The sequence below is a fragment of the Brachyistius frenatus genome, unplaced genomic scaffold, assembly GCF_029030835.1.
Source record: "Brachyistius frenatus isolate BFR_SWC_R1_liver_20210118 unplaced genomic scaffold, ASM2903083v1 Contig_6, whole genome shotgun sequence".
Classification (NCBI taxonomy): Eukaryota; Metazoa; Chordata; class Actinopteri; family Embiotocidae; genus Brachyistius; species Brachyistius frenatus.
The window spans coordinates 3,041,456-3,173,425 of NW_027210605.1; the positions used below are offsets into that span (position 1 = coordinate 3,041,456).

Genomic DNA, 131,970 nt, shown 5'->3' on the forward strand with positions numbered 1-131,970 from the left:
AGTCTTGGTGCCAGATACCACGCAGCGCCTTCAAAGTCCAACCAACTGAGTCCATTCCTCAGTTGGTTGGAGCTGTTTACGAACACATATTGGATGAACAGTATATTTGGTCATATAGCTTTGGTTCATGATTTGTATACTATTTGATATCCACGTCACTGCATATCAGGTGACCCCTTCATGGATTCCTGACCCTTAAGATGAGAATATCTGGCTTGCAAATTCCTGGCTGTTGATACAAGAAAATACAAACATGGTGTGAAATGTGTCACTTCTGGTGTGCTTTTTCTATTTTAAACAGACTTAACTGGCACTGCCAGCTGGAACGTGTACAACCAGCCATAATAAACAGATCAACATTTTAGAGTGCTTTATCCTATTAGATATTTGTGTAGAGTGCATCCCCATCCACTGTAAATGTCTGGATGGATGTATCAACAATTCCCTGCTTAAGAAACATAACCGATATCACATGTCAGCAGTAAGAGATGGTAAGTGTTGGGGGTCGGTTATGGGGGGCATTGTATGTGTATAATATATCTAATCTCCAGCCTCCACTGTAATTCCCTCACTGTGTTATTCTGTGAGCATACAGCATGACATGTAAGGTAGTGATTAGGTAGCATTTTTATCCATGATAGGACGTGCACAGGCATCCTTAAGGTCAGTGGCTCCTATCTGTGGATATAAGGTACAACGCTTACGTGGATGCACATAAATAAAGCAGTACAATTTCAGCATACTGTATGAGCTCAGACCTGTAATCACACACACACACACACACACACACACACACACACACACACACACACACACACACACACACACACACACACACACACACACACACACACACACACACACACACACACACATTTACAATACATATTAAAGTTTCATTACCCTTGAGATAATGTTTCACAATGCTGGGGATTGCATGTCGACCCTCAGCTCCAGAGAATAAGCAGTAAGTGTGTGTAAATACGTAGCATTACTGGAATGTAAATAAATTAAGAGATATATGCATCACTGGCTTTATTTTTCCAACACAGTGTCCCAGCTGAGTATTTTAAATGTCCTCTGACAAGCATCTGTAGAGATAAAGTAACCTTGGAATTTGCATCACCAACAAATTGGCCTTAACCAACATGATGACAACGTGCTCTAGCTTGCATCACAGCACAGCTATGTGAGTCAGTAGGAGGCGGAGGTAGTGAAGAGAGGAATATCAGGAGTGACAGAATGAGGAGTAAAGAAAAAAAAAACAATGAGAATGAGAGAGAGGAACAGGGTGTGAGAGAGATTTGTTCTCCCTCTGAAGGCCACAGTGTCACATACCCTCATGGTCATATTCACAGCTGCCATCACTGAGATGAAGCTGTTCTGTTTCAGAACAATAAATCAGGGCTCTACCTCTGCAGTTAGTGTATTCTTCTTCTGTCATGTGGCATACACGGAAGTGCACATTAATAATATATCATATGATAGATAGATAGATAGATAGATAGTTACTTTTTTAAAAAATTTTTAATTTAATTTAATAATGCCATCATGCTGCTTCTGAGAAACGGGCATTTATGGCCCCGCATCTTTTCCAAGTATTATAAGTGTTATATTTTACGCTGTCATGTTACAAGGACACATGAAACACTACCTGCTGGGGAACAATTCATTTTACATTTTGCTTTTGTTTTACAGGATGGTTTATAAAAAAGAAGAAGAAAAAAAAAAAGGATATTACACCCACTGCTGTTTTGAATGAATGGTTTGTGAGATGAAGCAGTCTACGGTTCAGAGGGGAGAAGACTTGAGATAGTCTTGGGAATTTGTCTCGTCAAGGTTGACACTCTTAAAATGATCAAATGCCATTCAGACGGGTTCCCATTCATGCCACTGCAAAGCTGTAAACAAATAGACCATCTGGGAAATAAGCCATCCGTTGCATCATCAACGTTTTCCAGCATTGCTAATGATCTCAGCTCACGTGTATTTGTAAGGCTTGGTAGCTAGCATTGATGGAGAGAGGTGAATCTGTTGTTTTGTCCATCCCATTTCTGAAGCTAAATAATAGAAACACCTCGCTGTATAATGTAAAACAGTTCAACAGATCCACACACTGAGGGGTTAATCATTTTAAAACAAAACGCTTAAGGCCGGAGATATACTTGCTTTAAACTAGGCGTTCGTGTGTGATGGCTGCCTCGGAATCCTGCGTCCGTTTTGGAGCGTTTGTTGTCCACATCCTCAGAAAATAACGCAACATGCCTGCAAGTTGCAATACACAAATGACCGATAACGGCAGGTTAGGGGCAGTATGGACATGTGACAGGGTCCGAAACCTGCAGAAGCAAACAGAAGCAAGTCTGAGACTGTTACATCTGTGCACGGACGAAAATGCTGCAAAAAACAGTGGGGATGGTACCGAGGTCAAGTTTTGTCCCCATTTGATCTCAGAATCAGAATTAGTGATCCCTTTGACTGCAGAGTTCATTTATAACTGACCCCATAGCTAGCCTCATTCTGACCCCATGTAGGTTAAATGAACCAGAGCTGCTACCAGAAATTTGTGAACTGTCATCTTTGGCAACACTTGGTGAACAACAAAAGCTTTAAATTATAAATAGCCCTGAATCTAGATATACTTCATTGACTGGTTGAGGAATGTATGTAGAATAAAAGTGAAGAAGTTTCAAGAAAGAGAGCATTACTTACGTAGACATTTTACGCTTACATCTTATGTAAGTTCATAAAAGCATTTTGTGTGATTTTGAACAAAAGTTTAGGTCTGCCTCTTAACATCAGCACAAAAATAAAGAAAACAACAGACACTGGGGACCTGGCTAAGGCAACAAAATAAGACAACTGCCAATAACCCACTGCTGACAACACCTCTCCTTGTACTTTGGTGCACAGATGTGGCTACAAACTTATGCTGGCATTCATGCTGATGTTTCTGCCCCATGCTCGCCTGACTGCTGTCCAGGGTGCTGATCTGACTTTGAGTCCAAGTCTATGTTCAGAGCACCTTTTCAATCCCTGGTTATCCCACAGCAGGACATTGAGCATATGTGATGATTTATCCACTTAGTGAATTACAGACTGCGCCTGTTTCCACTGGACACCCTGTGTGTTTTGGTCTGGGGGTTGCTCAGTATTGACCAGAGCCTTTCTTTAGAGACAGCCCCGTCTTCTTTGCTCCAGTCAGCATCGTTTAACCTTGACTATTTCTAGTTATTGAATGCTTTTCACATCTGACGGCTGTTTGTGTTTCCTTTTGCATTTTGTTTCTGTCAGTCGCAGTGGCGTCCACGGAGAAAAAAACATAGAAGAGGGAAAGCACACATTTGAATGGAAATGCACTTCAAATCTAGACATGCAACATAAACAAATACGCCTGCAAAAATAAATATGCTACAAATGTTTAGAGTGCACTAGAGTTTGTAGGTTTCCTTATGAAAGGACATCCCCCACTTATCTGGTCTCTGACTTAAGGTCTGAGCTATGTGATAAAAATTATAAATAGGCACAGGTGAGGAAAAAAAACAACATTCCCTTGTGCCCCAGGTCCTGAATCTTTTTTTTCCACCACGGAGGAGATAGTTCCTTTTTTAAGCATTTATGGAGGTTCTGTCCTTACTTCTACCACAGCCCTTCATGGTTAAATGACAGCTGAAAGGAAAATGTACTGATGCAAACACAGCAAAAGTTGAAAGCTATACATGTGGCTTATTCTTTTCAGCTCAGCTCATTTCAGATTCCTCCTTATTGTCACAAGAAGACTTTATTATAAACTGTAACATCAATGTCCTACCAGCGAAGAATAAAGATGATTTTATGTGATATAGTCATCGCAAAATATGCAGATTGCAGCAACAGTAAACATGCAGACGTGACAGTAGTGCCCTTGGGGGAGTAATGTGGGTCAATGAAAGGCTCTTCACCCCAGCGACTTTAATTATAGAAATTCACTCTGGCTTTGTTTGATGTCTCCAGAGCCTGAAACTGATACATGCTCTACCTCTTTGTCTTTCTTCGGGGAGCCTTTATTGAACAACTTTAGCTGTTGTCAGATGCTTGATGAGCTGTACAGTAGTTTCAGAAATATGGCACCATCCATAATCACGGTCGGGGTGTTCTTTACGAGCCAGTCCTGAAACATCTAAGTAACCGCACTGCCTCATTCTTAACTGCCCCAAATCTGTAGATGTGGGATGAAAAAGAGCTCTAGATAAACTCAATTCAAGGCGAATCAGAAGAACTCTGATTTATGTTCTTCCTTACAGTCATTAAGCAGGAAACCATACAGTGTGTTGCTCTGAAAGAACACATGGCAGGTAATGGCATAGGATTAAATCTATTCTGTCTAACAAGGCCACCCTTTTGCCCAAGGTGATTTTGATTTCAATGATATACACTTTAGCATTTTAAGTGCTATGATCTCATGCCATGGCAAGAATTATGAGTGAGAGGCAAGGCTTTTATCTCAAAGGAGGCAAAAAAACTCGAGCTGTATCTGTCACGGCAACACAACAGCTTTTCTTTTTAAACCGCGCTGCACAAATACAAGCTGAGTTTTAACAGCAACGATGCATGAAATAAGCTCAAAAGGCATCCCTGCATATCAAACAGTACTTAAAATACCAACTTATTTTTCATATCACAGCGGATTTGTGAGCGTATCAACAATACTTATCACAGCCTATGTGTAGCACTCGTGAAGGGCTTTAATCTTTTGTCGTGGTCTCCTAAATTGACAATAATACCTGTCCATCATTGTTTGTTTCATGTTGGAATCTCTTGCCAACACTTGATGTGTTTGACACAACAAGAGTGGATACAACAGTTTAACGCTGAAATGTTTTCCATAACGATAATAAAGGATCACTTTTAAGGGAGTGTGAAGTCAGATTATGCCCCAAAGCATTTATGATATTTGACAGTTGTCGGTTTGCACAGAGAAATCAGTAAGGCTGTTTACTGTGGATTAATGATGAGGGAAGAGGGGAGGAGGATTGAAGTCGGGTGGAGGGGGGTTGGTGGCATCATCTACTCTGCAGGGACTTGCCCTTGAACATAAGCACCACCTGCATTCCCATCAAACAACACCACATAAAGCAGCAGAGGAATCATAATTGACCATGAGTGCAGGGTGCTGCCTGGCTAAAGTACTATGAGGAGTGATGTGACTTACAAAGAACTACGAGTCAGGTGAGCAGAAAGTCAGGAGGGGGTTGCATTACACCTCTACACCGTGAGGTCCTGCATTATGCACAGGCTTGCAAAGACATCTTGCGATCGGCACATTTGACCATCATGAATTGAAACACACTCCTTGGGGAAAATCAGTGTGAAATGAGTTGTTGCTCACACATTACAAGGTATGCAACCAGGATAATGAAAATGTATGCAATGGGCATATAGTGTGCATCAACATGTGACCCTATATGTAGTAGTACCAGCCCCATATTAATAATTTGGCTTTAGGGATTCATGGCTGCAATGTTTGTCAGACTAATTTGAGTCTGTCTACTTAAGCCTCAGCAGAGATGGTTTGGGACGCACCTGATGGTTTTCTGGAGATTATATATTCTTTGTGCATGTGATGGATTAGGCATGCAGTGTGTTCACAGGGGTTGTGGATGGTTCCCTTCCTCTTATATGCACATATGGCACATATCATAGGGTGTACGGATGAGAGAAATCAATTGTCTGTTGAAAATGCTTCACCTGAGTTCACCATGGTCGAACCCCTCAGCGATCTGGTTAGATGGATGGGCAGGACGTAGAAGAGAACCATACAGACAGATGCGCACAGCCCGACAGTTTTCATTAATGTGCCGAGCTGTGAATTAAAAAGCCTTACAAAAGAGAACAGACAAAGGAGGATTGAGACTTGAAGAGAAACCACAAGATACTGTAGAGCGCCAGTGAATTCTGAGAAACCCAATCCCAGAAAATGTGACTGCAGCAGCAGCCTGCAAAGTGACATTTCGTCAGGCTAAGGCTGTGTCTAAATTGAGAACTTTTAAGTCACATAGACAGTAAAGGCTTCATTGTACATGCTGAAGACAATTGATTAGATCACGATATTTATTGGACGTGTGTCTGAGAAATTCTCAGACGTAGATCCCAGGAACTGAAGGGACACAAAGACACGTGCAACTATGAAGCACATGCCCTGTATATGCCGTGAAGAAGCAAGGATAATTCTGACCAATAAGCATAAAAAGAAAAGATATTTATAATTATAGAAGAGAGACAAAATCAAAGGGACCAAGCAAAAGAGAGCAGGACAGGACATTGGAGCTGCCCATTTTTAATGAGCTATCTGGAGTTACAGGATGCGGCAATACTTCTCTCAGCACTAATTATCGTCAGTGATGAGCAGGTTTCTCTGCTTTGCCCCCTGCAGCACCCAGCCTGCCAAGTCCTCACCTTAAGCCAGCCTGTCTGTGTATGTGCTGGGAGGGGCGAGATGGTGCGTGGCCTTCTGCTACCCCTGGGACACCATGTAACATCTGCTCCCTCCAGCTGTTGCACTCGCACTAGCACACACACAGTTCAAATCTGGTGGTACTGAAGATTGAAATGCAGCTGTGTGCGTGCATGTGGGGACAGAACATGTCACAATTAATCAAAGCAAATAGATATTGTTTTATAAGGATATACTTTGGTCTTTTTATATGCATATTTTCACACACACCCCCCCCCCCCCCATCGAGCTGATGTGTGCTTAGAGTTGGGGCACACATTTATGAAACGGCCTGAGAGATTCAAGGATGAGAACAAAATTGTCCATAGCAGACATTCAAAGCTTCTCAAATGCTTATAAAACCAGGAATGCTGTTGGTCAGGTGATGTAAGCCATCACAGTGTGCTGCTTGGTTGCCAGGTAAAAGATATCTGTCCCAGCGGTACCTCCGGCAGACATGGCCCACCTGCCCAGCTCCTCCAAGCACAAGAAACACAAGCAACTGGACAGAGGAGTGAAATCAGTGAGTCTCAGTCAGATGTGGAAATTAACTTTAGCTCTAAAGGTACTCGTATGTTACTTCATACTTAGTTACATATCAGGCGGCAACATTACACTCTTTACTTCACTTCATCTATTTAAGAGACACTGTTACAACCAAGCTCTGTCTCTTAAAGTAGTCAGCAGGGAAGGTTTTGAGCACAGACAGTTCAGACTGAGTATTAAGGACAGATCAGACCCACAGAGTGGCCCTTTAGGACAAAGCTCCTAAAATAGCTGCTCATACATAATCACAGCTGCCCCACGTGACAGCACTGCTGCTCACATATACAGTATGTCAGCGACAAAATAGACTTTTGCTGATTGGTGAGTTGGACTGTAACTTTTCATGCCTAGGCGAAACAAAACATCAGTGACACAGTATCCTCTTGTGGACTGACGATGTGTGCCATTTGCTTTGGCATGATACCAGGCTGGATTTTAGATAGTTATGTTATTTTAATAGGTAGCACTTTGCAGGTCAGTAATAACAAAGTACTAGTAAGGTAATATTTCATAATGTAGGTAATTATTAAGAAACATCATAGAAGTTTCAAAAGTAACAATTAGGTATTAACAATATGTTTTAACAGTTAATATCATTGCAAGGTATGAGGTGATCAAAATCAATATGAAACACATCTATAACAATGAGACGGATTATTGGTAAAGATTTTGTCTTTCAAATTGACAAAACATTTGACGCCCATTTGTCTCCATAGTGCCCAAACCATGGCAGATCAAAGACATACAAGAATCCGTAAAGCATTTTTGCTTATCAAAGGTTTCACTCTTAGGCATTTTGAGAATATTTAAATAGTGAACTGACTCACAAACATATACTATGTTTGTGAGTCACTGGCATTAAGGATCTGTAGCCATCCTCTCTCCTCTCTCCACAAACACTTCAGCATTATAACAACAACAAATACTCCACTTCTTTTCCTTATCATCTTGCCTCCACCTCTCACATACCCACATTGGCTTGCTGCCTACAATTGCGCTGACGTTCATCTGGGTCCTAGCTTCAGCCACATATAGTCCCCATAGTGTCACGTACTGTAAGTATCATATGTATAGCGCATGATGACTGCACGTGTGAAGTGTTCCCTCGTACATGTTACTGAAGGGCTTTCCGCATGATGTGCAAGACAGAAATAGTCCCCCTTCAAATCAACCATGAACAGAGCCTGGCTTACTGGAGGTCTGAAGATAGAAAGGCTTCCTAATGATGCTGTGCACAAATGCATGTCTGCACAGATTGTATAGAGCTCACACTGAAGTCATTATCTTTCTTATTGAATTGTCTGATGGAATGATAGAGGGGCCATGAGCTTGTGCCAAAACCTGCGACAGTAATAGATCAGTACTGAAAGGGTAAAACGTCAAATACATGTACAGCTCACAGAACAGTTTTGCCATCACACACCTACACTGTGCACATATTCTTTAAGCAGGGACCTGAGTGGGGATCACACTGCGTGCGTGTGCATGAGTGTGTTGCAAAGGCTGATAAGAGTTGCTTAGACGTGTCCTCTGGATGTCGCAATACCCTGAGGAAGAAGGTGTCACTGAGGAGGATATCAGGCAGAACAAGAACTACTCTACTCTGTGATTCCTCTGTCCTCTCTGTGGCTTCACCTTCCCACTCTTTCTTTTTAAATTTCTGTGCCCCAAACTGGCATACATTTCACTGACCTAAATTATATTCTTCCTAATCATATTTACATTCCCTCCATATTTAGCTCTGAATATTGTTTGAAATCATTTAATACCAGCCCTGATTACAACACCTTGAGTTAGAACCAAATTTAGACATTTTCCAATAGCATGCTCTCAGAAAGATCTATATGTTTAAAATTAACTAAAATATCTCAACACCTATTAAATGGTAACCTGGTGTTCGCAGACCCAAATTTACTGTGTGAATTTATGCGTCTGGATACACTCAATGAGAAATCAGTCATTATATTCTATTCTGCATCAACTTCGGGTTAACCTCGAAACTATTGGAGTAGCCTTAAACCAATCAGCACTGACCAAAAATGTGCTGAGACTCTTCACGGCTGCAGCTACGTTTATAAAAAACGCTTAACATCCAAACTGGTCGCTGAGTTTGGCTAGTTGGGATTACAATGAACATTTTTGTGAACATTCATGGTTCCCTGAGGACGTATCCTGCTAAATTCAGTAGAATGGTGATTTTAGGTTTGACCTTTCCTTGACAGACAAAAATCATCCATCGACCCAGTATGTGTGTTCAGCATCTTCTGCAGCAGTTGTGGGCTACGAGCATGGCACCCTCACGTGGCATTTTTTAATTTCTATCAAAAAAAACAATAAATCCGCTGGTTCTGAGCCTATCGCCAGTATAGTAATACATGTGATATCAACACACTGATGGCTGATGACCAACAAGAAACTGCAGTTGAGAATCATGCTGGACATAATATAATTTGTCCACAAGAGCAACAAGATTAGGTGTTCAATAACTACTAAATATTAATATTGTTATCACCCTCAAAAGTCCAGGATTAGTCAGACATTACTTACAAAGAGTTTTTTTTATTTTAAAAAACTGCATAAAGAGCCTGTCTAGCTATTCTCCCACGTTCTCCAGTTTTTATGCTATACACTTCACAACTCCAACTCCATACTCAACAAACCGACATGAGGTTGATTTCGATCTTCCGATCAGACTCCAAGAGAGATGCATTTCCCAAAGTGTTAAACTATACCTTTACATAAAAATGTTACCCAAATGCTGCCATACAACAAGTTTACTTGTTTTTTGATCAGTTAGTTTCTAATTGATCAAAATAAAACTTGTTATAAATCTGACAGGCGTTCAGTACCAGCTGTTAGTACCTGACAGTGACAGACACATTTAAGCTGATAACAAGTATTAGGATCTTATAAGTTGGCCGAATCATATTAACACTTGATACATTTCTAAAGTCGGGTATCTTGCTTACAACTAATCTGAATTTCGAACATCAGGCTGCTGATTAATTTTCTCTCTGTTTGACTTCAGTCCACAGTGGGATGCTGTTGACTCTCTGAACAACACGAGGGCTATTTTAAGTAACTCACAGTCTTGTTAGGGTTCTGAGCCAGGAGGAGAATTAGCTTCATCTCATAATCAGAGCTGTAATGCTTTTACCTCTTTTTCTAGTCTTTGTTGTGGTTTGATTACATAACTCTGTTCACAAAACACGGCCACAGATGTGACTTTAAATGACATATGCACATATGCAAGAATGCATGCGCCCACACACACACACACACACACACACACACACACACACACACACACACACACACACACACACACACACACACACACACACACACACACACACACACACACACACACACACACACACACACACAAATATATGGTGTACATGTGTGTATCCACCAAATGCGAGGGCATTACATTCATGCATTGAAATGCGAGGACATTACATTCCCTTCTCCTAAGCATAACCACAACCTGTCTTAAGATGAGTCATTATACCATAATTTGATGTAACTGTATCAACAAAAATATGTCCCCACAAAGTCCTGAGAACGCGAGTTTGCACACCTGAAGTCATCAGAGGATACTCGTATCAGTGAGTAAAGGCTGATCGCAGCTTCATGTCTAATCTCACTTTACAAAACATATTAGATGACGTCAGAAGTATTTTAAAAAATCTGCAGAATGTCTTTGTAGCTGTATACATTCCATATTGTTGTGCACTTAATCTCTTCAGACAACTGGTAGCAACAAAACAAACTAGGCAATAGACACTATGCAAAGATAAACTACATGCAGTAAATGTTAATATTCTGAACTTGTGTCCAAAAAAGATAGTTAATACACTGCTGCCAACCAACTGACCAATGTACAGTATTCAAACTTGGGAAAGTAATTACAAGAGTATGTAAGACTAAGAATTAGTGTTTTCTTTTGGCCCATCAATCTGAACTTTATTACTTATTCTATTTCTCCCATGTCAATCCTTTTCATCTTTAGAGGAGGAGGAATTTTTGCAAGACCTCTGTGGTCTTTTGCAACTCATCTCTCTTCCCAAATATTATAAGCGCCCCGGAGTTTACACTCAAAGACTTCAGAGGGGGAAAAAAATGTATATCAGTAACAGTAAAGAAGTGCCAATTGCTTTGAAAAACTAAGAACGAGTGCAAGTGCACTGTAAATTAAGGGTCGTCAAACTAAGTATACATTTTATGTTTTTTTCTGATGAATGGTCTGTATTAAGTTAAATTGAATTTACTCAAAGAATCTGTTGACATATACACATAGAATTTATGATTTTGAACGGACTCATTAATTACAAAAATAGTTTTCAGTGTATTTGGTGTGTTTGCAATCATGTGTATGTTCTCTGTAAAATTCTCTGCTATATTCCTGTAGGCTTACAATAAATGGTACATCAATGCTTTTTACTGATGATGGTGATCAGAAGAGAAGCCAAGACCTTTATGGACTCTATTTTAATCTTGTTCATCTCTTCAGGGGGAGAGGATAATAATTCCTTCACTTGTGATGTTTCTCACTAATAACGGTCCAAGTTTTAGACCCCATGGATTTTGAGTGCAGACATCTTGCTGAGAACATAAACATACCTTCACAAGCACGCATGCCGGCACATATATAATTTGCAGGAAGGATACATACACTGATACTAAAAAAATATCAGTGGTGGAAAGAGTACTGAGATCTTTCACTGAAGGAAAAATTCTCCCCTACAAGTAAAAGTCCTAAATTCAAGGTGAAAATATATAAAACTATTTTGTACAGTATAATATTTAGAAGCTTAAACTACATAATTGTATCAGTTATTAGTAACTACAAGTGTCAAATTATTGTCGTGGAGTAAAATGTACACATTTTTTGAGTGTTTTTGTGGCATAAATATACTGTAGGTATTACAAAAGTCTATTTTTGGGCCATTTAGGGGTACATGTGCTTTATTTCTTATCTCTGCTGGTGGTTATAGCAAAAACCTCAAAACCCCTAGTGTGTGCTCACACACAAAGGACAAAAGATTCTGGGAGACTGCTGTTCATGTCCTATGTGACAACAGCAGTCAACTTGAACTAGTGTAGCAATTTTAAGTAATGCAGCAAAAGTTATATCAGCAACTTCATGTAACCCAAACCATGATCTTATCCTCTGCTTAACCAAGTAGTATTGGTTCCTAAACCGAACCAAACTACATTTGTGTCACAATGTTAACCTCATGTTTACTATTGTTACTGTGACAAAAAAGTTCGGGACACCTGTCACTGGTATTGTCTAACAGTCAATACGCAGTATGTTGTTGCTAAAAGCTTCCTGAACACACCATTGCATTTCTTAAGCTCCTACTAACCTATATATTTTGGTACAGATGTGTAATGATAACCGCCTGCTCACAAGCCTTATCACAGTCAAATTAGGTGGCGATAGCAGCCTAAAATAAAATACCCTGCTGAGTTCTTGGCAGAGATGAGTAGCGATGAGAGGACATAATGAAGCCCAGAGGTCGACATGTTGATTTTTATATTGGGCTGGTCATTGAGTTCCCATTTGTGCGCTTTGCCCTCAGTAGCTTTAGATCATTACATAGTAATCACCTGCTTAGTTTAAAATCCTACAGAACGGACTGTAATAAGCTGCTAATACGTTATATTGCTGGCTTAATTTGATGTACACTGGATTTTGACCTGCAGGGAGATCAACATGCCGAGACACTCTACAGTGTAGTGTGCTGAAATATGAATACATAGTCCTATATTACCAAATCTCATCACAAATCATCATTCTGTATAAAAATTAGTTTGGACTGCATTTGCCCTTTATAAAAGGTGTAAGCGAAGCCATGAAAGACCCCCTGCGACTGTCCTGATTCGGCACAGAATTTGTGAGGACAAATGAAGGCTCCTGCATTGACAAAGAGTAGCACAGCTGGCGGACAGATAAACAGGTCAGCATGTATTTCATAGGTGACACTTTGTCAATATGGATTTTGCTAAATTGGTTTATTGATTTGAGTTATCAGTCAGGGGCTGAGCCACATGTGCTGCCTCCAGGACAAGTATTTAGTAACATCGGAAGATGTCTAGATAGCCAAATATTTCATCATCTAATCTGATTTCCAATCCAGAGAGGACAAACTAAGAGTTATGAAGCTTATCAAGTTATAAATCTTTGCAGAGTGGGAGAGTTTGAGAATCGTAGTGGTCAGAGGGTGTCACAGGGCAATACAGAAAAGTAAAAAGTATACAAAAAGGTCAGCTCACTTTCTTTACACACAGCCAAACACAAATATGCATCAAGCATAAAGCAGCCTTGATTAAGTAATGATGAGGAAAGTCTCCTTCCAGCAAGACCAAACACAAAATTAAATGGATGACTCAAAAGCTTCACTCATCATTTGCACATTGAATTCATTAAGCCACATGCACATAACTGTCATTCATGAACAGAGCACTTCATTTGAATCCTCTCTGAGAAATGAGACCATTAGCTGCATAATATGCCATCTGACATCGACATTTGTACTTCAACTCCACATACATGTCACAAGCCAACTGTTGTAATTAGTTGTGTCCAACAGAAAGTCAGCATCAAAGAGTCCCCATTAATTTAGTATTGCACTCGTACGTTTGTCAAATTAATGGCCGATAGTTCAAACAAAAGAATCCAAATTATTCCTGCTAAAATACATATATCCTCTTTTAATCAGTTTGATTCCACACACACTTCTTTCGTATTAACAAATAGGGCCTACATTTCCCACAATGCATTTAACTACTGTCAGTCTGGTCACAGATTAGGCTGTTATGTTAGTAGTATACTGATGCAGCCTTGAGCCCAGGCTCCCAGGAAAAGCAGCAGGCTGTGCAGCACTTTTGCTGCATTCATCTCATAATGAACACTGACCCAAAAAGCATTTTTCACCACACACAATCATTAGAAAAGGAGTGTCTGTAAAATGGTAAACAAAATGAGTCCTTCATCATCAGAATTTTAACCATTACATCCAATAACATTTGATAATAATTACTTAATCTAAGCCTATTCGTGTGGGGAGCCAAACAGAAATCAACCAGCTTAGCCAACAGGAATTGCATGCTATCAATCGGCTCGACGGAGAAATAAGCCAATAGGCATGCTCTGTGGGCCAAAATAAGTGTCTCATGGTGGAAGCTTTGAAAACTGTTAATACAACCAAGCAGATGTTCTAAAATTTGTTTATTCAGTTTATGGCCCTTGATAATATTGAGATGTTGTGTTTTCACCTGCGAATGACCGTCCACCAGAGTTCATAGACCAAATGGGCACAGCTCACAAATCTTCCAGCAGGGGTAGAGCTGCTGATTATGACTGTGGGCTTTCTAAGTAATAGAGTTGTAGCAGTGTAATGGGTAAAAAAAATTCCAGATTTGTTCAAATGATTACTGAAAATACCAAACCCTAAAGAGACTGCACTCGTGTTCTGCATTCACTTTAGCTCCCATCTGACATGAATACAAATTGAAGCAAAACATATGCTTTTGGCATCACTTCATCTATTGCTCATAAGCTGATGATGCCTCCAGGTGCACTGACTGTGATTAATAGATTTCAATCTTCACTGTAACAGAACTCCATTTGAGCTCTGTGCTGGTGTGATTGTCGACCTACCGACATTCATTTTTTTACCCTGGCTGTTTAGACTGGTGCGCGCAATTTTTATTAACTGCTAAATGAAATGTCTACTTCAAAGCACCTCATTATCTTAAACATTCAGCAATGTACACGCTAGCCTACTCAACGTAAAGATGACTGCAGGATTCTTTCAGTATTAGCAGAACCAATTTACAAGCTGACAATGGTTTGAAAACATCAGTCACCCAATGTAGCCATCTATCCTATCTATATCTTATTTACCCAGTAGCTATTGCAGAACCCGACTCCATTAACACACTGTACTATATAATGCAATTGAAACCCATCTCCAAGTGGTGCCAATACGCATGCTGCAATACAAGCACTTGTATACGCCCACAAGCACAAGCACTCGACCTGTATGCCTGAAGCTATTTGACTATTTGGCAGTAGAACATCAGCTTGGTGTCGCAGCAGGTAAGTGATTAAGGGAGCGGAAATAGGGCTTATTGCAACTCATTCTCCAGAGCAGCTTAAACCTCTTACATGTTAATGAAAGTCCCACAATCCATCGGTGGGTTACAGCGTGACTGGCTGATGTATTGGCATTAAAGGTCACCACATTCTCAGAGTGACCTGGTTACTGAATCCTCACTGCATCTGTCACTTCATTCAGACCAGAGAAATATTGAGAGACCAATACGTATGTAATAATATATAGTGCACATTCACACACATTTCCAGGTATCCTCTTACCTTTTTATGTACAGAGCATGTGAGCATGTGATAAACATGCATACTGATTTGTATGCATGTTCAGAGTGTGACAGAGTAATGGTGATGGACAGAGAAAGCCCATGAAATATGTACCCAGTCAACACCTAAAGGGTTGCATGACTGACTCAGTTTCTCCTCTTGGTAAAGAGCATGCAAAAATTACATTACACTTTTTGGTCCAACACAGTACATTCACCATAAACGTTGTTCTTCCTTCTCTCCTGAAATTAAACATGCAGCTCATTACACTCAAGGAAAGGCAGTGAATGACCGCAGGTTAGTTCTGGAGTTAAGGTTAAAAGTTGTACGATTGTTTTTCCTTTAATCAAATAACTGAGAAGAGTCAAAACCTTATGCTAAATCATATACACACATACACACACACTTTCAATTACAGCCTTACTTTCCTTTGTACTGAACAGCTCACTCTGCTGGCGCTCAGTTTATCCTCATCCACTCCTCTCCCTGACTTGTATTTTCCACCCCAAAAGAATAAAGCATTCATTCATTGTTGTGTCACAGAGTGTGAACCCCTTTTTTTTTTTTTTGTCTTTGATTCAATCTTATTCATTCAGTTCACATTATGGTTCAACCTGAGGCTGAGAGTCAGATGGATAAGAATAGACAGTGGCGTTGCTAATGCAAAGCTCTTTTTTAAATGCACAGATGTGTAGAGATGTTAAAATATTACCTGTCCACAAATACGTTGTACAAATGATGACTACGTATTTTGACATGAAAACTAGCATTTTGCTGCCATGAGTAAAAAAAAAAAAAATTGGTTGAAAATTCAGTGATAATTTTCATTGTGCATACACTTTCTGTCTTAATAGACATACGTGCATTGGGAGACACAGCTTTCATGAACCAATAGCAGCCACAACCCGTTGCCACAATAAGCAATGGTGGGCAGTAATGTACAGTATTTATAAGTGTATCAATGCGAGATTTCTGTATGTAATGCATGTTATTAGGCTAATGTGGCCGCAAGGCATTACCTTTAATCAGAGATTAGGACTCTGCTAAAGAAGTCTGGTAAACTCACTTCCTTTTCATTGCATCCCCCAACGTTGTTTCTTTTTTCCCATTTTCAAACTTATAGTCTTCTGCCCCATTATAGCAAATGAGACAATTCAATAGACTTTTTTGCAGCTTTCACAAAAGTCATTAGGTATTTCCTTTTCACATGCAATAGTACTCTCCAAGACCTGTAATCAAAGTCTGTAAAATCAAAGTATTCATTTAACATGACAATGTTATTTCATCATACTGTTCATTCAGTGTTCTCTATGCTTCTCACTGAAGCAAGATTTAAAATACTATATTTATGTGGTAGCAAGATAAAACTGTTATATATACTGTAATATATACTGTTATTACTGTTATGACATTGTACCAGTGTGGCTGTTGAACATCATCGATCCTCTGAAATTAATCTGCTTTTCAACTAATTCATTCCACAAGCCTTTCTCTTGCCAGTTGTGAGGTTTAATAATGAAAGTTACATCACTGCATGTCTCATTGATTGTGAGAAAATATTGCCTTCAGTCTCAGCACTGCACATCACTTCTACTTGAGCAGACTATATTAATATTATGTTATTGTATATCATAGACAGCATTGACTGTTTGCAGATCATGCGCAGTTTATAAACTGTTGGCGCACATCGCGTGTTTTTAGTTCAAATCTACCATTGCAACAAGGATTGCGTTAATGACTGTATTAAATACAAGATGACAAACAAGCATGAGGCAGGACTCTGTGGTATTGCATTGTCTTTTCAAGTGCCTGTGTGACTGACAAATAATGTAATTAAAGTGATGGCAGATAATTAGTACTTAATAATATCTGCTGATTACGCTTCACATTGACAGCTGTTAGAATGATGGTTCCTGTGGCACTACTGACTTACAAGCAGTGCATCGCAAAAGAGAAAACAATCACAGCTGAGGGTTGGAGCACGTGTTTTTTTTTTAGACCACCATTTCACATGCACGATATGCTCTAGCTGATGGCTAAAATGTTAGTAATCAGTAAATACAGCTGGGTTTCTGACTACCTAATTACTCTCCTTTATATATTGTCTGGTTCATTAATTTTGTAAAATAGCAGTGTTTAAAGCTTGTTGGGGTCCTGACTTTCTTTAGTACTTGCTTGTTTTATTTACATACAACGCTAGCAGGTCTGACTTTGATTGTGAAAATGTCTGGCAACAGCTTAATGGGTTGCTGGCTAGCAAAGAAAAACAAAACTAAAAACAGTTAACAGCGTCCTAAATATGTGTAGAGCTGCATTGTATGGTTTTGATTCATTTTTAAAATTAAATATATGTGACTTTTGGGGCACCGCAAGGCTCCATTTTGGGTCCAATTTTGTTTTCACTGTATATGCTACCCTCTTGGATCCATTTTTAAAACACACAATGCCTATCACTTTTATGCTGACGATACTCAACTACTTTCAGTGGTAGATATATCTATATCTACCACTGAAACCTGAGTCAGCCTTATCTGCCTATCTTTAAATCCTTTAATAAGCTGCTTTGCCGAACTTGACTCTCACACAACTTTTTCGGTCTCATTGAAAGCAAAACAGTAAAACAAATATTTTGTTACTTGATCCGTCTTGCCTTCCAGATTTGTCAATTGATACTATTTAATCATGTCTCACTTCTATGGCACACCATTGTAAACCTTATGTAAAAAACCTGTGTGTTACTTTTGAATTCTATTTCAAAGTAGACCTTCAGATTATATTTGTTGTCAAAGCCAAACTCTATCAGCTAAGACTTTAGCTAAGGTTCATCCCTTCCTCTCCTCTTAAGACCACAAGGTAACTTATGCTTGTATTACTTCAAAGTCTGATTAATGTAATTCTCTGTATGTCAGAATGGGCTAGACACTAATATCTCGGTGGCAGGTGGTGCAAAACGCTGAAGCAAGGCTCCTAGATGGTACACGTAAGCATGGGCACATTTTACCAATCCTGGAATCCTTTGACTTAATCTTCTTTTTCATTCTTTATTTAATTGTGCATTTATTGCTTATTTGCTCATCAAGTCTATTTTGTTGTTTTAATTTTGTCATCCACGTTTCCATTCTTTTGGTTAGTACCTATAGCTCATGACCATAGGGTTGGACTGGTAAATCGGAAAAACTCCCTCTTTACCGAAAGGTTTGGTACAATGCCTGCTTTACAGCTGATGGTGTGCCGATCCACCTGTTGACCTCCCACTCCATCCTACCCTCACTTGTGAACAAGATCCTGACATACTCCCCCTTGATACCCCTTAAACTCCTGTCCATAAAAATCACAAACCGCACTGGTGACAAGAGATAATCATGTCAGAGGCCAAAACCCACTGGAAATGTGTCTGACTTTGTGTTGAATATATGGGTACAACTCTCAATATGGTTGTATAGGGACCGAATGCCTCTTAACAACAACCCTGGGACACATTCTGCCACATTCTGGCTGTACCCCTACAAGATCCCCCGAGAGACACAGTCGCAGGACTTTTCCAAGTCTACAAAACACATATAGACTGTATCGGCAAACTCCCATGACCCCTTAACTAACCTTAAGGGTATAGAGTTGGTCCACTGTTCCACGGCCAGGACGGAACCTGCATTGCCCTCCTGACTCGGAGGTATGGCAAATGTTCTGAGCCTCCCTTCCAGGACCTTTGCATACACTTTCCACAGGAGGCTGAGCAGTTTTATACCCCCATGATTGAAGCACACCCTTTGGTCCCCCTTTTTCAAACTGAAAACCACTAATGGCGGTCTGCAGGCACTATCGCAAGCCGATGACCACAGAATCTCAGGGCGCATCTCATTTATTCCCTCCGCCTTGCCACTAAAGAGGATTTTTTTTTTTGGTCAAAATCTGAAAATGTAGCAGACCAGTATTTTACTATTTGTAAACAATCATGCCTACAATGGGTTTTCTCCAAGACAATATTATCTCATGATGGAGTCAACACATAGTATCATATTAGTTTATACAATGAGAAAAAAGAGAAAGTGGAAATGTTCATATTAAAATGCGTTTGTTGGCATTTAATGGGCATGGCCTGATAATCACACCAACTGTCAGACAGTCAAGGGAGATGCACTTTGTTATTTGTTGGTGAATGCCTGCAGTAATGAGCGCTATTTGTGGCTTCACTGGGTTCTGACAGCATTGTAAGGCAGTAAAAGAAGGTGCACTTTGTTGTTTGGTGGTGAATGCCTGCTGTATTGTGCGCTACTCATGGCTTCACTGGAGGTGGAGGTGGCAATCACACTAGTAAGCAGTAGAAGAAAAAGTAATGGATTTATATCCATTTTCTACAGTGTTTCAGATTCATTGGAGTAGTAGGTGGTCCTTCATGTCCACATTATGCTGAAAACAGTGTTTGAGTGTTTACTTTTGTGTAGTGTTGTAGTGTGATGTTTTTTTTTTACTTTGACGTGGCCGTGTTTAGTCGACCTTGTCAAATCCCTTCTCCCACTGCTGTTGACTGAACATTTTTATACTTCAGTGTTTTTATGAGTTGTTTGTAGAAGCTGACAGATATACTCATCTTTCCAAATATCAAGAAGCTAAAGTACCTCATTGCTGCTTAAGCAGAGACTTTGGATCATTCCCCAGCTACCCAGCTTGTACTAGATAATTCGCAAGCTACGAGGGTTTGTGTGCTCTGCCACATTCCAGAATGTAAAGCAGGCAAGGCTACAGGAGCTTAAACTTGTGGACTATACCAGGGAGTTGGGTCAGATTGTGGTTGGATGATGTTCGCCCCACAAATGAACAATCCAGAGTTTGTTTGGGAACGGGCTAAGATCAGTCCCTCTTTAGGGTTTCGGTCTGGCTGTTTTTGTCCAGACCCAAAAATGATTACTATGTTCACACCTGTCCCACAAAATTTCACCAAGGAGGAAAACAAACAAACAAGAGTTAGACTTAACTGGACTAAAAAACACAGCTGTGAAACACTCTCATTCACTCCTGATGGCATTAATATAGATTCTAAATTCTAAATTTATAGGTTCAGGCTAAAAGGGAAAGAGAATGGAGAGCAACAGGACTTGGATGAGAACAACGCATTAAACACTTGAGACAGGAGAATGAACAGAAAGACAGGAGGTGGATTTATGTTCACAAAGAGACAAGAGGACAAGCTGGGGTGTAGGATCAACAAGTCCACTCCTCTGGTGTCTACGGTGTCATTTTGATTTCCCAGCACAGCAAATATTTATTCTGTATGACAACAAATTCCATGCCTGCCTGCTCTCGTCTATGTCTGCATCCTGATCAGCAGGAAGGTGGAAGCAGCATTTTTAATAAAGTCATTTTTGCTTGTCTTTTCTTTACAGTAATTTACAGCACTGCTGTATTTTACTGGTTACTTATCTGATTGTGTGATCCCAGATAATATCTCTTTTGCACATTTAATGTGGTGTCAGGATCCCTGTCTGTCCCTGTGTTCTCCACTATCACCTTTTCCTCATGTTCCTGTCTCTCTCCCTATTTGTTGTGGTCTGTCATGTGCTTTATGTATTGATCTGTGTCTGGAGGGTGTGGATTCATCCACTGCCCGCCTCCAGTCACCTTCCACTACTACACCTTAATCAGCTGGCAAAGCTGTGTCTCATTTCAGTTATCACCACCACGCAGTGTATTAACCTGGGTCAGTCCATCCAATCAGCACACCTGGTACCACACAGCAGTTCTGTAAGTCCGTTTGCATGTTCTGCAATTCCGGTCCTGACCCCTGTTTGTCTCCCGCCTGCTGCAGTTCTACCAGTGTGCCTGATACCTTGTGGTACTTACCTGCTGTCCAGTGTTGATCTACGGAGATCACCTGCGAAGCAGAAGCCGTCCTTCATTGTTCCACGGAGATCACCAGTAGACGTGTCTTGGCAAACTTGTGTCGGTCCACGGGAAACCACACAGTCGACCCTGGCGCTCTGCCCTGCGTCAGTCCACGGCGATCACCAAGTACCCAGCCCTCCAGCTCAGTGTCAGTGCTCGGAGACCACCTGCGACCCCGCCCGGATCCAAGCCACTTCGGTGTGGAGCATGGGGCGCTCACACCACGCGGTTTGGACCAGCCTGCCTCAGATCTGTTCACCGGGCTGTTCCTTCTCTGGCCTGGGCTACTGCGGTGAGGATTACGGAAACCCTCTCCCCCTCCATACTCTGTCTGAGTACCAGCCCCCACCCTGGACGAAGCCCAGGTCGGTAGTGACTGTTTATCGGCTTTCAGCCATTCCGAACTTGGTTCTGTGCTCAAATACGATTCCCTGTTCGGTGTATAAATAAACGTTATTTATCCCAAGTCATCTGCTGGGTGTGCTGCATTTGGGTCTGTAACCTTACCACCATATAAGATGTGGGATCCAATTTCTACCCTCTGTGGAACTCGAGGGGATTCAACGACTTTTACATTGCAGGGAGATGTACAGTGTATACATGTCTCTATATATGAGACAGAAACGGGTCAAAACAATTGTTTGAAAAAAAGGTAGTTATCAGTTTTTTTCTAGAAATAATTCTAGGAAGAATCTCAAAAGAATTTTGAGAACTGTCCCTAAAGATTAGCCAGCCTTTTTGATATATGGTAAGTGTAGCAGCGTGTTGATGTTGTTGTAGCTGAAAAGAATAAAGTGACCAGCACTAACAGCTTTACTTTAAAAAAAAATCTGCAATAATTAGTGAATTAATTGTTTACAAGAAAATGATCAGCAACTGTTCTGAAAATTTAGTTTGTCATTCTTTAACACCAAACATTTAACAGTTTATAAACATAAGATTTGGTCCTACATTATAGTAAAATAAATATTTTTAGACTGTTGTTCAAACAAGACATTTGGTGATGTCACCTTGCACTTTTGGAAATTGTGATGGACATTTTTCACAGGTGTGGAGTTTCAGTTAATATTCAACTCAAACATCTGACTGGGGGAAAAATGTGATCTCCGTGACTTTGACCATAGGGTATGATTGTTGGTCAGGTAACGTTCAGTTTCCCAATTTACAGACGTTCCCTAAACGTCTCACCAAACCAGCTGGTGGTCTGAACGTCAGCAGAGCCCTTAGCCCCCCCTCCCACTCTCTGAACCACGCACTCACCTACCGGAGACCCCGCAGCTAAGACAGGTGCAGGAGGCAGACAAGATTTGGAGCAAAGTCAGATATTTTGAGGTTCCCAAGAGATATCGAGTGAATTTAACAGTATTGTAAGTGAGTTCCATGCTGAGCTGCAGCGGAGCTGTCGAGGGAGAAGTTCTCACCGGGACGAACTCCGTCGGGCGTTTCTTCAATGAAGTGGATTATCCAGGTGAGTTGCTACCTGAGGTTATCTTGTTAACTAAGTTGGTGTCAGAGAATTGGGAGTAATTTACTTTGAGGAACATAGCGAAGCAAAACCAGCCAGGATAACAACATTTTGGATGATGTGAATGAAGCACATAACTGTGTGTGTGTGTGTGTGTGTGTGTGTGTGTGTGTGTGTGTGTGTGTGTGTGTGTGTGTGTGTTGAATTTTTGTTAAAGTTACTGTATATGTTGTAAAAGTATGTTGATTGCCAAGTGTATTGTTTGAAATTGAGGCAAAATGAGATAATTTAGTCACAAGTGTTTAAAGTTGTGAAAGTTTTGTGTAAATCTAATGTGATGGAAAAAGAGGAAACTCTGACTATATGATGATGTTCTGCACACTTGTGTACAGGCTGTTTTTGTTTTTTTAGGGATTCATCAAGTGACTACGAGCTGCTTCATCTGCTATCCTGTCTGGATCTTCACCGAGAAATATAAAGGATCCAGTTTTATTGGCACTTTGTTTTCTGAGATCTCAGAGTTGTTTTGGATTCAAACAAACAACCGGAAATCCGTTGGAAGAGACTAATGGTGAACTGTTGAACGTTAAGGAACTTCCAAAGATATAAATGAGACCTACTTTGACTGACAACTGTAAAGGACTAAAACAGACTATTAAGATCTAACAACTGAATTATTTTGGGTTTAACAGAGTTCAGAGGTTTATACCTGATTTGAGTGATTATTTGTCATAATATGCAATTCAATGGTTGTTTATCCAATTTTTGTTACACAGTTATTTGAGTTAAGTGGAATTCATTTTGTTGTTAAGAGCTGAAGTTGAGTTAATGTGAGATTTAAAGGTATTGTTCAAGTGAAATGGTTTAAATAATTCTGTAAATATATTCCCTCATCATTGAATCATTGGTTGTGTGTGTGCTTTGTGGGCTGGAGGTCTCATTGTTCTTGTATAGAGTTGCTACCACCAATCTCCTTACCCAACCGAGTAATTGAAATGAAGTGAACTGTAACCAAGGTAACCTGAAAAAAGCTTGGCCTGAACTGTTAAAGAACCTCAGATACTGATGTTACATAGATTTCATTTGAAGATTGGCAAAACGCTGGTCTGAGGAATCTCAATTTCTGCTGAGGTTGCAGACGATAGTCTCAGAATTTGGCATCAACAGCATGGGTGGAATGTTTGCTTGGCAGACTTTGAGCACCTTAATACCAATCAATTATGGTTTGAAGGACACAGCCTATGTCAGTATTGTTGCTGACAATGTGTGTCCCTTTGTGGCCACATTTGACCCATCCTCTAAAGGCTACTAAATCATATGGTGATATCAGTTCTCCTACTTTCTCCAAAGAGCACAATGGACCTTGTATAGATTTATATCTATAAATGACCTAAAGAAGAGACTGTCATTGTCCTGTGACATTACTGTATAGTGAATTGTATTTTAACACTGACCTCTCCAACAAAGCCATTGACACTGTTAATGTGCTGTCACTTCAATACGAGCCAATAGCCTATTAGCAAAGGCAGTTGATGGTGTAAGTCATAGAACTAATTAATTAACAAATTTAATGGATTTACGTAACTATCTGTAGACAATCTGATACTTGGTTGCTCAAAATGCTTGTCGACCAGGTAATTGTAAAGGGTATCACAGTAATGTTTTTTTTTTAGGTTGTGTAGTCATGTGAGTAGGCCTTAATTGTTTGAATATGTCATCCTATGAACCTCAATTTAACAAGACACTAAAGAGACCTTAAAAGTACCAGTGCATTTTTGTAAGTAACCTAATCAAGCAGAAACGATGAATCAAAACTCTTACTAAAGGAACACAAATTGTATTAGCGTCCTCGGGTTTACAGTTGGATCCACCCCTCGCTCTTCCCTCACTCATCCAAATATGGTAACTTTTAAAAAAAAACAGCATGGGGACAAACTAATGGGTGACGTCCGGGTGGATTGCCTATTTGGTGCTACAAGTACAAAAGGGAAAAGTACAATAGGAAAAAAACAGAAGTTAAAAACAAAGTTCTGCATATGGAGTAAAAAGCACAATATTTATCTCTGATATAGTGGCATAGAAGTATACAGTAGCGTAAAAGGAGTTTACTCAAAGTACCTCAAACTATATTTGAGTATAAACTGCATAATCATTGGAAATGTGTGAACGTTTCGACAAGCATCCAAAATGCATAGCAATTGAGTATTCAGACTGCATACAGATAAATTGAATCAGCAGGAGGTGGTTCGGGTGGATAGCCGGCACACAGACTGTGACGCAAACACCAGAGAAGGGTGTTTGGATAAATAAATCCAATCTGTGGTTACAGGCAACAAAAACACTTTGGTTAGGGATAGAAAAAAAAATACTGGTTTTAAATAAAAGAAAAAAGTAAAAGAAAACACATTGTGTCTCAACTCACGGTTCTTTATTAAACCAGACGCCTGTCTTTCCCTCACCTTAATTGTTCTGGTCGATGGGGATGATGTTGAATGGTGATTTTGCACTCTAAAAATACTGATTGCATGATGGATTGACCTAAACCAAGTGCTGTAAGTGGTTAGAAATTACTACAGAAAAGCTTTATAGTGGATATTATCCTGAGAAATCTGAGATTTTGGTGGAAACAAATATATTGCCACTGAGCGTATTACTGATATGCTCACGAACAACATATTTTGACTGGCCAAGTGCATACATTTACTGTTCCCTTGTGATGATTATAAACTGTAATGTGCTTGCAGTTATGTGCCCTTGGTTTTATATTTCATTATTAGGAACAACTGCAGATTTGTTTATGTACTTCTTATGCATCCATACCCATAATAATCTCATTGCTATTCATAGCTTTTACTACATTCTCTCAACCAGTCTACCCTGTCTCATAATGATCGCAGAAACACTACAATAAAAGAGCAAGGATATTATACCATCTATAGCGTACTGTACATTTTTAGGGTTTGCCTATGAATATCATTCTTGGTCTTCACTTTGTAGGCAGGCAGGGCAGCCACAGAACGGGACTTTGAGTATCTTCCTGGGAAAAAAATTATATGTAAAAAAAATGGGATGATGGATGACTTCACGAAATGCTAAAAGAGGATTATCACTGCTACTTTTTTCTCCTTACTGGCTTCTTTCCGTGCTTCACTTACTCTAACTTTAAGAGTGTTATTCATCCCTCATTTACTCCTGGGCAAAACAATATTTATCTCTGTCCTTGTTCATTTAACCCTAATATTTAGGTTCAGAGTAGAAAAACAGTGGTGCAGACAAAGAGCGATGTGGTGGTAGGCTGGCTGGAAAGTTTATATTGCACAACCAAAGGTATTCAAAGAATGGGCAAGACAAGAGTTGAGAGGGTAGAAAGTTAGCCAGAAAGATTGGCAACTAACAATAACTGATGACTTGAACTCGCGGCTCCGATGTTCCAGTTACTGTAATGTAAAAATAGCACGCTGTCACTGAATAATCACTTTGGGGTACGTCTGCAGAAATGTTAAGTTATTCCTTTAAAGCCCACAGTAAAAGCCTAATGCCTACTAAACACTGAGGTTCAAATTGTTAAGTCCACTCCTGAAGCAAGATGAGTAGAAACAATTTTCTCCAGTGAAACTTCGGCAATTAGGACGATAAGAATATAAGATTCTTATGACACGATTATGATGGCCAAAAGAAATCCCGATAATATTACAATATCTATAGAAAATTGGAACAAAATAATGATAACAATGCTATAATCAAATTTGTCTTTACATTTGTTTATCATGTCTTCTGTCTTTTTTATGCCTCCACAATTGCAATGGTCATAGCTGATGGTACTTTGTTTTTCCGAGTTGTCTATCCATCCATATGCAAGTCCATCCTATTCTCATGAACGGGATATCTCAAGAAAAACTTTGGCAACAACTTTCACTTTCTTGAGATACTTTAAATTTGGTTCAAACTGCAGCTGAACTCTTTAATGAACTGATTAGGTTTTGTTGGTTAAAGGTTAAGATAACTGTGTCCTCACATCAGTCCCATCCATCTGCCCTTATCTCAATAACATGTAATCTCACAAATGGCTTGATGGAAGTTCATATTTGACACAATCATTCAAGTTGACTCAAGAATGAACAGATTTGATTTTGCTGGTCAAAGGTCAAGGTCACTGTGACGCCATGTCCTCCTGTTCTCATGAACATGATATGTGTGGCAAAAACGATCACACTGACATTTGGATGTTCTGATGTCAAGTTGGGGGTCAAAACTAAAAGGTAACTTCACAATCCCATTTCTGTCCGGAAGAAATTCTCCACTATTAATGACGACATTTCACAGAAATGTCTTCTCTCAATCAAATGATGACGTGATGAGATTTTATATCCAAGGTCACCTTGACATCAAACTATCCTGCAAAAACACATTTCTGGTCATTATTCAATTTCATAAGAGGGAGAGATCATTTAGATCTTTTGTGTTGTCAGATTGACAATGTGTGCGGAGCCAACCTTTTAGATTATTTTGCTTCTTTGCAGTAACATCCATATTTGAAGTATTGTCTGCTGTAAATGGAATTCATTGGCCAAGCATTTGAACTCAAAAAGAAATCCATCAAAGTCTGTACTACAACCATTGGATGAGTCTAGAGATATTGATGTAAACTGCAACCGGACTGGTTCACAAAAGCATGCAACTGTAAGGCAGTAATTATAGTTTTGCAAATGAATGACACACGAGCTGTAACCATAGCTGTACGCAAGCATACCAAAATTACTACAAAATTACTTAATATATAGTAATAAAGCTTTAACAACACAACTCAGACCCCCGTTTACCGTTTGTAACCAACTGCAATTTATTAATTTGCTGGATGATAGAGGCAAAGGTGAATAAACAGGTTGGATGATATTGCCCCCCTTTCTGTTTACTGTTGATCAGCACTTCATACTGTTTTTTAAAGTACTATATCAACGATCCCATTCGTAATAGTAATCAAAATCCTTCACTGAAGAAATTTACAATGGCAAAAACAACATTAAAAAGTGATGTTAAGCAGGACATATACACGTGGCACATTCCTATCAACAGTAACGACTGAACAGGTCAAAGTAGTAAGACAAGCGGTGGCAGCCTATTGTAGTGTACATCCCGTGATTGTAACCACATGGTCTGTTTCATTCATTAGAACAGCAGATTCTGAGTCAAGTCCCTCGGGGAGGATGATGGTGCTGACAATCATTTCTGCCAAGGCGATGACTTCATAGATGGGACTGTGAAAGGCTTGCTGTGCAAACTGTCAGCTGACGTTTTATGGAATTGACAGTAAGCCTGTTTAAAAGTACAGACAGCAACCTAATATTTGAGTCTTGAGCAGAGACTCGGGTAAAGCCAGCTGGCGAACAGAGAAGGGAGATTGTGTTTGGGTTCTGGAAACTGGAACCTGAGAAAGGTGCAGTCCAAGACTTGCTTCATATTAAACAACTTAAAAATGCAGTTTAGCCTCAGGATCGCCGACATAGTCAGAAAGATCCCTCGAGGAACTGACTTGTAGACTGGCAAAAAGCAAATAAATTGGCAGACAGGAACCGAGCTAATTGACTGAGAGTGAGGGAAAAAAAAGTTGGTCAAGAGAGGAGTCTGAGATTTTGTCAAAGGGGCAGAAAAACTGAAATAATATACTGAGAGACACACAACTGTCTGCTTCAAACAATCTGACAAGAAGCAATGTAGTGGACAGAAGTACAGAAGGTGAGCTACACGGGACCGTCTTAACAATGAGCCAGGGGATGGAGACAATGGCAGCGGGCGTCATCAGAGCAGACGGAGAACTATTGGAAGAGTTGGCCGATTGAGATGTAGCACAAAGAAAACTAAGAAACAGAGAGACCAGGTATCAGGACAGAGACAGAGAGAGTGACTGAGGAGCAGAGAGGCCAGATAATGAGAAAACACTGGGACAAACCAAGTGGGAAACGGAGAAGTCGACCAGCTAGAGTGGAATAGTTGGTGTAGATAAAAACAAAATGTGAAATGGAAACAGATTTAGCCACCAAATTATGATGCACATTCAGGGTTTCACTTATACAAGCGCAAAGGAACTGTTATGTTCAAATTAATATATGCAATAAACATGCAATGTTTCTATCATCTTTTCCTTATTGCTTTCCTGTCGTATGTACTTTTCCCTCACAGAATTTGAGTGGGTTTTTATTATCGATAAACAGCAATATTTTTAGAATAGACTTTCTTCCTATGTAATCACCGCCAGTCATAATAGCAGTACCAGTTTTTAGGCCGGCCTATATTAAACAAGCTTGGGTTTAGAATGAAATTTCAGCTGTCTTTAAGACGTATTCATGTTTTTTTGCTCCTGTCATTTTTTTTCAGTGAGTAAGCATCAAAATCAAAACATGACAAACAACCCTTCTGCAGCGCACCATCCTTAATTCAGCTGACCAAACATTTTCTTGGTATCCTGCCTTGAGCAAGTCTCCCCAATAAAGTGAGTAATTTGAGGAATTTCTTTCTCTGTCACTCTCCTTGATTTGTGCATTGCTTACTCTTTCTCTCTTGTTCTACAGTCAACTAAAGACGAAATAGAAACCGAGCAAGACTCAAATTGGCTGCACTTGGCTAAACTGTTGCCTTTCTCACATTTTTTATTTTTACCAGTTTAAAGGTGTGAATTACAAATCTGACACTGTGGGCGTTAGGCTTGATTCACCCAACCAGCTTGGGCATGTTGTTTTGACTGCTAACCATCCATAATGCTTGGGCTATGATGCCAATTTCGATTTTCTGTCATCAGAGCAATTTACATGAAAGAATATGGAAACATCTTTTTGTCAACAAATAGATTAAGTCAATCTAAAATGGAAATGGAGGGATTGCGCTCATCTTTTAATTGCTTTCGGCACTTAGAGAACTTCTTAAGATGCGGAGAGAAACTGGAACGTGATTAGGCATAGAGATCTGCGTCTGTAATTTTGAACGAGTGACATCTGACTCAGTCATGACTGAGTGACCATGGAAACAAACTAGCGGGACGACCCTGCTCAAATGAACGAGGGGACATGAGATATGAGATGCTGCTGTGAGAGTGAGAAGAAGAGAGGAGTAATACATAGAGCAAGCCAAGCATTGGAGGACATAATGTAGTTTTCTCTGCCCGAGGGATGAGACGAGCCAAGGAAAAGAAAAAGAAATCACACGTGCAGCGGGCATGAAAAATTAAACAAAGTCAGTTCAACATGGTCAAAGGAAATGAAATAAAGACAATAAAAGAAGATTAAGCAGCCAGCTGTGAAACTGACCGGGCTGCCCCCTGCCACAGCCTGACCAACAGTTCAAGATAGATGTAATGGAATAGAACATGTTCCACAACAAATACAATTTTTAAAAAAACCACAGGAATGTTTTTATGGTGTAACTATATCTTGTTTTCTTCTTTTTGTTTGGTTTAGGTCTTTAAAAGATCTGCTATTGCACTACTACATGCCATTATTCATTAATACCGGACGGAGATTAAAAACTACACTCTTGCCTCCCCTTTCTTTAGTCACTGTATGGCTCATCCTTTGACATAGCAGATAAAGCTCTTGGAATTAGAATTGTAATGTTATTTAGAAGCATGTAATTTGAGGAAAGCCAAGGCTATAGATATAGAATGAAACATAATCACTTTTCTCTGCTGACAGGCAATCTAGAGAACATGCTTGATGTATGAAAAACTCAGGCCCCTGGGGTTTGCATGAATGATGGAATTTCATGTACAATGACAGCACATATTTCATGGTATTGTCTTATCGCATAACCTAGAGGCCCATCAAGGTAAACATAGAGCTATACAGGGACTACGCTGTGATGCCGAGTAGTCCTTGTGGTGCAGGTTCGTGCATAGCCATGCATGTGGTTTGATCACACCAGGGGCAGGCTCAACGTACTTGCTTGTTTACTCCAGCCCAAGGTCACTGTCATCGCCTTTTCAAGTTGTAAAACTCAATTAGTCATTAATCATTTTGTTTCAGTCGGCTGAGCAGATAAGCTGCTTCTGTGGGATTTGACTCAAACTGACACTCAAATTCATCGCCATGACTGCAGTGCGTGTCTTGTGGAGTGAATCCTGTCTCGTTTTGAGTCAATGTAACAGCATCTCTGTAGACAAACGGGTTGTTAAGAACCGGCTGGATGTTTTCCAGTCAATAATTGTCTGTCTTTGATTCACACCAGTTATTTCTCTCATTATTTCCTCAATGCTAATTCTGCTTATCTACCATCAGACTGTTACCTGCCTGGAACCTGTTTACATGTTGCCACTCTGTCCATGGCCCGTGGACCGACAACAGTGGGGCAACAAACAGACAGGGGGTCAGAACCGGAATTACAGAACAAGCAAAAGGACTTACTGAACTGCAGCGTGGTACCAGGTCAGATGATCGGATGGACTGACGCAGGTGGAGTGCAGGACCGGCATGTTAGAACTGTCATTTTGAGCATAGAAGTATTCTGCCCTAAACATTTAGCTCAAAGCATTGCTGTGCCTTACGCACAGAACATTGTCATAGAGCTGCTCATGCTTCTGGGAACTCCAAGTCCTGATTAACACTGCTGTAACTAAAAAGCCTGTTAAAGCTGCATAAAAGCTCAGTTTCCGTTTTGATTTTGGAGTCAGTGTATTTATAAATGCCAGTTTTCCATTTGCTCAATTGCCCACTTTGTGTCAAAGAGCTTAAACACATTCTGCTTACCCATTATTACCCATTATAGTGATGCTTCGCTGAATCTGTTTGCTTGCAGAATAACCTGCAGCCTACCTGTTATTTCCTGCATCAGGCCTTTGGATTTGATTCCCCGTTTGTTGTCAGCTGTTCCTATTTTTGTGACAACTGCCTAAGCCTTTATGCTCAGACAACAGTTGTTGCTATCTATTAGATGAAAGTAAGGAATGTAAGTCTGAATCAAAACACACTTCAGCGACTCTACTGTACAGCACTCACAATAGCAAAAGAAGCCCTTTGGAATAATCTGGTTTGCTGCATTAATTGGTCATTAACTGTGATCTGATCTTCATCTTCAGAGTGGACAACCTCAGTGTGCTTAATCTTTTGTCTTCATTGAACACAGCCATTAAACACTTAGAGTGCTGATAGGAAAAGTAAGTGAACCTTTGGATTTAAAAACTCGTCAAACCTCTTTTGGAAGCAACAACCTCCCAGTGTTTAAGTGTAGCTGCAGATCAGAACTGTACAACGTTTAGGTGGAAATTTGGACCGCTGTTCCTATAAAACTGCTTCAGCTCTGGTCTGGGATCTGACTGATGGCAAAAGGGGGGCTCTGTTTGTTTTAAGACAGTTGCTAGTAGATTTACTTTGATGATTATTGTCATTACCCAACTTCAACTGAGCTTCAGATGAAAGACAGCTATCCTGACAATATCTTGGTAGACTAAAGAATTAATTTCCCCTCGATGATGGCATGGTATTGGCCCAGAGGGAACATAATCCTTCTTACTCCATAACCGTTGGGATTATGTTTTCATGTTGGTATAATTGCCCCTTTTACGTCATACGAGTCTGATTCGCCGACTGTACAATGTTGGCATAAGCCTGCTGTTGGCCGACTATTTCAGTTGACATTCTCCTGCTCTACTGATACTGTGTCCTACTGTTTTCAAAGTCAGAGACGCAACTGGAGAACAAACCTCAGAGCTAGCGACCTACACTGAAAATGGGACGTTTTGACGAACATTTAGATCACGCAATAAGGGCGGCTTGCTTGGTTCTTTTTATCTTTTTTTTTTTCAGTGGGGATTCCTGGCATCTAGCCTCTTGATGCGCAAATGTACCAACAAAACAAGTTTCCCCCGAAACTAGTTTGCGAGGGCGCTGTTGCTGTATCCTGGGCTTTGCACCGGACATGGTTTGTTGATAGAAATATCAACAAGCCAGAGCATTTTTTCCCCCCCTTTCGAAATGATAAATGGGTGCAGCCAGACCGTTCTCCATCGTGCTGGACGATGGTCTTGCTATTAATGCTACAGATACGCCCAAAGTCACGCATCTTCCTGAACAATTCAATATTTTCTTTCGCAGTCTAAAAAACAGTTTTCCAGCAGTGTTGTGGAGTGTAACTGTGGTCTCTGGTAAACAGGTGTGCGGTGAATTTAGTTTTTGGAGAGCTGCCAATGGACACCATGCCTGTTCGGTGATGTGTTGGATAGACTCATGAACAGAAATGTTAACCAGCTCTAATAATTCATTTAAGCCTTGAGCTGTGACTGCGTGGTTCTTTTTTACCTCATTAAACCCTCTCCATTTTAAGTCACCTCAGCGGTACACACATTTGTGGGGGAATTAGGAATAAATCATCTCCATTTAAAAACAGCTTGTCTAACTGTGGCTTGATTCATAATTTTCACCAACAATTATTTTGGCTAAACTCCAAAAGCTTTTCATTCTTTTCTTTTTCTAAATATAGGAACTATTAAAACAAAACAAACACGAAGAATGACTTCATTAAAATATCAGTATCAAAACAAAACAATGAAATGGCTAAAGAATGGCTCAAGGTCATTTCATCCTGGCCTGCTCTGCTTGTAAGCTTTTTCAAAAAGGTATGTTTTAAGTTTAGTCTTGAAAGTTGAGAGGGTGTTAGTCTCTCAAACTCAGACTGAGAGCAGGTTCCACAGGAGAGCTGTCTGATAACGAAAGGCCCGGCCTCACATTCTACTCCTTGAAACTCTCTGTACTTGTAAGCAAGCCTGCACTCTTGAGAGCACAGTGTTCAGTGGGGATATTAGGGTACTGACAGATATGTGATATAAAGTGGAGCTTAATTGTTAAGAGCTTTGTATGTCAGAAGAAGTTTAAATTCACTTCTCAATTCTATAGGAAGCCGGTGTCGGGAAGCTAAAATGGCGGGAATATTCTCTTTCTTGCTTACTCCCGTCGGCACGTTTGCAGCAGCATTCTGAATCCTCTGCAGACTTTTCAGGGAGCCACCAGTACATCCTGATAACAGAGTTAAAGTGGTCTAGCCTGGAAATAATAAATGCATTAATTAATTTCAGGATTAAATTAAAACAGGATGTCCCTGATCTTGGCAACATTGCCAATCAGTGTATAGTAACAAAACAATTCAGTGGAGTTTGGACAAATAATGAGAGTCAGCACTGTTGCAATAAGGACACAGATAAAATGCCTATTTTCTCCATCAAAGCATGCAATTTTGGGATCATAATAAAGGAATATACGGTATAGCATATACACTATGCTATAAATGTATCTACTTTCAATGTTTATTTAGAAAAAGACTTTCCTCACTACCAGGAACAACATATTTGCATTCAGTCCTTGTGATCTCCATCTGTCAATGGGAGAACCATTTGAAGTCATGTGGATTATTCAATAACCACCTGACAACATCATAGGAAGATCACTTGTGGGTCCCATTGAATTGCTGCCGGAGTGGCTGAGAGAGAAACAGGTTATTGATCACTCAGTCCAATGTTTACCGACATGTAACTACACTCGTCTCTTTTTCTCCCGAAAAAAAAACAATTTCCACTCCCTCTATTCCTGGCAGTCTGTTCTTTGTTCTCCTGGCAGTTCTAGAAATAAAATACAGAGAGTTCCACATATAGAAACCGTTGCTTGTACTAACTCCGGAATAAGACGATGAGAGAGGAAGAGAGCTAGTATAGCTAGAGAGACCAAGAAAGAGAGAGAGATTGAGGAACGGGATACACCCAGGAAATGAAACAACACACAGCACGCATGTTAAAAAAACAAAAAAACTTTTAGGTAGCTATTCCCAGTTATGTTTGAATGTAAAAATGTACAAAGTTTACAAAGAAATGAAAGAAAAAAAGACACCACAGTGACCTCTGCAACATGTTTAACGCTAATACATGTAATGTCAGAGGTGGCGCTGACGTGATCAGTGAAATGCGCCTTCAGCCGTCATACATGTGTATTGAAGGGAGGATCATCATGTTGATGCATGAAGATGATCTTGATGATTCATGATGATGAGGAACAAGCCTGGGAATTAACCATCCTGAAAAAGATGACATGCATACACATCGTGTCCACTGCTCTCTTACTGGTACCATAAAAGAAATGTCTGTTAGATTTTTTTTTCACTGTGTAAATATGTTCTGATGAATGTCGTGATCTAAAAGAAGACTAGATGTAAATGTGAGAAGGCTCACACCAACTCAAAGAACAAATTAACTTACATACGATTGATGTACTTTCCCATGATGTCAAAGTCAGAACACATTATAGCTGTCAGTTCTGGATGTGGTTGCCGAAAGGGAAACTCTCATGTCCTCTGATGATTTATGGTTTTGCTAGACCTGCTGGTTGACCTGATGGCCTGAACCTCCTGAGATCTCCTCAGTAGCAGCTTTGATATTCAAGTTACTTCCTACATACGGCAACCGATATTTGACCGTTTTAGGACTGATATGAAGATAAGCAACAGTTTAACTTAAAATAATTACAATACAATTGTGTGTGTGTGTGTGTGTGTGTGTGTGTGTGTGTGTGTGTGTGTGTGTGTGTGTGTGTGTGTGTGTGTGTGTGTGTGTGTGTGTGTGTGTGTGTGTGTCCTCGTCACGCATGAGAGTTGCCTTTAGGAGTGCTCTATTTATATATACATGTGTTTGCATGAATGTCTGCATGCGTTATCATCCTTGCAACTGGTTTGTCTGTGCTCACACGCGGTGTATAAATGGTGTCTTTTAGGCGGCCACACTGGACGATAAGACGCACAGATGTCCGGGGGCTGAGGATGGAGGAGGCCGGTCTGTTTTAATTGAATTCCTCTTCACTGCGGTAAAAGGCAAGTTTATTTGGGCAGCACATTTCAATGAGGCAATTGAAATGCTTCACATAAAAAGACATCTCCCTTTAGGAGAGGAAAGAAGATGAAAATTGTTGTTTGAATTTGCTTGTGCAAACCTTTCTATTAAATGCTGGAAACAGGTGCTCAGCTGTCTATCTATTCACCAGGTGTGTTTCTGTTTACTGCTGATTCAGGTAACCATCAAGGTATTGTGCCCAGAACTGAGCAGATGGTTCGGTGGAACAGTTGGAATGGGTATAAATGGACTGCAGTGAATAGGATGGTTGCAATGGATTGTGAGCGTTCCAAAAATCCTCTCAATTGTCACACAATATGATGACGTACACTTTACTGGTGTCATTTTTTTTTTTTTTTTAAATCTATGAGAATATAAAATAACAATATAGTATTTAATATCTGTACAAACATAGATTTTCATAGTCTTCGTAGTAAAGTTGTAATAGCAACAAAATGTGATGAAGATGAAGCAGGATGATGTGAATGCTGATTGGCTGCCGTTTTGGCCTCACCCCCATTTCTTCTATCTCCCTCGTTTTTTTTCACTATCACAACTCTGTAATGAATGATGGCATATTACTACATTTAAATGCATGTGCATTAATGGATGCAATAGTATTACCATTTTCATTATATATAGCACATATGGAACCACATTCTCTAAGGTCTCACATTCCTCTATCGACATTGTGTAAAAGGACAATGAAGACTGATGTGCAGTCCTTTGTTTCTATTTTGTTTATGAATAACGCTCCCAGTCGATCCTCCAGTGCGTTGTGATACTGCATTCAAACAAAGAAGGGAACAAGGGTACACACACTAGTGCATCTTTGCCGGTGGCAACAAACTGTGCTTGCTGGCAAAGATGAACCATGACGTTTTGCTTTCCCTCGCACTTTAAAGCCGAGCCTGTGCCCCAGTCTCAAACCCACCCCGCAGAACTCTCCACACTCAGATAACCATTTTGTATCATGTCATTAAGCCTTGCCTCCTCAGTGTTATCTGTCTGTCGCCATCTTTCCCTCTTCAGCGCCTCTATCCCCGTCCACACCATATGCAGACCAATATTTTAAAGTTGTATTCTGGACAGGATTCCAGGTTAAAATGTGAGCATAAAACCGAACGGATAGGCAATTGGAAAAAAAAATGGTCTAAAAATTAAAAAATAAACTTAAAACCCTTTGGAATATTTTCTGCACACGGGAACTAAAAAGAAGAGCCTGGTGTGCGTAAATCAAAAACCTAAAAGATGTGCGCGCCTGTGTGCGAGGGAGAGGGAGGCAGGGAGGGGATGCAGTGTGGAGAATGCATGCGTGTACAAGAAGGTTTAAAGTGGAGAGGGAGAGTGGAGCAGCAGAGAGGGGCACTGGGGCGAGAGAGTGGGAGCTGCAGAGAGAGAGAGCGGAGGAGAGAACAGCAGCACAAGGCAGCAAGCACGTCTGTCTCTTATCTGCCGCCTCTTGGATCTCCCTGAGCACAGCTGCCGGGGCTGCTGCCGACTCGCGGGTGGATCCTCTCGCTCGGCGACTGTACGGGGGAGCGCCCTGAGTGCGTAGTGCTCACCAGAGTTTCCCACCGGCTGTACGCACAAGTCTCGCGTGCCACTGTTCTGGTTACAGTACTGCCACACATGCTTTGGACTTGACTCGACACCCATGTTCCCAAGCCAACTCTGGCATACCCTCTCATTAAGGTAAGTGTATTGACTGTTTGTAGTGTTTCCGTGGCGCTTATACTGTATACTTGTCTTGTGTTATACTGTGTTGCCTATAATTTAGAAAAATAAAAGCTCAACCCAATAGGTGTTTTATTACATAAGCGTGGCTGGTAAATTTGGAAAAACAAGCGTCAAACTGAATGTGGCACAGTAGATCATATTGCGCTTGTCGCAGGGTCTAGTTTCACTGTTTTGTTATTACTGGTCTGACCTGCTTTCTGTGTAAACATCCTGATGGATTTGTTGACAGTTTATTATATATTTGGTCTATTCCCAACACTTATGCCAATGTTACCGCACATGGCACTCTCATAGAGTCTGTCTTTGCCTCGAGAGTTTCACATCAATAAAAAGATGTTGGGGGGGGGGGGTTTCATACAGCTTTAACAGCGTTGCAGTAATGAGTTTTTCTCAGTTTGATGCATGTGTGCTTAACAGATAGAGTCTTACAAAGGTTAACAGAGTCCAAACTGGATTCTGTATGTTGTACAGTAGTTTATTGAATTGAAGTTACTTGGAATCTGTCATGTGGACTGAGTTAGCGCTGACAACATTCCTCTCGTGTCAATATACAGTGGGTGTACGGAAAGTATTCAGACCCCTTTAAATGTTTCACTCTTTGTTTCATTGCAGCCATTTGCTAAAATCAAAAAAGTTCATTTTATTTCTCATTAATGTACACTCAGCACCCCATCTTGACAGAAAAAAACAGAAATGTAGAAATTTGTGCAAATTTATTAAAAAAGAAAAACTGAAATATCACATGGTCATAAGTATTCAGACCCTTTGCTCAGTATTGAGTAGAAGCACCCTTTTGAGCTAGTACAGCCATGAGTCTTCTTGGGAATGATGCAACAAGCTTTTCACACCTGGATTTGGGGATCCTCTGCCAATCTTCCTTGCAGATCCTCTCCAGTTCCGTCAGGTTGGATGGTGAACGTTGGTGGACAGCCATTTTCAGGTCTCTCCAGAGATGCTCAATTGGGCTTAGGTCAGGGCTCTGGCTGGGCCAGTCAAGAATGGTCACAGAGTTGTTCCAAAGCCACTCCTTTGTTATTTTAGCTGTGTGCTTAGGGTCATTGTCTTGTTGGAAGGTGAACCTTCGGCCCAGTCTGAGGTCCAGAGCACTCTGGAAGAGGTTTTCTTCCAGGATATCTCTGTACTTGGCCGCATTCATCTTTCCTTCAATTGCGACCAGTCGTCCTGTCCCTGCAGCTGAAAAACACCCCCATAGCATGATGTTGCCACCACCATGTTTCACTGTTGGGATTGTATTGGGCAGGTGATGAGCAGTGCCTGGTTTTCTCCACACATACCGCTTAGAATTAACGCCAAAAAGTTCAATCTTGGTCTCATCAGACCAGAGAATCTTATTTCTCATAGTCTGGGAGTCCTTCATGTGTTTTTTGGCAAACTCTATGCGGGCTTTCATATGTCTTGCACTGAGGAGAGGCTTCCGTCGGGCCACTCTGCCATAAAGCCCCGACTGGTGGAGGGCTGCAGTGATAGTTGACTTTGTGGAACTTTCTCCCATCTCCCTACTGCATCTCTGGAGCTCAGCCACAGTGATCTTTGGGTTCTTCTTTACCTCTCTCACCAAGGCTCTTCTCCCACGATTGCTCAGTTTGGCTGGACGGCCAGGTCTAGGAAGAGTTCTGGTCGTCCCAAACTTCTTCCATTTAAGGATTATGGAGGTCACTGTGCTCTTAGGAACCTTGAGTGCTGCAGAAATTATTTTGTAACCTTGGCCAGATCTGTGCCTTGCCACAATTCTGTCTCTGAGCTCCTTGGACAGTTCCTTCGACCTCATGATTCTCATTTGCGCTGACATGCACTGTGAGCTGTAAGGTCTTATATAGACAGGTGTGTGCCTTTCCTAATCAAGTCCAATCAGTTTAATTAAACACAGCTGGACTCCAATGAAGGAGTAGAAACATATCAAGGAGGATCAGAAGAAATGGACAGCATGTGAGTTAAATATGAGTGTCACAGCAAAGGGTCTGAATACTTATGACCATGTGATATTTCAGTTTTTCTTTTTTAATAAATTTGCACAAATTTCTACATTTCTGTTTTTTTCTGTCAAGATGGGGTGCTGAGTGTACATTAATGAGAAATAAAATGAACTTTTTTGATTTTAGCAAATGGCTGCAATGAAACAAAGAGTGAAAAATGTAAAGGGGTCTGAATACTTTCCGTACCCACTGTATATTAAGCAAAACACACTCCACAGTGGGTGTGTGTTTAATACAAAATAATGTTGTAGTAAGTGTCAATCAGGAGTTGTCATAAAAGGGGTTTTCAAACTCTATACATTTTGAGATATTAATTACCGTGTGAATTCATACCTTGTAGGTGACTTGCTTTTGCCTGTCGCTCCTCCACTAGGAGGAGGGGGGGACGTTGCAAGGAATGTGCTTCTCATAAAACACTAATGGGGATAATCAGTGTTTCCCTCATCAGCTTTCCTAAATATACGAGTCTCCCCTGAGTAATATGAGCTGTAACCATCAGAGCTCTCTGCCTCATGTTTGGACTCTTTATCTTGTCTTCTGACTGGTTGGCTTTTATGTGTTACTTTGAATTTCCTTTACTTCTTAGACACAGACACTTCACAAAAGAATAGAGCATTTTTAAGAGTACTAATGTGCTAAGGTTAATCATTTGATTTTAGAGATGTGCTTGAATTGATTAGCTAACTGAATCACTCCCTGTACTGGTTAATTTGATTTATCTAATTGATTCTGCACAGTTTCCATTCAGCTTTTTTAAACTATTGTACAACCCAACAGCATGCACAAATTGCTGAATCAAATATGATTGCCTTCAAGTCTTGTTCACTAATTTAATCACAGCTGGAACAAATCTCCATACAAGGCACTTACTGCTAAAGGTTTTATAAAAACGTTTGTCATTGTAAATTTAATGGTCACAGCATGAATGACAGATCATGAAATGTCTGATATTTGCACTGAAAAAAAGTCACGTGATCATTTGGGGGAGGGCACACTGTTTATGTCCTGTTGAATTAAGGACCAGACAACCAAACATCCTATGCTGCTTATATTCAGCACTGGTCCTGAAGCCCTTAATAATAATTAAACAGCCCACATTTAATATCCAACATTAGACACCAAGCTTTGGCATGCCCTGCTGCCAATATTGCTGGAGGTAATCTCGAAAGGCAAATGATCTCTGCCAAATTTACAACTCAGTCACATGATGTCGAGGACCACAAAAGCTCTCTGTCATAAATTATCAGTGGGCACAAAGATGGTACTAAGTAACAATACATAAAAGAAATGGACAAATTTGTTTATGGAACAAATGATGCTGTGTGTTGTTTTCTTCCAAATTTGTTTTGCTTTTTTATATGACATTTTCAAGAAACAGAAAACAGTGAAATAGATAAGGATGACATGCAACAAAGGTCCCCTGTGGAGTGGAAATACTACAATTCAGTTTTTAATTTCCAAAATTTCAACCCCTGGCCTGTTCCATTGCTGGGTTAAACGGTTTTTAGTTTTAGCATAAGAAACATTAGTCAATCACTCAAATAGTTGTTGGACAGAAAATTAAATCAGCAACCTGTTTTAACTCCCAAATCAAGTCCAGCTTCTCAAATGAGAGGATTCCATTTTTAAATCACTTTTTATCATATAGAATTGAAGTGATATAAAGTATCGCAGAATATATATTTTTTTTAATTGGTGGATAAAGTTGCTCATTTCAGAGACAACACAATTAGTCAGTGTAGAAATGAATCATTGGTTGCAGCTCTACATATTATGCACATAGGCAATCAATGTGTGGTAGGTTTGGCACGCGTGTATAAATGCATGCCTTCGTCTACTTTACGTCGTTTGACTTTTCGTGATGGCACAACCCAGCTTTGTCCCACTGTGTGACAGTATGGAGGTGTCATTGTGAGGAGCAGCCTCCACATCTGCGCGGGAGGGAAGGTGTTTTGCGGCGATGGGCTGAGTCCGTTTAATCAGGTTTACGGGGGAGATGAAGGAGAACTGCCACGTGGCTTCCAATTGGGAAAGAGGTATTTTATTGATCCTCGTCCACCTGCTGCACGTGTTCTCGCTCCGCAGCGGTTGCATTACATTTCGGGCCATGATGTTCCAGATAATACCCATGTTTCCTCTCTTTGCTCTGGGCTAATGTTTGTTGTCATATCTACTTTAAAATGGTTCATAATTTATGGTAGGAACAAATACATGTATTCTCTATATTTAGGGATGCTAGAACAGTAGTGAAGGGAACATCATTACTTACTTACACGCACTGTCACACGCACACACACACACACGCACACACCTCATTATCCTCATCTTTGTAACTACATAGTATAGGAGTGCTTAATAAATGAGCATTTGTTATACTCCAGTGTAGGTAGATAGTTACGCATGCACTTGTTAAATCCATACACAGCTTCACGGAGAGGGTCGTCCATCCATTGACTTATGAAACCAACCATCCCCCAGACTGTGAATCTGGGTCAATTTACTCTTTTTCATTCACTTTACATGATTCCCATCATCTGAGCTCGCATCTTTTCACTCTTGTTAAGAGAGAAAATGAAAACGCGAAGGAAGGAGATTGATTCTAAGAGGGGATAGTTCAAGTTAAAAGGAATCATTGATTATTCACCGTTAGCTACCGTTATGTATCTTGATAACATCATCCTAGAGAGGTGGTGGAAAATATACTCACTGGGATGGCTTTTTATGTTTCATTAGGCACACCTAAATAAATGCAGTCTAATACAAAAAGTTTGCCCTCAGAAGGTAATCAAGTTGAAAAATCCATCACTTGTAATTAATTTGATTGGAATTATTACTAAATTAGGTTTTAAAATTACCTGTATAAAAGTGCCTTTGAGAGGCTGTTTCTATTTGGCCATTTCCATCCAGACATCTGGCCGTGAGCGGATCGAATAGTGGCCAGCTTTAGGCAGAGTGTTTCCACCTTGCATCAACATGCGTCCTGGGTGACCACCTGAGGTTGGATCTCACTTCCCCCGCTGTTTATGCAAATGAACACTCAGGCTACGTTACGAATATATACAAGTAAATAACCACAAGAACAGGAACCTGAACATCAGAACCACAATGAGTCAGGTCAGATTCATTCATTGTTCCAGCACGTCTCCGCTGTTGAGGTTCAAAGGAGGCGCTGCCTCACAGCTGTGGGTCTGATGGGTGTTGGAAATTACAGGAGATAAACTACAAGACAAACAGATACATGAGAAAAGAAGTTTAACAGGTCGGATATTTATTGCGTTGTCTGTTACAAATATAGGCCTGTGACATATTTCACGTTTGTAAATGTCCGAACACTGGAGTTTGTAAATCTAATTCACAGCCTGAAACGTTTGGCTCCTTAGATTAATTCATTATTAATTCATTATTGATCCACAGCGCGTCTCCGCTGTGTCTCTCCCACAGTTGTGGGTCTGATTTTTTGTCCGAAATAATACGATATTAACTAAAAGAAAAAAAGATAAACCCAGAGGAGGCGTTGGTGAAACAAGCATCATGTGTTTTAATTCCCTCATCAGCTGCTTCATAACATCAGCTTGCAGTAAATTTATCCTGCTGTCAGTCGGCTACAGTTCAGCTGCACTCCGCAGAATCACACAGGAGATTAAATCAAAAATAAAACAAGAGCAGGCGGAGATCAGATCAGGTGAAAGACTGAATGGAGAGGAAAAAAAAAAATCCCAAACTACCGAACCTGCTGTAACGTGATGGTAACACACGGGAGCACCGGGTCAGATACCAACACAGGAACGTGGAGCTGCATTTATTAAGGCCCGAGCACCGAATGGTGCGAAAACCCTACTGTAATGCAAGAAATTCTTCTTTTTCTCCTTCTGGTAAATTTAATGCCTTTTTGGCAGCTTTAAAATGCTCCAAAACTCATGAAATGTTGAACAAAAATCAATATGAAATAGCCAAATGGAATCAGGGTCTGAGTGACACTTTAAAGACTGCAAATATTACAAAACAATCAGTGAAATACATTGTTTATACATCTGGACACTTGGACACTGCATATTTTGTGCAGAACACAAGAAAAAGTAAACCACATAAAAAAGAGACCTCCTGAATTTAAAGGACTGTTGACCTAAAAAAGCTATAAACTCAGTTTCTGGGATTATGAGAGCCACAAGTGTAAACCACACCCTTTTCACTAAGAGGTTTTTAAAGTTTGGTTTTATTGTTAAATTATAAGAGCATGAGATCTTTGCCGATTAATGAAAGACAGTAAGTGCTCTCAGATAAACTAAGCAAATATTAAGCGTTCCCCTTTGCAAGAAACTATTATCTTTGAAAGATACTCGTAACTAATGGTTTCTTCCTGTTATAAATCAACAGGAGTCACAGGACTGGCCTCAGGGATGGTGTGACGCTCCACTTGGAAAAGTACCCTTTGCAACTCAAGAAAATTGTGTTCTCTCATTCTTGATTGTTTCGTTGAGCCTCTAAGTTCTATTAGATAAATTTACAACCCTGACTGAGAGACAACATAGGATCTGTGTTTAACAAAGAAGTCTTTTCATTGAAAAACCTATTTGTCCTCCTTTTGGAGAAGACAGTATACAGTCCATTTACAGACTCCACTATTGCTATTCCTCAGGTTTTGCTGGCATGTACCACTATCTAACTCTATTCTTTGTATTTTGACCATGTGAAATAGTAGTGGAAGGGCATAAGGACAAGCATACGAAGCAAACATTGAAGATTTGCTTTCTTTCTCAACCATCAATCTGTCTTATGAAAAAGGGACGGTGTGTGTATGTTTCTTCCCTGCAGAGTGCTGTGCCTTTGTAATTTAGCATCTTATTCTGCAAGTTCAGGGACTTACTGTATTCGAGATAGTTCTCTGAGTCCGAGACATGTTTAGTTTTGTTTTGTGTAAATAACATGTAGTCCTTGTAATCGATTCATGTTTGGATCATTCATATATTTTAAGTCCTAAGGGTTTGCTGCTAAAAATGTGGGTCTTAGTAAAATATGCTTTTGGCCCAAGTTGGTTTTCTCCAACCTGTTCTCATCAAATATTGTGGATTTTTTTTTAGAGAGAGTTTAAGAAAAACACACCAACGCCAACCTCTCAGGTGAAAGTCTTGTGTTTGTTCCATTCAACTACCAACAATCCTCCTTCTTATCCGCTCTTTGTCTCTCTTTCTATTCTGTCTCATGACCTCCTGCTTCAACCCTGATCGTCAAGGTGCTGACATCAAAGGGCACCTGGTGCGTAGCTTTCTGGCGCCAGCGCCTTTGACAAAACCGGCAGTATTTGACGGCATCGGAATGACAATATGTTTTTTTTTCCCTCTTTCTTGAAAACCTAAGCTACTTCAATGGCAATAATGTTTAGGTATAAATTATGAGAGAAGATGTTGACCCTACTGTACGTATTTTGTTTTAATATAAAATGAAAATCAGGGTCTTTTATCTTTGAGTTGAAGGTAGGCATCTGGTCCATTCTATTGAATCTGAATCCAGTTCAGAATCAGGACACTGTGCTGAAGGGTTGCCGGGCTTTCACCACATATTTTGTGACTGCTCTGTCACATTCTGACTCATTTATACTTTTGCTGAAAGGGAAAACAGTGTTTGCTTCTCACTAGGGGGCTGTGATGGCGCTGCGGGATATAAACAACAAGCAGCACTGTGAAAATAATATCAATTCCACTTTCACATTCAGTGAATATCATTGAAATAAATTGCCCATGTTTTTGCATTATACACCAAACGCTAGCTGAAGGCAAACACACTGTTGCACTACTACAGCTGGGAGGGTAGAGCATTTGTCCCTCTCAAGTTATCAGAAATGGTACTTACTTCAGCATATTGACTGATGGATGAATATTCAGGAGTTGACCTAAGCAGACTGAGAGATATGAGGTAAATACATCGTGTGAGGTAAAAGAGAAGTATTCCAGTTTGGTTTGCTGATTTAGCCTGTTTACAATCACGGTCAGCATTCGGAGCTGTGACAAACTCATGGAGGCAATAACAATAAATAATAATAAAGTCCTTGGTGAAAAAATAATTTTCCTTCTCTCAGTCATAACTCAGTCAAATCTGAACACGCAGATACAGAGGCAGGCTGAAACAATAATTTTGGTCAAGAATTTGACTTCACCCTAGGCCACCCTGTTCATACAAACCACCTCTTGTAGGCCAACCCAATTTGTTGATGAAAGTGGTCCCAAAAATAGTTATAAAGTTGGCCACTATATTCATCTGAGATGAAAGTTATCCAGATAACACATCACAGAAATGGACTGACCAATAACTGAATATTCATCTGAATACTGAGTTGTCGAGGTACGCTACGGCTATGAGTGCACCTTCATAAGGTAACCACAAATACACCAATCATAACACATACAAATGTGTAACCCTATTGACTCACTTTTTGAAAAGAGAGAATATTAACTGGTGACCTCGTACGTCAATGGCTAAACACCGTGCTGATTTTGCAGCATTAAGCTGCATTTGTGGCACTTTTCTTTTTTTATTCTCTCCCTCTCTGCTCCACATTTTCTTTTCCTCTGATCGTCTATTTCACCGCGTCTAAAATGTCATCGGTAGAGAACCGTAGAGACGTGATTATATTATGTTTGACACTCGCACCCTCGTGATAAGGGAAACTGCACTGAGTGTGAGTCGCACCTGATGCGTGGATTCTGAGAGGTCAGTCAACTCGCACCTGCTTGCTATGTTATCTCCGGGCAAAACTATGCTCAAACCAAAGGGAAATGTCCTGGTACACAGGTCGTCCACGTGGACGCAGACATGACACCTATTTTGGGATGTAGTGTAGCTTACATTTTATGAGGATATCAATATTTCTCCTGTCGTGCCTTAATAGACACCCATAAATGTGCTTGTAAATCAAGAGGGTTTGCAGTTTGGAGGGCAGTGAGGGTGACTGTCCTCAACATTTGACGTCGATTGTACATCATTTTGTAATCTTGAATTTGTAATCCTTTACTGTTTATGTATCAGACAGAAAATTTCCATCTGGATCAATAACATGGAGCTGTTAGTATATTGTCAACAGCTGTGGCCAAAACTGTTGCCCACATGAAATGGTCTATGGAAAAATACAAAAAAGAACAATATCTTAATTACACAGTCAGGTTGTTTCTAAAATGCAACTTTGGGATTTCGTTCATGTGGAATGGACAACTTTCAGCACACCTCCTGTTTGCTGGGTTAATATTAATTTCACAGTTTGGGCCTGAAGAGCAGTAATTAGCATGATTCTTCAATTTCCCACAATTCAAATGGGGATTGGGAGGGTGCTGCGCAATGAGGACAAGATGTACAAGGAGTTATTTGGATTATGGCAATCATAAATAACCATACTCACGTACCGCTTCCGATGCACCAATGATAGCTTTTGACTCTCAGCCTGAAGCCTCACAACTTTCTCTTAATTCCTCTGGCTTCTGGCTTTCATTTCCTTTTTTGCTTTGGCCACGCTTGCACGGTACATGATTTTGTTGAGAAGGGACAATACCTTCTGTCACACCTTCAGACAACGGTTTTATAATGAACTTCTCTGAATTAATTTAGAGAAAACAAAGTTTACTTTTTTTTCTTTACAAACAATGGAAGACAAAATCCCAGTGCCCGTTGTTCCGTGAACTGTCATTTCCGTTATCCATTTTGGGATACAAGAACTGTCACTTGTTAGATTTAAGCCATTTCTACCTTGACTGGAGTTTTATTATATGGCTGAGCTGATAACATATTACTAATTATTTGTAAAGGTTTGTAAAGTTTAATTTTCAATTTTGTTTAGAAGTTTTTTTCCCCTTTCCGTTCTGTATGGTGCAATTTTGTTTTATTGTTTTTTTCAATTCATTTAAATACCACACCATCAATATGTATTTTTTGTTGTTGTTATTGACAGTAAATGTCATTAAATGAGAGCTTGTGAAAGATGCACTGTGTTCACACACTCCCCCTCTCCTCTGTCAGCTTGTCTGGCACTGACATTTAGCAGCTAATTACACTGTCATAGTTGCGCATATTTATTAAGCTAAATGGATGTGAATTAAGTTTTGAAGTCTGAGCTATGCAGAACATATTGGCACTGTCATTAGAGATTCACATGTTCTGCTAAACTGTGTGAAAACGTTAGTTATATTTAGATAGAATGCTGACATTGACAAATGACACCCATGACATGAAAAATCTGTGGTTTAATTAGTCCCAGGTTCTTTTAATATGGGTTTATTAATTTAGGTGAGTATAAAGTTGAAACTAAATCTCTGCAAGCGCAGAAGAAAACTCTCTCCCAATACGCCACCCCCTCTGCACAATGCTCTAACCAAAGTTAGACCTATATTAAGTGGTGTTATGTAATTTATGCAAAGGTTTAGATGACTGTACAAGAATAGCATAAGAAAATCCACGAGGGATTGACCAGCATAAAGTTAAAGTGTCGCTCTTTAAATGCTTCGTGGTGACAAGTTTGAATCATTGCGTCTCCTGTCACTGAAGTGACATAAACAGCCAGTTTAAAAATAAAAGTGTGATTGCAACAGTAAGCCCAGGCTGAGCAGCTGCTTTTTCCATGACTCTGTCGGTGTGTTATGTGTGTGTTTATACTGTGCCGAATGTGTTTCACTCGACAACATGAGTTTGTGTAGCAGACCGGTTGTTTGCTAAATACTGGAAGTAATGCAGTGGCATGTTCTGCCTAATTCATGCCTGCCTCATTATCCAATATCCGTGCTGCATGTCTTTGCCAAAATGACAAAATTTGACTGTGACTGTAAATACACTTTACAGTGACTTCTATAATAGGTTAGAAGATACTGTTTAATGAAGTTACACAGAGATGGGCTAATTTGTCTCAGAGCTGAATAGAGCCTTTGACTCTGGCAGGCACATCTGCTATTTACATGTACCCTGAAGAGGAATATGCTTTGGCTTTTGGACAATGTTTGTGTGCGCGTGCGTGCGTGCGTGCGTGTGTATAAATACCCGTGTGTGATTATCTGCAAGCATGGTCATTCCCCAAGGGTAGATATATCCTGAATGACAAGCAAGCAAATGTCAGCTATCCTTATCCTCATGTACTTCATGAATTACATATGAGCTACATCTTAGACTGTAAGAACAACATGAACATGATTTTACCCATGGACACCAACACGCTGACAAGTGCATAAAAAAAAACAAAACACATATACATATACACACTGAATTCCACTGGCAAGGGTATAACCACCAACTTAAAAGGTTGGGTCCACTGTTAGCAAATGTCTACCTCACTCCATCTGTAAATGATGTCTTCTTTATCCCTGCACAGTCAGGGCTTAACAAGCTGCAACTGTGTCATACAGCTACATATGTGATTCTATATTATTACTAAATTGTGCCTACACAACACGTCAGTCACACAAACCCTAGTGGCCAAGTCAGATACAAATATCCAACCACACAGCCAACGATGAGAATAAGTGAATTAGCACAAGTGGAAAAAAAAATACTGATGTAATTAGCATTGATTATCACATCTACAGCCAGATAACACTAACAAGTCTTGTTAGTGTTTTCTATCTATATATTTATATCTATGCAGACAACTTTTCTCCCAAGTTGCTTCCATGGCAGCAAAATCATAGTCACCACCTGTTTTTCTTTCATAATCCTCCCCCAATTTATTTAAATAAAACCTCAAAGGACAACCTCTACCACCAACACATTTGAAAGATCAAATATACGCAATCAAGAATACCTTCGTAAATGAATATGCATTTCAATCAACAGTGCACAGTACAAACTCCCCTGTGTCTTATGCACGGAAGCCCTCCGATCTCACTAACTTCAAAATTACTCATTTAACCATCTCCATGGATTTCGTTTTGAAGTTGGCAGAAAAGGCCACATCTCTTCCTGTCTCTCCTCCTCATCTCTTACATGAGTGTCTTTGCGTGTTGAAAGATTACATCACATCTCTGTGTTACTTTCACTGTGGTCCTCTGCCTCTCATGTTTGTCTGAACTAAAGCTTCTGTACCTCCCTCCCTCCTCTCAACACCTACGATTATGCCACTGTTTTAGGTCCGAGGATGACACAGACTGAAGTCAAGCTCATTAACTGAATTATAGCTGGGCGAGGAAAATGTAGAGGGAGGAGAAGGATGGAAGGAAACGCAAGTATGGCTTCAAGTTCTTGGTTTGCTGTTTATGAAAATAAACTAGCAGATTGACGTTGCGACAGAAATATTTTACGCAATAAATAACCAACCTGTCAGTGCCTCTCCATCCACCTGTGCAGTGCAAGCTCTGCCACTGGTACCATATTGTCATACAGCCAGTAAAAGTGCATTTTTAGGTCAGGAAAATACCAGTGTGAGCACTGCTTCCACTGGTTGTTTCACAAGGGCTCCAAACTGTACACTTAATGGGCTGAAATATTGTAAGCACACTCGCCTAATTTGCCACTGGTACTTTGTATGCCGCCAAAACCACCCTGAACCACTGATGGCATGGACTCAGGAGAACTTCTAAAGGTGCCCTGTGGTATCGGACCCCAAGACCTTAGCAACACACCCTTTCAGTCTTGTTGCAAATTGCAGATGATAATATTTCCAGCACATCCCCCAACACTCTGTCGATGGCTCATGTAGTGTCCCTCCGCTGACTACCTACAATTAATATGCAACACTGCTGACCAGAGGAATCCTACAAGTCCCCCCTCTTTAAGAGATGACAGTTATATGGGCCTAACAATTCGGCCCCTGTCAAAGGTGCTCAGGTCTCAAACACGGAAAACATTGACTTTAAGAACTTGTTCTTCACTTAATATCTAATACATCCCAGACCTTGATATGTGCCGCTCTTAAATAAGTAATAGGTCATAATTTGGCATATTATTGTTTAATGAAATAAGTAACAGTATAAATGACGTACTGTAAACGAGACGTGAAAGTGCTCCTGGTCCCTGCAGTACAAAGTCATACATCATCTACCAAGTTTTACGGTGAATTCTTAAAAGGCCAGATCTGAGGGCAGAAAAGATTAATTATGATGCTTAGGAAAATGTAATAAAATGCCATTATTTGAAAAGCCCGTAGGAACCTATAAATTGTTAAAGTCTACAGAAACAAGTACTAAAACCTTTTCAACACAGAGGTGCCATTCACTCCTTAAGAAGATCTGTCTTTGTTGTCCAAAACTGAAAAGAGCAAAGAGATTATTTGTGCAGCCGGTACCTCCGACCCCATATGTGATCATTTCAGAGGATCTCTGTCGCTGGATGATTCACACAGTACTACTGTGCTGCTGTGCTACTATGGATAAAATCTCAACATATGAGATAGCCTGGGCCTCTTTCATTTATGTTTTTAAACATTACAATCATGTAGAATATGCAGCACACTGTATAGGAACCATTAAGCCTGTGGTGGCGTGACAAAGTCATGGGATACTGTTGTATTTTAGCTACATAGACAAATTAAGACGACTTATTCCTTGTATTATGATTGCCAGTTCTGACGAATAGGAGTTGTGGGGTGGAATTAAGTCAAGTTTTACCACTTGGTGCACTTCAGATCAGTTGACATGTCCATCTAGAAGTGTGGCCAAAGGGGGCTCAGCACTGTAAGACCCAGAAGAGTAGAGTAAGACTACAATTAGTGAAAGAAAGGCAAGATGTACCCAGCAATGACGTACCAATCTTGCATAAGATTGTTTTTAAGTCCTACCTTAGAGTTCTTTGTTTTGTGCCTTCAATTTTTTTTCTATGATTTTTGTTTGATTCTAAAGAGACTTTGTTCAAATAATGACACAAATTTAGTCTAGTAGATAACAAGTTTTTTGTGTAGTTATTGTTTCATTAGTGACCAAATAAATACACAAAGACACACCGATTTACAAATGAATTGATTAAGAACACCTAAAAGTGTAAGTAAAAATTATTAAAATTTTTGGAAATACTTTTTCATGACAACAATTTCGCCACTACTGGAAAAAAAGAATCTTAATGGGAAGATGAAAGCTGAAAGAGCAGATGTAGTAGGCATCTCTTGATTCGATGTTGATGAATGAAGCACTGATGAGAGGCTTGACGGCACAATAGGCAAAATAGCAATAACAGGCAGAGCCTCCTTCAACAAATTGCCTGGTGATTGAAGTGCTTCAATTTCACTGACAACAAAAGGCAGACAGATACGAATGCAGAGGGGGTTGGTTACAAAACAGGATTACATAAGCAACAAAGTTGAGTATCATGTCTTCATAGTTTAGTGTTATTACATGGAGTAGGAACTGGGTGTTTGAATGGAATAATTCAGTTGCTTTCTCTAAATGGGCATAGCTGGAGCTCATTTACATTTAGTGGAGAATGAAAAAACATTTCATAAAAAAAGAGGGGCGAAGATACAGATTAGTGAATGAAACAGACATGTCTACAGTATAACACACTGCTGGTTTTATTCCAGCACTGAAATACTACTATTAGTATTAATATTAGTTATTATTGCTTTGAAAAGACATAAAAGAGCAAAACATAGCTCATAATGTGTGTTTTTCAATGTTGTGGGGGGAGCAAGGGGGAAGGAAAGAGTTTTTAAGATTGCAGTAACACATTCGAACGCAGTGAGGAAACTGCGAGTTCTTCTCATTTGACAAAGGAAAATGTCCTGAGTCTGATCGATGAGCTAACAGGAGTACTGAACCCTGCCACAGGATCTCAGCTCTGCTGCATGTTTGCACTGCACTGAGATTTAAAGTAAGTGGAAATGCTTCACAGGCACAGAATATAAATGCAAACTTTACATTCTATGCCTGTGAAGCATTTCCTGCTGAAGTAAACAGATGAGAAAAATTATGCAGCAGTTTTGTCGAGTAAATTTATGACCTTTTAAGTTTGAAAAAGGTCTTAAGTTACCCAGAATTAATGTTAAAGCGGTCCTACTTAACATAGTAAAAAATGGAATAGCTTTGAGCAGTGGAGGAATTTAGTCAAAGTCTTTGTTTGTGAAACCAACACTTAGTTTTGCTTAAGTTAGAGCTTAAGGTTAGAACTCAATCCGGGCTCAAATCGAGCGACAAACGATCATGAAGTCACCCATTGGTTTGTGAACTGCCATTTTAAAGCCTTGAGTTCAGCATTTCAGCGGTCTCCATCTTGGTATTTTAGGGCCAGAAGTGACCATATTTGGATTTGGAGAGGAGGGAGCGGCAAATCTGACTGAATCAGAATGGAAACCCGAGGACACTACACCCAACCAGCGATAGTGGAAACCTGACTGCCCCCAGGCCTGTCAATCAAACCAAACACATCCCCAAACATACTTATCTTTGAGGCCTAATATCTACTTAAGTATGGAATTAATTCCAGATGGACAGTGAGAACAATAATCAGAAGGAGAATAACTTGAAGAAAAAAAATTATTGATTTTATAGTTCATGAGAGAAAATGAATGGGAGTTTGTGGAGCCAGGGGCTTTCTGCAGCCCTCTGTGGTACGGTATTGCACTTTTAGGCAATTCTGCATTACCCTGATGTTTCCAGACCCAGGTTTACTGTGTCAATATACTGGTCAAGCTCTATTGAGAATTGTTTGCAGTTGTTGCATCCGAACGGGGGTAGTGAGTGTTTTTTTTAAACTATTGGAGCATCTTTAACCAATCGGTATGCGCTGAAACCAGCCAAAACTCTTCAAAGACGAGACTAACAGTACAGAAATCTGAGCTAAAAATATTTAACTGTTTGTTTAGGACTGATGGAAGTGTGACGCCTTCATTAAAGGTCATGAACCTGAAGATCAGGCAGAAAAACTGCATTTAAACTCCTGTGAATAAAGGGATCAAATTATCAAATTATGCATTTCAGGTGATGAGCCGAGTTTTAGCTGTTGAGAATAATCATTCAGATGCAACACTTGAAGCACGCATGCAGACAGATTTGCAAACAACTAAAAAAAAATTCCCCTCGGGGATTAATAAAGTAACTACCTACCTACCTACCTACCTACCTACCACAACTTTCATGGAGGAGACGGAGCAAAGGACTTCATCCGTGTTGGTCAGCTCACCTGTATCATCAGATCTGAAGCCCAAACATTCCCAAACTAAACTCCTTTCTCAGATCAGCTGCCTGACTGTCTGTCAGCTGCCTGTATCATGTTTCTGAAGTATGAGCTGCCGCAAACCATTTAAAATTCGCAAATGTCTCAAATTCGCATGCCTGCCAGTATGAATAGTTTTAATGCGAAATATTCGCCGGCGAGTATTTCGCATTTTTGTGCCGTTTATTTGTAATGCCTCTGGTGTGGAAAAACCTTTACTCCTCCAAGAAATAATTAGATTATCTCTCTTACTTTAATCTGTTCCTTCCAACTTTAACAATGACTTCAGTTCCTGCTGTCAATTTTTTTTACAAGAACTGATTCTGGATCGAGCTGTCTATCAGCCTCATGCTCAGCCAGAAAATCCTATTTCCTTTGATGTGGAACGCTCAAGCAGGTACCCTAAATGTAGCCCGGCTTGCAGGGTAATAGACACCTTGTTTTGAAAAATCCTGCAACTACTGAAAGCATCTGCATGCTGGAAAACCGAAGACCAGTCATGGCTACAAATTAGGAGTGCAGCATCTGTGACACATTATGTTAAAGATGTCTGACCTTCAAACTGGTTGGACGTAAATTAAATCAGTGGGTGAGCTTTCCTGAACGTTTTTTTTTTAGCATGCACATGTTCCTCTGCCGGCGATCCATCACTGAAGCCTGTCCAACAGACACTGCAAAGAAATTAAATTTGTGAAATTGAAAAAAAAATAAACCATCAGGAGCACGAGGTAATCCTTTGTCTTTCATCTCTCTCACTATACACATCTGATTAGGCAACATTAGATTTTGATTCTTCAGAGTAGGCTTTCCCTTGGTTCACTCAATGACATCACAAACCACTGTTTCACACTGCAACACAAGAATTATGTAGCTCTTCTATTTCATTTTACTCCACATTCACCCACACTGGAGTTGCACAGACATTACAATAAATCTGCAAGGCTATGAAAACACCCTCTCATTAAGCGGCATTAATACTGCATAACCCCACCGACCCTGGGATTCAGTGTTTACACGTTTCGATGTTCATGGCCAATGGATTTTTTTATTTAATGTTTTTATATTCACATGTTCTGAAAAAGCTACAGTATTGGTCTAGGTTTAATTTAGCCATTGAAGTGTACCAGGTTAAGATGAAGGAAACATCCAAGTTTGTTTGTACTTATTTCAATGCCACAGGTCAGTTTGTCAGCCATTAATGATTCTTGAAGCTCTTTTCATATCATGTAAATGTAGCTGACAGCCTGCCATGACTTAAATATGACTGATAGCAGAATCATCGAGTGACAATCGAGGCCATCCAATGACCAATTCACTTTATAAGGTCAGCATCTGCCGCAACTAGCTCTTCTACAAAACATGGATGGATGATGAACATAGGTTTTGTGATCCCTTGGAATTTAAAACTTGGCTTAAACATTTGTGTATTAAAAGAGGGTCATGTGTTTTTGACCTACATGGTAAAATGTATCCGCCTGAGCTCAAAGCTGACACACTTTTTTTTCTTTGGGGATTTGTATCCTTTCCAGTGGCTCCAGGAAATGTCAGTCTGTTGAGCCATTAAATTGGTTCAGACTAAATTATCTCATCATCTATTCGATGGATTGTCCAGAAATGTTGTATAGACATTTGTGGTTCCCAGATGAAGAAGGAAAAGGACCAAGATGGGGTTAACAATTTGTTTTCTAATGACCTAACTCAACTAGTGAATGGATTGCTGTGAAATTAGACACAGATAGTCATCAATCTCAAAGAAACTGTGATCCCTAAAGCTTTAGTTAAGCGCCATCATCGGGTCAAAATGACCATGTTTACAGTGAATTGGGTTATATCTGCAAAACTAATCATTGACCTTGGCTGTACTTTGTGTTTACTACTACATAGATAGATAGATAGATAGATAGATAGATAGATAGATAGATAGATAGATAGATAGATAGATAGATAGATAGATAGATAGATAGATAGATAGATAGATAGATAGATAGATAGATAGATAGATAGATAGATAGATAGATACTTTATTAATCCCTCAGAGGGAAATTTGTATTATCTAATTAGATAATATTGGCATGCTAACATGCTGTTCAAACATTGTACACATTATGACAGAAAAACATCAACATACAACCATTACCTACATGTGTTAATGCTGACATGAATATTCAGCTCACATATAGCTTCACAGAGCTTCTATTGCTAGCTAGTGCTACACAGTCTTGTTTGTTATAGTTTTTATCCCCTCTCCTGCCAACCTTCATTTGTAGACAAGTACAAATATTGGCTCTGACATGCCTGTGTAATAAAGTTCAGTACTCATCCTCTCATAGGGCAACTGAGAATTAATGCTGGTTAACATCATTGAGGCTTTAGGTGGAAAATTCAAAGTTCAAGTTGAGCACCATGTGACACAATGCAGTTCGAGAGATGTATTACTACAGGCCTGAAATCACTTGTGTCATGAAAAGTCACAGGTTTCTGCTTTGAGTAATTTACATTTCAGCGCCAATGCGGTCCTTCACTTCATGCTCATGACAGCTGTGGCAGTCACTAAAACAGTCCACCAACAGAAATATAATTGAGTTATTTTTCCTTTGAAATGAATAAGCATTATCCTGTTTTTTGACCGAGTTCATTAGTTTTGTCAGAACAAATGTTAAAATCAAAATGTGGAAAAGAAAAGCATGTAATTAATTTACACATTATTTTCTTCCTACTATACTACTGTAGTAGTATTTGTGGTGTTTTCATAGATATCCATTCAGGACAAAAGTCTGAAGGTTGCTCTCTTAAAATTGTTACCAATGGGTGTTGGCATTAGAACTCAGATTTAATTTTTCTTTATTGCTTTATGTCTAGATTTAACTGTGATTTAACAAAACCATGGCTCATTCGATTTCTTTAAGCAACACCATCTTCAATATAATTTTCAACGCCCCATGTACACTTTGTTGCTGTTGAAAGTGTGTAGCTTTGTTTCATCCCAGTTATAGTGGATTACAATAGAAACTAGTTTATATAGTGAAAACAAGTTCAAACCTCCAAGGAAACATCTTGCATCACCCCTGCAGGTATTATTTTATGAAAACAATTTTATGATAAGTGAACCGCCTCCATCTCGTTCCTCGTACACGGTAACAACCTGGAAAAGGTCCATGTGTATATAGCACAAATTCACTCCGCTCTCTTAAGGATCAATAACTCTGGTGAACCTTTCATAAGAGGCATTATTAAATGCAATCTCAAAACCCATTGGCTATCGTCTGACAATGATGCAGCTTTTTATTACCCTTTTATTACCTGTTTATAGAGATAACTCATCTCTCAACTCCAATGCCCTTCTCGCATCTCAATTGCAAATCCAACTGTAAACAACAACCAATGGATGAAGGACCAGATATCCGTTGGCTGCACCAAAACCCCCAAAATATTGGCCGCTGTCCTTTTACGTTTAATCATTCTCAGACCAATAGTCGATTGGTTTGAAGATTGCATCAACAAATATTAAGTACAGTACTGATTGTCTGTTTATCTGTGGGAGCATTGAGCTATACCACAAGCAGTAATACAGTTCCTGATTATGTTGACCGATATGTTAAAGTTGATTAGTTGTACTAAGGAGACAGGATCTGAATTGTGTTTAATGTTGATTGGGGAAACAAATGATAAAAACTGAAATATTACAATACTGTACAATTATGTAACTCTGAATTTGAAGTTAGGTAACATGGACTTAAAATCTTAAAAGAATAATTTAACATTTTGCCAAAGATTATACGGATACTTGTGTTAAATGAGGAAATCTATATCCTTCTAACATCTGATGAGTAAATATAACACTAAAACCAGCAGCTGGTTAGCTAAACTTAGGTTAATTTTCTTTCTTTTTAAAAAAAATTAAATATGGAGTCACTTGCTGTCTGTAAGCCCCATGGAGATATATGTGTTTACAGTTACACCGTCAAAATTAGCATTATAAAATTCAGTGTTCATGTTTTCTGATATTCAGGTTTAAGTGAAACAGTTTGTTCATTGTGGTCAGAAACTTACACAAGACTGTTATCTTAAAAAGCATTCATGGACGCAGCTTCTTTCTTTTTTTCTCCCCAGCATCAGTCAGTTCAGCAGTTCACCATTAAAAGAGGAACAAAAACACCATTGTACGTATTGGTTTTACTCTCTTTTGATGGCATTCTCGTGCAGAGCGGCGGGCCAAGTACTTAATTTGTTGGGTATGGTATAAGTTTAGAACAAAGCATAGATTTCAATTATTCAATTTCTATCATCTAACCAGATGACAAGACCCCTGGCCCTGCCTAAGGTAACAATGAAAATGTTTTGTGTTCCTTCCAAGATTCATGTAGTGCTGGCTTCTTAGGTTTTAGTTTATTTTCTTATCATTCTTTTTAAACCATGAACGTGAACCTCAATTTCAATTTTCAAACTTTGAGAAATTCAAGTCTTAGGACATTTCTTTGTGTAATATAAATGAACAGTGCTGTATATGATCATAAAGTCAAAAGACAGTTATATTTATTCATGTACAATGGAGATCACAAAGTCAGAGAATAATGAGGAAATTGTTTACCACAAGTTGTGGTCTTCTAGGTTCTGTTTATGTGTAGTTTATTTGGTCGCTGAGTGACATGCTGAAAAGTGCAAAAGTGCAGAGCTGTCTTCTTGCATTTTAATCTTTTACAAACTAAGACTGCGATCCTGTTTTCATCTTTCTAGTTTCACATTAAGCCAAATTGAAAAGCGAAGGTAAAGAGCTTTCTCTGAGCATTAGAGGGAGGTGAAGCAGTTCCCTTGTGAGTACTATGACTCAGGCAGTATGTTTCTGTGTTAAAGTGTTTGTGTACAAATAGATCTAATGTAAACAAGTTGCAACATACAGGCTTATATTCTTAAAACTGTATACTTTCATCTCCTTCTTATAAAAATGATGTCACTCTGCATTTGTTGGCAGAAAATGTGATAGCCAGGAGTAAAAGGTCTGGAAGAAAAAGGTCTTTCACCTGGGGGGGGCTCTCCTCAGATACTGTATGCCATCAGCAGAGAGTAATAGTTCCCTCAGTGTGCCTCCTGGAACTCGTATCTTTTGTAACCAAGTGCAGGTACAGAATGACTGACAGCTTGTTCTAATATGAAGATTCGCTGGGATTTTGTCGGTTTGTGGATTTGACTAGAGACATTTGAACAGAAAACCTTAGGTGTAACGTACTTGTTGGAAATGCTCTTTATGTTGCTCCTATATGTGGATTTGAATTAAGATATTGTGAATGTATTTTTTTCTGCAAGACAAAAAGTGCTTTTATTTTATGTCAGAAAAATGTTGTGTGATTTGATGACAAGAAATGGTGCACTATTTCTCTTCGTTGACATGACTCAGAAGTACTTCACCATATTACACTGTGTTTCTCTCATCCAGATGTGTTAAAATGGATTTTCCTTTGGTCATATCCAGAGGCTGTGACCTTCACCTGAAGGTCTTGTAGCGAGGTGGCCGTGTTTTCCATATCTAGTTTTCCATTTTCCACTTTTCATAATTCCTGGCAAAGAAAGCAATTATTGGGGATTATCTCATTTTATCAAACGCAAATCCAATACTGAATCCACTTATTGAATTTGGATCCCTTTAAATCCCTTATTGAAACGTAGAAGGTTTATCTTTCAACATTTACAAGTAACATAAGACTATAAAATTAATCAAAGTTTAACTGTGAGAATGTTAAATATATTTAGCCAATAATTTCTTTGGAGTTCAGCAGTGTTAGAATACGTCTTTTACTAAACTCTGGGATTAACATTTATTAGCGATAGCTAAAGTCTGCTATTTAAAGGGGCAAAAGAATCTGCAACTCTTATATTTTCCACTGCTTTTTGCTAATAAAAGAAGGAAGTGAGATAAAAGGTTTGAGAAAAGATTTGTTGCCATCATAGCCCAAAGGTATTTTGCCAACCAGCTATCAGAAGCCATTCCTAGGTATTATCCATCTCCAGTTTAACCAATACTACATCAAGTCATGAAACTTCAAAGTAATGGGGACCAGAGAGAGTCTGACTTAAAACGGTTCCGCAAGCTTGGCAGCAGGTGACAGACGTAAACTCATGCCTTGAAAACATGACCATCAGTCATACTTAGAAACACACGTTGAACCCCTCTGTCTTCCCCATTTCTTTTGTTTTGCCGCTCTATCCTTCACGCACGCCATTCCACCACTCTGAATAAAATATCACCTGAGATTCGTTCCTCTCTCGGCACCAAATGCCGCAGCTTGTTTTCATGCCATGCACCAGCTTCATGGCTCAAATCTCAAACCTTAAATCCCAAAGCAGTTAGAAAGTAAACAAAGCATCGAAGTGCGGAGACAAGCATCACACTGAGGTGCACGCATACAAAGACCTGAATAAATCTTAGATGGATAAAATGGATAGATAGACAACGATCATGTGAGGCAATCTAGATTTCATGAAACACTGGACTTAATTGTATTTACAATGGCTGTTCTTTTTTTTAAATCCCTCCCGTAAAGGGGAAAAAAAACATTTGTTCAGCAGGGTCAATTATAAATATTCAATGCTGCACTCTGAAGTATTGTCCTTCGCACTCAACAGATGACCTTCAAAATATTCAAAAGTTTTACAGTCCAACATAAGACTGCTATTTGCTCAAGCGGCCTACCTTGCTCCATTTCCGTACGCTTCTTCTCCTACTGCTGCTGTCTTTTGATTCGTTGTGATACAATACGAAGTACAAAATAGTATCCCTGTATAGTTTACCATGTTCAAGCATAAAAACATAGTAATGCCATTTTGTGTCTTTGTGGAAATTTTAAAACACATCAACCACAGACTGAAAACAGGACTCTGAGGAGCAGGGTAAGATTTGTAAATGCAGTAATTTTTTAAAGAAAGCGAGTACAGTGGGTTGTTTGAGTGGGTCTGTGTCATTAGATTTGAGTAAACAGCTTTTATTTCCCTCAATGTTTCCAACAGTAAGGTCTCACTTTTATAAACATACCATATTTAATCTAAGAGCCACATACAGACTTATTTGACCCTAAAGAGCCAGATAGAGACTGCATCCGTTGATGCCTGTTCCAAACAGTATCTAACATCCTCTCTAGCTTGTGATATTTCAAAGCCATCAAGGTTTTGCTTTCAAATATTTGTCTCCCAGTTGATGAAAAAGCTCTTTGCATCAGGTTTATTATTTACATCTTTGATATATTCATGTTAACGTGCAAAGGGAAACAATTTGCAACACTATATAAATAATGTGAAAGAAAATATCAGAATAAATAAATACAAATAAAATGAAGCTCCTTTGGATAGAAATGGTTAAACAAACACTTTGCATGCATATTCAAAGACAGTCTTCATTCCATTGGAAGATAATTATATAGCTTCGGGTTGTTGATCCTTGTTTGACTGATTACAGTCGTGACACCATCAGCAACACTTTTTGGGCTCAGTTGCATCATGAGTTAAGTGCAGATGGCATTAAAGGGGCTGTATTTGTGCAGTGCCTTCAGAATCCATGGTTTTAAACAGCAGAGGTGTTTCTACTAACAGCATGGCTTTACAGATTGTTTTTAAAGGTCAAAGTTGTTCGAGAGTGATTATCTCAATACCCATTTTGATTTCCAGGATTTTTTTTGCACAAAAAGATGACAAAAACACATACATGTGCAAAACAGTTGAGCAAGAATGATAAAAAAAAATTAAAAAAATAACTGCACCATTTGAATGGATGTCATTGCCTAAATTACAGAAAATAATACTATCCCATACAGCTTTGCATGAACTGTCTGTCCTGAATGTTCCAACTATTATAAAAAGTATAAGAAAAGACTGAATAAAGTAGAATACACACAGTCAACTTCATAGCTTTATACAGTGTTTCATAGCTACAGATAATATATGCTCAACACCACCAACCAAGAGAACAGATCAGTGTGGAAATTCAGGTTTTTTTTTTTTTTTTTTTGAAGACACTTCCTTGTAGATGTAATCTCTACATGTTCTAGACGATACCCAGAGTCAGTTCAAAATTCGGGCCGGCCAACTCATAATAAATGTTACAAACTCACTTGAGTACTGTATGACAGAGTTGAATTTTAAAGCGTGTGGGTGGTGGATCCGTCGGTCGTAACTTACATGTAGCTGTATGCCCTCGCTGCTGAGACTGTTCTGTGCTATAAAACCACACTGCAGCTTGTACATTGAAGAATACTGAACAAACCATTTGGGAGTTTTTTGGGCTCGCAAAAGTCAGACTAACCCCGGAGAAACAGCGGTTAGTGTAGGGGACTGGCCAATAGACTGACAGTGTCATCCCTGCAGCCAGGCGCCAGGCATGGCTAAAACACAGAGAATTAATTGTCATAATATTTTCTGCAGTCTATTTTGATTGCATGAAAACATTGTAGTATATACCCATATTATTCAGGGCTGAGTGTTTTAATTGTTTATTAGGATTGGGATCTTTAGGATTGACTTCAAGATTTCATTAATTCATCGATTTACTTCAGCAAAAACACTTACTTTGTATGACAGTGGTTAATAGGCTGTGAAAGAAGGGGTGAGGAACATCAGGCTGGAATTAATGCAAATGTGTGCACAGTGCTTACAGTGGGTGTAATTAGAAACAGAAGTGCTGCAGGCACAGAAGACAAAATTAACAGTTATGTTGTATACGGCGGGTTACACAATCAAATCAGAATGAAATTACAAGTGTTCGAAACGAGTGTTAGCCGCTGTCACTTGTGCTCCACCTTTCAGTTCTCATTGTATTGCCATCAACGCCTGTGTCTCCGAACTGTAAGTGTTTTTGAAATGGAGCATTGAAAGAAAATCAATACTTCAAAGAGCTAGTAGAACTAAAAAAAAAAAATATATATATATATATATTAAAGATTAAACAAAATATAAGTTTTGGTTGACAGAGAATTTCTTATTTTTTTATTTATTCATTTTTACAAATTATTACTGCCCCAGTAAAAGTGAAATTCGATGATCAGTTGCAGTAGCCTATCATATCCATTTGTTTTTTCATGTGATAAACCCCATTTCTTTCACTTATCAAATATTTTGTATACAATATGTTGTCAATAGTTGCTGCCACTTACATACTGTATTTCAGACTTGATATAACAATGAAAAAATAGTCAATTATATCTTAAAAATCTTGTAAAAGTATTAACTAAAGGTTTTAGCATAGCTGATTTCCCAGTAGCATATTGAGGAAAGAAGGAGGACATAAGAAAGAAAGAAAGAGAGAAAGAAAGAAAGAAAGAAAGAAAGAAAGAAAGAAAGAAAGAAAGAAAGAAAGAAAGAAAGAAAGACCTACAGAAAGAAAAAAATGTAACTACTCTATTGAATCACAATTGTGAATGATGTAACGATTGAAGCCGAGTCTGGCATGTTGTGACTGCAGTAGCATGTGAGTGAAGACAAAAAAGATATCATTCAAGTAAAAAGTGAAAAACAGACCCAGACACACGCAGTAAAAAGAGCATGACTAGTGGTAAAAAACAAAACAAAACAAAACCTAATAAATAATCCCACATGCGCGTTGGAGCATGGCTGTGGTGAAGAGTCGCTTTCACATGTCTGATAAGTAATGAGTCGAGCTTTTGATTAATAAAAGGTTGTGGGGGATGATGGGTACATTGTTTACACGCTGCCTCCGGGAGCAGAGGTCCGGTGACACAGTCTTTTCAAATATTGTAACCATATATCTCATGACTAAGAGTGTGCAGCACAAGGCTGAGTGTGTGTCTGTCTCTTTGTCTTTCTGCACCTGTTTCTCAACTTCGCTCACGCCCATCCAACTGTTTAACTTAGCAGGCTAATCTTACCCAAGTGTGACGCTAAGTCAGTGTTGTTTGTATACCGTCAGCAGTGGACCGCAGTTCCAGAGAGCTTTGTTTTTACTGAGATCTCAGCATGCCGGCTGAGAGAAGAAGAGCCCTGGCTGGGCTATACCATCAGCCACGTCACTAGAAACAGGAGAACAGACAACTGGCTTATCTTTCGCTACTTGTCACTCCTTTCCTCCCCATGTGCGGCTTCTAAGTCGATCACCAATATTAAATTCAGCCACATATTTCACACTAGCTGCAGACATTCCTAATTTCAATACTTTACGGGAGGATTGGCCTGGTTGATGATGGTTGACAGTCATCACGACGGGAGTCGTCATATCCCCCACCCCCGGTCCACGCCTACGACGTAGGAACAAATGGTCAAAAATATCTGTTTTTGGACCTCCCCTCAATGCAGCTTTATTTGACTGAAGTGAATCACCACACAGGTTAGACTTGAGTCGACAGTCACAGGAGGAAAGTAGCAGAGTAGCAGCTGCATCTTCTTTATGAGACTTTGTGTTCATGTTTGCGCTTCATGGAGAATTGGTCCGATGCGATCACTAACAAAATCCACTCTCGTTTTGACGGCCAACAGTCAACCAAAATGAGAGAGTGGAGGCTCCTTCATTCCAGAACCAGTTTACTGCACTCTATTTTATTTTCAACCTCAACTGCAGTTTGCAGTTTGAGCCCTTTCAATTGCTGTTCATTCTGACAGCCTTACAAAGTTGAGATACAGGTGGCCATCTGGTAAGAACCGTAGGCAAGAGGGATCTGAAGCTAAAAATAAGTGGGACTGGCAAACTGAGCACTGGGAAATATTTAATGGAGGAAAAAAATGAATGTTTTTAGTTTGATAGATCGCGATTTCCCAGAGGGACTGATACCATTACCACTCTATATTTAATATTTATTAATAATCTTTCCATTATTTATCAAGAGAGATGCACAAAAAGAGACAAACTGAGGATCAACATCTCAGTCAATCAAATCATCAAATTCCTTTTCCTCTTTTTAAAGTCTGATGGATAAATATGTGTACACACTTAAACAAGCTGTCACAGTGGTATGAACTCAGAGGGACTCACACATGCTGCACACATTAATGCAATCCTGTGAATCTCTGCAATGCACATAAACCCAAGAAAATGGGCATTTCAGTCAACCAACTCACATGGAATAGATTGTATTATGTAAATTAAAAAATGCGCAACAATAACGTATTGGCTCCGACCTCATCTTCCTTTAAGGAAGCCTCAGAGCCTCGTGAACGCTGCGGTGGAAGTGGGGCTTTTCAAATGCTGAGAGCAGTGGCAGAAAGCACAAGTGTGGCTTTCAGGTGAGCGGTTTGCGCAGGCATGCAGAAAAAGAATGAGCAGAGCACTGATGATTTACGCTACCGTGATTAAAATGGTGTGCTGGATATGTGTTGCCCTGACATGAGTCTTGTCGCATCAATGTAGCAGTGAACTTGAGTTGGGGCACCTGAACTAGCTCGCTGGCTTCCTTTCATTTATATATGATGTTCTATTAAGATCTAAGCAAGTTCACTTTCAATATGTAACTAGTGTGAAACTTGTCAAATCTGAGCAAGCCACAATGTAAGCAGCATAACAGTGCTGTGGTCTATGTCTTTAATTTAGAATGTATTGATAACCGGTAGAGGTTTGTACATGTTCTAGTTAAAGAATGACCCCACTATGAATAATTACAAATGGAGGTCATCCTCCCCCACAACGCGTGTAGGTGCATAACCACGCAGTGAGCTCAACACAATTCCCATTAAGATTCAAGACAGAAGTTTGCCACTGAAGTCGAACTTTAGCAATTATGAAACTGAAAACCCAACACAATGTGATGATTTAAATTCTAAAGTATCAGGTACTGGGTAACATTAACAAGATTTTCAGAGCCATTGCAACTACATTTTGAGATGTGCATTTTTTTATTTTTTAATATAACAAAAACAAAAGCTTTTAATGACCGTAAATGTAGAACATGCTTTTCAGAACATCTGAAAAATTATGACCGACAACATATTTCATTTGTTTTTCCAAAATAGAAATGTTAAATGTTTCAAAAACTATAATTTTCTAAATTATGTGAGTATTTCCAATCGGAATGAATGAAATTGTTAACATGAAAGTAAAAGCTGTCTTTTTCTTTCATTATTAAGGTGATATTTAAGAATAAGTGTTGGGTTGATGTAATGCTTATCTTTAGCACTTAATGACATAAGAGGTACCAATTATAGTTTGAAGCTAGAGCTTTGAAAAAGTACAAAATCTTAACAGTGAAGATTTTAAGCAAGATTTAAGGATTAGCAACAAACATGACAACTGAAGCACTTTAATTACCACGTACCCCAACAGCTTAAATTAGGTGAGATACATCAATGCCAGTAGCCACTCAGAGTTTAGTAACTGTATAAGAAGCTCTTACCAATGCCAATAAGTGTTATAGCTTAACATTTTGAATTTGAATGGTCTAAACTCATAACTGTCACAACAATGTTTGCGATAACAGTAACCCCTTAATTTGTGGAATTGTCAACATATTTTGGGACAAAAAAGATTTCTCTTCTTGACATTCTTCTCTTCACCCGAGACGGATTTGTTTCTCATCTGTACTTCCTGCATGTAATAAGATTAAAGATTGAGGTTTGCTATTTACTAAACACCTGCTTGTTGTTTTTGACATGTTCTGCTGTGGTGGTTGGTTGGTTGGTTGAAGAATTGCTCATTTAAAGTGAAATATTTCCCCCTCTCCGTACAATGTAAATAGCATAGACTACTATACATATATTTAGTATATGGTGTATCCAATGCCACCTTTCAAATCTTCTATCAACAGAGAGGCTGAAAAGAATGGAGAGAGTAAAAGAGCGAATTGAAAGGATGAGACAGAAACGCTATTAATGGAGACAATGATATATTTTAGCACACATGACAGAACTAACCCTAACCCAAGTCAAGACTGATGTTTCTTGTGCACTTGTTTTATGAAAACTTTTCAAAGTAAACAATTAGTGGCTTTTTTTTTTGTTTGTTTCATTTTAGGAATGAAGTCCAACGTGTTTGTTTTTACAAACATCTACATCTGTCTGTGTGTGTAACAGAGAAAAATCCTCCTTGAGATGTAAATATCCAAGCTTGTGTTTGCAGCAGGCAGTAGCTTGACTTGAGGTGAGCAGATGGGACAGTAAGGGAGGAGTTGCTGGAGTCACTTGTAATATTAAAGACAAGCTAAAAAGGAACCAGGAGGGAATGTCAATGTTCCACCCCATGTTCCATGTCACAACCGAACCGTGCGGTAAAATGTACATTTGGTGGCAGACAATGCACAAAATGCACCTTTGGGCAGTAATTGGTCGTGTATGCAGTGGGATGCTGAACAATAAGGGAACCCTAATTTTTGTAAATGGCAAATATGTTGCAGCACAGTAGTTTAGGACTTAAAATTAACCGTATTATAGGGATTTGCTAGCATTTAATGACCCTGGAGTCATGCGCAAAGCTCAGCACATTATATAATCATTGTCATTGCCATCTTTTTTAATATTGACCGATAAAAAGCCTTAGTGACACTGCTTATGCCTTTAAGAATTTAAGTAGCGTTTTGTCATGTTCTACCTGTTCAACCTCCAAGGCAACTTTGATTCCATGACATTGATATTCCCCAGATTGACAGGGAGAGTGGCGCCCCCTCTTTTCTTGCGGTGAATTAAAGTCGTCAATCATAGCGACTGCTAACTACCCGAGGGAACGGGTGATTGTCAGGTCATTCCCTCTGAGCCGTTTGATCTTTTAAGTGATTCTAGAAAACTGTGGAAAGGTTTTCATTTGTAAAAGCTGTTGATGCAATCCTTTGTATATAGCGGAATTTGCAGAAACAAATGTGATAATGCTAATACACTGACCCTGTAAAATGGCCTTTGTTCTGAATTAGCTACTGTCACTGCAGAGAAACTTGGAAAGAAGGCGATGACAAACAGGATTAATCTCTCGCTGCATCTCCCACATGAAACGAAAATCCAAGTTTTAACAGACCAGTTTCATGTTGCCCATGATTTAATAAACGTAGTTGACGGTCCTGTATCAATGCACTGCACTTGTGAGTGGTACTTCTGAAAGCAGGGAATGCAGATTTATCAATATATGTGTCCCTCTACCTTCAAATAGTTGCAGGAATTTAATACAGTAAAGAAAAAGCGTTTTAACAAATCAATGCAGATTGATTCAGCTTCAACCCCAATAAAAGGTCAAAACATTTTCAAGCATTACTGTTGTATAAAAATGCACCAAAGTGGCAGCCGACTGCCGTTAAAGTCTGAGGGCCCTATTTTCCTTCCCAGTGTAACACAGACGGAGCACATTTTCCGGCACATTCCTATTTTGGTGACAGATTTTCCACACTTGCGTCAAAAAAAGGCGGACCGGCGCAGCAGGCGGTGCGTCTTTGAAGATGCGCCGGTGTATTGCAATTTTGGTATCGCCTTTGAAGTGAACTTGCGCCTTATGACTCTGCCAGCTTCGACCACTTCTAACTCAACGGCGCAACGAGCAGAGAACTATTTCTGCGGCTCTAGTGGGCAGAGCGCACATGAACAGACCTATCCAAAATCCCACAGACAGATTTGGTGGATGTCCCACGTATTTAATCCTATTTACATAAATATACAAACTATACTTTTGCATGCAATATTCCGATTCAGGTAATTAAATGAAAAGTTAAGATGACTTTTATCTATAGAATTGGATGTTAATCAGGCAGTCATTGCGCGTCATTACGCAGCAGCCAATCGCAGCCATAAAATAGAAAAGACACTCCAGTTAACTACAAATTAATTGTAATTAAATTACACATACAGTAAATGGGGTAACAATATAAAAGCCATTTCATCTACTAACCTGGTTTAGTGATCTCGCCAGCCTGCAAGTGACACTGCATCAATTACACATGTCATTTTAACTTAATTTAACTCAATCCCCCTTAAAAAAAAAATGCGCACATGCACAGCGGTACAGCTCAGTCAAAATAATATTTACATTAAATTAACCATTCTTACTCATTAGGGTTATACCTTTCTCCTGTTCCATGCACTTCAGTCTCAAAACGTATTGATCTACCTGGTAATATTAATTACCTCTTCCCGAGCCCGTGATCAGCCTGTGGAGGCCGACTCATAGTACCATAAATTCGGTGATTAGAGCCTGAACCGCCAAACAAGTATGTCAGTTTCCTCCATCATAAAGTTTGAATGGCAGTGCCAGTCTGCTTCCTCTTCTTTCATAAGAAACTGACAGTCCGCTGCGTCACAGCGATCTCAAAGGAAATGCCGGGAGCTGTTTCGATTGGCTATGATTGAAGTCGGCTGTGACACACCTTGTAATTATTTATTCCGCCTCCTGTACCACGGCACAGTGCTGTGCCAGAGTTATGCTTGCGCTTGTGTTAACCAAAATACCAAAGAAGTTGGGCACACCTATCTTCATTGGCATGAAAATAAGGCCCTCAGATGCATTTTTAATCAAAATACCACCAACCCACTTTGCCCTGCCTCACTTGAATAAACTTTTCACCTGTTCGCTCTTTTCCTTCAGCCTGTAATCTACAATGTGTTATGAGCTTGGCATAGATAGAATATACAGAGGTGTAAAGTCAATGTTAACCTCAGGAAATGATCTACCTCTCAGAGCTCGGATTGAAAATAGGACCCAGAGGCTTTGATTTCCCTCAACAATTTTAATTAATTTAAACTAATAGACACCGTTTCCGCAAACAGATAACTTTTACTCAATTAAACACCTGAAAAAAGAATAATAGAAGAGCGTTTTTGTCAAGAGGGTCAAAAATAGGCACTGAAGTACTGAAGCACAAGCAACAGAAACAGATTGAAACAGAACTGTAAAACATAATGCAGGAATTAAGTGAAAACAATTCATCTTTTCTTATTAAAGTAAATTTAGAATTTTTGTTAATTTCAAGTTCATTCAATTTAAAATATGTAATTGTAAATTGCTGACCATTTTAATACTTGAGGTTATCTAATTTCACGTTTTTTAACTTGAAATTATGAGGGGTACAGACTTAGGAGTTCAATCAATACACTGAATTATTTTTAAAGACACAAAACTAACTTATTAGTAGATATCCCAGCATGCACTGTTTAAGAGTTAAAACTTCTCGAAGACTCTTCTTTTTAATAGTTTGCATAACACAGTCATGTTGCAAAGTATGTTTGTCTTTAAGAACCTAAATTAAGTCATGGCTGTTTCTTTACGTAGTAATGCACAAAATGCCACACAGTAGTTTAGCACTCAATAAGAGATGTTGTCAAGGCAATGGAGGATCTTTCATTTCTTAGCTCAACAAACTCAAAATGATTCATAGTGTAACAGGCAGGATAGGTAATATGTAAGTTGATGACAGCACTGGCAAACTGGCAGGAGACAGGTGGAAATACACAGTTAGAGATAATTAGAAAATGGGAACAGGTCTTTAAGTGGATGGAGATGATAGGGAAAGGCAGGAAACGGGTTACTGCAGAACTGGTGGATCTCAGCTAGTTAAAAAATAAATCAAATCAATGTAATATTCTGTTGCCCTTGAGTGTCTAAATCGTTCTTTGGAGCATACAAATACATTTGCTTGCAAGCAAAATACTGCACTGTAAAACATGGTTGTCAAAATGGGGAGCAGGAGTGCAACACTAGCAGGCTGAGGAGGAAAAAGTGTATAGTGAAGAAGGGATCATAGTTTAGTTGGCTTTACTTTATCTTATACTGATTCTTTAGCATATGCCTGGATCGGCCCCAAAACCAAACCTTCTAGACATGTCTGAAAGACATCAAATAAAGTGCTCATGTAAGTGGAAATATGGCTGTTTACATCTTATAAAAGCACATACAAACACATGATTCAAATATATTGATGGTTCTGAGTGGCCTTTAATAAGATTCATAGTCCCCAAGCAAACTCACAACTTAACAATGTCTGAAGCTGAAAGCCTTGTTAAAAGGTTGTGTAGTGTTGGGAGCTTTTGTAACGCTCTCTCTCAACTCTATCAATTTCAGAGCATAGCTAAGCGCTGCCTTGGTATGCTTCGGCTATTCTTTGGGCGGGACTAACTGTCCAGTTCCCACTGATCTGAGAGATCTGCTCATTTCATATCGCTGCAGCATATAAGTGCCTGCACTATAAAATATTTTTAGTCCTTTAAAGTATTTTCTGTAACATACTGATAGCCAGTCTAAGGATTTAAGACTGGGGGTGATGTATTTTCAACCTCAACTCCTGATAAAAAAAAAAAAACCTCTGGCAGCTGCAATTTGAATTGACTGAGGCTATTTAATCATCTTTTGTGGGTGTCCATTCAGAAAACAATTACAGTAAATAATCCTGCTAGAAATAAAGATGGATAAAGTTCTCCAGATGTGGCTTGGTAAGAAATTATCTGATCTTATTAATGTTTTTAATAAAATGATAAAATGCTGATGTAATAACTGCTTTAACATGCCAGTTAAAACCAGGATCATAGTCCACTAATATAGAAAAAGTACATGCTAATTCTTTAGATTTTAGGGCTCTCGAATCAAGATAGGTGGTTAGTTGGTGTCTCTTAATATAGAAAAATCTTTGTTTTATGTTTATTAAACTACAACAAGTTTTGTCCCAAGCTTAGTTTTACCCCATCGGCATTCAGTCTTCCTACATTCTTTCTTTTGGAGATTACCTACACCAACATTCCTGCACGGTGCTTATTGTTCATATGACATGGTTTTAACTTTACCTGGTGCAATTTCATCAATAACCCTCACAACTTTCTATCCAGCAAAGCCTCATTGGAGTCAGATAGTTTTCAAGGTGCAGTACACATCTTGCCCATGAAAAATGTAACATAAACCTTTTCCAAAAGCAAATATTACTGGTCTTGATGTCTAGTGAGGGCCACATTTTAAAGAAGACGCGGTAATGACTTAACAAAGTGACATCGTTAACAGCGACTGATACATTGAGACCGTAGAGATAACTACATGGAGAGTATGGCCATGACATGCTGAGAGTCCAAAATAATCCAATATGGCACAGAGTTCATTAGCGTAGTTGTCCTTGGGATTGTCAAGTACGTTACAATCACCAAGAATAAAAAAAAAAAAAAAAACTATCAAATTCAGTTAATGTAAAATAAATCAACTCTGAATCTGAATCAACTGAAAAATTTGCTGAATCTCCAATGTGTTCTTGTATTATGGTCATTTTGTTCCTTGTCTTTAGGATACTCGCTTAGGCCTTGAGGGGTTTAAATCTTTTCTCTAAATAAAGTGACTGGGACCAATATTCTACTCTCACTTTGTACTGAGTAGCAGCTTTAGCATTAGCAGTAGCAGGACAGGCTGCGCTAGCAGGGGCGGAAGATAAGACTACAGAGCTATAAGTAGCATGGCATTTGGGTTTAGCGCAAATGTGGACCCATTGTTTATTTCTGCCAACTGTACTCACAGAGTCGGTGACACTGATGTCATTGAATTTGTTCTAAAAAGAAATCCAACTTTACCAAATTGAATGCAACAGAAATGAGGTGTCACAGGGCAGACTGTGTGCTCTACCTTCGGTAAAAAAAAAAAAAAAAAAAAAAGCAATGATACCAGGGAGGCGGAAGGAGAAAAAAAGCTAAGTTTCTAAGAAAAAACAGATTCAAATGGGGGGGGCGGGGGGGCTCAATGAATGAATTACCCTTAGGGAGAGCATGAGGATGGAAGTTGAAGACATGAACTGGTGGAAAGCAAGTGGAGAGATGGGGTGAATCTAAAAGCTTTTTCACTCTTTCCTCCTTTAGTTCTCTCGCTCACCAAGAACCATATTGCAGGAAGTGACAAGTGGAACAGAGTAGAGAAATGGAGGGAGCGAGCTATAATAGAGCCTGTTTGGGGAAGTTTATACGCCGCTTCATCATCAAAAATGAGCTCATGTTGATGAAGTGGCCCTGTCAGAGATGATGTAGATCTAGTCTGAAATTTGAGTTGGAGCCAACACTGAAAATGCAGCTGATGAGGCTAACGGGCAATGTTGTAAGTAAGAAACTTGTAGCGACTGTGATACATACTGTGAGTTATGACATTTGTTCTGTTGCAAGTGATCCACTGATCATCCTTGAGATGTTTCTACAACTTGATTGGAGTCCACCTGTGGTAAATTCAGTTGATTGGACATGATATGGAAAGGCACACACCTGTCTATATAAGGTCCCACATTTGACAGTGCATGTCAGAGCACAAACCAAGCCATGAAGTCCAAGAAATTGTCTGTAGACCTCTGAGACAGGATTATATCGAGGCACAGATCTGGGGAAGGGTACGGAAATATTTCTGCAGCATTGAAGGTCCCAATGAGCAGTAAATGGAAGAAGTTTGGAACCACCAGGACTCTTCCTAGAGTCGGCCGCCCGGCCAAACTGAGCGAGAGGGGGAGAAGGGCCTTAGTCAGGGAGGTGACCAAGAACCCGATGGTCACTCTGACAGAGCTCCAGCGTTGCTCTGTGAAGAGAGGAGAACCTTCCAGAAGGACAACCATCTCTGCAGCACTCCACCAAGCAGGCCTGTATGGTAGAGTGGCCAGATGGAAGACACTCCTCAGTAAAAGGCACATGACAGCCCACCTGGAGTTTACCAAAAGGCACCTGAAGGACTCTCAGACCATGAGAAACAAAATTCTCTGGTCTGATAAAATAAAGATTGAACTCTTTGGCCTGAATGCCAAGCATCATGTCTGGAGGAAACTAGGCACTGCTCATCACCTGGCCAACACCATCCCTACAGTGAAGCATGGTGGTGGCAGCATCATGCTGTGGGGATGTTTTTCAGTGGCAGGAACTGGGAGACTAGTCAGGATGGAGGGAAAGATGAATGCAGCAATGTACAGAGACATCCTTGATGAAAACCTGCTCCAGAGCACTCTGGACTTCAGACTGGGGCAAAGGTTCATCTTCCAACAGGACAACGACCCTAAGCACACAGCCAAGATAACAAAGGAGTGGCTTCGGGACAACTCTGTGAATGTCTTTGAAAGGCCCAGCCAGACCCCAGACTTGAACCCGATTGAACATCTCTGGAGAGATCTGAAAATGGCTGTGCACCGACGCTCCCCATCCAACCTGATGGAGCTTGAGAGGTCCTGCAAAGAAGAATGGGAGAAACTGCCCAAAAATAGGTGTGCCAAGCTTGCAGCATCATACTCAAAAAGACTTGAAGCTGTAATTGCTGCCAAAGGTACTTCAACAAAGTATTGAGCAAAGGATGTGAATACTTATGTACGTGTTATATTTTTGTTCTTTATTTTTAATAGATTTGCACAAATTTTAAACAAACTCTTTTCACTTTATCATTATGGGGTATTGGGGTGTAGAATTTTGAGGAAAAAAAATGTATTTAATTCATTTTGGAATAAGGCTGTAACATAACAAAATGTGTAAAAAGTGAAGCGCTGTGATTACTTTCCGTATTGCACTGTATATTACACCATCCTTGCCTGTAATGCCTTGAATTTATTTGACTGATTTCAATGAAAGCTTTAGGGCTCAGGGTACATTTTAAAAACATAAAAACGTTCCTGTAGAGTGTCCGGTGTGATCCTACAGGTTATCCTGAAACACTGGACACTCTCTTAAGTCTTGCGTTCTGAATTCCCTTCAGACAACTTTCTCATGTGCTATGTGCCCTGGTTTCATATGACTTATTTAAATGTGAACTTGTAATGATACTTTAAAAATGTATGAGAGGGTACAGATGTGAGCAAATACTATTCCACAGCTAGGTGGTAAAACAGTGTTTAACGGTATCTGCCCTCCACTTTGTTGGTTATTATGAAAAGTATAATTAAATGTTCCTCCAGTCTCATTTATAATTAATCTGGTAGCTTTATGCCTACGACAGTATGCCAACTGCATACTGAAAATAGTGCTTCTGAAGAATAACAGTAATGTATGAATGGAAAGAAAAGCATGCTGAGATAAATTGTGGTTTTGGATTGAAGAGGTTATTTGCCAGCTGGATGAGTGACGCTTTGTGGAAATGAATGGGATGATCAGCCTGTAATCACATGCACTGTTCTGACTTTGGGATAGAGTAGTGAAGCACAATGAGGATGGATTTAATGTAACAGAAATTATATACGAGTGACCATATCATAATAAGAAAAGTGTTATTGTTAGTTTTGGGGAGAGATGTTCAGGACAGTGTTTGGTCAGTTAAGTCATATGCATACAGTAGTTATAGGGGCCTCCAGTTTGACAACAGGAACCCGGCACAATTGGTTGATATCATCTCCCTGTGAGTTCTAACAGCCAGTATAAATATATAACTGAGGTGTATGCACAAATATATTACTTTTTTGTTCATTGCATACAAAGCAGTTTGCTTGGGAAGATGGGCTATGTTTAATCTGGGTCGCCCTCGTTGCTGGATCTTAAGATATTGATATCAATCTGAAATAATGTGTTGCTATGAATTAAGATTCATGACTGCTGTCAAGTGTCAGTCATGCATGGCTGATGTAAGAACACAATATAACTCTTTATTATTACCCCAACTGCTTTTGTGAGTCAAAAATTGCCGGTAATGCTGAACCCTACCACCCTTAGACTAGAGGCCTCTAAATTAAAGTGTGTCAGTTTTATTCCACTGACGCTCACTGTAATATTGGATATGCTGCATAATACTGGATGGGAAAAAAAGGAGTTAATTGCTTTCGTGTGCTATAGAAACTTACGGTGTCTAGTTGGAATCAAATATGGAAACACATGCTCTATAGCATAGAATAGAGACTCGGGGGATCAGTGTATGAGAAATATAATAATGCGTTTCCAAAATATACTCAGTAGAAAATTCCCCCTCTGTTATATCTGGCTGTCTTGTATTGCGCAATGATATGTGTGTGCTGGGTGGATGTTTTCAGTACAACTAAATTGTCCCTTTGTCCCGTTTTTTCTCTTGGGTAATCCCCACCGCTGTGCTTTCAAATCTGTGCTTCTGACAGTTTCAGTTATAGGATTTCTCTCATCCTTCACTTGTCCTCGCCTATTTGTTCCAGCCTCCAAGTCTTTTACAATAGTCTCCATCTCTCACTCCCCTTGGCGCTTTTGCCCTTGGCCTTTCTTTTTGCATTATGAAGTGTGTGTCTGTATGTCTGTGTGTACATGTAGACTGCTAGTTCCATTTGTAAAGGGCTTAAATTGTCACAGACTTCCTCTACAAATGATGAGCACCAATTCCACCGTCAGTTTAGGACTTCTGCTCACTCTTTATCGTACTCCAGGTTTGACAAATACTGTCAGACTAAAGTGTCTGATGATAACTGACAGGATATCCTGTAGAGCATCATCACAGGGTTTATGGTTGAACCTCCATATTTTTTTTAAAAATATTTTACACAAAAGAACAAAGGGGTCAAAACGTCATGTAAAGCAGCCATCTATTGGTCTACTTCATACACTATAAATCAGCTGCACAGACGTTACAGCTAATGATTTTTTTATATTTAGAGAGGAAATGCTGACGGTCCAAGCATAATTTAAAGTCTGAATAAAAATATATAGATACTGAATATTCAATATTTATTCAGTAAGGCATTAAAAACCCTTATGCAAATTAAGATTAGCTCCCATTTTAACTCCACTTCCTCTTAACACTCTGAAGCCTTAAAGTCCTTGTGCACGACCAACAACATATTTATTCCAATAACTATTTAAACCTACTTAATTTCCTATCTTTGGGGTTTTTAATTTTTACTTTCAGCAGCAGAAAGGAAAAAAGTTCAAGTTAAAATGTTATTCTAATTTGGATGAGATATTCATGTAGAGGTAGTGAGGCAGGCAACAGACATGTGTGAATTTTAGTGAGAGGAGAAAGAGAAGCTGACGACTTGTGCATCCTATTGTTGATCATTTTTAACGTGAGGCTGCAGGTCAACAAGTTGGATGTACAACCGACACAAGACATCAGGATGACAGAAAATGCAGCATATTTTGGCTTCATGATGATATTACTTGAGAGGAATATGTCAGACTGCTCTATGAGTGGGAAGAAGGCAGAGACAGGAGGCAGTAACAGCGTAAGTGAAAACTTCCTGTAGCATAGATAGAAAACAGCTGTTCCTAAGTCTGAGGAAAAACCATGTTCTAGTCATTTAGGTCAGGAGGCTGATTATTTACAGTAATTTGTGTAACATATGTACATAAGCTGTTGTATCTGTTCAGGGTGGTTATTTGGTCGCCTGCGGACGTCACCATTAGTTGAGTTTTCAGCTAATTGAAAACACTACACCTTGATAATCCGTATGTCATTGTGGTGGTTGTCATCATAAGTGGTTCCACCAGTTGTGGAAAGTGACTAAGTACGTAAAAATATGAAATCCTAGAGATTTAGTGTTACATATGGCATGCCGTCCAAAATCGCAAAAAAAAGTCATACATGTCGTCCAAAATCGCAAAAGAAAGTCATACTAGTAGCATGTCGTCCAAAATGTGAAAAAAAAAGTCATTCTACAGCATGATGTCCGAAATGTGAAAAAAAAGTCATACTATAGGATGTCGTCCGAAATCGCAAAAAAAAAAGTCACACTATAGGATGTCCGAAATAAGACAAAAAAGTCACAGTATTGTATGTAGAAAGACAAAAAAAAGACATAGCATGTCATCCGAAATCGCCCAAAAAAGTTATACAATAACGTGGTCCAAAATCGCAAAAGTCACACTATAGGATGTTTGAAATAAGACAAAAAGTCATAGTATTGTATGTAAAACAACCCAGGGTTGAAATTGAACAAAGAACCTTCAGATTGTGAGGAAACTATGCTAACCACTATACCACTGTGCTGTCTTACATAACTGATAAAAAAAAAAAAGTCATACTATACATGTCGTCTGAAATCGCATAAAAAGGTTGTGTCATAGCATATGCAGAACGAGAGCAAAGAAAATCCTGGAGATTCATGTTAAAGATTTCAGATCACGTTAAATGTGTATTTATGAACCCCGCAGGCTGTGAACATTTTGTGAACTGGTCAACTATTGCATTTAGTATGGGTTTGGGCTGGAACAAAATGTCTGCTTTTTAGGTTAGGTTAGGTAGTTACTTTATTAATCCCCGAGGGGACATTTTTTTAAACTAAACTAACATTTTTACACTAATTATAGTTGTATATCCTGGGTATTTTTGAATAAAACAAGTGTATTCTTTATTTCTGGAACTTATCTTTGTACTCATCTGCTGGTGTGACATTCAAAGCTTCTTCTGGGGCTTAATAAAGACTCATCATACCCAATCCCTTCTCTCTGCAGTCACCAGAATACCAACCCTCGGAAATTTACTGGGAGCATTTAAAAAGGCCAAAAAATATTGGACCATCACAAGATAGGAAACTTTTCTGAACACAGTCAAAGAGTGCTACATGGTGATTGGATGATGTCGATTCTCGCACTCAACAAAATGTACACATAAAGGACTGATGCAGCCATCACAATCTGTGACATAACACAGGGCAATTTTTAATGAAATCATTAAAAAGCATGTATTCATGAAACAGTGAAATTCTTGCTGATATCATTTGATTACATATTTGTAGTTGGTTTTGATACATAGTGCAACAAATTAGCCAGGAAAGACAGAAAAACTCTCAGGAGAAGGAGATCAAAGAATGATGGGATGATGTGGCTTCTCATATTCAGCAAAAAAACGTACACACATAGACTGTTGCAGCAATCACGAGCTGATGTAACGTATTAGTTGGTTTTGATAAATGGTGCACCAAAGCAGCCTTTTGGAGCTTACTTTTGGACTTTTTCGGACATCAATGCTTGCTGTACATATGAACCCCTCCAAACAGGAGACACATATTTCTAAATACTTATGCAAACACATGCAATTACTCACACTTACACACACACACCAGGGCAGAATTCTATCTGCTTACAAGCTACAGCAGACCACATGGAATTGGAATAGAAAGTCCACGATAAAATAACACTGCACGTTGTCTATGAGGATAATCTGCAGGGTTTGAGGTAACAGGGATTTATCCTCACGCAGCTCCACTCTTAACCCCAGTCGAATTAACTTGTCTCCTACCTTTAGCATTAAATGCAGGTGAAGTTAGTAGATGAGTAAACAGAGAGGCTGTGCAAATATTTTCAAGTTATCTCCACACATTCCCTTAAGAGATTTTGCTTCTGCAATTTGCCCAGACCAGGATAATAATGACAATAATAAACTTTATTGGTATAGCACCCGGGTGGCGCAGTGGTGAAGGCACAATGCAAACCGTGTGTAGGTTCCACATAAGTAAAACAGAGCGAGGTAGAAACATAAGTGTCCTCATTTGCAGTGGTGGAAAGTAACTTAGTACTATTAAATTCATAATATATTTACATTCAGTGGCGTAACAAGTCAGTGCCAGGACCCAATGCTGTCACAATGCATCATAATGTTCCACTTGCTGTTCCACTTGCGGCCTGCCATCTTCCTCCCTCTCCTTTCAGTGCAGACTGTTCCGTTACAATAGCACCATCATGCTCATAGAGTCTGAATAATTCTGAAGGAATTTTATAAATGTACATACTAGTGAGACAGTGGTAGGTACACTGTGTTTCAGATATCTGTCTCTGTGCATTTACAACTTCAGCGACAAGGACGGCGCCTGAAGGCTCAGCGGTGCTGAAGAAAGCAAAATCTCTAACCTTCCCCCTCTAAACAAAAAACTAAAATCAAAAACAAAAACCCCAAAGTCTTCTAGTTTTCTTTAATCACGACAATTTGAACGAGTATTTTCCCACAGATTCCGAGAGATACTGGTTGGAAGTCTCTTTTCTCTCTTTTAGTGTGCCGCCACTGTCATAAAGACATATATTATCCAGCAGTGACCCTGTGCGCTCCTCACCAGCGGTTCGCTTGATCTCACAATCAGACCTAACATGAGGTGATGTCAGTATTGAATGAAAGAAGTGAACGCACGCACTTTTAAAATAGGCAGCAACAGCATATACTGCAGTGCACATCTGACACCTAAATAAAATGATTAATAGGGAAACAGACTGCTGTGCTATATTTGACAAAATGTGATGTTGGAGCACCATAATAGATAGAAACAAAGGGCCCAGAGAAGGTGGTGGTGGTGTTTATCTCTGGTTTCCTCTTTGCACGGTAGAGTTTTAACCACCATTTGTGGATGCAGTGATGAACCGTGTTCATAGACAATGTTTTTTAGAAGGTTTTCTTAGCTCAGACAATGATTTCCATTACGGATTTGTGTTTGTTTTCAATGCAGTGCCGCCTGAGGGCCTGAACAGCACATTGATCCAATAATGGTTTTCTTCCTTGTCCCTTGCGTACAGAGATTTCTCTGGATTCTCTGAATATTTTAATAATATTATGTACTGTAGATGATGAAATCCCCAAATTATTTGCAATTTTACTTAGAGGAACATTATTATAATTTTTTTGCACTATTTTCCCACACAGTCTTTTCACAGTGATGAACGTCTCACCATCTTCACTGCTCAGACACTCTGCCTCTCTGAAATGCTCTTTTTATACTGAATGATGGTACTGGTCTGCTGCCAATTAACCTAAGTAGTTGTGAGATGTTCGACCAGTTGCCAAGACTTTATCAACCTGATTGCCTCTCATTCAAAATACAGTTTTTATGATGCTGACCAGCTTTCTTATTTTGTCCTAACTAGCTTTCAGGGTGTGAATTTGTATGGAAGCAGTAACACAGTTAATGATTTTTCCTTTGTCTCTATTTTTTCATTTTTGTTCTAGATGGGAAATGCCTCCGAAACATTTCTGCTCGTGTCGAGAATATCGAAAGATAATGACTTCCTCATGGGAACTATCTACACCATTTTTGGTATATAGTTGTTGTTTTTTTTCCCCTTGTGGGCACCTTTTAATTGTACAACTTCAGACTAAAATCCAACAATCCTTATACTCTGCCACTCTGTGTCCCAGGTGTGCTGTCAGTGCTGGGGAATGGGATCCTACTGTTCGTGGCCTATAGAAAGAAGTCATCCTTGAAACCAGCAGAGTTCTTTGTGGTCAACCTGGCAATCAGCGATCTAGGCATGACCATAACCCTGTTCCCACTTGCAATTCCTTCAGCCTACACTCACATGTAAGTGAACATTCATGTTTTCATCCCTATTTCTGCTTTCATCTATTCATCTTTTATGTTATCTTCAGATTCAGTGTATTACTGAGGGATAAAAAAAAGAAAAGAAAGAAGGCAAACAGACTAGCAAAAGGTCATGGTCAAGATGTTGTCAAAGAGGTTGTAGCTTCCACTGAGAAAAACAGAGGTCACGTCCAAATGTCAATGTCTATCTTAGGGCTTTAACAACCTGACCACTAGTTTATTACAATATAAAAAACATTACAAATACAAATGGGGATTTTTGTTGTTGTTGTTGTTGTTGTTGTTGTTTTTTACAGCAGATTACTTTTAGACTCAATATAATCAAAATGCATAAATGAAAGCATGTAATAAATAGATTTAAAAAGATTTTGATATTTTTTGCTGGAATAACAATAATAATTGGGGTAGATCTTTGTAACATGTCTTACTCATTACTTGTTACATTAGATCATCACGTTTAAAAGTGTTATTTAAGATCCTGTTATTGTAATGTCCAAATAGGTCAATAATGGTATTATTTTTTTACATTTCACCAAAGTGAATAAACACATACTAGTATATTGTAGTCATCGTACAGGACAGCATTCATGTGAAAGTTCATGGTTTATTAACACCAGCTGGCGATGGGGACAGGGTCTCTGTGAAAGAAACACAATATGATTTTATATAGAGTAAGTACAATGACAAAAAAGAGGTCTATTTTTCATTTGTTTTGTACCGTTGTTATTATTATCACAACCAATTGGATAGTTGCTTAAGAATGAGTTATTTGCCAGATTGACAAATGTTTAGAAAAGGAGGAAAGAGCACAAGAAAGTGAGGAAAATATTGAAAAGAAAATTGGTGAAGAGTCCAAAAAGTTAAGAGAGCACTGTGCCTCCATCACCTATAAAATATAACACTATAATACATGCCACTTTTGTTTCTTATGTCTCATGCTTCATCCTCATGCCTTTCCTGCCTGCTTTTCTGATCCCCTGAAGATGTGTGGACAATAGCTGTCATATGCGCAGTATTGAGTCAAGGTGCATATCTGCACACCACCGTTGTATGTGAACTAGAGGAAAGCCATACAATTTATTATTTATTGTTCCGTGTACTGGATAGGAGTTGTGCAATTCAAAGGATTTTGCATATAAACTCACTTAATATCACAAAATGTTCTGTTCTGTCTCTTTCTCCATTCAGGTGGTTGTTTGATAAGATGACCTGTACTTGCTATGCCTTTTGTGGCGTTTTGTTTGGTCTGTGCAGTCTGACCAACCTCACAGTGCTCTCTTGTGTCTGCTGGCTCAAAGTCTGCTGCCCAAACTACGGTAACTCAAACCCTTTTTATGCTTTACTTCATTATTCCATATAAATCTACCATCATCCACACTGGCATTAGTACACAAATTTAATTTTTATAAATAACTACACCCCCCCCCCCCCCCAACAAATAATTTAAAAAAAACACAAACAGAAAAATGGCAAATTTATCCAGGATCTTACATTTGGTATTATGGTCAGTAAAAAAGTTATCATATTAATGCATATCGGCCCACAAAAATATAAATATATCTCTAATCAGCTTATATCAGCTGATGAAATCGGGCAGTTGATATATATGTCGGGCTGTAGAATTTACTAGGAGCATTTATTGGTAGTGATTGAGTAGAAGGCTTGTTTTACTCATATTGATCTCCACATTGTAGATGCCCCCTAAAAGCAACAACCTGGAAGCTTAAAACAGGAAAAACAATAAAGTAGTGAGGCCAGCAACTCAAGGGCTCATTACAATGTAAAAGAAGCCACGCTGCAAAAATATGAATATTCAAGGATACGTTTTAATCTCTTTGCACAGCATCATATGTAAATAAGGAGATGTATACAAGGCCTCAAATTAGTCCACTTGACTTTGGATAACTCTTACAGTACATAGTGCTTTTCATGTGCTCCCCACCACAACATATAATGATTGGAATTTCATCACTCCTTGGCTGCATGCTTTGGTTACATCCATGCTTTTAGACTTGATTAATGAATCTCAATTTTCAGAATGAATGAGCACTGAAAAAGGGGTCTGTTTCTTTTGCCAGTTTGAGAGCAACAAATAAACCCTGTCAAATTGTGCAAAACTACAAACTGCAACTTCAGCAGCTGTTGAATGTGAAATTTTACATTTCTGTTTTACTATAGTCCATCAGCTGTTTGTAGGAGTTATAGTTGGGTACAAATACATTCATAGGCACTTGTGCTTATAACTATAGCGTATTGTTATAAATAATTAATTCAATATTCATATGAAGGCCAGGCAAAAAGATTTCAAGTAAACTGTTAAAGGTAATTACTTTTAAGAGATGTGCTTATGTAGCCCGCCCTATTGGGTTCAGAGATAATGGTGCTTAAAATATGATAGACTTTTCTTTGGATGTCCACTCAAAAAGCACTCACTCTGCATAGATAATGGCATAGCTTAAATCAAGGGGTACAGCTGACATTTGAATGTCAGGTACGCTCAAGATAATCATACAACCATAATTATTTAAAAACAATTGCAATAGCATCTGCACAAATTATGAGTTCAATTTTCATCACAATCCAAAAGAGTTTCAGGTAAACTGTTCTTAGATAGAGAAAAATAAAGATACTGTAAATACACAGTATGTCAAGGAAGACTGTGGCCCTATTTACGCTTTTCATGTTAAGTGTCACGTATCAGGAGATAGTTTGGATTACAGTTATTATACTTTCATTAACATTAGTAACATATGTAGATGTATTTTTGTCGACCATAATATAAATCTGGTGCAGGTTCTCTTTGGCTACATGGAAATCAAGGTTGTACAGAAGTTTCACGGTTCAGCCAGCTAACGACAATCAATGATCCAACACAAACACTTGGATCAATCATCAAGTTTTACTGTGTTCATTTCCACCTTCCTCACCGACAGAGAAGCTTTCTCACCTGCACTGATCAATGATTGAAAAGAGCAGGACTCAGATAAATGATATAACGGCTTAGCATGCCCTCTATTAGAGCCACTATTTTTGATAAAACATTAAGAATAAAAGATCTATATCTTCAGGGAAAACTTGTCATTACCACAGGAGATGTAGTGGCTATTTACAAGCTACTTAGAGACATAGTTACACCTGGGAGCCTTTAAGATTATGTATTTATACAATTTTAACATCTGGCTATAATACCCAACACAGCAGTTTCAATCAGTCCTAAATGTTTGTCAGATTCATTTACACGTCTTTGATTTCCAACAACCATCTGATGCGCTCAAATAATGGGGTCTCTGTGATCTGCAGGAAGCCAACTAATTTAAAACCAAACAAAACTCAATATCTAATCACTTCCTTCTTTCAGTGCCTTTAAACCTACCCCATTGTCTCCATCAGACAGTGTTGGTGAAGCTTTCAAGTAGATCTGTGGCCCAGAAAAGCCAGATTGATTGTTTAATCAAAAGCCAACACAGACAACAAGTTTCACACGATCTATGCAAGAAAAAAACTGCAGCAATGTCAACACATCCATCTCTAAGACAACTTAGAAAACCCCATGACCCTGACGAAGACTATGCGTTTATTTAATTCAATAAAAATGTTATTATATAGTGAAAAAACACAAAACAAGTCATTTCAGGGCACTAAACATAGTAAACAACATTAGAAAAAGGAACCCAAAAATTCAACAATTCACACGACCAATAGCTGAAAGGAAAAACTCCCTTTTAGCAGAAATAAACCTCAGAAATAGACTCAGAGGTAGGTGGCCATCTGCCTCGACGGTTGGGGTGAGTGGAGAGCAGAGAGAGAAAAGAACAGAATAGAGATAGAACAGACAATTAAGACTGGGTAAGTTGGTAGGACCAGTAACCATGGGCCAGAAACATGCCTTCTATTGTTGGGAATTCTAGAAACCGAAAGCAAACCTGCACTCTTTGAGCAAAGCACTAAGATGAGATAAAACTGGACAGTTTAGAGTTTTGCAAGTCAGGAAAAGAAGTTGTGTAAAAATAGGAGAAATAGATATGTCTTGCTAAATCCCATCAGAACTCTCATTGCAGGGTTATGGAACAACTGCAGGCTTTTTCAAGAGTTATTGGGACATCTTGACAAAAAGGAATTACAACAATCCAGCCTAAAGATAACAAACCATTAATACATTTTTCCGAATGACGCAGAGACGATATGTTCTTGATTTTAATAAGTATTGCAGAGTTGAACGTCCTTGTAGCATCTGTCAAACTGTGAAAATTTGATCCTACATTTCACCTGTTGTTTTTCGCTTTGTTCGTTTTTGAAGTCATTTTGAATACTTTGATCCACATAGACTACCCGAGGTTTTTGCTGCATCCATCAGAGTTTATTTTTTTCTGTTACTATTGCAATGCACCCTGACTTGCATGCACTTTGATTTACACATTTATACATCTGTCTACTGCATCGTAACCATATTTAGAATTATAGGGGAGCTAAGCGGAGCTCACCTCCCTTGAAAATCACTTGAAATTTAAAAAATTTTCCCTCTGGGATTAATAAAGTAACTACCTAACCTAACCCTAAAAGGACACAAGCTCACCTGAAGGCCTACTTTAAGACATTCAGGGGGAGCTCTCAATCATCATTCATTTTATAGTCACAGGTTGATTTTCAGTATAATAAGGTTCCTGAACAAAATAATTGTAATAAAATGTGTCACTGTTGTGTGTTAATTTGTTCATTAGGCTACATATCAATTAGAAAGAGATCTCCGATTGCAGTTACAACAGCGTGCTGCCGGGATGGAGGTGAGAACGAGCCGAACAGAAAAGTGCACTGTGAACCCCACTCACCTCGTCTTCATCCTCTTCCATCCCAGATCAAATCTTTCAAAGGGGTCTCTCCCCAGTTATACGAGTCAGTCCCAAAACTATAATGCTTCTAATCTAGTCTGTATTTAATCAGATTGACTTGCCTGATGTAGAAGCGATGGATAGACGTTTAAAGTGGGAACGGCAGGGAAAAGTGAAAAGACAACCAGAGAGAGAGAGGGAGTTGCGCAAGTTTAATCAGAAATAAACTGCCAATAATTAGCTGGACCTCTTGAATGAATGCGTTTGAAATAATTTGCATGATAAATGCATGATTACAATTTTAACTGGATGTGCAAATCACCACAAAGTCTTTAAAAAAGTAATCAACGTCAATATGCAGAAAGTATTCATGGTGCTTGTGATTAGTCAAAAGCTTACATTAAAGAACACTCATTCACAGTGGTGTCAGCATCTAATAAAGACCGCCCATGCTGAAATTCACTGGAGCAGAATGATTCAGTTGCTGTTGACATCGGAGGGCAATTTGAGAAAAGCACTAGTTGCTGTTAGCTGTCAGCAACTCAGTTTTTGGATGGTCCTTGCCGGCTCTTGCACAGCTAATGTGGCTGCGGCCTTTCTCCACTGCAGTTCTGCAGTAGTACACTCTAGCCCAAATGAATAAGGCTGAAAATATTGTCACTGCTGGACATGTAGCTAGTTGCAGGACAAGAGAACATTGTTTTGTTTCGGGGCAGCACACCCCCTGGGGGACACAGAAAGCTCAATTAGCCTGTAGTTCTTTCAGTTATGAACCACGTCACTGTACACGTCAAATGAGGAAAACCAGCTTTTGCAGCTGCTTTTTAAAGACACAGAAGTTAGGGAGGAATTTATTAAAGAATAATGTCCTGCTGTTAAGTGAAGGCAAAACTGTTTCTTCAAAATTGATATATAAATAAGTTAAGACCTTTTTTAAATTTTCCATCTGATCAACCTCTTATGTTAAGTTATCAAATGCCTAAATCATATTAATATAAGAGACTTTTTTTTTTTTTTTTTTTTTATACTGCGAGTGTTCTTTACTGTGAGCTTTTGACTAATCACAAGCACCATGGATCATTTCTGGTTATTGATGTTATTTTGAAGACTTTGTGGTGATTAGCACATCCAGTTACGATTTTAATCTTATCATGCAAATTATTTCAAGGTCATTCATTCAAGAGGTCCAGGTAAATTATTGACAGTTTATTTCTCATGAAATTTACTCACCCCCCCATCTCCCCTCCCCTCTCTCTCTCATTTTTACCCTTACAAATCTCCAAATAAGATGGTTCTCTTGCCTCACAAAAAAAAAAAAAACCAGGAGAGTATTTTTTTTTTTTCCGGAGTTACTATTATTTTCCTCTAAAGGAGTCATATTTCATCATTTGGGAGCGTAATTAGTACCAGTATCCAGTAGAGCGGGAGCAAAATATTCAGAAGCAAATCTGTTTGATTCTTGTTGTTCTGGGTTTTGTACCCTCGTGGTTGAAATGCACTTATTGTAAGTCGCTTTGGATAAAAGCGTCAGCTCAATGAAATGTAATGTAATATTTGAGTAAAACAGCGTGACCACCCAAAACACTTCCTTAAGTTCCGTTTCTGCCGCCACGACACCTTTTGCCACGCTGGAATGAACAGAAGACGGCATTTGTAATAAGATGTCAGGTAAGATATTATTTTTGGTCAACTTCACGTGTGTAAGGTCAATTTTGTAGCAACATCGCAGCTAACTTACTTCACTATTTGCTTTGTCATTTACGAACCGTAGCTTCTGATTGGTCGCATTGCCAGAAGCTAACGCTAGCTTCTAACTTTCTCACCTAGCCACGGTCGAACATTAGCTTCTAGCAGATTAACATGAATCCGCACAACCTTTGGTGGTCTATGGACCATATGGACGCCAGTTGGATCGTTGACGCACCTGCATTATTAAAAAAATGAAATAGTTTACCACTTTGGAGGCATAATGTTAGACCATGCATCATGTCTTTCTAATGATGGTTTACTGTGGTGAGGGCATCTGCTTTCAGACTCCGTACACCAAAATACGATGACGGAATGAAGAGCTTCGATGATGCCAAGGAAGCTGCACGAGACATGAAAACAAGAGGACTCCTGCTGGATACGCCAACTGACACCGGTGAATGAGGGGGAGGGACCCATGTGAACATGTGACTGCCTGTCACGACAATCTCTTTTCTGTTCTACAATAGCCTGGGTAGGGGTGTAAGATCTGTCATGACCGTGGTGCCACACCATAATGTTTACTGTTCTGTTTTGACTTATTCTATCTTGTCTGCTGATTGACCAGGATTTTAGTCTGATGTTTGGTGATGCTGCTGCTGCGAAGTTCCCGGAGGTATGGCCAACTATCCACAAGCAGAAAGTCCTTGAACAAAGCCGTGGCCTCACACAGACAGCCGGCCTTCAAGACCTGGTTCAAAATGCTGAATGCACAACAGACGGGGAAATGGTATGCTGAAAGTAAAGGATCCTGTTTATGGAAGGGAGAATTGTTTTTGAACACAAAATGGATTGACTGTTAGTTTGTAGTGAATGATGAGGATTACTACGGAGAAAGGAATAATTTGACTTCCACTAAAAATCCTGTCGTCGTAAGACTCCAGCGAATACGATGTAAAACAAGAGCTGTGAAAAATGTCTGACAGAGATAAAAAAAAAAAAAAAAATTAAAACTTGCTACAGGCATAAACACAACATAGACCTGTCTTTATATACTGAAAGGAAGAATGTAAAAACAACTACTTATATTTTTCAAGGAGTGAGCTTTGAAATTAGGCTTTAACTTTTTTAATTCACTATTGACCGACTGAGAGAGGACAAGTTGAAATGTTGGACATTTCTAGACTGAGGGAAAGTCCACAGGTAGGATATAGGTCCTCGTCCAGGGACGGGCCCTCCGAAGGTGTGAGGAGTTCCTGTCCACCCACCAACAGGGACACGAGGGGGAAAAAAGTTAAGAACTCCCTGTGGATGTTTTACGTTGCTCAAATTGCAAATTTGTATTTTCTCCAAAGTTATGAAAGGGTATAACTATTTTCTTTGAAACACTTAATCACAGAACACTAAGTTGTTCAAGCATTTGTTTCCAAACAAAAGGCTGCTACCAAAAACATCATTTTATGGTGTATTACCCTACATGTATTCTTAAAATTGGACCACTTTTGCATAGCTGGTGCATGCGCTATGAAGCAAAGCATAATTTATTTAAGAAATGGTTAAAAAGCTTAACAAAAGTCACTAAATCTTTTGCAAAAAAACCCCACCAAAATCAAATAGCATACAGGTGGCAGACATTTGATCTCAATGGAGGGATAATTGGTAAAATGGTAGTTTTGAATGTGCTTCACGGGATATGAGATAGCTGAGGCCATTCAGGTACCAATTGACGCCAAGGTTTTAAGTGTTAGATGGGCCACCGTGGAAATATGTATCAGCCAGGTTTAGTTGTTTGTCTGAAAGTCCATTGTGAGATGCCAGTTTTTCACAAAATCCACCATGTTGTTCTTAGAGATGAGAGGTTTTCGTTGGTTACATTTGCCCTGCAAACAATGTGTCTTGATGAGCATTTTAATGCATATGAAGTTGGGTGTACAAAAGAGGGACCTCATGTAGTTGATGTCAAAGAGCTTTTCTGTTACAAAGCATTTAATATACAAATACCATACAGGTGTGATGACGCAAGTTTGTTTATTGGGCCATACTGTTTCCTATAATGTTGCATTCAGGAGTGAAGAGGCCAAAATGTTTCATTTTACAGTGGTCCAATTTTATTTTCTTAAAACTGATTCTGTAAGATATCTGTTTTGATCTACTGCGCATTTATTATATATTTTTTTAAATAATAAAGTGTGTTTTTTTTAAAATACTGATATCTGATTTATTTAACTTGTTGGGTTTAAAGATAACCTTCCAGAGTAAGTTCTGTTTTTTTAGGTTTTAATCATAACTTAAGTAATATCGAGAGGAATTAAATTCCATATAGAGTGAATTTCAGTTCTACAGTATATGGAGTGAAATTAAATTCCATATAATGTGCAATGTAGTTCTATATGGAGTCAATTTCAGTTCTATACCGAGTGAAATTCTACTCTAAACGGAGTAAAATATAACTCTAAATTGAGTGAAATGGTAGTAGAGTTGTTTTCCTTTTATGCTACATAGAGTACATTATTATCATGTAGAGTTAAATATAAACACTGAATAGAGTAAAAATTACTCTAAATTATTAACTCTGAGGCAAGAGTAGATTTTACTCTATCTAGACAAGGACCAAATATTATATTTTTTAGAGTACAATTTTTTTAATTTGAGTAAAATTTACTCGGACAGATTTACTGTGGATAACCAAGGGTTTTATCGGGCATTACAAGGAACCAAGATATATCGATCCTAAGATGAGGGACGTTGATGCACACAAGTGAAATAGTGCTACTGCATTGCCCTAAAATAAAGCATAAACTGAGAGACTCTGAGCCTCAAAATATCAAAAATGTGGAAAAAGTAAAGTGATGTAACACTGATTTCCTGTATGGTAATTAGGTGGGCAGAGAATTTGTGTTTTGCTCATGGACACTTGCTGTACTTATGACTACACAAACTGTAGAAGAAATCTGAGACATCTCAGTCATCATGCAGTTTCAATTAACTGTAGCACCCCATTTGTTTCAATGTTTGTTCATGCGAATGCTGCTGTGACTGTAAACTGTTCAAGGAGCACATCGTTAATGAGCTTCATTAATCTCTTGATTAATGTGTCTAAGCCAAATCTCTCTGCAGGCAACTAGCTCGATTCGGGTCCCTATCATTTTTTTTCAATAAACTGTTGGCACTTCCAAAGACACTTCTACTGGCTATATGTTTCTATATCAGTTTTTGCAGGAGGGTAATTCAATTTCAGTTTCTTTCAAGACTCATCATTCACTAATTTGTTCATTAAACCATCCAATTAATTGTTTTGTCTTTCTATGACAATGTGATCATTTGTCACAGCACCAGTGAGCCATGATTCATAATTCATAAATCATAATTAATTTAAAAACATAATAATATTCACTACATGTGAATTGGTATCAATTGAAAGAAACTGAACATAATTTCATTTCATTCAGAGGCTGTCATCGCTATCCTGTGAATGGGTGCACAGTTGTACTCTGCAGTACAGATCTTTCACTCCAGGAATCTGCATCCTGGAGTGAAGAATCCTGGGATGTTTTCATTTATATGCTTCACACACTCAGGCTCGCCAATACACACCGCAGGGGTACACAGAACAGAGGCAGCTTGACACATACTGTTTCAATCGGATTTATAATGCTTGATACATGAGGTAAAACAGGCCCTAACAGAGTATAATCACTATAAAAGGAAAAGCAGATTTAGCCAAAGAAGATATCAACACAATTTGAAACGGTATCATGTACAAGAAGACATAAGAAACACGGTGCTGACAGCCTGGATGAGTTATCAAATACAGCTGGAGATTGTAAAGATCTGATGAGCAGCAAACACCACTTACATGTGACATTTGAACTAATTCAGGCTTTGTTTAGATCCAACTTTACAAAGCTAGAATTGTTTTCCATGCCGCAGTAGGTTTAACGATTGCTGTGAATAGGCACACTATAATTGAAGGCTGTGTTGTTAAAAAGCTACTCTTGTCCGTTTTCCAGAGCAACACAGTCTATAATGCAGAGTATGAAACCCCAGAGACTAACAAGCCTCACAAATAAAAGTGTTTGAAATGCAAATGAGCACAAATAATTACACTTTTATGAGACTTCTCTGCAAGGAACCTTGTATAAATGTGCTGTCCTCTTGCCTCTTAGCTAGTTTATACACTGTAACAGACAGCGCTCCAGGTAAAAACAAGCACACAGTTTCTCACAAACCAAAAAATGAACAGGGGCACATCGTCATCGATGCAAAAATCCAGGAAATCATTGCACATGTGCAGCGACAGCAATTTCAGACCAATTTGTGCTGTCTATTGGGAAAACAAACCCACCAATGAGCAGCAGGTTAAACCAAGAAATGGGAAGTGAACCACTGGGAATTATCCACATCTATATTGATGATTTTCTTAAAATGTGGTTAGATCATCTCAATTACAATTACAAACAAAGACAATACATTTTTACTAAAAACACAAATAATTGTATGGTTCTTGTTCATATTGAAAACATCATTCAAATATTTGCAGATTAGGGTGGGAAAATGAATGAATGAATGTGTACACATCAAGTTTTTCTACTGTCAATTCAATTCTTTGTAATTCTTTGAGTCAATCCTTAAATCCTTTGTCTCATGTCACTTTATCATAAAAAAAAGTAATTCTAGTAACCTCAGCATGGAGTGATATTAATTTTCTATATTTGAGGAAAAGGATGAGTTCCTATCAGATTGCTAGTGAGTATGGGCAGACACTCAGTTGAGATACTGGAATCTGTATCTAAAGAAAACAAGGTTGGTGGCTCCCTATTTAGAATGTAGGAGCACATAATGCAGGGCTTTTCTTTGAAACAAAAGTTCAGCTCTACATGTAAAAAGACCTCAGGTTAAATCGTTCATATGCCACTTGGAAGGCTGGAGTGTCTGACGAGTGATGGGATGCTCCACATCAGATAAAACCCATCTGTAATGGCTAACTAGTCCCCTTCCTGAGCCACCACACAGTTCAGCGACTGCCACAGGGCGTAATCACCTCCCCCCACATTCAGTTTGAACTGTAAGAGGGGTTGACATCCTGCTGAAGAGGCTGTGTGGCGCCATAGATAAGGCTGCCTCTGTTCTCCGCCACACTGATTGCACAGTTAAGAAGACTGAGCCTAAATCAATCATAGTAGACTCTGGTGAGGGCTGTTTCAGTGTTTCCAATGGATCTCCTCATTCACATTCGTTCTATCCACTTATTGCATGAGGGCAATAACAAGTGCTGATCCAATCGTACCACTTTACACAGTAATGTGTCATAAATTCGACATACTCGCATATAATGTATCCGAGGAACCCCGCACACAATTTTTCACTTATATTTATACATTATTTTGATTACCAATCTTTGTAAATATACAGCAACCAATGACCAAGCAATTTGGTCACAAATAAAGACAATGTTTACCTTCTAAACCTTTGGAACACCTATGGCTCTTTCTTGACCAAAGGCAGCAGTGGTGCAGATATCATTTTCAAGACAGTGAATTTTTGAATTTGAAAAGTGTTAAAACAATAGACTGTATATAAAAGTGGACGTAGCTTCCGGCTCTGAAAAATGAGGCCGAAAATAATAAATAAGCTTCAAAAAGCCATATTTTTGGGGGCGTGTCTGTTTGATTGACACGCCTGTGGTGTGGTCAGGTTACAGCTATCGGTGGGTGGGACCGATAGCTGTCCCCTGGTTTCCAATCAGATTGAGTCAGATTTCCCCGCTCGCTCGCCCCCAGATCGCCCAAATATGGTCACTACCAGCTCCAAACCGCTCCGAACTAGCAAGATGGCGCCTGCCAAATTCCAAACTCGAGGCTTCATTACGACCATTCACGAACCAATGGGTGACGTCACTGCAGGTGGCCGCTTGGTTAAAACAGAATATGTTGTGAGTCTGCGTCAACTGTTTGAATTAAGGCTTTAAATGCATTATTCTCTGCAAAAATCCTATTTTACATTCCCATTTTAATAAACACCTATTTTCCCCTATTTTCCCCATGCAGATATGTTTGTGCAAACAAAGTCAACACCGACAAATGGTGTTGACTATGTTTCTTGGAACTTGCACATGTCTCAGCCCTAAAGCAATACAGTCATGCTTCTCAAGTGGTTTTTCTCACATGCGTTAGCCCAAAGCAAACATGCTATGCAACTACACTGCTTCCACCCAGAATAATGTTTATGTTCAGATTGCAGGCATTATGAACTTTACTGACCGCACATGTGCATTCCGGTGGACCGCGTGATCTCGTGTAGGAGCACGCCTGAGGTAAAATATGCATTGGCCGGAAAACAGGATAAAATATGTTTCTTGATTATTTGTTTTTTTGTGCAGCAATTCATTGTCCTTGTCAAATCTACCTGTCTATCCCAGGGAAATTTCCTGTCAAGCTATTCATCACTTTTTGGACGATATGTCTCCACTTCCTCCTCCTTCTGTCTTACTCTTTCTTCTCCTCACTCATTACCTGTTATCAGCATCAGGTAACCGGAATCAATATGCTTCAGTGGCATATTGTTGCTATGCTGTTGTTTTTGTATCCTTCCTTTATGTCGTCATCCATCAGTAAACACTCCCCAAACTCTCCCTCCTCTTCCTCTGTCTCTTCCCTGTTAAACTCCTGTTTAGGTAACAAGTTCTCATACATCCACGCCTGCCTGCTGGTTGCTGGCATCTGGTGTTACGCTGGAGTGTTTGCTGCAGGTCCCCTGTTGGGCTGGGGAGAGTATGGTGCTGAGCCTTACGGTACAGCATGCTGCATCAACTGGCATGCACCCAGCCAAAGCTCTGCAGCTATGAGCTACATCATCTGCCTCTTCTTCTTCTGCTACATCGTGCCCTGCACTATCATCTTTCTGTCCTACACATTCATCCTGCTGACTGTCCGGGGCTCTCGCCAGGCTGTGCAGCAGCATATGTCCCCACAGAACAAGATCACCAATGCACATGCACTTATCATTAAGGTGAATGCATAGGCTTGCTTTTCAAGAATAGTTATACTATATATTGTTTACCATATGAATTAATGTTAACACGACAAACGTTTTCTGTGTTGTCATGTCTCTTTTCAGCTTTCCGTGGCAGTTTGCATCGGTTTCCTGACAGCGTGGAGTCCATATGCTATTGTGTCCATGTGGGCAGCTTTTGGTAACCCAGTAACTGTGCCACCGATGGCTTTTGCTCTGGCAGCTATCTTTGCCAAGTCCTCCACCCTTTACAACCCTATTGTCTATCTACTGTTCAAGCCCAACTTCCGCAAGTTCTTGTGTCGGGATGTGGCCCAGTGCAGAAGGACACTGTGTGGTTGTCTGTGCCAACACAGCTCTGCACAGAAGGGGACTTGCAGGCAACCTCATCACAATGAGGATTGTAACGCTACAAGGTTGTCCAATGGGCTACCGGAGAACCACAGGACCTGTAGACACTGCCCTTGCCCTGAAACGATCACTGGTGCCAGAGAAAACTTCACAGACTACAGTCCCCAGCAGACTGCAAGGATACTTAAAGGATCTCTACACAGTGAGGTGGCAGTCAGTCAGCTCTCCAACGAGATGCAGAGCGACTTCCTCTAGAGAAACAAACAAAGCTGGACAATGACAACTTAAAAACTTTTTATTTTTTTTTATTTTTTTTAAAAGACCCAAAAAAGAAGGACAGAGGAAAAAATGACAAGAAAGGAGGATTGAAGACACTAATTGCAAGTTTAAGAAAAGCAAAGAAATAAAAGCAAACAGTTAAAAACTTGTTACAGGAAAAAAAATTACAATTATGAAGTTTATAACTTCTTTAATGCCTCAAATATGTGATACTGCCCAAAAAAAACTGTTCATATAGTTAAAAACCAATGCAACAGAATAAGCAAGCCAAACAGTCCACAGATATGTATGTTAATGTTTCATCAGGTCAAATTAACAAGTGATAATAACAATGTCATCACTTTGAGTGATTGACATCAAGCAAGACTGAGAAGTCACAATGCAAATCAATTTACGCTGGATTTAGAGGGAGGAATTGACACTGAAACTTTCAACTCCCTAAACTACCTTTTATGTGTTTAATGAAAGTAGCATATTTTTTGATGTATTTGATTTGATAAATATATATTTATGCATGCCTCAAATTGAAGGACTACAGGGTGGCTGTCGTTTTCTAATTAGAAATTAGGGCCGTCTCCTCTGTGCTGAGGATAAATCAGGGTTTCAAAGCTTCAATTAATTTAGTGTGTCAACCTCTATATTTATCATTACATACTAGGCCCCTTGAGGAGATGAGGAACAAAGCAATGAGGGAAAGATTTGGTTTAGTGAGCTGTGTGTTACCTGTGTAAAAATTAACATGTTGCCCAGGGGGGTATTGTATTGATCTCTCTGCAGAGAAGAGATGCCAGTTTTGTCAATGTTTATTTTGTCAAATCACTTCTGTTCAGGACAGAAAGCGTGACTGAATAATAGAAACACAAGATCTGGGGACAGGACTTCATACAACTACCCGTAACACTCAATAAGCTTAATCTCCTCCAACACAGTCTGTGCGGAAGCTTTCTGTTTGGATGGTCAGTTTTGCAGTTTCAGAATACAGTAGTGTGAAATAAGCTACAACTTAAAAATTGTATGGAACATTTGTTGCTTAATATAAAAAAAATAAAAAAACATTTTCCATTTCTTCCTCAAATAAAACCACTGCAGCAGTCAGAAGTTAGAGGATAATTCTGTCTTTAACACAACGTAGGTCTTTTAAGTCTGATAAGCACAGAAACAAATATTCTGATGATCGAGTGGCTGTAAACAAGCCAAAGTTTTAACCAGGTTGGGGAAATTAATGTTGCTTTCATTAAATCTAGCTGCCCCAAGGCTTTGTAAGAGGTCAAACCTTCATCTTTCATTAGACTTTTTTATGCAATGTGTCCACATTCCCAAATTTCAGTAATTAACTTGGTTAGTGTCTTATTATTACCAGAGGCAATGAAGTCCAATCCCATAAAAATAAGCCCTAAAATTGTAATAAACATCAGTGATCTGTTGATCAGATAACCTTTAATGAAGCCTGTTTGTGTGTTTGTTGAAATGGGGACATAACCATGACAGTATATGTGAGTGTATTTTTGTAATGTGCCTCTGTGAGAGTGATCTTTCATGGGTAGAAGTACAAGTGTGCAGTTCATGAGAGAAACTAACAGTGTATCAGCAAATTATTTTGGTTCTGATGCACAAACAAAAAAAGAGCACACTAAAATGGACAGATTTAACATGTTCCTCAAGTCATAATAACAAAATGGGAGAAATTAACTATACATCTGTGCAAGATCACTTGCCTTTAGTGCTCCTGTAGCCTGCTGTTCAATAAAAAAGTTTGTAACATAGGAGACAAGGCTTGGCCTCAGGAAACGCCAACATTATTCCAATAAAAAATGCCCAGCGAGCATAGTTGAGCTTAAGCACGCTGTTTGTCCAACAAGCAGTTTTTTACTTTTCCCCTGGCAGCATAGGCCGTCAAATGTAAGTACAAAAAGGCCTGCCATGGACGAGATTAATTAGATCTGCTGGAGTGCGTGTGGCAGTTGACTGCCATGACTTTCATGCCATGATTCCTTTCTTTACTAAGGAGAAGGAGAAGACTGCAGTTCTGTGCAGTTTCCACATAATACCTGACTATAAAAGCGTTTCCCATTTTGTGTTCTCACTTTTAGTTTGTCATAAAGTAATTTGCTTTTAGTCATGCAAAAGAACCAGGTCAGCACATGTGGTGCATTCTGCTGCTTGCCGCACTCTTCAAATTACTGCCCTAGCTTTGGTAGAGGCTGCTTATTGAAGAAAGTGATACCACCATCAACACCTGAACTAATACCCCATTTGGGCATTTCACATGACATTTAGCCCCAGGGTTAGATGCTTGTTAGCTCAGCGCTTACCTCTGTTAGCTGTGGGCTTAAACCATGTTCACACTAACGTTAGCACTGCATGAAAAAACAAAGCCCCCTTGTTCAATTCGGTGAGGCCACTGCACTGATGCCGGGGGTCCATGACTCCATCTGGTACAAAAGTTCAGCCTGGCTAAATTTTTGTCTTAATTTATCCAAACACGCACTGTATTGGCTAAACAAATATGTGCAAGTGCACATGATTGGTGACCTGAAAGGGTATTTTGAACCTCCTTATATACAAAAATGGAGGATGAAAACTACTGCTGCCATGATAAGGTTTCAGAGTTATAAAAGTTTGTCTCAAAGTATTATAAGTTTCTGTGCAATGTTTTGCCGTCTGACAATCCTTCAAACTCATGGATCTATCCCCTTAACCAGCTTTGCTTTATCATATTTATCAACCCTGTTGACTGACAACATATTCAATATTGAAAGGCTGTCCAAAATCCTCGATTTAGTTTTTAATGTCCAAAGCCAGCGATTATTTTGTTAATTTAATACTCACATTTCCCTAAAATATGCAGTAACAACAATAAGATGATTTGGAAAATCACATTTATGATTGTAGCTAGTTTAGTTAGTTTGATTGGTTATGGTTGGACAAAATAAACACATACATGCTCCCTCACTTTTGGCACTGGATATAAATCAAAAGGCGCTTTCCTTTCACCTCTGAATGAGGGATTTCCATAGGTAACCTTTGGCTCACTGATTACTAAACCCAAATCTGGATTAGATGTAGTTATTTCCAAGTTTTGATCGTTGTTCGGAAAAGAAAAAAAAGATACAAATATTCAATATGACAGACAGTTAATATGGCAGTCCAATCAACAAGGAAGTTAAATACTTTGAGCCTTCTTATACCATTAACACAGATCTGTGAAGTTCAAGTGTGAATCCTTAACCTGGAGCTAACTGTGAGAGGAGGTGAAGGAAGCATCGGACTCTCTGTGGCCTCAGTTTATTTCAGTTGACACATAGAGACATATGAAAACCTTCCTGCTGTAAAAAGAAGCACTATTTTCAAAGACAATATATATATAATTGATTTTATATTGTTGTCTAATGTTATAATATAAAATCCCTTATCTTTATCAGGATGTGAGAGACAATATTTTCATCTTAAACTTTTCATCAAAGTAATCACTAACTATTATGGCCGTACAGGGTAGCAGCTCCTTACTGTTTCTTGCTCTATAATGTGCAGGATGAAATGAAAAATAATAAGTAGCCTGCCAAGTGCATGATGTGTAATTATTTCGCAGGAAAAAAAAAAATACAATACCACTTACATGTGTCAAGAACGATGATGTTTCTAAACAAACATTTTCAAAAGATAAAATGGTTGTAAAACAAAAAAAGAAAACAAAGTATCAGTGAGCTGCAAGAGGAATTTTCTGCTTGTAATGCTGGAACCAAAGGATACTGTCACCTTTACACTCACTGTCAAAGCCAAAATGCTGTTTTGGACACTCTGGACTCATATTTTTCTACCAATATGCAGGTTGCCATGAAAGGAATATACATATCAAAGACTTTGCTTCAAGTCCTATGCTGGACAGACTTTGTTTGGCCTCAAACCTTTGAGCAAAGATGGATATACACACCAAGAAACAACTGTGAAAACCGGACTCTGATGTCTTCTTTTCTATTCTATTCAACTCAAAGAACAAATACCGCAAGTACAAAAGGTGTATGTTCTGTGTAGCTATTCCCACCTGAGTCATGTACACTGGCTTTAATTATTCAAACAACATACACAGTACATATATATCAGATGTCAGGGATTTCCTGTATAAATTGGTTGCATGATGTATGTAAATAATATGTTTGTACAGATGCCAAATTTTATTCATATATTATTAAGAATATTATCCAAAATGTGTAAATAGGGGAAGGGGAAACTCCTTGCAGTGTCTTGAAATGAGGATGATGGGTTTTATTTGTATATTGTTTCATCTTCTGAATGGTGGCTTTGAACGTGTTTCCATAAATGTTTCCTATTATGTAGTTTTAGTGTAAAATAGCTGCCTGCAGCTTTCCTCACTGCAGCTGGAATCTATTTTCCTTTAGCTCTTTTAATAGCTCTACGAGAGAGGGATAGACTGGACCCGAAGACCACCAACATTGCACAGTCCTTTATTAATTTAGCTCCATTTTTCACCCCGTTGTTGGCTTCCGCAGAGATGCAACAATCCTAGTGGGAAATTGAATCTATCTTGATGTTACTGTATATGCAGCTTCTATGAAGGTCAATGTGTCTACCTCCCTATTAATCATGGAATGTATTTGTTGCTGAATTTGAATGGGAAGTTTCAAGCATTTAATCATAAGAAATCCAAGCAGTAGAAGTGTTTGATGTGATTACACCTACTTGAGTGAGCGGTTTTACTGCGAGCAAGTTTAATAATGTAGAAATTTTTAAGTGCTGATATGTCAAAAGGGTGCATAGTACAGCTCCAGCTGAATGCAATTATCATTAGCCAGTGTATAAGAAATCCTTTTGGCACCTCCACAGTTTAAGGCATCACATCAACACTTTTTGAATCTTACCTGTCAAGATGCAGCCTGGGAACACAACAAAGACTTTGTTAATCCCATTTGGGAAAATGAAAGTCTGAATAAGTAAAAACCCCTCATGCAGCATTTATAGTGGTTTATATTTCCTTTCTGTGATGCGCTAAGCTTACACTTGGTCTGAATAGTGTGATAAATCGTATGCACACTACTGTCTTTATACAAGTGCAAATCCACTGTGAATGAAATTTTTAAAAAAAGGCAATCAGGAAGTTATAATTCGAATCTGAATTTTTTTTTTTTCTAAATACAGCAGCAAAATCTTTGTATGAATCCGGATTCTCTTTTTGTCTTCTGAGGAGCAAACACTTTGTCCTCAGGAGCTTTGCAGTTTTGGACTGCACAGTATTACACTGGTGTATAAATACAAATACACACATCAGAAGTTTCCCAGCCCCTCCCCGCCAAAACACAAACCAGGCTGAATGTGATGTGTTGTACATATGTGTATGATGGTAAAGGTAAAAAAAAAAATGGGTCTATATGGGTTTGAAAAATATTATAATTATCAAATTGTTATAATTGTTGTCAGTGATGTTTCAGATGCACTGTGAAAATGTTTACACCATTTTTGGTTTGATTTTGTTTAAAAACATATTGAGGATTGTATGAAAAGTGTTAAGTAACTCTACCGAAGGGCATATCATTTGTTCTGAAGTGAAATGGAATAATAAATCACATATAATTCAGGAATCAATTAATGAGTATTTCCCGGCTTTGAGATACTGCAGGCAGCTGACCCACCACTAAGCAATCATTCAGTTTTGACCTGATGGCAGCGCAAGAGGAAAAGTCAGGGGATCAACAGAACTAAGATGGATTATAGTCAAAGGGAGTTCTGCTGCACTGACTGCGGAGGTTTTATTCAGATTTCAGATTGGAATTCATCGACTGATATTACGACAGATATATAATATATGATTGGACCTTCCTCGGATGTATTTATATTTCCCACCATAACTATGTTTGCAGTCTTTAATTTAGCTGTGAACTAAGACCACAAACTAGCGTTACATTCAGGTGACTTCTGTTGGTGTGATTTTTTTTTTTTTCACTATGACACTGTGTTTACTAAATGTGTTACTGAAAAGGAGAAGACTCAAAAGTATTTCTTCAGCTTGTTTTATATTGTCTTAACTCTGAACAATGCATCGGAAACTTGTCGAAAAGAGAACAAAAACACCCTGAGCTGACCAGGTCCAGCTGATGCGGCGCACATGAGCAACATCATGACCCATGACCGAGCTTCAGATCCAACTCATTAAGCCACCATAGCTAGACCATTACACCTGGCCTTAAAAGGGATGGGTCCTGATTTTCGAATATTCAAATAGTTATTAATCTATAAAAAAAAAAAAATATATTAAATCAAACAGTATATGTGACTATTGTCCGTCTTTATTTCACATTTTTACCAGTGCCTGATTGTAATGCGTTTACAGTTTACTAATTGAAAGCTGTCTGCCAACCGCCATTAAACAACACAAGGAGAGAAGAACACTCTGCTACCATGGGGCTAATAGGGTTCGACCGATTATCGGCCTCATTGATATTTAGCATTGTTACGATTATCAGTATCTGTATTATTTTTTATTCAATCGCAGATATACTGAATATCTTATGCAATATCGGTCGAGCTATCAGAAACCACCATGCTTTTTCCCCACATGCCTGTCCATGTTTTCCTGCATTATGTCCATATATGTGAGTAAAACACACACACACACACACACACACACACACACACACACACACACACACACACACACACACACACACACACACACACACACACACACACACACACACACGCACGCACACGGTGACCTGCTGGGATTTTTTTTTTAATAGGCATCGATTTTTAGCTCTTATTGGTTTTGTCAGTGTTCTGCACCTCCAAAACAAGACTATTGATTGAGATTCATGAGTGTTTGCAATTGCTTGAAGAAGCGTTTTCAAAGAAAGAAAGTGGTTCCAACCATGCCTTCCTCAACAAAGCTGCTCGTTCCTCCCTTGTACTCATTTATATTGTATTCATAGAGATTTTGTTGAAATGAGGAAAAAGATGATTCTGTTATTTTCCCGCCCGCTCTGACTGTTATCAGGCTGCTGAATGGGCAGATCATCACACATCGATCCCAAATATACAGTACTACTAAACCTATTGGGCATACTGCACGACTATTGAGCCATTACAATAAGTGTGACCTCTTGTGGCCATGGTACCATAGTACTGATGCCTTATAAAGAAGTCCTTAAAGCATGAAAGGTGCGTGGTTGGATGGATCACACATTGGACTCTGTTTGTGTCCCACACGAAAACAAAAGTCAACGTTGACTTATTTAAAGTAAGGTAGGTCAAACCGATGCAATACTGCTTACCCCACCCGTCCTTGACAGTTTCAGAAGCTCTGGCTCATCATCTTAATGGCGACGTTAACGGGTTAGCAGCCGAACAGCCTGCGTGACACGCTTGTCGAGCTTCGCAGCGGCGACATGCCATTTCAAGTTTTAACCTGGAGTGTATTTTTACCACAGTGCTCAGCAAAAATAAACAGTGAAAACTTGTTGATCATCTTTACATCATAATGCCAACATTACTAAAATGAGACCTTTCACTACACTTTAGGTGTCTGGGCTGGATCTGAATGTCAAAGACATGATAAAAACAAATCTTCTCAACCATTTCAGCAATTGTGTTATTAAAGAGAAAGTGTAGGCTACATGTGCACTTTCAGAAATGTACTTCATGTCATCTGTCATAGCAAAAACCCAATGCAGTCTAATAATAGTATGTCAATACCTTTACAGAACATTAGGTAAAGGGTAGTTTTCCTGTGCATGCTGTCTCTCTCTCTCTCTCTCTCTCTCTCTCTCTCTGTCTCTCTCTCTCTCTCTCTCTCTCTGTCTGTCTCTCTGTCTCTCTCTCTCTCTCTCTATCTGTCTGTCTCTCTCTCTCTCTCTCTCTCTCTCTCTCTCTTTGTCTGTCTGTCTCTGTGTCTCTGTCTCTGTCTCTGTCTCCAGGTCTCTATGTCTCTATGTCTCTATGTCTCTATGTCTCTGTCCCAAATACTTCACCAGTTTCTTTTCTGGAGCAAAAAAAAACCGTGCAATTTCATTCATTCTATTTATAATTGGCACTAAAAACCAACAAAAAATGACTTCACCACATTAATATTATTTAGGAAATGTGAGTAGACAGGCAGTCTAATATTACACCATCAAAAGTAACATTACATTTAAAAAAAAAAAAAAAAAAGTAGATAAGTCGGCAGTCCATTTTCTCCAAAATCAACATGCTGTTTTCTCTACTTTAATGACCGTTTTAACAATATCTCTAATAGGGGTGGGCAATTAACAAATGAAGCCGCTGCCAGCATGAGATATTCCTTGATTTGGCGATTCTCTCACTCCATCCGGCGGTGTGCCTCTGTCCCTCTCACACACACAATCAGTGCTTCCCATACATATGCTTTACTTTGGCGGCCTGCCCAGGTAAATTGACGGCCGCTCAGGTATATTTGACGACACATTTTAGCATTTTTAATGAATTTTTGAATCTGTCCGAGAGGACGGTGCGAGATCTGTGTCGGACAGCTGTCGGTCCGCAGCTGCAGCAGAAGCACACACAGAGACCTGTCTGCTCTGATTGACAGCGGCGGAGAGAAAAGTGCGGTTACTCTTCACTACAGCCGATCCTGAAAATCTTTCGCGTGTAAGGGTTGAAACACTACCAGTTTGTCGAGACATCTACAAAGTCTGTCACATACAGGCTGAGAGATGCAAAGTTTCCGACAAGCTCGAAGTTCTTGTGTCAGTGCTCCAGGATGAAAGCAGCCTGCAGCCACACACGGAGCCAGCTCAATAAAAACATGGGTTAACAATTAAAACTAACCATTACCCAGCTGATACTTATGGGTGCTTTCCTGAATTGGGTCTGAGTATCATCTGAGCTGTCGGTCAGAAACTCACAGATTCCGTTTCATATCACAGAGCAGAGGTGGATCAGTCATTCGGTGATGAGGGGGCTGCAGCTAAAATACTGCACAGTGAAAGTACTGTCAAAGAAAAAGAACTGTTAAAAACAATGCTGCAGCAGTTTGTGACTCAAGAATGTAAATTTATCTACAGTACATGATGTGTTTTTTTTCTCTCTTAAATATAACAGAAGAACTCATTGGCTCAATAGACAGAATTTAAAAAGGATTAAATAATAATAATACCCAAAAAAACAGCTGAATCTTCTCTAATCTCTGCTCTGTTGTTATGTCTTTATTCTGTAAAGTTGTACTGATCAGTAAGTTTTGGTAACGATAAGTAGTATTGCTATTGATATCCCCCAGGGCAATCGCCCTGCTGTTTTAAATAAGTGCTGTTTTGTTAAAGAAAATATATCAAAATATTGTGATAGCTATCGTGGCAATATCGCAATATTATTTTTAGACCATATCTCCTTGCCCTAACCTCTAACCTTGAACCAACTCCAGAGAGAAAACTAGTCTTCCAACTTCGTTCCATTGAACACATTTTGAAAAAAGTATCTACTGCTGCTGTATCTGTCTAGATCTACACTTTTTCCTCTCGCTTCATCTTTGCACACCTGGCCTATTGCATTAACCCCAACAGATTTAGATGTAGTTGAGAGCAGTTGCACTGTATGCAAACAGATGGACACGATCTGGCTGCCTAACTTAACAAGATATCCCTGCTGAATACCATCTGCCAAAATATCAACACTCCGCCAGGTCTGCATTAGCGCAGGATGAGGATAGTACGAGGGAATGTGAACTGACTGCAGCAGCGTGGTATTGGCATGTGTCAATCATAAAATAGTGTGATACAAGCTCCACTGATGTTTCTACAGATAGGAAAAGATGGCAACATTTAAACTGCTACACAGTGGGCCTCATTTATCAACTGTGTAAAATGGCAATTTAATGGTAAAACATTGTCAAATCTATGTACACTCATCTTTCTAAGTACAGAAAGCAATGTCTTAGTTTTTAACCTATCTGTCTGTTCATCTATATATACACAGCGGGTAAAATAAGTATTGAACACATCACCATTTTTCTCAGTAAATATATTTCCAAAGGTGCTATTGACATAACATTTTTACCAGATGTTGGTAACAACCCAAGTAATCCATACATACAAAGAAACCAAAACAAATAAGTTCAGAAATGAAGTTATGTGTAGTAATGTGAATGACACAGGGACAAAATTTCATGTCAATAGCACCTTTGGAAAAAAAAATTTACTGAGAAAAATGGTGACGTGTTCAATACTTATTTTACCCGCTGTATATACACACACACACACACACACACACACACACACACACACACACACACACACACACACACACACACACACACACACACACACACACACACACACACACACACACACACACACACACACACACACACACACACACAGTATATTGGATTGTGATGTGGAGTCCCCGTATTTTCATAATTGCCTATGTTTTGTCATTATTAAACTTTACTACCACCTACTTGATTTTAAGATGTGTGGGATTTTCCCAGAGATTCAGATCTGCTCCAAAATGTTGTGGGTTCATGGCTCTGGCTCATGAAAATCGGGCATGTAGTTTTTCTCTAATCCTGCCACTAAGCAAACAAACAAAAATACAGCACAGAAAACATAACCTCCTTGGTGGAGGTAATAACAACAATAAAATTATAAACTTTTTTGTCTGACCTGGCACACTGCTATGGTTTGATTGAGTTTAGGCAAGAAAAAACATGTGCTCATAAATGGGGAGGTTAGGGAAACACAATAGTTAAATTGAGTAAATATTTGAGGGAAACAGAGAGTGGACAACTATCTCGTGGCATCTATACCCACTTAATCCTGGGCGGTTTGATTGTTTGTGTCTAAAAGATCGATCTCGGGATTTACGAATCAATATTGGATTATAAAAGTGAAGATCAATTTGAATCGGAAAAAAAAGTTTTAAACCCAGCCTTACAGGACGCCAGTCCATTACCAGGCCAACACAGAAAGAAAGGATCATTTCTACTCACATTTACATGACAGATTTAGAAATATCAAATCAACCTAACACACATCTTTGGACTGCGGAAGAAGGCCGGCGCATCCAGAGAAAACCCACACAACTCTACACAGAAGGGCCAAAGCCAACCAGCAAGTGCAATAGACAGACCTCCTTGCACCACCGTGTTGCCCCTATGTAAAAGTCTGACATTTTATTTCATCCATCTACCTTATCTTCATTCCTGTGTGGTTTGCTGCTCAACAGTCATACATCCTGTGGCCATACATGCCAATACTTCCATTTTACCCACATTTTGCTCGGATTTCAAGACCATCGTCTCCATGGCCCTAAAATTGCATTGTAATAACTGTCCTATAGGGATCCACAAGATTTGTATCTTTGTCTGACAGTACCCAAGTTGCCAGATAGTCTATTAAAAAAACAGTAGCTACAGACACAATCCACAAACTACATAAAATCTCAATCCATCTGTCACCGCAAACTGTGAATCCACAACCCAAGTTAAGGAGTGTTTGCAGCTGCTCTCAGCGCAGACTGGCAGGCAGGCCAGTTAAATGCTAAATGAGTTGGCTAGCTAACTTAGTTGTTGTCAAAATGGTAGGGTAAAGCAGTATTCCATAATTTTTTTTTTAAATAAACAAAAAAAAACATCATATTTAAGCAGAGTGGGACTAAATCTTTGCCCTTTGTATCTGCGAATCACCAGGATGTTGGTCATGCCTTTTGCAAAGTCTTTGATGCCTTTTGAAAGTATATTTTAATATATAACCTACAAACTCAGAGGCAAATGCTGCATAGACAGACTAGATATTATAATAATGGAGTGATAAATGTTAATAAGCTATAAATTAATGTTGCTTTGCACCGCAGTGAGAAATTGTAGTGTTTATGTTATAAATTGATGTTGTTTCAAAACGTGAATGTCAACATGACGAAACAGCTTGAGAAGGATATTAATACCATTGTTAAATTTTTGAATTGTCGGCAAGTATAATTCCCCCTTATTATGAATTTGTATTCCTTTGAGGCAGACTGTGGCAGAACTTGCTATGTTAACACAGCTAAGCATGTGTTCTATAGATAGAAATTCCTTGAATATACTGCCAGCAAAAATTCAGTTAAAGTGTATTAAATTAGCCAGTTACTTTATTGTATTTCCATGACTTAAGTAATAAAGTTACTAATAAATAAAGGTTTTAGTGGCAGTGATGGTAGTGTTTAATCATTGAAATAAACATTGTTTCCCAAATGTCATTCTTTGTTATATTTTTCAAAATTTCATGGATTATTCTTCATTTTCTTATTACACTTGATCAAATATTTTTCTTTGCTTGTTTATAATGACCCTTGGATTCTGTTATTTTTTTTCCCTGATCCTGCTTCCACATCTCATAATGTGAAAATGTGGCCTCTGAGAGCAAAGCCAAGCATTTGTTGCCCATGGGCAAACTCCCCGAAAAAACCAATTCATTTAGAATGACTGTCCTTGTCTTCGCTCCCACATTCTGCTTGGTACATTGAACCAAATTGCACTACATTGGGATTCAAAATAATTTGATCGTTAAACATTAAGAGTCACTCTCCCAGACATTAATATGTCACCCACTAACACAGAATATTAGTATAATTTGATTCCCTGCCTGGCAGAGTATCGAAACAGATTAGACAATATTAAAATTTGCAAGGAACATCATAAGGCACAACAGGATACAAAGGATATAACCACATACATGTGGCTATGTTAAGGGAAAGGTCTGCCACTGTTAAAGCTCTCATTAAAACCTACTTTTATTTTCTGGTGATAAACATATATATAATATATTAGATTTGAACGATTGATGTCACTGAAAACTAAATACTGTGAAATCATACAGAAGATTAACTCCTGAAACCAAAGGAAATGTACTTTTATCATTTGACATTCTTCTTTCAGTCCTCTGATCATCGTCCAAGACCAGCAAATCTCTTCTTATCACACCTGTTATATGATGAGCCCCTTTTTAAAATCCCACGCCATGCTGACACTGATATGAAACCAAAGCATAAGACTTGTTCAACCCTTTCTTTACATCACATTTAGACTAGACATTACTTACGTAGTCTTTCCCAGCATACAAAGAAAAGTGCAAAAGGATTTGTTACATTTAGGACTTAAAAAATCTTTGCAAAGGTAATGCTGAGTGTGTCAATAAATTGTTAATGCCTTGTGAAAATATTAAGTGTAGTTGAAAATGCTCTGAAGTCATCATTTGGTGTGAATAAACTTTGCCTGTGGGCTTTTTTCTTCAGTGGATATTTTGTCTGCCTGAGACTTTGAAGCGTAATGGTGTGATGTATTACATGTTTTCCCACCAGACTCAATCCACACTTTCACATACTTTCACAGAGATAAAATGCCTGCTAATGATAAATTATTACTATGACGTATTGACATGGCCTGTCGTAATGTAAAGTATCTGGAGTTTGTAATAAATCTGCTAAAATGTGAAAAAGCACCAGAGTGATCCATTAAAATTAGGAAAGTGATAGCACATTACAGATAAGTGAACCAATCTGGAGCTACAGCTGTGATAACAACCCAGAGCTTGAGGCAGTGAAGTTAAACTGTACACTGAACTGTGTCAAAGGCTGAATTAGTGTCTAAGAGAACTGCAGTCCCATGCACCAACTATTTAAAAGAAAATAATTATAGGTTTTAGGGATCAGTAATTCAATATATACACACTTAATTGTTATTCACAGTGCCTTTCAACTCAGGCTTTTTTAGAGGTTCCAGTGAGAAGCTAGAGATGTTGCCCAGCCCAACGTGGCTGACCTTTAATCTTGAAAGGCGGTTGTAGTAATATCAGTTGTTCAAACGATGGAACAACATTGAAGCAGCGTTTAATGCTAAGTGGTTGTAAATAATGATACTACATATAATAATGTGATACAATATAATAATTAAGGACACATTGAGCTCCAATGTCCTCAGATAACCTTCAGAGGTGGTCTAGGACGCATTTGGCCACATCCTATTAGCAGTATGGCCACAAATACAATCTGAGCTAAAATGAAGGACCACCTACTGAACTGATGACCTCTGCATAAGACTCAGACTTAATATCCAATAGGAAAAAATATCTTATGGGATTCTGCGGATTGCAGCTGTACTGTACAGAGAGGGGGAGGGATCTATTTGCAAACAGAACTGATAGGTTATATAGCAGCTGCTCAGTAAATAAACACACAGGCTGTCTGTCTGACGCTTGTTTCACCAAAGTCTCCTCTGGGTTTAGTTTTTTATAAATTTTAAACTCTAGTGTTCAGACATTAACATACTCCCACGTAGCGAGACTGAGGAATGAATTTCAACTCTATGAGCACAAAATGAAAGATAGCAAACAATCGCATCATGTTCACTCCGAAATTCACGCAGTTAATATTCGTCAGATTATTTGGTTCCATCTGCTGCGATATGCAGTTGCTGAGCCCGTGCATGTCCATAAATTATAGATGTGAAATATGTTATGACTAGGCTAATTCACAGCACATTTAAAATGAGGCTGAGCAGGGGTTTCTCATTTTTCTGTTTTCGTCTGTCTATTCACTTAGAAATGTGATGTATGTAATAATTTGCATATAAAGTGTTAAAGTGATCCCCAGTTACAGCTGGTCACTCTAGAAAGTACACATACTATAAATACTAAGAATAAATGGAAGGTGAATTACATTTTAACTGTCTTTGTTTTTTCCAATTTTAGTCACAATAGGTTATTTCAGGTTTGACTCTCAATTTCTCAAGTGGATATTGTTTTTTAGAATAATTTTAACAGCCCTGACCCCATTCAGTTTAGCCTTAATAGGAGCAAGTGACATGCATCATTCCACTCAATAATAAATACAGAATTAAAACTGGCAATTTGAATACTTAAATGCAATGTCACACTTGTTAGTTCTGAGTCAATTAAGTATTTCAGTTCAACTATGAGAGCACAGAGAAGAAAAAAAAAAATCAACAATCTTACCATTCCCAAGGTGAAGCAGTATCTTGACAAGTCAAATCCTACGCAGGTGATCCGTGTGGGCTGTATGGCCGAACTCCTACTGGGAGGCTTGCCATCCGGTGTCCTGAGCATGTGCGCCATCTTTAGTTACACCTGTACAGAATCCACGTCTGATCCTTTGGAAAACTCTGCCAACGGGAGGAAAGAAATATGGTGATTAAAAGAGACCACAAAACATTTTCTACAGCTAAGCTTCAAGGGCAGTATTTCCGATTAAATGCCCACACACCTGTAAATCCGCCTCTATCTGGAAGAGAGAGACTAGCAAATATGACTTCTGTCTTTCAAGGAAAATAGAAAATACCATGGTCAAGTCTGGCTAAACCAAGGACCATACATAAGAAAAAGAGCTGGAGGTCAGCATTTATTTGTAATTCCTGGCTGAATGGAGTCAGGGGCAGTTGATGTCCCCACCACCACAGTTCATGATTGCTCTCGGTATCATGGCCATCCACAAAAGTGGTACTTCTTCCTACCACGGATGTGTTCGAGGGGATTGGTGAAGGCTTAGCCGATCTGACTGGCTCCCATGGCCGGCAGCATTGACAGAGCCCACATCAGGATCAAACCACTTGCAGAGAGCAAGGAAGACAACCTCAATAGGTACCGCGGGTACAAATTGCCACTTTACATATAGATATTCTGCCTTACTCACATGTCAACATCAACCAGAAGCTTTTCCACTAAGTTTAGCTGCAGGTCACCTGACATTTATTGATGGGAATCATCATTGATGATCAACACGTTAATGCAAAACTGCTTCTATTCAGAGGATTTGGGTATGGTTTTTCATCCGAGTGAAATTGTGATTACACAATTACATAGACGATTACATAATACAGTACATTGATATTAGGTTTTTAATATTTTTTAATTAATTGTGTTGTTACTTTTAAAGATATTCCATATTCAAAAGATGTTTTTGTAAAGTATAACTCTTTTCCATTTTTTTTTTTTACAAAAACTCTTTAACTTTTGCAATCCGTGATGTATGTGTCCTGAGTTGAAGCTCAATTTACATTCAGCAGTTCCACCCGCCTCCTGGCTGCTCCATCATTGGGGATGGAGGGGTTGGAGAGATATCTATCCCTGGCCGAACCCATCAGTCTGATGACCCCATACAGAGAGCCAGTACAAAACCCAGTTCAGGCGAGGTACAACACTCCATGGCCAAATGTGAGGTGGAGCAGTATCTTCAAGGCTCATTAGGGAAAAGAGGACCTCTTGTTTTGGTATGACAGGTAGTTTGCCATAAACACCATCCTCATTAACTACCACCTTGGAAGAGCAAAGCAATATCTATGTTGACTTAAAAACATTATTTTATGATAATGATGATCATTACAATACAAAATCAGACAGTAAAAAATACTGCCAAATGTTATTTTGTTATATTGATATGCTCTTAGAGAAAATGATAATTAGGATACAATATACTGCAATTAGCTGCTTGATTTTTTTTTTTTTTGTAAACAGAGTAGATGATGGTAGAGTGACACTAATGACACTAGAGCAAACAAAATTGTCACTGTAAATAAAACGAAAATCAATTTAACCCTTTTAAATAATCCTCACTTGTCTAGTAACGTATCTGTTTTTGACATCATATCTCTATATGTCCTTCCTTCCTGCATTTTTATTTTCCCTCGCCTCCAACCACTCTTTCCACTGTCTCTCCCTCTTCAACTCTCTCTCTTCTTTCTTTTCCCTCCAGACACCCCTTCTCTCTATATATATCCCTCTCTCTGTCTCGTTTAAGGATTTGGACACTCTCTGGCTCCCTCTTTCTCTTTGAGGGGGTTTTCTGCATCAACCTGGGGTTATGTGGGTGAGAGAAGAGAGACCACCGCCACATAATGCTTGACTGACTCAATGATGACCACGGAGTAACTCAAGGCCTCTGGCCCAGTGCCTCATCCACTAATTCATACTATACTTCCAGGATGCAGCATTTACCCTTCATCCCTCTGTGCTAAGTTCTGTCCTATAAGCCTTTAACTCCTGTACTAAGTACATACACACACAGAAACTCTCTTACACATACAAAATCACACACACATTTCATGTATGTCAATTACAACTGTTGCTCATGGCTTGTGTAGCAGCACAAAAAGGAGTTCAGTGTCGGAGATCTAACACAAGTTCAGGATGCAGCAGCTTATGATAAATGAGTAACTATAGGCCACATAGCTTGCTAATTTACAGTCTAAGGTTCTACCAATGTAGCTTCACTCTAATATAATCTATTTTAGAAAATACCCCCTGACAAGCTTGTTGTAAAAAAAGAAAGAAAAAAAAAAAACACCTGCAATTTATTTTTTAACATTAACAGTTTAATTTCTAAAATGTAAATTTAGAGGTCTTGACTCCTAACTATACTTTGGTCTGTTGACAGCTAAGACATCATTTAAAGGCTTTTGCATGAAATGCAAATGGGATTCAGGACAAAAACTACTAAACTTGGATCAGTAGATTTCCAATCATGCAGAACTCTCTGCTCTCACCCGGCTTTGCAAGAGTTCTTTGACCTCTTAAGGACACAACTAGAATGTCCAGCCCATGTGTCCCACTTGCACTTTTATAAGTGGTCTCAAAAACCATTGTCCAATTAGTTTCAGGAGGTTTGAGTATTTTTCTTTTTTGTTGTATACCGTTCCAGACCGCTGAATGTACTAGGTATTTATTTTATGTACCAGAGTGCTGGGCATGCTACATGATATGTCAGTATCAAGTAAAATTAAAACAGTAAGGTTCATTATCCTTCCAAAATATTAGTAGCGGGCTACATAAACCTAATGAATTATGAAAGCAGCAATGGTATTTACTTTATTTACCAGGATAAATTTGTTGATGTAGCAACATATGCATAACTTTCACAATGAATAAACAAAATACAACCTCCTTATATGTATTAATTGTATCATAGCAGAACATTAAATAAGAATGACCTGATTTAGGCCGTGAATTGTGTTTTCAGCTCTTTCATTACTGCAACTTCTTCTGCAAAGCAAAACATCATCATCAGGCAAGGCAAAGTGCTACCTAATCAAAAAAAGGCAAGCACAAAATCCTGCTGCATTACTTTTCACATGAACACCATATTTCCACAATTTCTGTCACAATCATGGAAATGTAAAACCAGCAATATCAATAGTAGTTGTGTCAGGTATTGGTGTCTAACACACTTTTCAAATCTATTTCTTTATTAATCTGTTTCTCTAACTGGATCATTTTCTTTGTTTCATTGCCTCAGAATAATACAGCCTCACCAAGGCAAGCAGTCGTCACATCAACATAGCCTCCTGCACTGAAGTAACACGCTCTCCTTTTTTGTCTCAAAGTTTTTTGTGTCAGTTTTGTTTCCCTGTGTGCACGAACCACTACTGCCTTTAAACTGCACGTGTAAGCCGAGGCAGCACAGCCTTACTTTTGTTCAAACCAGGTGCACACAGGGACAGTAAAAGAAACCAGATACAGGAGGTAGTTCTTTGCTTGTTTCGGCGAAAGGAGAAGTAAGTGGAGAAGCTTGTAACTCTGTCATTGAATAATTACTTTTTACATTTTGCTGACCTCGTACACTCAGCTGACATTCCTCACAGTGGATTTAATAATCTGAGAAGCACAAATTTAACTGGATTAAACATTTAAGCTTCAGGAGCGTCTCAAAATAGAGGCTCTTGAACACTAACACGTGTGTGTGTGTGTGTGTGTGTGTGTGTGTGTGTGTGTGTGTGTGTGTGTGTGTGTGTGTGTGTGTGTGTGTGTGTGTGTGTGTGTGTGTGTGTGTGTGTGTGTGTGTGTACTTGTATTACAAATTTTGTGGGGACATAATAAATTGTGCACACTGACTCCACTTTCTTTAGGGGACAAAAGACCAAGTTCTCATTCAATCATTAAATTCTAAGGTGAGGTTGGTTCAAGGTTAAAGTGAAGGCAAGGCAAGCTATGGTAATCATTAGGATTATGTCAAATCTCAAAAACATTTATGTAAGTCAGAAATGTCCTCTAGACTGAGTGCTCTGTGTGGGAGATTTACATTAACGTTACTCAGGAACCAATTTACTGCTCACTATTTTCTCATTCTATTCTCACCATTCTTCTACCTTTCATGTGTTACACATAGTTTTTCTACATCCTTCTCACTAAATCTGTATCCTTCAAGGAGTCAAACCAAAGCCTGCATTCCCTTCAATCCTCTGCTAATTATATCACTGGGCACTGCAAATTGCTGCTCTCCTCTCTCTGGCACTCATATCCCTATCTCGTCTCTCTCTGAAGCAGATTTCCAGCACTTCATTTTAAAATGTTTAGCAGTTTCCGTCAGTATTCATTTAAAAGTGTTTGAGGCTTCTCCATAACAATCTTTGGTCAAGATCAGATTACTTGATTTAGTTAGAAACCCCTGTGTCTGAAATCATCCTTTTGGTCCCTCATTCATTTATTCTTGGACGCTCAATATTTTAGTCAATAGCGAGCAGTAACTTGAGATTTTGGACACTTACTAATCATTGTTTTGTGTAATCACCATCTGTTGTTGACTCATGCACAAATCATTTCCCATTTATAAAATGCAACAAATTGCATATTGGATTCCTTGTGGAAAGGAGTGTCTATGATGTTGAAAGAGCTCTACAATATACACAGTAACATAGAGAACATAGAGGGCTTGACAATGTTATCTCACAATACTCTTTTCTCTGCACCTGTCTTTGCTAGTAGTTATTTAGAAACCATGTAGTTTTTTCTTCTATTATTTTGGCTTTTGATTTATATTGCAACCCTAAAAGTCTGTTATCTTGGTTTCTGTTATTCACTGTATTCACCTTCTCATTTTCTAGTACTCTTGTATGCATGCTGAAAGCTGTGTGAATTGATTTGGGTCTTCCTTGTTGTGTCTCTCTGGGGTATATCAGAATTATCCAGTGTCTTGTGTACTTTGGCAGAAGTGGTTTTCTGTGTTTCCTAAAATGCCTTCTTACTTTCCCCTGAGAACATGTCAGGATTTTCTGCATCCTGTACATGTAGGGAGGGGAGACTAATAGAAGCAATAAAAACATTCACAACAGTGAAAGTGAGAGATGTTTTCCTGCTGAAAGAGAAAAACAACACCACCAAAAAACATTAGTCACAACTTCCAACTCCAAATGTATCTTGCATTGCAGTGCAGAAATTACTATGTCTGTCTGTTCTGAGATGGATTACTCCCCGAGGGTGAATCCAAATAGTGAGCTCTAGTTCTTCGACTTCTAGAAACTGAAAGAAAACTTGATGCATAAAATGATCAAACTCCATTGTCAAATGCGTTAGAAATATGTTGATCTGGTGTGACACCACACAACTTACATTAAGATAATGAGCTACAGCACAAAAGCAAGTCTGGCCCAGAAAGTGTTTTATGCAACCAGTTCAGATCCAGTCTGTGTGGTATTTGTTATTTTAAGGAGACTTTAGAACATTTTATGATTTTTATTCAGTGATTCATTGTCTTTTGGTCACTGGAGACAGACGTGTCTCACACAGCGATCTGTATTGCTCCAGTAACTACTAACATCCACTCAAATTTCATTGAATTTCTACACATGAATGAAGCTTGAAATATACATTTTGTTTTGTAAATCATACATTTATTTATTTACCATTATGTGGCAGGAGAAAACCTTGATTCATGTATTCCCTTTGATTCTTTTAAAGTATACTGATATTTCAAAAGCAGAACATTTGCAATTTATCTTTATCTTTATCTAGTGTCCTTAAAAACAACATTTAAAGTCCCCTGTTACATAAAACTTACTTGCAGGCACACGTGTTTTGACGAAAATGCAATGCTACCTGTTTTTATCAATATAATGACAACATGTTACATTTGAATGTTGATCAAGGCTTCTTGCTACATATCTTTTTGTAGTCTCTGATATCAGCGGGTAGAAACTAAAGAATCAACATTTAAATTGTTATGTTGAGGCACACAGCACTTATGTTAAGCCATGAAAGGATTGTAGTATTGGTTTAACATTGATAATATTGAAAAATATATTGCACTGAACTCAAAGTTTGATGTTTTCCTAATTGTAGAAATATGCTTTTGCTGTCTAAACCTGATCACACAACGTCCCAGGATAGAAACCCTGGTCTCCTGCATTTAAATCCGGGACTTTGCAAGTCCACCATCCAACCCTATACTACTTCTTTTGTGCACATTAAAAATATACTTCTTTCTCTTCAAAATGATATAGTTTCTTGTGAACATAGGCAGGAGTTATGTTGTCATCACAGTGCAATTGAGAAAAAAATTATCTGATAAATATAAATCTGTAGTATGTAATGTAATCTGTTGGCAGGACATAGGCAGGAGTTATGTTGTCATCACAGTGCAATTGAGAAAAAAAATTATCTGATAAATATAAATCTGTAGTATGTAATGTAATCTGTTGGAGACAAGGCTGGCACAAGCCTATCATCTTTATACAGATGCACTACTAAATCTGGAGTAGTCTACAGTACTGAGGTGGGTTTTGTTTCTTATCAGAAATGTAAATTATTATTTGGATTTTTAATATTGTTTTCTGTCATTTTGTTCTGTTAGATGAAGTCACCTAGATGATGTCAAGTGCTGTAACAGTGGAATACCTGGTTGTTTAGTCTAAATTGGAGCTCCTTCTGAGCCAGAGCATTTATAACACTTAAGGTGAAGCAGACAAAACTGATGCACGAGGTGAGACGTGCTATTTTTTTTACTGTATTGAAATGTAGTGGAATTTATTCCAAAATAATTAGATTATTGTAATATATAATATGTACAATAATAAGATTTTTATAAGAACTGCAGGAACTTGTATTTTGCTTCTAACTATTCAACATCACGATAACTAAGCTATCTCACTATGCAATTCTATAAAATTAATGAAAGCGACATGTTGTAGTCAAGTTCTACACTTACGACTATTTAAATGATAGCAGTGGGAAAAATAAAATGTTAATTATTCTGCTGTTTCTGTTGAGACAACACACCAGAGGAAAATTAATATGAAAACAAATTAGAAAATGTTGGTATGAATCAGTTAATGTGCATGCTCAAATAATTATCATTGAAAAACCTTACAGTAAATGTTACTTTAGAGTGGTAAAGTATAACCACAGGCAAATACATGAGTCATATTTTAGCCTCAGCAGTCAAATTATTTTGACTGTAAATCACGATAAGATTCCCATTTAATGAATATATTGCATTCTCAGTTGGTGTAGAACAGGAGCAAGGTTCATTTTCATTTAACTGTTCTGCAAAAACAACACTCTCTTGGAAAATACAAATCTGTGCAATTGATTTACTCAGCTTTTAGCCACCTCCATTGTTAATAATTAAACATAAAATAAAGGCTTTAATAGTCATGAAATGATTGTAAACAACATAAACACCATCTAAAAGATGTGGTGAACTGTATGATCACTTCTTTAAAGTGCAAAATAACTCCCGTGAGTTGAGATAAAACAGTTTAGATAAAGTAACCAAAATCCCATGCCGTGAGTTGTGCTGTCTTATTTAGCTTTAGGGGTTTAATGTAAATTACAGACTGTTAATTGTCAGTCCACAATAATAAGAAGGAAATTGTTCTTGTTTTCCTTACAGTCAGATAATCTGATGGGTACATCTATTATACGTGGGCATTATGTTCACAGTAATTCAAATTACATGTAGAGTAGAAACCAAAGCACTTAAATCGATAAATAATCTTTTCAGCTTTCCATGGCACTGTACATCATTTAAGACATGTACTATTATCTCTAACTCACAATATTCCAGCATGACCTCATGCACCAAAACAAATTCCTATCTGTTGTGTTGGAGTCATAAAAAAGTATTGAAACTTAAATCAAATAAAGGCACAAAGTATATGCTGCATACTGGCCTGGAATATGGAACCTTATTGAACAATTAAAGTTGTGTCTTTTATTTATTGTTTTAATATCTAAGTCAATAAACCATCTGTATTACATTACTGATACACTGGATGCCTCCTTCTATGCAATGGAACTGGCACTTAAAGGCTGGCAAGCTAGGGAAGATACGACTTGAAGAAGTAGAGGTATTCAAATCAGATAATGATCCGCATGTCAAACAGTGAGCTGTTGCTTTGTGTGGTTTAAATGGAATTTAGCTAAACTGACAATGTAAGCTCTATTTGCATGCCAGAGTCCAGTACAAGGCGCAGCCTTATTCTGGTGAAGTGCCATTTTCCAGAGGCGCAGAGAAGGTTTTTTAGATGAGCAGTTTGCGTTATCTCAGTCCTATGCAGGACATGGCTGACTGCATATAAAACCTACTTGTGCCATGATGTGAGTGCTATCTTCACACCAAACAATTTGCTGCTGAGGGTGTATTCCAGAGACTCATAGCTCATCTCAAAACAAGATATTTGATTTCCAGCAGTTATTTTGCAATGGCCAGAATGCCATCTGGCTTCGAGGACAGCCAGGACTCCATAAAACAGATAATGTGAGAGAGTTTTCTTCTCTTCAGGTGAGTGAATATCCACAGCTGGTTAGTCTCAGGAAGGAAATCGTCTTATAGTGTGACTCAGTTCGCATACTTCTGTTAGTACACTCATACATAGCACACTTACTTGTGCAGTATGCGAATTTTGACATGGTTTGTCTCAAATCACACACTGACACTGCAGTTACCGGAAATGACCATTACTGCTGAATGCATCACATATCTGACGACTTTGTTTGGCCATTTTAATAAAAAGTGAATCTGTTTTCGTGCCACCTTTTTCACACACAATAAACACACTGATGGCTTTTATCCAACTGCAGTATATTGGTACTTAGTGAAAAATAATGACTTTAGTTTGAACGTTTTCAACTTGCATATATATATATATATATATATATAGTACCAGCTGTGGCCTCCTTGTTGTTCCCGCCCGATGTCATGATGATGACTGTTGAAAGCGAAAAGGGTCCTGCGTTACATACTCGATTTGTGGACCGGTGTGAGTACACCATGTGGGCACTTTTGGTGTGCTGCATGTTTCAATACTTGACAGTGTGAGTGCACTTATGCACTCAAAATAGCAAGTCCAAGTATGCAAGTGCACAATTTGAGACACAGCCCTCTTCTGTTGTGTGTACTGTCACGTGAACATTCTTAGGGAAAGGTCTTACAGCGGTTCTGAAATAACGTCACAGATAAAATACATTCTGCCTCCAGCTAACTTCCTTAGACTGGCAGACAAACTGTGGACAAGGGCAACAAATGTATTACAGAATGACAAACATGTCTGGCAGCTGTTGGTTTTCACATGGCGAAAGTGGAGTTGCACAGTAGGCCGATCCAGTCACTGTTTTACTTCCTCCACCAGGACTGTGAAGGCAGTGACCATGCTGATCTTACATCATTTTTGCCCACCAAATGTTTTCAAAATGAGCTGTCTGTGTTCACACATTCCAGATCAATCCAATTCTCAGAGATAGGCAAATGCATGATGCAAATGTATAATGCAAACGCATAACGCATAATGCAAAAACGCAAAATGCTGTACCTGTAAAGTGGGAGAATTAAAAATCCTTCCAATTCAAAATGAAAGCATATATATTTGATATAATATGATATAACTTGTATGGTTGATATTAATGAATGAATATTAAGTAAAGGGAAAGATTGAATGGTCAGTGTGTCTTTTTTTAACTCATCAGTTTGTCAGGTACAAAAAAAAAAAAAAACAGCGGCCAATTGTAATGGGATATGTGACATCTCTGAGGAGCAGTTCAAACTGATCCACAGAGACCTAAGGACAATTAAATGTCTCCCCTCATCTCTCACATCTCTGTCCTTTTTTCAACATCAGTCCTTTTATATGAACCAGACTTGTGTATTATTTGATCTGACAGACCATGTGGCTACTCAATTTTGTCACTTCTACTGTATTTATTTGTCTTAATTCTTTTTTGAAAGATCACTGCATTGTGCTTTTTGGAACCACCTCCTATAATTTGGGGGGTTTGGAGGATGTAAACTAGCCTTGTGCGTACCAGTCCCAACATGAATGTGGGACTGGCCACGCTCCATATCGGGAATTGTTTGCAGTTGTTACATCCTACTCCGCATACACCTTGGGTTATTTTCAACCAATCAGCATCTGCTGAAACTGGCCGACACTCTACCACTGCTGCTACCACCTAAGGCCCGTGTCCAGCAAAGGGATTTTTTTTCTCTGAGCACAGCGTATTTAAAAAAAAAAAAAAAAAAAATGTATGAATGCCGGCAGCCCGATGAGGTGCTGAGCGTTTATTCTGCTATGAGCACTGAACGTTCAGTGTGTTTTTTTTACAGTCACAGAGAGTTTAAAAATCTTAACGTTCCACTCATCACTGTCACTGGCCGTCCAATCACAGTAAAGGAGGGGTGGGACAAATGCGGTTACCCACTGACACTTGTCACTGATTGGTCGGCCCTTCAGCCGGAAGAAAAATGTTAGTAATGCCATGGTGTTAGTTAATTAGCTGTGTGCTCCAACTTTTCCCCCCATTTTTTTAGTCTAATCTTTTTTAGTTTATATGTAGCGATGGATGTACAAACAACTATTACTGGAATACTGAAGAAAACTTCTCAGCAAAATTCAGGAGTTATAAAGAAGATTTTACTTAAATGTTTTATTCGTGGTTTGTATGGATGTTTATTCACTGGAGATAGTGCTATCCTCGGGAAGTGTGAGTGAGACTAAATCTATTCTGTTTGTATAAATTCAGATTTGACTGAGGTATAACTCCTAGGTCGGGGCTGTGGCAGCCTCCTGATTAGAGATCTAACAATAGATAAGCTGTAAATTGTAAATTTAATCTCCCTGTCTCTTCAGACAGATCTTCAGGTACATCACATGAACTCAGAATTAAGATGAGATGTTAATTCCACACATTTCTTCCAGATTGAAGGGGCAAGTCTTACAGAAAAACAACAAGCCTCCTGCTGAATGATGCCTATTTACAAGTGAGCTAATCAATGGGAGCATATCTTGTACTGTTTGAATGCAGCTGCTTTGCATAATTGTATGTGAGTGTGTACAAAGGCCACTGCTGACCCTGCATCTTTGTTAAACCACATTCCACATCCCTTCTGTTACTGTGACAGCACCATATGTCTCTCTTTGTGTCTCTTTCTTTTACTGCCCATCTACGTTCATCCCATATTCTCAACACCCTTAGTGACTCAACATTCACACGACTGCAGTTCAAAATGACGTAATTTCACTGAGAATGTTTACATGGATCCTAGCATCCCAGTTATAAGTCACATCCTGTTTCTGATCATATTTAGGAAAATAAATGTATATTATATGCAGCATGGATTAGAGAAGCTACCTCTGTTCCCCTGTTAGTGATTGTCACATTTTGCAGGTTTGCAAGCAGTGTCTTTAAAGCCTTGACATTTCAACCGATACACTAAACCCCAACTGCTGGCAAGAGAGGCAAGTTGTACAGCGCTTTGAATAAAATAAATGCTGCCCATTTTTCACAAGTAGCTGACTGCAGGAATGACTGGCTGTTATTTTACTGGTCTCCAGCTTTCCCTTTCACTGTCTTGTGCCAAAAACAAGACCTTCCAAGAGCATCATTGTCTTTGTTGTCTATTCATACCTTTTGAGTGTCTAAAGGTCAGGCTGCTGGTGTCCTGCCAACTGCACTGCTAGCCTGAAGGGTGTGCAGACTGTTATTGGTGTCATTCTGGTCATATGTTATCAGCTACAAAGGCTCACACTATCCCATCCTGGCTGCTCAGAGTTACTGGTGCAGCTGCAATAAAGGGGAAACAGGTATTACAAACTGGGTGGAAAATAGAACGGAAAAAACTGAGAAGATCTTTGACATTTGTAAGAGTTGGCATTTGCTGGTGATTGTAGCATGCTAGTCAACTTAACATGTTGCGTCAGCCAATCATTTAATGGACAGCATCTTACGCTGATGTGTAAGAATGTGTGTGCAGGTAAAAAGCCAGAGGAAGACAATAGAGTTGTCAATCAGAAGGAGTTAGTTCCCTGATTCTGGAAATTAAAGTCTCATTAATTTTTTCTATTTTTTTTTTTTTACTTGGATCATTACTATGGTTTGGACGAGCAAGACACTCTTTCATCACCACAAAATCATCAGTGCAAAAGGTTAAAGCTGGATAGGAAAGTCTTATTTTGTCATCATTGATCAAAAAATGTATAATAACCTTTCAGTGTATTGTAATTCTAGACATCTGAGAGAAAACTAAACTTTTGCACCTCATCTTGGCTCAGTATTCAGGCTTCAGAAAATCTAACACGTGATGGACATTTTTGGCCAATCTTGGTTTATTTCTGAGAGTGTTTCTATTGGCTGTTCTAGAAATGCATATATATATGCTTTTACTATAACATATTAGGCCTGATTCAATGGGGGGAAATCTTGGGGGAAAAGTTCCATTCCAACACTGGCAACGACTAGAAGAACTTGAACTGCCTGGTTCAAGTTTTTCCTCTCTGAGGTGTACAGAGAGCAACCAGGGTAAAGCCACCCCACATGTCACCATTCACCAGTACATGGACCCTGACGTCAAGTACATCCCCCCTTGGAACTGCGCTGTTGAAGGAGTGGTAGTGAACATGGGGGCATTCAGTCAGGGGCAAAGTCAAGATTTGGAGGGTGTTTTTGACTGTCATGCCTATCTCATAAGGCCGACCGCCAATACCCACCAGGCACACAGGGATCAGGAGAGGGCCTGGACATCGAGTGCTAAAGGGTGAAGGGCCAAGCCCCTGCCCCCCGAGAGAAGGGGGGTAGACTGCCAACTGACATCTCTGTGGTGCGACACTTAAAGCTGAACAGGCAGGAAACCCTCGGCAATCCGCAGACAAAGGAAAGGGAAGTTGCTGATTCCAGCATGGGTGGGCAGATAGGCAACTGCTGAAGTGCGTGAATATACCTGTTCTCCTCTCGTGGGCGAGGATTAGGATGACGAGGAGAGGGTGTAGAGATTAAGGAGGAAGGTGGTATTTTCAAATTCTGGTGTTTTTTTTTTTTGCTATATCTGTATTCCCTACCTTCAAGGAATTCATTAAAAAACATCAGGTTCTCTGATAAAACTTTGAAGATGCAAGCCTGTGTACATAAACATTTTGAGGTAGAGACCAACTACTGACTCCTGTGGTGCATTCCAGCAAGAAAAGTTCAATCACTGAGCTTCAGTCTGTACATGTCTCATTCAAACAACCTGTGGTGCTGTTCAAACACTTCTCCAACAAATTAGGTAAAGTAACATGATAAAAGCAGACTGACAAAAGTTTTTCCAAAAGCCATCTGCCTGCATTCCTTCAGTTTTAAGAATCTATCCCCTCATTGCCATGTGACAGTGAACTGATAAGGCTTCCAGCTGTCATGGATTTATCTCACATTTAAATATCTGTTTTCCACCCCAGGCTGCTGTGCTTTATTGTGAAGCAAATCCTGGTCCTAATCTCTCTCATTAAACCACAGTTTATCTTGACGTTTCGGTTCTTTTCACTGGATATCCTTACGTTTGTCTGAGCTCCTCAGTCTCACAGGAGACATGAATAACATGTGAAGGAGAAGAAAGGGCATGGATGAGGGAAACCTATGAAGCAAGAGGCAATCATAGAGTCAGCATAACGGGTAAAGGACTATAGAGACATAATTAACATTTTTTTTAATCGTTAATGATTAATTCATGATTAAGAAAATGCACATGATGATGTCATGTTGTTTCGTGGTAGCACAGTGTACATAGAACAGCTAAATTTCTCTATTCATATAAACAAATTTCTCGTGGCCTTTTCCATTCTGTATTTAAGTCGTTACTTGTGATTTTGTGAACTTGTAAAAAACTATCAAAGTGCTGCAAAAAAAAAGTCTGTGTTTAGCCAAGAAAGGCCTGGAAATGTTCTTATATGTATCGTGTTCAGTTTTTGGCCACCGATTTTGTGTAAAAGACATTTAAACCTGTCACAGTTTGTAAAGCACAGTCATAAATATTAAAATGACTGATTTCAGTTTTAGGGTCCTGACATTTTTCACACTGCCACGGTGTCACATTGTCATTGCAATTATTTTTTTGGGGTGGGGATTTGGCCACTTCATCATCACAGGTACAATAACCAGTTGGACACAAATTACACAAATGTCCACTGAAGTTAGCATGCTAAGTCGCGAGGCCTTATCAGTTCTACCTCACAATCACACCATGCACCTTAAAAGGCGATAGCTGTACTGTCTGGTTGGCTCGCAGTCCAACAGTAACAGTAAAAAAAAACAATAGTTAAACTACTGGAGACAGTTGTTGGAGAGCAAAGGAAGGAAATTTGATGCTGAACTCACTTCTCTTCTAAACTAGTAACGGCTGTTGTTGCTGACATTAGCTACAAAGCAATAGCTTATAAAGGCTAGTTGTATTTTTTTACTCACGTCAAAGACAATCAAACTTTAAAATCACCAGTTAAAAATAACCCATCACTTACTAACAGCAGGGCAACTAGCTCCACGCAGAATTTGACCAAACTGCCAAAACTCTGAGAGCCAGACTGAGGGCAAACTGAACGCCAAAGTGACTCACTAATGTCTCCTAATGAACAAATTGGAATTACAAAATGGGACTTAGGTCTGAGATTGCATGTTTCACTGTTGGTTGGAAACAGGGAATTGACAACTGTTCAAGTGATAAAATGTTGTGTATTTTTTGCTTTTTCGATAATAACATTAAAAAATATATAGTGTCAAAAAAAACTCTTCTATGTTGCATATATTACATATTGAAAACATATTGAAAGCCTTCTGCTGCTGTGTCCTCCTTCCTAATCACCTGTAACCTATTTCTCCAGAATGAACTCGGCACATCATTAAACCAGATTCACCTGCAGTTTTCTTGCAGAGGGCAAACAACAGTCACGCAAGGCTGCATCTGCACCCAAGGACAAATAATGATGCTGAGGTGAGTCTCTTGAACTTTTGAGTAAAAAAATACAGGTCTGTTCCACCAGGCTTCTTATCGCCATGGCTGCTCATTGAAAGTCAAAAGGCATCGATGCAACTGTAATGAATTAAGGCTGCTCCGTTCAGACTGTTACTCTTAACTTCATATTTTTAGTCCACAAAATCCTGTGCAGAGAACCGGGAGAGCACGAGAACATCTGGGACTGATGAAAAAGATTAGAATAATCTCATAATGAATGAGAAAAACATTGGGATATGCATCAAACAGGATTTGATTTACCCTTTTTTTTTTTTTGCAGTTCAGACATATGTTTGGTTAGTCTGAAATGACGTTGCTGCAGATAAATTCCATACTTTGGATAGGCCATACATTTCTAAACAGGAATAGCAATAAAACTATAATAATAATGATAAATTACCTATCGAGCAGGACTACTATTTTACAGAGTCCCTGCAGCCATGGCTGCCAAAACCAGAGTCACGCCAGCACGGCCGTCCTGCTACTCTTGACTGATTGTGCGTTAGTGTCTGGAGTGTTTCTTTTCCTGATTGTACCAAAACTAGAACAGCCATGCCTGATTAATTTATGATGTTCTTTACCTGGAAGTATTTGAAAAGCAGCACTATACTGTGCATGCATCTGGGTAAATGCTTCTGCCTGCAGTTTCAAGAGATCAAATGAAGATATGATATGATAAATAAGATATATATGAGATAAGATATGTTGTATGGCTATGAAGCAGTGAATACCAAAGACCATCTGTTATCTTGTTCAATCCAATCTGCACTGATGAAATGATATTATCCTCATAAAGGTAAGGTGTCACTTGTTTTTTTATCAAAGAAAATGAATTATACATTGATATTTTAAAGTATTATATTTGAAATTTATTGTTATAACAAAGAATCATGAAGGCATAGAGCTTAAAAAGTTTGGGCACCTGTGGCCATTACATATTACAGTCATCTTCCAGCCAAAAAGGTGTTTTTTTTTCCCAAACTAATGAAATCATAGTGAACTTGACTTTTGACCTTTTGGACATAACTTCATAATTCCCTCCATCTGCGTGAAATGTTTAACGTATAAATTCCTGAGTCATTGGCACAAATATGTTTGTGATATCACATTGACATAAGCCTTTGACCTTTTTCCACCAAAATCGAATCACTTCATCCTTGAGTCCAAGTGAACCTTTGTGCCAAATTTGACGATATTTCCTAAAGGCGTTCCTGAGATATCAGGTTCATGAAAGTGAGACAGACAGTAAAAGTATAGAGTCATGTATAGTGAAACTATGAAATAACAACCTTTCTAATTGTTTTCTTTTCTTTCTGTTTGTTATATATATTGGTACATAGGCTATATATATATATATATATATCTTTGTTTGCTTCATAAAACACATCAGGTAGTGGATGTAGCCAATGTGTGAGGGATTATCACAAGTCTCCACTAAAATGGAACAATTGCACTTTTTTTGTTTTTTGTCTTTGATGCAGCTGTTAGCACTCACAAATACAATGGACTACTAACAATAAGAACCATTTTATTTGTTTTTAACTATATTCTCCCCTAAAGTTCTGTAAAATGGAAATATTGTCCAAAAAGGGAGCACAATGAAATTACCCAGAAGCTCATGACAGAAGCATCATACGTCCAGCGTCATGGGGTAAATTTGATGGAGGTGTGGAGAGATCCAGGCTATCACTTATCTGTTTTCATGCTCCATGACTCAGCTACAAGTCCGACTGGGATCACAGCCACGAGGTCTGTCTCCTCTCCACTCTCTGCGTCTCTCATCCAGCCAATTTATTGCCTGCCTAGCCTCAATCTCTCAGTCACTCTCCCTATTTACCCCTCTCCCATGTGTCAGCCTCTGCCGCTGTCACTCCTTGTCTCACTCTCTGTCAACACATCTGTCCTTCATTCACTCCATGTCTACGGATAACTCAGTCCTTTTAGCTCCTCTACTGACTGCTTCCATTGATCTTCATCTCATCCCCGTCTATCAATTCTGTCTCGTTTTCTAGCATATTCCACAAATCCATTTCCTCTCTGTTGCATCACTACACATCATCCATCTTATTATTCCTCATCACTTCATTTTTATCCGTAAGTTGCTCCCAGTGGCTCCTCACCCATCAAGAAACCCAAAGCCGGACCTTCTGCCCCTCTCTCTGGTATAAACATTTACACGCTGGCACATATAAAGACACAGTCACTCTTGTGTTCACACTCACTGATCCTTTAACACTTCGGGGCTTTCCACTCTTGTGTGTCCTCAGGGGCCGGCACAAACATATAGCAAGAACTCTCTCCCTAAACACTGACATAATGCACATCTAATATAATACATAACAAAACATTTCTCTTTTTTTCTTTTTACCCATTGTCATAATCAGTGTAATGATTAGCACGACTGTGCCAAAGCAGGAAAAAGCCACATTGAATGTGTGTGTGTGTGTGTGTGTGTGTGTGTGTGTGTGTGTGTGTGTGTGTGTGTGTGTGTGTGTGTGTGTGTGTGTGTGTGTGTGTGTGTGTGTGTGTGTGTGTGTGTGTGTGTGTGTGTGTGTGCGTGCGTGCGTGTGCTCGTGTACGTGCATGTGAGAATGCGGTGATTGTATAAGCTCAGTCATTTCCTTGTAAACTTTCATGCCAGCCCATATGGCATGGCATGACATGCAATGAAATGCTCCATGAGTTGTTCATTATGTATGATACATGGCTGTATATTCACTTAACCGGGCTTGAGGCAAGAGTGAGGAGAATGAGATTTATAGAGATATTAATCCTCCTGTCATCCATACACGAGCAAAGCCTTTATCAAAATACAGAGAGGTTTCACCAGCACTACATGTTTTATTTGACTTTTACAACTCAATATCTAAACGACTACGACTCCTTGACCCAAACCATCTACTGCACTTGAAAACATGAAAATATGTTGCATTTCCTCTTCCAATAAATCAGTGCTTCAGACATTCGCAGAGAGCTTTGTGCTGCTGAAGTAAATCAAGGGTGAAGAGCTGATTACACTGCTTGACACCCTCGCTAGCTTTAAAGTTAGACTTCAAATTTCCTTTTTGATAAAGCTGACAGTTCGGGCTGGCTCAGGTGGCCCTGAACCATCCCTTAGTTATGCTGTTATGTGCCGAGGCTGCTGGGGGACCTCGTTATGCACGGAGCTTGTTTCCTCTCACTCTCTATACACTCATAACTCACCATTAGATCTCATTAACTTCATGCTTTTTCTCTCCCATAGTTTTTGCTTATTGTCTGTTGCCTCTCCATACAGTTCCCTCGCTCGCATAGTTTCTGTTCTTTCTTTTGCAGATGTCCACCGGCCATGGCGCTGCATGTCTCTGCTCTGTGATTTGTCGGCCCCACCAACAGTTCATGTTTTGTATCTCTATGCTGTCCTTTTCTCTCTCTGCTCTCCCCTCTCCCCAACCGGTCGAGGCAGATGGTCGCCCATCTCTGAGCCTGGTTCTGTTGGAGGTTTTTCTCCCTTAAAGAGGAGTTTTTTTCCCCTCCTAGCCTATGTGGGAATTGTTGAATTGTTAGGTTTCTCTGTATAATGTTGTACAGTTCCACTGTAAGGACTTTAATGTGTCAAGTGCCATGAAATAACCTGTGTTGTGATTTGACGCGATATAAATAAAATTTAATTGAAGTGAATCATTAATAGGCAGAAAAATCAATGTGTCAGCAAGATGGCTGTAGATGTTTCTGTGTTAACAAATGTGCACCTGTTCTTACGTCATAAAATGTTAGTTTTTTTTCTGTTCTGCTGTTTTTTTAAAGGGTCATTGTTTTTACTTTTAATATTTTTTTTACAAAACCTTTTATATTGTTTTATCCTTTAAAAGTCACATTTAGCCCATACATTTTCCACCCATGTTGGTGTGGTGATGTTTGCTGCAAAACGATATGACTGCAGTAAACAAAGAAGTCTTCTGAATAGATAGTGAGGGAAGAAATGGAGAGAATTTAGATGGGCGGCTGATTATGCACCAGTCATTCAGAGTTTTTACTGTTACTGAGAATAATTTCCCAGACCTATTTCTGTTGAGGAATGAGATGTAAAATTTGGCAAAGTCATCAGCTTGTTCTTACATGTAAGGTCTTGTTGAAATTGTGGGAGTCAGAAATACAAAAGTTGGTATCCATCAATATAACATAATACATTTTAATACTCTGTAGACTGTGTTGATTTTGAATATTTTTTGCTAAATATAAATGCATAATTTCTGTCTTTATTTACAACATTTCGACCATCATCATTGCTTTGTTTACGTAAGAAGTGTAAAGTATGCGTAAATACACAATACAGCTGAAGTATAAAGCTGCCATGAAGCCAAATGACATAGGTTTCCACTAAAAATGTACAAATATTAGGTCATAAGCACTCAGAATATGACTATAGAACAGGTCTATATTGTCAAAATGTTGTTTTTCTTATTCATAAATGTAAAATATGTAACAAGGACTGCTGCACCTTAAATGTAAATACATGGGCATACGACTAAGTTGTAAAAAAGTACATTTTATTCCAGTTTGTTTTTGTTAAGGCTTGTCTATACCTGTAAATCACTGAAAATATAAATAATTCACAGTTTAAAAAACATGTTCCAACACTGTTTTCTCTGCTTCTCGGTACACTTGCCCACATAATTACTGCACTTCTGTATGCTGCGCACAGAATTAGTGTGTTGTCAACACTTTCATTTTGTACTGTTTTAGTTTTTTTATTGAGTCATTAAAAACTATTTTTTTAACTATTTTGCACTGATGGGGGAGCTTGAGGTTCTATCATTTATTTGCAAACACAATGACTGCCACCTCTAATTGTTGTGCATTTGGCAAATGAAGACCTCAAACACAGAAATTTGTGTCCATGGATCTGTAAATAATGTACTCATACACATGATTTGTACATTTATGTTAATAATTTCAAGCGCACAACTATGAAATCGGTTTTCAGTTCATTTGACATATAACATTTCACTGCTGACAGGTTTTCATTATATTGTTAACTGGGACATTTTTCTCATTCAAAAATGAATCAATTCAATAATGATTAAGTTTTGTTTTAATGCACCTGTGGCTCAAAGCTTTTTTTTTCTATAGGTGAACAACATTTGTTGAACATAGAGTTAACTGATTATGATGGAGCCAATTCACACTGAGGACACCTTCTCTCAGGGGCTGATAGGTGGAAAAAGATTTTGATTAATTTCAGCAATCCCACTCAACAAATACAATTCGTTTAAGATGCTGCTTCATGTGCTCGTGATCTGCCCTAATATTGATTTTTTTTAAATAGATAGTCTTTGCTATGATTGTGGCTGGTCTTTGTCATTGACGGATATGTTTGATAGATATTCTGCCCATCGGGCCCGCAGTAAGTAATCTCCTCTGTCAAGATTTCTCCTGGCGACATCACTTCATCCATTTTTATTCCACGGTGGGGAGTAGAGGGGTAAGCAGAGAGTCCAGCTAAATTAGAAATTAGGCCAACCGGGCTTGAAGGCCCAAGAGGATTATTTTCTCTTTTTGCAGTTCAGGGGTAACTGTGCATTTGAAAATGTGTCAAAGTAGGAGACTGACAGTGTATTAAAGTAAGTCTATGTATGAATCCAAATGGCAAATGGTGAAACTGACATGCTGCATTTTTATTGCAGAATATTTTCATTGCCCACCCATGTTCATCTTTAACCTGTAAAAGTAATTTAGGGACTTCCCAGAGAGACTGAGGAGTGTTTCATCACTTCATTTCAACAAAATAATGCAATTTAGCTTAATTCTGGTGTCAATGATAAGTGGACTGCAAGAGGAAGTTTAGTTCTTGGCCGTCTGTCACCAAGTAACACCCACATGGACAGTTGCAAGTATTTAAATTTTTTTTTTTTTTTCGATATCTTAGGATTTATTTAATGCCCTAAAGACATATTTTAAAGAACACACTCAAGCACCATTACTTCCTACTGAACTGATGGGTAACTTTATTGACTGCAATCAGGCCCCTAACTTCTCTTTTACACAAAACCATGAATGTTCACAGAAGGTCACAATGTGCACACGTCAACAGACATGATCCAGGGCGGGTGGAGAGGGGGCAGGACAGATCAAAGGTCAAAGAAAGGATCGGCTGTGTGTGCTAAAATCTTTCCGAGTTTTTTTTTTCAATACGCCTGTCTGAGCATGATTGAAGAAAGATATCTGACCAGTACACAAACATGTGCCGTTGTTTACCTTCACTTATAAGTATGCTTTCAGCACCTAAAGCATTACTGAAAGTAGTTTATTCAACAAGATACCATCAGACAAATAATTTAATCTGATATCCACACAGATAAAAAGATAGAGCTGCTCTTCTGTTTATGTGGAGTCTGCTGAATTCATCACTTCCATTGTTCTTAGAGAGACTCAAGCTGCACTTTTCCTCATCACTGTAATTCAACAAATCAGCAGTACATACTTAACAACCAGGGGAAATCTTACATGTTTTCCTGTCGCTGGAATATCTCCCTAAGCCACATCAGAACACATCACACATGTGATGAGAAGAGCAATTTCAGAGCAACTCATTGTTCCCCGAAAGTAAAAGAAAAAAAAAACGTTTTTTAGTTTTGAGACAGCTTGCACATCTGCCACAGTTTTGAGACATCAAGTCATTTAAGATTACATAAAATGTTCTCCTATAGATAGGGGCTTAAATTCCTTTTTGTGCCTACAAAATGCTTGTTGTTCATTAATAATTCCAAATGAATTATTTAAGTTACTGTACAACGTAGCTCAGTTTGATAATTAATACACCAGAACTGCTAGTTTACAGGTAGTGAAAAGATCCTCACCACTGAGAGTGAGCACGTCATTTGATTTATTGGGTAGCAAAGACAGAGAGGAGAATCAAGGTTGCTTGAAGTGATGATTCATGTGACCTTGGTGAACCAGGGACAGGTGAGAAAATGCAGCCATTTACAGTGTTTTGAATTCAGTCCAGGACACCGCAGGCATCCAACAGAAAAATGGTGATGTGGGAAAAATTTGAATAGATTGGGCACAATGTTCAGTGCCTCATTAAATCATAAAGCATGCAGTCCCAGGGTACCAAACAATTGGGCTGGGGACCTCAAACAACAAAGAGATACTGTATTTCAGACTAGAAGCTTCTCTGCATTTGCTCAGTCTAAAGACATGCATGTTAGTTTGATTGGTGATTCTTCATTGGCCTGGGTGACCGTGAATAATTGTCTGTCTTTCCGTGATGGACTGATGACCCGTCAGGGTGTACCCCGCCTTCACCCAATGTCAGCTGGGACATGTTCCAGCTCCTGCCGTGACCTTGT

The 131,970-nt window shown here is 39.0% G+C and overlaps 1 protein-coding gene and 1 long non-coding RNA gene across 2 annotated transcripts; both read left to right on the top strand.

Annotated features, from left to right (window-relative positions):
• Nucleotides 1-22,471: 22,471 nt before the first annotated feature.
• LOC138615463 (uncharacterized) lies at nucleotides 22,472-23,656 on the top strand. Its single transcript, XR_011310534.1, has 2 exons — nucleotides 22,472-22,758; nucleotides 23,167-23,656. It is a non-coding gene; the product is annotated as an uncharacterized lncRNA (long non-coding RNA).
• A 13,296-nt stretch (nucleotides 23,657-36,952) lies between these two features.
• Nucleotides 36,953-100,258, top strand: opn7b (opsin 7, group member b). Its single transcript, XM_069725042.1, has 6 exons — nucleotides 36,953-37,300; nucleotides 80,135-80,222; nucleotides 80,324-80,486; nucleotides 81,696-81,823; nucleotides 93,693-94,027; nucleotides 94,136-100,258. Exons 2-6 carry the CDS (start codon nucleotides 80,135-80,137, stop codon nucleotides 94,634-94,636), a joined length of 1,215 nt encoding a protein of 404 aa, XP_069581143.1. The 5' UTR covers nucleotides 36,953-37,300; the 3' UTR covers nucleotides 94,637-100,258.
• The last annotated feature ends 31,712 nt before the right edge of the window (nucleotides 100,259-131,970 follow it).

Bases quoted from the DNA above. Each gene is read 5' to 3' on its own strand.
- opn7b (XM_069725042.1), top strand. From the start codon at position 80,135: ATGGGAAATGCCTCCGAAACATTTCTGCTCGTGTCGAGAATATCGAAA. The intron at 80,223-80,323 runs GTATATAGTTGT...TCTGTGTCCCAG, and splicing joins AACTATCTACACCATTTTTG to GTGTGCTGTCAGTGCTGGGG. The intron at 80,487-81,695 runs GTAAGTGAACAT...TTCTCCATTCAG, and splicing joins CCTTCAGCCTACACTCACAT to GTGGTTGTTTGATAAGATGA.